We start from the raw sequence: 119,657 nt of genomic DNA, 5'->3' as shown, positions 1-119,657 counted from the left end.
CAACCCATGCCACAAAAACATACGGCCCACGTCAAGATCCATAACTGTAACACTAGCTGTCTAACAGTACTAAGTAAATGGATGGGGACTACACTCTACTGCAAAGCGTGGGTTGGCGAGATTAACCCATAAAAACATTTACTTAGGAAGTGAGGACCGTTACCCTTAATTAGCTTAGCACTGTCATTTGTGTAGGAGTAGCACAGAGCACGACGTGATTGATTGATAATCCCATCGATGTATGATATTGATAATATTAATATAATATTAAATCATCCAGTCAAGAGTCAATAGCCATTCAGAGACCAAGGTACCTGTGCTCAGGTTCCATTCCATACCGTACGATACGATATCTGACGCAACGGCTCTGTCCAACCCAACCCAACCCACCTCACCCCACTACACTGCGTTGTCTCTGCTTGCAATCTCCGAGCTTTACGCCGAAAACATTTACATCTTTTGTTGTGTCATAAGTGCCCTCATTTTTTTCATCTTTCGCAATGGGTTTTGCAGGTGTATCTGTGTCTACGCACGCGTCAACACCATATCCATTGACAACTGCCTTCTTTTCACTGGTCTTGTAACATGAATGACATCTCTAAATAAATGAGTACCCCACCGCCATGCCCTGGATCTTTCTCACAAATTTAAAAGGCCCCCTGATGATGATCTGTTCTCTACCTACCTACTCTCTCCAGACAGTCTTAGATTGGGCTCTCCGACGCCTTAGCACCAAATTTTCTAAACGCCAAATCAATTCGGGTATCATCATGCACTCAAGGCAATATTTAATTATGCTTCTGATGCATTTAAGTACCGGCCCTTACATCAACCCATCTACCCCTCACCAAGCTTTATATTCTGAACAAAGCTCTTCCTTCTATTGTTCCTTTTATATGCTTGACAGCACCTTAGGACTTAAGCGCCAAAATATAAAAAATTAGAAGAAAAATCTTTGACTTCTTAGTGGCCATTATGTGCTAGGAACGTGGTGGAAGTGAAAGATAATCATTTGGTAGATTGCCTATTTGGTTCGCTTCAAGACAGATTTGGATTGAATATTGAGCTGTGTCGTGGATCTCTTTCTTGTGACCCTTGACTCTATTGAGAGACACGGGGGAACTGGAAGGATCTACAATCTTTCATGATTCTGAAAGAGACGTCAAGGATTTTTTTCAATTTTATATAATATAATAAAAAAATATGTACACTGAAAAACATGGATGTACATGTCAAAGACCTCACAACAGATCAACCACCAATTGCCACTCACCCCTTTCAGTTCGCAGCTCTACTTACCCAGACAGACCCTCAGCAAATAATTAATAAATAAATAAAGACATCTACTATTATAGAGTTTAATTCTAAATTCATTTTCAAATAACCACACTCCAGAGAGACGCACAATTGATGGATGATGGATTGTAGAGAAAACACCAACAATCCAATCCAATCCAAATCAAATCAAATTTCAAATGGTATTTGGTGGGTTTTGCTGAATAAATGTATACATAACAAGACAGAAAAGCTAGCATCCATATTATTAAACTATTACAAGTGAAACATGACTTGAAGTGCACAAGGCTTGCACTTGGCTGGAAAGTCGTATGGCGGTGCTCCCACTACATTTCGCTTTTAACTTTCAACCCAAACGTTTTAAAAGCCCCATGTTCATGCTTATGCTCCTTTCCTTTCTTTTTCTTTTTTCTCTTTCCTTTCTCTTCCTTTATCTATTGTGTCATTTGCTGTTCAGCCTCCTCACACTGCACATTAATACTACTTTTTTTTTAGTGACATATATTTTTCCATCCAATATTTCGTTTTAAAACACTTTTCTCTCATTAAATGCATAAATCATATTTTTTTTTTATCAAATATTTTGCTTTGTTAAAAGATATTCTAACATAGTGTCAATAAAGTAAACTAGCATAATTACTCATAAATGTTTCATTTCTCTTCCTCTTCTACTTTCATTCTCTTATATTTTGTTGATGATTTTAATGGGTTTGGGTAGATGGTGGCACTGAGGAATTTGAACTTGGGTAGGTAAAGGTTTTAGTGGGTTTGGGTTTAAATAAATTATGGTTGTGACAGTTAGATTTTCTAAACGTAAATCTTCAAACCTATAAAAATCATATTTAATAATTTTAATGGGTTTGTGTTTCTGTTGATAGTGGTTTTAGTTGATTTAGGCTTAGGTGAGTGGCAATATTAGTGGGTTTAAGTTTTTATAAGTGGCTATTATGACAACTAGGGTTTTTAAATTTATAAATGAGTTAACCTATTGTATTTATAATTTAAATTGAGAGTTATAAAATGATCATTCTTTTAAATTTTTTTATTCAATGGTGAAGTGATTAATTTAAGCTTGCAACATTTTTTTTTTTTAATGGATTTAAGTTATGGGTGAAAATTACAATTTATACATTTAATGGATAAAAAAGGTTGGAGGCCAAAACTTTTGTAGGAAAAATGTAAATCACTCTTTTCTTTATTAAATAAATCATTTGCAATCTATTTTGTTTGTATTATGCATTAAACTTTTGTAAAACTTTTCAATATTCATTCCACTATGTGTCAAATGCTTGGGTTCATGGAAACAAGCATTAAACTTTGTTGTATCTACCGGAGGCTTCTTCTTCTTCTTCCCACATCGATGAGGAGAAAGAGAAAGCATTATTATAATCTCTTTTTAAAATAAGCACAGCACACTGGCAGAGTGCATCATTTTGTAAGCAGCCACTTGTAATTGGTGGCATTGATGCTTCCGATACCTATGGCAAGCCACATCATTGTTGCACAACTCATAAACAAATGACAACTTTATTTGGCTTTTTTTTTTTTTATACATTTAATTTCAATACTTAATAATCTTAGAGTTCTCTAATTACTTCATTAAGTAGGTCAACAACTTGAATTATGTACCAAGTCTGATATATCTTTATGACTTTCATGTTTTATATGTACCCATTTTAGATATAAAAATATATATACATTTATATGTGTTATCATATGATTAGATATTATTTTATGTGATGACATATATATATATATATAATTATCTATCTAAAAAAAACATACATAATTTTATGGTTTATGTTAATTATGTAGACTTTGCTGATTGGCCTAACTAAAACGTTATTAGTGTTTTTATTTATGAAAAAAAGAGTCTTCGTAAAAAGTAGATTAGTGGGAATTAGAGTCAAAATGATTTTCCAAAATTATGGAAATTGGTTAGGTAAGAAGGCCCAACAAACTGAACCAGGCCCAGGGATCACTTTCCATGTTAAAAAGCAATTTGTGTGATGTGGTAAGGTATATTAGGCAACCTTCTCATGGAGTAAGGTATATTTCAAAAGTTAAAGAAATAAAATCTTTTATTTTTTCAAAGTGGAATAAGAACATGGGTATGTTGGTGGTTTAAAAATTGAATTGGATAAGTCAATCTAATTGGTTCGTCCATTACTTATTAAGAAAAACGATACGTATCATTAAAAAATTATTTTTAAAGTTACATCGAATTTGATAGAATAAAAATGTGGGTTTGACCTAATTAGTAAAAAAAATAAAAACTTTTATGCAATAAAATTATTATTAAAATATTATTTTTAAACAATTAAATGGTTCACCACCGATTGAATTGGATCACCCCTTTCATTAGGTTCACGTTTGATTTGGTTTAAAAAATATTGGGTATTTAGAAATGAAATGAAAATTCTTCTATTTCCTCTTGCTATGAAAGACTCCTCAAAACTAACTAGTTCCCGTGCTCTTTGCATGCTATTTATAAACCATAGAAGGAAATGAACAAACAAACAAAACAAATAAAAGACCAAAACCAATGCCCACCCGGCTGCCCTCTCGTCCCTTAGAAAATGGAAAAACCGCCTTCTCACTTCATTCTCTGCCTGTCGTTTTTGTAACATAGAAAAAAAAAAAAAAAAACTGAAAACACAACTCTCTCTTTCTCTCTCCCACTGGGTTACTCGGCCATGCTTATAACCCAAATCTAGACTGACCCATTTCATCGCCATCTTTCATTTCAACCTAAATTTTACTTTACTCTGCTTCCGCTTCTTCTTTTTTTCTATGTTCCTCTTTGATTATTTAGTTTTACTCGGTAATCACTGTAAGCTACTTCTTTGATTTTTGGTCTGTTTGTTTCCCACCATTTTTGTCTCTGTTAGAACTAAAATCTTTCGTACCCATTTCAATACTGACAGTGACAGTGGAGAAGACTTTAAACGAGGTGAGAGACTGTATTTTTTTGTTTATGGCCTTCCTTTTTTTTTTAAATCTGTTTATTTTTTTGGAATTGCCTGTAATTTTTTTGGTTGATCTGTTTTGTGTTTATGTTGGTTAAGTTTGCGTTTTAGTGTTGTGGGGGTTTGATGTTTGATTGATTTGTAAGCGTGGCCTAATCTTTCTCTTTACCTAACATTATTTATTGTCCAAACTCGATTTGTTTTGGGGATTGATGTTTAGACCATTAACGTTTACTTGTTTTGGGATTAATAGACTCGTTTGATGGTGTTTCTTATTAAATACTTTCCTATCCATGTTGGTAACAAATTATTGTGATATGCAGTTCTTCTTTCTCTTCCTCGGATTGCCTTGTGTTATTATTTGGTTTCATGTATTTGATATTCTCTTCTTCAGAAGTTGGTCGCAATTATTATCTGTTGGGTATGCTGTTCATCTCATGTGTCTTAAATTTCATTATGTGTTAAATGATCTGGTATGCTGAAAATTTTTGTTATGCTTATTTTAACTGGTTTCTTCTTGGCGATTTCTGTGATATCTGATGTCGTCATTACTGATGATTTTTTACAATAAACTCGTCTACAAAAACTTATAGATGGATCGGTTATTAGGATTAATGAGATATGTTTTAGAAATGAATATTATGCGCCATGGCAGTCACCCATCTTCTTAATCTGGAAAACTCAAGAGGGTTTGTCTGAATTTGTTTGCATGTCCTGCAATTTGGCTTTTATTCAGGTGCTGTTTTAATATTTTGTTGTTCTAATTGCAGGGTATAAGTTTTTTTTTCCTTTTTCTTATTAATTCATCTGGAAACATTTGATCCTAAATGCATATAAGATCCGAAAGTTGATTTTTCTTTATTTGCAAGCCCATTTGATGGATGTGTGATACTTTTTCATTGACTTCTTTTAAACTTTTATTACCTGTACTATCCAGTTAGCAAGATTTGGGTAAACTTAAGATGGTCACAATGATCCTAAATGGTTTGTACTATTATAACTTTTGTGATTAGTCACAGTTGATTATGTCTGAAGTCAGTTGCTCAGTATTTGTTTATTTTAACATAATATTTTCTGAGTGTTTTTGTATTTTTTTCATTCATATAGAATAGACCAAGGATCTATTTCCAGGTGATGGTATTACTGAGTTATTTTTCTTTCTTTTTCTGCTGAAGGCTTTTGCATTTGATTCCTCCAGATTATGGCTGGAGAAACATCATGGATCAACCATTGCATTGATGACAAGGTAAAAGATGTTAGTGACTTTAATTCATTCTCAGAGCTTAGTGATGAAGCCAATAAAGGAGTCTGTGGGGTTTCCGTAGACTTAATCCTTCCTGATGACCTTCTGGAACGAATTATAGCTTATCTTCCAGTAGCAAGCATATTCAGAGCACGGTGTGTGTGTAAAAGATGGAATGAGATTATCAGTTCAAAAAGGTTTTTATGGAATTTCTCTCATGTTGTATCACAAAAGCCTTGGTATTTTATGTTTACAAGCTCTAATGAACCAATTGGTTACGCTTTTGATCCCATCCTTCGAAAGTGGTACAGTATTGAACTTCCCTGCATTGAGACATCCAATTGGTTCATTGCTTCATCGAGTGGCTTGGTTTGCTTCATGGACAATGACAGCAGAAGTAAGTTATATGTCTGCAATCCCATCACCAAGGATTGCAAGAAGCTTGAGGAGCCTCCTGGTTTGAAATTCTCTGATTACAGTGCCCTTGCACTTGCAGTGAATAGAGTATCACATGGCTATACTATCTCAATTGTGAAGTCTAAGCAAGTCCTAGGAAATTTTTTCCAGTGGGATCTCTCAATTTATATATATGATTCAGAAACAATGATGTGGGTAACATCCTGGACAGAGGTTCTGACTGGATGGAGAGGTGGAGATGAGAGTGTGATATGTGATGGGGTTCTATACTTTTTGATCTACTCAACAGGGGGTGGAACACCAGAAAATCGCCATGGCTTGATTATGTATAATTTGTCTAGCCGATCTTCTCATGGTTTACTGATTAGGAATTTTATACCAGTACCTTGTCCTCTCACATGTGGTCGCTTGATGAACCTTAAGGAGAAGCTGGTAATGGTGGGAGGAATTGGTAAACAAGATCGACCTGACATAATTAAGGGGATTGGTATCTGGGTTTTGAACGGAAAGGAGTGGCAAGAAGTTGCCCGAATGCCCCAAAAGTTTTTCCAAGGATTTGGGGAGTTTGATGATGTTTTTGCTAGCAGTGGGACGGATGATCTCATATACATTCAGAGCTATGGAGCTCCTGCCCTACTTGTTTATGATATGAATCAGAAATATTGGAGATGGTCACAGAAGTGTCCTGTAACTAAGAGGTTCCCACTTCAGCTCTTCACTGGCTTTTGCTTTGAACCCAGGCTTGAGATTGCTCCTTAGTTTGTTCCTCATTTGATTTGGTGGTATTGATGAAAGTGTGGAATCCCCTCATTTTTCTTTATAATTTGTTTTATTCCTATTAACAGCTATCACGAAATATGTTCCAAAAATTTTATACAAAATGGGAATATTATTCTTTGCATTGGGAGATACTGCTTACATGAATACCAGTTTGACTATTTTTACATTGAAAAAGTCTTTTCGGAAGAGTTTCGCATTCTAATTTCTACTCCATTTGGATTTCGATTGCTCTAATATTTCCATCATGTCATTCTCATTACTTCAACCAACATTTGATTCGAGCCCAGTGCTAGTTTAACTATTCCAATTTATTTGCTCAAAATTGTTCAAAACTGGCGCCAATACCATCAATTTACGCACATAGAAACACAGACAAAATGCAAATCTTGAGATTTAAAAAAAAAAGATACCCTACTTTAATTCTGTCCATAAATTCTTGAAACTCTAAATGACAGCTGCTGACAAGTTATATCTTCGTATTTACGTTCCGGTGTTTTAAGTTGATATACTTTTCGGCTATGGATTTGTCTTTTCAATTGTTTTATTTTAGGCCATAAATGTTTTCTGGAACAGTTTTCCAGGATTCCTTTCCTTAGGCTTGAACAGTATATAAAAGTCAGGAATTATTATGGTGTGAGGACAAACAAATTTTGATCTGGATTGCTAATAATGGATCTGTTATCCATTTTTTATTTGCAAAATGCTTTATAAGAGAGGCAAGCAAAAGCACCCTTCGATCTAATTGAGCTGGAAAAGTTGATTAGGCCTTTCATTTTTGCTGTTACCAAAATAGATTTCATTCATTATTGCTCAACATTTTCTTTTTTTTGTGTTTGCTTTTTGTAGATTCTCTGTTTGTGTACATTGGCTGAATGGGTTACAGTGTGAATGGAAAGCAAATCCATAGTAGTTGGGTGGTTCAATTGGGCCCTGGACTGTATTTCAAAATAGGGCTCTCGAATGTAAACCAAGCCCTTTAAATTTATTATAATCAGAGTAGGTGTATTTAGTAGATACCACAAGAAAATCAGTCAAGTCTAGCCAAGCCCAATGTGCAATTCAAGCAGAGTTGCGAGTCATGAGTGGCTGGCTGGCTGGCTGCAACACATTGGAACTTCATCACTAATGTGCATAAAAAGCTCCCCGCCCTAAAAATTTGAAAACCCAAAAATCCATGCGAACATGTGCAAAACCTAATCATTATGAATTCAAACTTACATTTTCCCTTGAACTTTATGTACATATATATCATGCAAGTATGCTAAATTTACTTATTTCAATAAATTTTATCAAGAGCATCAAGCGGATTAAGAAATGGTTGAATCTGAATTGAGCTGATTTTAGCTTAAAAATCAGTTTGATTAGAGTTAAATTCGTTTAGTTTGAATTTAAATCGAGTTTGAAAAAGAAGATTTAACTCTTTTTGAAATTGAGCATAACTCGAATTAAAGAGAATTTGATTCAGTGTTAGGTAAATTGTTTAATTTAATTTAAATATAGCTTGTGATTTGATTTAAATGATGTTAAACAATTGTTAAATTGATATCGTTTCACCTTTTATTAGATAAATAATATTGTTTTATCAATGAATCATAAATTTGAACAATGACTTTGAGCCACAAATTTGGTTCATAAACTCGAGTAAAACTTAAACTGAACTCGAATCAAATTTGAATCACCTTTAATTTTATCTTAATGAACTCAAATTGAACTTAAACCATGCTATTTTTTGTTCAAAATAAACTCAAATCCAATTTTTTTTAACTCAGTTCGATTCATATCTACCTCCATTATAGATTAATGGGTAGAATTTCATGCATTTTATCAAAACAAAAATAGAAGGCCCACGCCTGGCCTTAAAAACTGCAGCCGCAGCCACAGACTGAAGTAAATTGACCTCAAAATAAAATTAAAAAAAAAAAAAACCCATCATATGAATTGAATAAGAATAGATGGGGTGAATGAGAAAATCCTTAAAAGAGTGTTTTAAGTTATGGATAGAATGAAGTTAGGACCACAGTTGATATAAGATGCAAGTGGCCCATTCCATCTCTATCGATCTTCTCTTGTGGTCCTTCCTTGTGTCTCCAAATTAAATTATGCTCCCATGGTGCTCGTGCATTTGGATTCAGTGTGTAACGACTGACTGACTGACTGACTGACTGACTGCTATTATCTATGCATTTAATATATGACATAAAGTGTAGCCAAAGTACTTAAAGTTAATAATTTGTTAGTAGACTAATCACTTTGACCATTTTGATGAGATAAACCGCTTTTAATACACATTGTTGACCTATTGGTAAGAATTTGAAATCATACAATAATATAAAGGCCAAAAGACTTATTCCCACCCCAGGGATAGGGAAAACTTCAAGTAATACCTTTTAATTTTTAAAAATTTAAATACTTATTTATGAGGTAATTTTTGTTAAGATAAAATTATTATTTATAAAAAAATTAAAGTTTTATTACATTTTTCTCCTTTATATTTAAAAACTCATAATTTTCTTCTACTCAAAATTTGAAAAATAAAAATTTCTCTTTTAAGAGTTTTCCCTCTTTTTTTGGATAAGGATCCGTTGTCTTTGGCAGTTGGTCATCCTTCCTTCTGGCCTCTCTCCAACATTGATAGACGGAAATAGGCTGAAAATCTAAAAGAAAGTCATTTGAAAATCTAGACAGTTTTTGTCTGGATGTTATTGTTTAGACAAAAGTCATCTAGAAGATTTTTAAATGACTTTCGTCTAGATTTTCAAACAATTTCCATCGATCGATGGTCAAAGAGAGGACAAGAGGATAAAATAAGGTGAAAGGGAGAACGATTGATGGTTGGAGACGACGGATTATCGTTGGAAAAAAGAGAAAAAAATCATAAGGGGAAATTGCCAATTTTCAAATTTAAAAGGAAAGTTGGGTTGGGGGAGGGGAGGGGAGAGGGAGGGGAAATTGTGAGTTTTTAAATTGAGAGAAGGGAATATGATAAAAATTTAGTTTTTAAAATTTTTTTTTATTAAACGATGATTTTATCTTTAATTTTAATTATAATTTTTAATAAAAATTATCTTATAAATAAATATTTAAGTGGAGTAAGTCCATTGGCCTAATATAAATAACTTTTAGGTCATGCAAAGTATGAATGTCTTAAGGAACAGAAGTTTGGTGATGTTTGGACAGATGTTGTCTGTCCATTTCTCAATAGTTTTGGTTGAAGCCGACCGGACCACAGAGCCAATTAAGGAGACTATTTAAAACAGCAATACAAGGACAAATAAAGACAACGTATGAATTTGAAAATTGATGTAGAAATATAAGATTAAATTTTAACTTATTTATAAAAACGAGCATGGTTAAGTTTAGCTTAATACCCATTAAAGATATAATCATAAATAAAGGGTAGTTCAGCTATATATGCCTAAATTAAAGGAAATGTAGCATGGAAAGAGGCAAAGAGGAGGTGGGTCTATACATTTTAATGCAAGTTTTAAGTTTCATACTTACCAAATTACTGAAGTTGGTGAAGCCAAGGAGGACTTCGTAAACGGAAAAGAGCTTCTGCATAGAGGATCAGTTTCAGAGAGTGAACGAATTTTCTTAGAGAGAAGAAGAAGAAGCCATATTTTGGGGGAGATGACAGATGAGTATTGTATTTGTACTCAATGAGAAAGTAAAAAGAAGGTCATTTAATTTAATTTGAATCTGAGGGTGGAGAGACTCTGTGCGTGAGTAGTGAATAGAGAGAAGAAATATGGAGAGAAAAGAGAAGGGAGTGGAGAGAGGGGAAAAAAGGCAAGAATTAATGGTGAAAAAGTTGAAACGCGGGATTTTGGTAGGGAAAAGAGCAGGCCCCTCTACTCCTTCACCCACATGGAGACTTGAGTTTACATCTCCAAATGTGAAAAAATCCATTGCTCAAGAATTTGTTACTAGGCATCCTACATCAGCAGTTTCTGCTAGAAAACTTTGTGCCAATCTCTGGGAGATTCAGCCCCACCACCTCTCACTTCCTCAAATGCCAAAGCCAAGTTTTAAACACAAACACAAGGGTTTTGATCTTCCAACTCATCTGCTCCATCACGCTCCTAATACTTCTCCTCACCAGGTACTTTTTTCTCTCTTTTTCTTTTTTACTGTTTAACCTGATGGGCTTCATAATCCACTTTATTATTATATATTTCCACGGCTATTATTAAATTTTAAATCTTTTGGATTCTGCTTAATTCTTTGATGATTTAATCAGTGTTACCTTTTCCTTATTTGTTTTCTTTTCGTATGTGCTCAATTTTGTCTTTGTAGTTGATGTTCTAACACACTGCAGAAAAAATTTTTCTTTCATGATTAGGAATACATCTTAACTCCAAAAGTTTCAGTTGGAGATGGATTTCTTGGTAGTTGAATTCATAATGTCTGTATTTTCTTTACAGATTACGGGTTTAAAGTGATAGGCCTACAAAAAATGTTAACTCTGATACTTAATCTAGGAATGTAAAACGGATGTGCAGCCTAATTATAGCATCTTTGTTTTTGAAAGAAAGTTGTTATTTATGTGGCCTATGATTTTGCTGTGTTGCGGCCATTAGAATCTAGAACTTTTGTGAACTGCTTAGAATAGTCCTCAGAGTTTGAATATGGCAAAAGATCGGAAATTTGAACCTTTTTTCCCTAGAACTGATCATTGCCCTGAAACTCATTCCAGCCAGAGAAAGCAAGTAGCTCGAGCAAGCATCTTGCTACATCGTTGATGAAACACCACGAATCAGATGAAATGAATTGCTGTGCTCTACAGCCGGTATCTCCTGCAAGTTATGGCAGCTCATTGGAGGTAATACCAGTGTATGTCTTCTTTATATTAATCACTTGACTCAAGTTGAAAATTTGACTGTAAATTCAAGTAATTGAAGTATGAGTTTGGTTTTAAAATGCTTTCAATTTTAGTCCATCCAGGTGAAGAACTGAACTTAGCTATCTTAATAATCTATATGGTATATTATTACTCTCAATGTTAGAAATTTGAAATTTAACCATCATGAAATTAGCATCTGTTGATCTTTGTAAAACTCTTCATCTGTAAACCATAACTTTTGGTTCTCACACCTATGAAATAAAGTTTAAAATCAAATTCTTTTTTTCCTTTTACCGGTAAGATTTCGGTTACTAATGCTAGACAATATACATCTCAGAAGACTCAGACGATGATCGTCCTAATGGATTCTTATAACTTCACCTTTCTCTGCTTCAGTTGAGACTGGTTTGAAAATTTTTCATGTCCCTCTTTGCAGGTGGCTCCCTATAACCCTGCTGTAACTCCCACTAGTTCTTTGGATTTTAAGGATAAGCTGGGTGGGTCAAGTTATAACCTAAAAACATCCACAAAATTACTCAAGGTTCTTAATCGAATCTGGAGTCTTGAAGAACAGCATGTATCAAATATGTCATTGGTGAAAGCTTTGAAAATGGATCTTGATCATTCCCGGGCCAAAATAAAAGAGTTGCTACAAGAGAAACAAATGAATCAGCAAAAAATGGATAAATTGATGAAGCAAGTTGCTGAGGAAAAACTTATCAGGAAGAATACGGAGCAAGATCGACTCAAAGCTGTTGTTCAGTCAGTGAGAGATGAGCTTGAAGATGAGAGGAAATTAAGAAAACGCTCAGAAAGCCTGCACCGGAAGTTAGCTGGAGATCTTTCTGAAATGAAATCCTCTTTCTCTAATGTTTTGAAAGATTTTGAAAGAGAGAGAAAAGCAAGGATTCTATTGGAGAACTTGTGCGATGAATTTGCCAAAGGGATCAGAAATTATGAAGAAGAGGTGAGGTTGCTAAGATACAAGCCAGACACTGAACATGTTCATACCGAAAATGCTGACAGATTAATTCTTCATATTTCAGAAGCATGGCTTGATGAGCGGATGCAAATGAAAATCGCAGAAGCACAAAATAATCTTGCTGAAAAGAATACAATCGTTGACAAGTTAAGTCTTGACATAGAAAACTTTCTGCATGCTAAACGCATATCTGAATCAAGGAAACATGGTAACTTGTTGACAAATGAGCTAAAGAAAAGCTTTTCACATCGGCAATCTTTGGAGTCCTTTCCATTGAATGAAGCTATAAGTGCTCCTCAAGATGCTGCTTTTGAAGAATCTTCAACTGATTATGATTCACAATATTTGGAGCAAGAAACTAGTGCAGCGAGGAAACAAATCAAAGGCCATCTTGAAGAATATATAAATTCAAATTCCACGAAGAAGAAATCTGGGTCAAGGGAAAAAGTTAAGGGTCGTTACTTGCTTGGTCCTCAGTCCAATGTGCACACAGCCAGAAAAAAGAACCAATTTCCAGATTGGGTACAGGGTGAAATGCAAGCAGAGATCTGTGGATTTAACAAAGAAAGTTCACACAAAACAAAAAACAAACAGGGTGGAATGGACTCAAATCACTTGCTTGATGAATTGATTAGAAGTCATTCCTTATCATCTGAAGGCGATAAGATTCATCCAGAGAGTGATATCAGGGAAGATGCTTGTGTTCAGTTACTATTCAAAGGTCATGCTAGTCCTGTCCAAAAGTGGATGTCTAAATTGACATCCCCAGATTTTGAAAATTCAGAATCTTCTCTGAAATTGCCTCGGACGGTAAAGGAGAATACCCTGAAAGCAAAACTACTAGAGGCAAGGTTAGAGAGCCAGCACTCTCGTGCAAAACCCTGAAAATGTAGCTTTTAGTTTGTTAAGAATGATGATTTTGCTTGTAGTACTGACTTTCCGGTTGAGAATTCATGTTACGGAGATTGTAATATGCAAGATTTCTAATATTTTTTCGCTCATACTTTTTTGAATTGCTTATTTACACAATCATTCTGGTAAACTTGAATTTTCGTCCCACCAACCATGATTGATCAAGAATTCTCCACTAATTGCGACTAATCTCTACGGTTAGCACCTCATATGACTATTATTAATAAAATTATGTGTATATAATTTTGAATACATGTATCTAAATAATATATCAGTTTGATTGGATGATTTTAAATTAATAAAGAAATTAATCTTATAATAGTATTTTTTTAATATCTAATTGGGTATTTTAAACTAAACCCACATTATATTTTTCAACTATCATTAATCACTGGTGCTGTGCAGCTAAAGGGGACAAAGGCATTGCTAAATGCCAATGACTGTGTTGTGCACATCCTGTTAAAGTCCTCGAAATTTCGCCTGTGCCTCTGTGGGAATCACTTCGGAGAAGCAATGAACAAAAAGCAAGAGTGACGTATAAAGTTGCTTTTGACCTATTTGAACAAATAATGTAATGCACAAGATTGTACTTAATCTAATCTCGATTAAAAAACCAAAAATTGAACAGTTGAACTTGGTTGATGACTATGACATGTAGCTATCAATTCTTTCCAGGTATATTAAAGAAATAAGCATGGTATTATTAATCCTAGACTTTACGTGAGAAATGACCCACAATCCACCATCACCGAATTGGGTTGAAAGAAAGTGTTTTATTGCGCATATATATATATATATATATATATATATATATATATATAGGTATAATCACTAATCAGATTCTGTTCCAACCTATTCGTTTGAACAAATATATGAAATTTCTGTTGTATGATGGAAGCAAAATTCTGGGAAAGAAATTATTTTTAAGTTTCAGGGTTTTCTTTTTAGGCTTAGAGAATAAAAATCTAATAGTATTTTTGAATAAATGCCTTTTAATGGTGCTTAAATTGGCCCGCATTAAAGTGAAACAATTTTCAAATATTAAGAATCCCAATGGATGAAAAGAAACTTTCTTTTTTCTTGATGGGTGGAGAATAATAACGTTACATGACACTGATTCCACTCAGTTGTTTTAAACTCTATGATCTCGTTGAAGGAAGAATTCTACCAATCAAATGGTTGAGGCAGTACAAGCTGCATAGTAGAAAATCAGGGATTGGGATAAGAAGCAACTTAATTCTTCATAAATATATTGAAGGCAGCCAATAAATGCTCATAAATGGAAAGTTAGGAGAACGGATGCCAATCAACAGCACTAATTTGAATGTGCGCTGCAATATTTCGCCAATTTTTGGCTGGAAAATCCTACCCGATATTTTGATATGTTTCAAAACCAAGGAGCAAAATTACATCTAAAACCCATACGTGAGGCTATAAAAGGATCCTCATGTTCACCAGTTCTCACAACACAAAGCAAACTTGCTTCCCTATCTGTCTGTATCATAGTATATATGTACATATAGTTGTATTATATAGAGAGTTTTGTTTCATAACAGTTAAAATGCTTTTGGGTTTGAACGGAGCTCTCTTGACTCCAATTCTGAAAGGAGGTGATAGTAAACCACGGCTGCTGGTTCATGAACACCCGGTCTCTGTGCAGATTGATGAGATGCACAGGCTCAGGGTTTGCATGACCTGGGAGACGTGGTTACTTTGATCTTTTTGGTATTGGAGTGAAGGGAGCTCCGTTTGTTCTAAATGTTTAATTTTCTGCTTTCTTTTTTACTTTCAGATCTTCTCTAACGTGCAGTTACATACGTCTAGTGAAATGATTAATCATTTTTTGTTTTAGATTTCAAGATCCTGAATACTTAAACTGCATTGACTCAATAAATTAACGTTACTGTTTTCAATCCTGCATTGTTAAGTTTTCTTCACATGGATTATCCATAACTATTTTTACAGGAAATCAGGACTGTTGACGCTGATCGGATAGTGAGCCGGCGGGGATGATGGCTGACTGACTGACTTAATCTTCTTGTGCCATTTCTGCTGAAAGTTTACGACCTGCCAATATATTGCTGAAACTTTGTATATGTTGAAAGATAAGTTCTGATGTTTTCAGTGGGATGTCGTCGTCGACATTTTTAATACACAATGATATCATCCACTATCCTTTCCAAATATCTAAGTCTTCGACTACCCATTTTCGTGGGTTCATTTTGTGGTCAACATTCTGGACATAAGTGGTACCATATATACAAAGTCAAGTTCGATTGTGACTGGCAAAGCAATATTGAAACAGCTCAAAAGATTTAGAACTTTAAAATGATTGATTATTAAATCAAAAAAAAAAAATAATAATAATAATAAAAGGAATGGAAATCTTGTGGATATATTAACGACGACTTTACGTTTTACAAGGAAGTTTAATAAATCTTGTGGATATAAATCTTCATTCACAGAAAATTAACTTGGTATTCTTCTTCTTCTTCTTCTTCTTCTTCTTCTTCTATATATCCTATTTTTTCTTACCTTTAAATGGCAAGATAATTTACAGACAAAAAATAATTTTTTACAAACGAAAAGAGTCCCCTTGTTTTTTGGAATTTTTTAGAGTTAAATAAGTTTAATTTTAATATATTATTAATAACTTTTGAATTATTATTTTTTTAAATATTTTTATTTTTATCACTGAAACCATCATTTGATAATAAAAATAGTTATTTTTTGGGCCAAAAAACTTATTCCCACCCAAGATATAGTGAAATTTCAAATATCAAATAGTTAAATAATTTTATTTTAGAGTTAAAAAAACTTATGAACTAAAATTTGTTAAATTTTCAATTATGATTAAGGGTAAAATCATCATTTAATAATAATATTTAAAATTTATATTATTTTCCCACTTTAATTTGAAAAATAAATAATTTTTTTCAAAATTAAGTTTTGAAAAGTGATATTTTTCCCCTACCTAGGGTTTCTAATTTCGTCAACGAATTTTCAACCAACAATGGTCGATCTCTCTCTCTCTCCTAATATCGTCTTTCTTTTAAGTACTCAATATTTGATTGATAACGTTTGGATTAGACAAAATCCAGATAAAATCCAAATGAAAAGTTGAAACTGTTTGCTTGGATGACGACAACGGTCTAGATAAAGAGTTATCCTCCTCTAGACGAGGCTGATTTTCTCGTCTGGATAGTCATCTTCATATAGACAAAGTTGACTTTGTCTGGACGATAAAGATTCAGACAAAAAGTTTTGACTCTTTATTTAGATTTCGTCAAATCTAGACATCATCAATTTGATATTGAACATCAGAGGGAGAGACAACATCGGGAGGGAGAGAGATCAGCCATCGTTAGTGAGAAATTCATGGACAAAATTAAAAAATCCCAGATAAGGGAAAATGCCATTTTTCAAAATTTAATTTTAAGAAAAATCGTTAGTTTTTCAAATTAAAGAGGTAAAATGATATAAATTTTAAATATTATTATTAAATAATGATTTTACTTTTAACTCTAATTAAAAAATTTAACAGATTTTAATTCATAAATAAGTATTTGAGTTTTTAAAAATTAAAAATAAAAGTGTGAGATTTCATTACACCTTATATAAGAATAAGTCTTTTAGTCTATTTTTTATTAAGGTGCGAGCCAAAAATAACTAGATGACATGAGCAGAGGACCCACTTAATTGTTCAAGTTGGAATCTTTGTTGGAAGAATAAGATGGTTGGTGGATGCCTCAAAAAACCTTACCCATGGTTTGTGAATCCTATGACCGTTATAAAAACATATAAACAAAGTAACAAATAGAACTCGATTCTTTTATTTAAGAGTAAATTACGTCATCTCCAATATTCTTCAAACGAATAAATTGAAATAATTAAACAAATTAAAAAAAAATATTCTTCAATTGTTCATACAAATAAATTAAAATATTGACGGTGGAATCATCTAGAGATTTACAATTATAATTTTCCTTTTATTTATTAATCCTTAAAAATATTTGATTCCTATAGAGAGACTGGAAATTTATTATAGTAATTAATTAAATAAAAAGAAGAGGGAGATATTGTTTTAATTGAAAAATCAGCAGCCATTTATATAAAGTAGAAAAAAGGGAAGATGCTTACGCCATGGCATGCAACGTTGCACCAATTAATGGAAAGAAGAGAATTCCCACTGGTTAATCATTTACTTGTTTTCTAAATCAGTGGACTGGACTAGTCCTGAATTCTGATGCCTCACCCTATATATAAACACCTCGTCTCTTCACTTAAACGCACAACCAAACACAAACAACCTCAAGGGTTCTTAATTTGGTGAGGCTCAAATGTAGAGCTCCCTTACACTGCAAGTTCGAAAGGAGGTGACGGCAGAACACGGCTGCCAGTTCATGAATACCCTCTGCCTGCGCTCTCTTCATTCGCAGACTGAGGGTTTGCATGACCTGGGAGACGAGCCCGCCTTTCATATTTTTCGTACTTGTGGTGAAGGGAGCTCCTAACCATGCCACCCTTTTTAACTTCTTTTTCTTTTTTTTTCAAATTAATTTTGCAGGTTTTATATTTTATTTTTAATTTTATCAAACTTTTGCTAACCTAATTATCAAGATCTATTTCTCTATTCTCTTATTCTTGCCTTGAATTTCTTTGTAGTAACCATGTTCATTCTGGATTTTTGAGACTTCATAATCTCTGTTTCATTGTCTTCAATAATTATCCTGACCGTTAACTAATAACTATTAACCGTTATTTGTTATGATTTTAAATTAATTATAATAATAGTTAACTGTTATTTGTTAACCGTTATGATAGTTAATCGTTATTAGTTAAAAATATTAATTTTTTTTTTCAGTTAAATATAAAATAATATTATATTATTAAAATTTTCTTGATTCATTTGTTATTATTAGAAAATATTGGAAATAATTATTAATAATAATCAATAATTAAAAATAATTAGAGGAAATCCTCCTCCACATTAAGTTCGTTATGCTTAGTGCCATATATGTAGTTGTAATCATTGCTCTTTTAACTAATTTCAAATTTTAACAAATCATAGTAAAATTTCTCATCAATTTTTACCTTTTTTACTCTGCCTATAGATCACAAATCAAAGCGAACATTTTGATCTACCACAGTTTCAAGCCAACAAGCATTTTTTGAAAAATAACCAAACAGCTTAATTTCTTTTTCCGAAATATTTAACCTTTTTTAGAATGTAAAGAAGTCGAACCTAAAATTCATTCCAAAAAACTCGGTTATAGAAATTTAATAATATTCATGATTTAGCTTATAATTGAATAAATTTTTTTTTTTAATAATTGACGACTTTGTCTATATTTGTCAAATATATAAATTTAGGACATAATAACTGGATCCATAATTATTGTATTAGATAAATTAAAATTTTATAAATGTGACAAAAACTCGAATATTAATTTTTATTTAAAAAATTTTAATATTTTATCAATTTCATTATAATTGAATAAATTCACTAATTTATAATCACGTTAATCTCATGGACATAATATTTGAATCAATTAACCTATATCTAGGGCATAGACAATACAACACCGCAAAAACAATGCCTCAAGAAAGCCAAACCAAACCAAACCTAAACGTACGGTTTGATTCAAATGAAACCCAGCAATCATCCCCGTAGTTACACGAAAAAGAAAAGAAAAATGAGCAAAATACAGAAACGTAATTAGGCTGGGGATTGGACACGTGTTTAGAATCAATCTCTCTTCTTCTTCAACCTCGGAATGATCTTCCTCAAACAGATTTTGTGTCATCTACTGCCTCTTCTTTTTCCTGTATCCGTTGTTGCTATGTGTGTGAGATTTATTAAGTTAAAAGAAACTCAAGTACCCTTGCCCACAAATGAAGTTTGGGAAGAGTGGCAATTACAAACACCACTCCCTTCTAGAAATGCTTCTTTTTAGCCATGTTCTTGTGTTTTGCCCTAATTCTGACTTCTGGTATGTAAAATAAACTGCTGCCTATAAGTAGTTCAAATTTTACGCTAATTTATAATTTTTTTTCCCTTATTTTTACAAATGAAATTTGAAGTAACAAAGGATTTTTCTATTTTGATTAGTAAATGAAATAAATGAATTTGATTAATTATTTGCAGGTAAAGTAATTGAAACAAGTCCCCCGAAGGGATGGGTAGATCTTTGGGCGATAAGCTGGTCTGACCCATCAAAACATTGTCCATAACTTTGAAATACAAGAGAGCATAAGATTCATCTATATTGATAACTTCAAATATATATAGACACTTAAAGAATTCAAAAGTCCATGACTTTGAAATAAAACATTATAATTACTCGTGCACTTAGTTGTGATATTTTTTGCTGAGCATTCAGAAGTTTTTAACTTCATCAAACTAGAGTATCTTACTTCTTATGATTGTAGATAATTAAGGAATGTTCTAAAGGAGTTAAGGTTTGGTTGTTTGTAGGTTTAGAAGGGAGCTACCTACCTTTGATCCAAAAAGGAGAGCTGGTTTACCCGCCTACGACTTACTTCATGGACACCTTTAGGTTGAACATATTTTGATTCACTAAAACTTTTCTGTGTAGCTTAAGAGTTTGTGGGAGAGACATATTCAGTTGTTCAAGTTCGGCTCACTTGAAAGAAAAAGAACTCGAATTAAATCAAGTCAAGCTTTGAGCTCAATTTGAGACAATAATGAATCAAAAAATGACTAAAATTACATTATTTATATGTATACTTGTCAAAATGATATTGTTTTAATTGATTCGTATCAATTTTTTTAGGTTTATAAGTTTAGTGAGTCGAACATTTCTCAAACTTTAACTCGAGTTCAAATTAAAAAATTTTTATTTTTCAAATTTGAACTTAAACTCGAATTCTAATTTATTTGAATCGAGCTTGTTTTAAGTTTATTCAAGTCAAACTCGTTTTCTAACTTAAACAAATTTAATTCAAATCTAACTATATTTATTTATTTATTCAAAAATTAAAAATACACTTGCTAATATAATATATCATATATATATATATATATATATATATATATATATATAAGATATTAAAATGATGTGTAAATATATATATAATATTAATTTTTTTAATAAGTCAATGAGGGTCAAGTCACCACGCTTGACCCCCCTCCATCCGCCCACGGTTCTTTGGGCATCCAAATGAAAGTTGTACATAATTATTATTAATTAATTAATTAATTATCTATATTAATTGTTTGCATTAGGTCATAGATGACAGGTTTGAATTTCAACTAATTCGTGATTAGCCATTTGCAATGATGATTTGGTCGACTAATAACCCGTGACCACGTCAATAAAATATAATTAGGATAATAATTAATTGAATTATTAATGGTGACCTTCTTGTGCAGTTTTTTTTCTACCTTGTAGAGGGTCAAATAGATCATTTACCAGGAGGACAATTCGCCGGAAGGTTTTATTTTGCCACTGCGTGCGACACGTGCATCATCATTTCTCTCCTTTTTTCAACCGGAAAAAATCCGCAATTAAACAGGAACTAAGATAAAAAAGCGAAGATTTTTAATGAAAATAACAGTGATTGAATATGTCAAACCTGACATCAGTTGGAATATTTGGATTCTTAGCGTAAGAATTTACCACTGTCTTTACATAATATCCAGAATATAAGATCGAATTTCGAGCAAACCGACCTTCAAAATTTGAGAATATCTAACAAACATTATACTATAAATATAATTAAATTGTTGATTTTCTTGTTTATATAAGTTTGAAGAATGGTTGTCGTAGGATTACAACATATTTAAATCTTAATATCTTATGTTAACATACTTTAATTGGCATTGTATTTCTCTGGTTAGCACCGATATTAGATAAAGAACCAAACCAATGAAATTGTAACAAGAAACTGTATCAGGGACTAGATATTAAAATTAAGGGGAAAGGACTATTTCCCACCCATTGTTTAGCCCTATCTCAAAAGTATACTCACACCAGATGAAAAACTCAAACACCTACCTATCTTTAAACTGCCGTTAAATTCTCTATTAAATAGAGGGGTAAAACCGTTATTTTACTGTTTACATTCCAGTGATATAATTTTATCTTTTTTCTCCCTCCAATTTTAAAAGTTAAACTTTACCCCCATCCCTAAACTTTGAAAAGTGACTTTCACCCCCTCAAATCCTTAATTTTTTTTTCATTTTCCCTCCGGCTACCGGCGACGACGTGACTGGAAGGAGAGTGACGAGTGCTCGTCCATTCTCTAGATGACGCTCGTCCTTTCTCTGGACGATGCTTGTCATCTAGAATAGAGTCTAGACGACGCTTCGTCGTCTAGAGGTGGTCGACCTCTAGACGAAAATTTTTTCGTCGTCACCGGAAAAAGTGGTTGTATTTCAGGGGAGAAAAGTGAATTTTTTAAAACTTAATTTATGAGACAAATGCTAGTTTTTCAAATTAATGGGGGGAAAATGAGATAAAATTTTAATTATTTAATATTATTGACGAAATGACGAATTTACCCCTTCATCTAACAAAAAATATATGGGTGGATGCAAACATATTAAACTTTGGGTAGGTGTATGGGTTTTTCATCTGGCGTGGATATGTTTTTGAGATAGGGCTAAAAAATGGGTGGGAAATAGTCATTTTCCCTAAAATTAAGGCCAAAAGATAAACCCACCCAAAGTTTAGTTTTCTCTCAAACTCCCACTGACAAAATTTCAAAAATCTAAATACTTATTTATGTATTATTAAATTTAACAAAATCGATTAATTTTAGAGACGAAATTGTCTTTTAACTAGTGATATTAAAAAGGAAAAAAGGATAATTTTTTACCCAAATTTTAGTATAATCTTAAAATCATACCCATGATAGATGAAAAATTTTTAAGTTAGAAACAGAGATAAAATCATCATTTTACCTATAAACCTTAAAACATTTATATTATTTCTCTTCTTAGTTTAGAAAACTCACATTTACCCCATGATTAAACTTTGAAAATTTTACTTTTCTCCCTTTTTAGGTTTCATCTCTAGTGAGTTAAGAAACTGATTTGCAATCAGGAAGAAATGAAGGTCTTCTCAGACAAAGGACAACCTTGGATGGCAAAGCGTTGTTTGGATAACACGACAAAAAACGATGTTTTGTTGTCCTTTATCATCACTTCTGGAAGGCTATCCTTCATCATCCTTCGTAGCTAAATTTGAAATATGGGTGAAAAACGTCGATTGTTAGTCAGAATGATGGTGTTCGAAGAAAGAAACAAACCTTATGGGTGACATCTAAACTTTCAATCTTTTAGAATATGTTGAAGTGTTATTTTTTAAAATATGGGGGGAAAATGATATAAATTTCAAAATTTTAGGGTTTATAGGTAAATTGGTGATTTTACCCCTATCCTTAACTAAAAATTTAGATGATAGTTAGTTCATGGGTAAGTATTTAGATCTTTCATCTGCCGTGGGCATGATTTGAGATTAAAATAAAATTTGGATGGAAAATACTCCTTTTCCCTATTAAAAAAACAAAATTTTATCTCATTTTCCTCTTTAAACCTTAAAAATTAACAATTATTCCTAGACTTAAGTTTTAAAAAGTTACATTTTCCTCTTAAGACTTCAATTTTCAGTAACACATTTCTAACGAACCGCTGCCCTCTCTAGCGATGTCTCTCTCTCTCTTTGGTGTTATCTCTCCTTTCCAACTATCTCTTAACACCCTGCTCATTTGTTGTCCAAACAAAAACAATTTGTTTGAAATTTGTTAATTTTAATAATTTATGAGTAAATATTTGAGTTTTTAAAATTTTACAATTAAAAATTGAGGGTTGAACCTTGGGTGGGAATAAGTCTTTTGGCATAAAATTAAATAAATCTTTAAATGTCAATTTAATTATATACAAAATTAAACTATATATAGAATTAAATTATATATACAAACAAATCTTATTATTTAACGAGGTGGATTTTGTGAGTAAATAATTAAATGCCCATTTAACTACATATGGAATTGTAAACTGGCATCATATTAAAACATAGAAATCATTAATTATTCTACTTTAAAAATAATTTTTGAAATATTATAAATATGAGTATGTATGTATGTGTCCACATATGCTTCAACTCAAACAAGTATTGTTTGTTACCCACAAACCAAGTATGGCGATTACAAACGCAGCTCTCAAGAAATGTTTCTTTTCGGCAATGTTTTTATGTTTTGCCCTAATTTTGACTTCTGGTACGTTACAAACAGTTTAATTTTTCATCTAATGTATAATTTTTCTTTTCTTATTTTTACAAAAATGAGATTTGAAGTGACAAATAATAGGATTAAAGAAATTAACAATTTTTTTTTTTTGAATTATTATTTTGATTAGTGAATGAAATTGATGTATTTGATTTATTATTTATTTTCAGGTGAGAAAATTGAAACATATCCTCCCGGAGGTTGGCTAGCTCTAGGGACATGTAGAGATTCAAAGGACTGTTTCAAGCAATGTGAAGCTATGCGAGTTCCATTTTATGGTGTAAAATGCCAACGAAAACCTGGTTCATCAAGCCCAGATAAATATTGTCTGTGTAAGATGTAAAACTTGATCTAAGTCCAAAATAATGTATTCAACCTCATCTTATCAATAAAATTATTTGATTACGTTTTTATGCGCATCACAATCAAATTTAAGATTGAAAAATAAGATAAAATTACTGTATAAGAGAACATATTGAATTTCATTGTTACCTATTTTATTTCGTATTGGCTAAATAATTATTTCTCACAGAAGTTTTAATACAAAGACAGATGCATATTTGTGAAATTTCAAAAATTCAAATATCTATTTATGATAAAATTTATATTAAAAATTTCAATTAGGGTTAGGGGTAAAATCATCATTTATTAAAAAATTTAAAAAATTAAAGTTTTTATCATATTTTACTCCTCAAGTTTAAAAATTTGATAATTTTATCTCGCTCAAAATTTTTAAATTTTGAAAAGTGATAATTTCACTCTCTAAATCCTTATGTTTTTTTCCCCTCGCTTATGGCTGTTTTTGACTATGACCACCTCTAAAAATACAACAGGAGAATTGGAGCTATCTTCAGTAAAGTTTTTTTTGTCTTCCTCTATAAAGAGATATTGTCTCTTTATTGACAAAGATAAAGAGACTTCATCTCTTTCTTGATGTTTGAGATGAGACAAAGATGTTCATGGAAAAAAAATCTGTAATTGAAAACTGGAGATTTATAATTAAAATGATTTTTGGTACTAAATGTCAAACTGTGAGACATTAAAAATGAAGTATTTGATTTAGCCAATACATTTATTATTAAAGTGTAAGAATAAAAAAAAAAAAATCAAGGTAAAAAGGGAGAAAAAAAAAAAAAAGATACCACAATTTTAGTTAGCCACGCAAACCTTAAACGTTGCTGTCTTTTCTTGCTTCCCAAACAAATTTATAAAAATTTTGTTTTAACAATAATAATTTAAAATAGTAATAAAATACTTAAAATACACAAAAGAAGATGACCCAATTCGCTTACTTGCGCCCATTTCTAGATAACTCCAGATCGGTATATTAGGGTTTCACATTTTTCTTTCTCTCTTTGATGATTTGCAACGGTTCAGCTAGAGAGAAGAAAGAAAGAGGTTTTAGGAGATAATGAGAGAGACGAATACGGATCTATTTGATCCCAGAACAGTAATGGACTCTGATTTTTCACGTACTGCATCAGCTTCCGAGGGAGATTTCGGCTTCGCTTTCAACGATAGCAATTTCTCGGACCGCCTGCTTAGGATCGAGATCATGGGCGAGCAGGCGGACAGTAGGCCCGATGGTGAGGGCTGTAATAGTATTGCTGATTGGGCTAGGCATCGCAAGAGACGGAGAGAAGATATTAAAAAGGAAACATGTGAGTACTTTCTTCTTAATTTTCGTTGATGGGTAGTTACGTTTTTGTTTGTATTCCGAGAAGGTTGAAGCAATGGAAATGGGTATATATATGTATTATAATAATTGTAGTATGGAGACCTTTTGTTGGTTCTGAAAGATGAGAAAATAAAACACGATTAGAAACAGGGCGATTAACTTACTTTGAAGGAATTCTCATCATTTTCAACCTACTAACGGTAATGGGTGTATATATGTTTCAAGCTTGGTAATTTTCTTTTGTTTATTTTTTGTTTATTGTTGTCAAATAATTCCGGCTATATCTTAGCTTTTTCAATGGAATTTCGACGTTTTAATTGCTCCTGTTTTATGTTCTTTTCATCGATTTTGACCTGGAAAAGCTTGGATTGAGTACTTAAGTTTTGTGTTACTGTGATTTGAACTTAGATTTTAAGTTTTAGTTTATCGTATTACTTAAAGACTATGATTATCACGGTTCTTAGCTTGTCACGTTATTTCACGTGATGAAGACCTAATCGTTCGGTGAAATCCAGTACTAGCTAGCAAAAATTTTTTTATTCTAAGTAAAATGAAAGAATGTGGACTAGCATATGAGAGAAGCTTTTTTGATTGATCAAACTATGTTGTGCCGTGACGGAGGTAATGGAGAAACGGAGTCTGTTGTCTTATTGAAAGTATAGTTTCTTAAGCTGAGATGGATTAATTGATTGCACAATGTACTATTGTATGTTGGCATGGGTATCTGTGATTTTATGTTTACATATCTGTATATATTTTGGTTCTCTGGTGTACTACCCGATGGATGTTGATTGACACCTGCAATTTTTGCAGCTGTGGATCTTCCTGTTTGCCCTGAGGAGCAGATTTTCAATGTTAACCAGACTGATATGGATGATTGTGTAGGCTGTGAAAATCAAGACGAGGAAGTGGAGGCAATGATTGAAGAGTCACCTTCAGGTAGTGATATGTTTTATTTTTTAATTTCTAATGAATGTGGTGCATATGTTTATTATTAATATCTTAAAAAATCTTTATTAGATTTCCTTCAATCAATCAACTAGAGGATTTAATAATCTTCCATTCTTCTTTTTCTTTTTCCCTGTCTCAGATAGTAATCATAGAAATTAAAAGGTAGACTTGGGCTTGGGCTTTAGTTAGCCAAGGTTCAAAAGATAGTTGAATATGTTAGGGAAAAGATTAGAGAACTTTTCTAATTAATGCTGATGCAGAAGCCTGTCAGCAAAACAATTGAGGATTGCTAGCTTTTGGAATGAAATTTTTGCTTGTGGGGTTTCCAAGATTTTATTCTGAACCTTCACGTTTAAGCCACTTTTTGATTTTTAAAACTCTTGTTGTTTATTTGTGTGGGGAGAGTAATCTGTTGCTTTCCATGATTCTGTACTTTTTAAGCCTTGACCAAATTTTGTTTAGGTGATGAATCTGTAAACGGCAATGAATCAACTGGGAGCATGGATTGTTCTGCGGTTGTGAGAGTTAAAACCTTGCACATAAGTTCTCCTATTTTGGCAGCAAAAAGTCCTTTCTTCTACAAGGTAAGGTTATATATGATTATTATTGATTTTTAATCTAAGATAGTAATAATGGTTCCTTCTTGCTATGATCCTTGATAGGTGGTTTCTTCCTGATTGGTTTCCTTTATTTTTTGTAGCTCTTCTCAAATGGGATGAAGGAGTCAGAGCAGCGACATGTAACCCTCAGAATAAATGCATCTGGTAAAGTCAAATCACAAAGGCTAGTACATACTGAAGCAATTATTTCTGTGTGGAATTTCTTGATTATATGTGGTGTATTGAGCACATTTTTTTCATCTGTCCTAAGTTCATTGTTAGTCGTATTTGTAATCAATTGTAAATTTGACAGGTGTCACCAGATGAAGTTAACTCACAATTTCTGTACCCTTTGTTTTTTTTTTTCCTCTGGAACAGAGGAAGCTGCCCTCATGGAGCTCCTGAATTTTATGTATAGCAATACCTTGTCCACTACTTCTCCTCCTGCTTTGCTTGATGTGCTAATGGCTGCTGACAAATATGAAGTTGTTTCATGCATGAGATACTGCAGTCGACAATTGAGAAATATGTCCATGACGCCAGAGTCTGCATTGCTTTATTTGGAGCTTCCTTCCAGTGTCTTAATGGCTGAAGCGGTCCAACCATTGACTGATGCTGCAAGGCAGTTCCTTGCATGTCGTTATAAGGACATGACCAAGTAAGTCCCTTCTTTACCTTGTTATGTTCCCTTGACTTGAAACTGGAGATTTTTAATCATTATAATGGATGTATCATCTAGCACTAATTCTGCATATAAATTATTGTGAGTTAATGTTTTGTGGTTTGGAGGCTTATTTGAGGTTTGTACTTTTCATTAGGTTCCAAGATGAGGTAATGGTTTTGCCCTTAGCTGGAATTGAGGCAATATTGTCTAGTGATGATCTTCAAATTGCATCAGAAGATGCAGTATATGATTTTGTGTTGAAGTGGGCCAAAACCCAGTACCCTAGAGTGGAGGAGAGGAGGGAAGTTTTGGGTTCACGTCTTGCACGATTTATTCGCTTTCCTTATTTAACCTGCCGTAAGCTGAAGAAGGTTTTAACCTGTAATGACTTTGATCATGATGTTGCATCCAAGGTAGTGCTTGAGGCACTGTTTTTTAAAGCAGAAGCCCCACATCGGCAAAGAATATTGGCTGCTGAGGAGGCAGGCACAATGAATCGTCGGTTTGTTGAACGTGCATACAAGTATCGACCTGTTAAGGTGGTGGAATTTGAACTTCCTTGGCAGCAATGTGTAGTGTACTTGGACTTGAAACGGGAGGAGTGTGCTAATCTGTTTCCATCCGGTCGGGTGTATTCTCAGGCATTCCACTTGGGTGGACAAGGGTTCTTCTTGTCTGCTCACTGCAACATGGACCAGCAAAGCTCTTTTCATTGTTTTGGGCTGTTTCTGGGGATGCAGGAGAAGGGATCAGTGAGTTTTGCTGTGGATTATGAGTTTGCGGCACGATCAAAGCCAACAGAGGAGTTTTTTAGCAAATACAAAGGCAACTATACCTTCACTGGAGGAAAGGCAGTTGGGTACAGAAACTTATTTGCCATACCATGGACCGCCTTCATGGCTGAAGACAGTCTGTACTTCATAAATGGAGTACTCCACCTTAGGGCTGAGCTTACCATCAGGCACTAACTCTGTGCTGCCCGTTATTCTCCTGGCTTCCAAATGAAATTGATTTTGGTAGCTCTAAGCTGTTTCATCTCATGACTGGAACTGAACTTAAAATGTAATAAGTAGACAAAACATGCACTATATACTTCGGTATGGGGGTTGATATACCATTAGAATACCCGCTTTGCTCCAGGCTGAGTCGTGCTTGAAAATTGAGTATTGAGAAATATGTAAATTTGTAGAGGTCTGTCTTCTGACCGTATTGTTTTGAGTTTATGAATGCAGCGCAGCTCGTGAGACCCATGTATTTTGATAATATATTTATAAGGAAACATGCTCACTTTTCACCGTGAGAAACAACTCTAATTCGTATTGTGTGTTGGGCTTTGATTCAATTTAATTCTCGAAGCGACTTGTTTTGTATTAAAATTTGTGATTATGTTATATAATTGTTTTTATGTATCAAAGCAGAATAAGCATTCAGTGAAACCATACACATCAAATTGTCAAATTTTATTCCGTTAACAAATTGAGACATACAACCATGAAAGATATCCATTCCGAGCCTACTCTACATTATAGGATACAAATGCCTCTTATACAGGGGAACAGAGGGCCAAAATAAACCATGATAGGAAACAAATATAAATTGCTACCACATTATAAGTGATATCTATTCAGTTCCAGCAATCTTCTTCTTCAATACTTCAATATCCGTGGCCAGTTCTTTTCTGCTAGACTGAAGAAATAATTCAAGTCTTTAGAATTCAATCATCTTAAATGCATGAAACAAATTACTAATGTTTCTAATTTCATTCACATCAAGCCAAAATGAATATATCTACAACCGCAAAGTTTGAGTCAAAGGCGATTTCAAAAACATGCCATGTCTCTTTTCCCAAGCAATGGGTATTTTTTCATCAAGTTCAGATAACACATACAATTTTCCAGTGCTGTTGAAAATATTTGGTTTAAACATCTAAATATACAAATGTTCCCTATCCATTTACCTTGTAAAAAGGAGAGAATCGCAGATTCAGTATAATACAATGTAACAAGGCTTTTATACCAGCATAATATCAGTTTCAGGAAGTACCCAGAAAACATGAAACTAAAAGCATGTGAGGTTTGGCTGTCTCTTAATCTTACCTTGAAGAGAAGGTATCTGTATACGAACCATCCAGTATAACCAAGCCCAACTAACTCCATGATCTTAGGAAGCTGGTAAGATTAAAATAAAACTTCAGATTGATTCACAGGTATTCAGGAGAGAAAAGAAAAAATGATAGCAGATTTACATGTAAACAATTAAATCATGACAAAGCAGTGAAAAACTTATGGGGCATTAGTATCTTCAAGAATACCAAATAAAAGAGAGAAAATGATGTGTCATTTAAAAAATCACATACCAATGGGATTGAATTGATGGCGCCGACAACAATTGATGATAGCCAAACGGCAACAATCGCCCCACCTCCGTAAAGAATTACAGTGGACTTGTTTTCAACCGCATCCCACTATTAAACATGACCAGAGAAAAATAAGTTAAGGATGGATAATCGAATTCAATTATCAAGGATGAGTTCGCATAAGCCAAAAAAGTGCACACAAATGATATGGCAACCTCGATTGTCAGCTTTGATTCTCACCTTTTCCTTCAAGTCCGCAAAAAGTTCATTAGCATCAACAGGAGACTCTTCTGAAGAAGCTCTGGTCTGGAGTGAAGAAAACCTCTGGGACTCTATTGGAGAGGCAAAGAAGCATCAGCAAGCACAAAGATTTAAATTTTAAAGCAACTTGCTCAAACCAGTGATGGAGAAATTAGTTCAATTATAAAGCAGAAGAATATTCACCTTCCTCAAGCAATTCAAACACTAACCTAATAAGGTTTGCTCATTAGGTTGCTAGATTATATCTCAGGGAAAATAAATAAAATTCTTTTGAGCCCTCACTTGCAATCGCCATGAAAACGCAAGGGGAGGGTCAATTATCAAAACACATTTTAATTATTTCAGTTATATAATTGAAACAACATTATTATCCACCTTCCAAGTCCTAAATCATTCTCCTCCAAGTAAATTCTTTTACTATTACCAAATACCAACCACAAAACCCTATAATAAGTAATCCAGTTATTGTTTCTGCATGTACAAATTTCACTAAGAACCAACAATGCAAGCTTGTAAACACGACGATTTTAACAAAATGCGTGTTGTTGTACCTGAAACGTGTTTACTGGAAGAAGAGAAAGATGAGAGGGACAAACGAGGAGGAAGAAAAGGAAGAGTAGAGCAGCTTGGAGATTTGACGGTGGAGGTGATGTAGACACGTGGAGTCAACGCAGCAGTGGCCGCCGCATACGCCGTCGCTGCCATTTGATTGATATTTTGTTGAGGAGAGCGATACTCTTTATCTTGACTTTATTTTAGACCTTGCGTTTCTGGTTCATAATTTTTACTGTTATATTTCCGACACCAATTTCTCTACTTGACACGTGGATCACTTTGTCATTCTGATTGGCTACTTCTCTATCTGTAATCCACGTTTGAGGCTCTCTGATACATGGCTGAGGCTACAAAGAGAGTCCGGATTCCCTGCGGCACCAAGTAGGGTCGAATATGTATTGTTACGTAAATTATTTATTTGACTTTTGATTTAAATATTGATTCGGTTTGATAATCGGATAATTTTAAACAATTTTAAGAAAATAACATTTTTCTCTTCTGTCATCAAATTTCTGTTGACAAAATTATGTCTTAGATAAAAAAATATTATTTATATATTTAATGAGTTAAAAAAAGTATTTTTCAACAATACGTTCGGTGAGAAAATATAATTCACTATATAAAATAATGTTAACATTATTTGTTGTATTGATACGGTATATGCACTTAGTTTTAAATGTTTAATTTGTATTCAAATAATAATTATAAGATTGGATAATTTTGAATTAAGAAGAAAAAAATATTAAATCATATAAAAAAACATTATCTAAATACAACTATTCGAAACTAAAGGTACATATTATCTTATGGGATACTGAAATTTTTATCCTTAAATAGATACGCTTATATAAATTTGTTATATTTTTCAGACATTAAATAGTTATACCACAATATAGAAATTACTCTCATCTTCAATCCAAACCCTTAGCAAGATCGTCAATTTGTCCTTTCACAGATACACAATTTAAAATTTGAGTTTTCAACTAAAACACTTTTTATTATCACTCATCTAATTAAAAAAATCTAAACATCAATAATTAATAATTTAGGATTTGAGTTAATTATTGATGTCTTTAGATGAACAAAAGAAAGATACTCATAGAATATGAGAGAATTGCAGAAATTTTTGTGTAATTAAATAGTAACAAAATCAAAATTCATGTGTAAACAGTAACTATCAATAGTAGTTGGTCAAATGAGGGGTATTTTTGAAATTTTCTCAACTTATGATAAAAATGTTTATATATGTGATAATTTGTTATATAAAATTGATTTTTTGGGCAAAAATTTTGATATCCCTTATATTATTGCATATGATAAGGGGGTTCAATTCACTATTAAACTGGTATGAACTAAAACGTTAACAGGACTTGATTCCACAATTGGGAAGGCTAGGATTGGGGCGGACGTTTCTCCATTTAGGTTGACTGAGTAATAGCAGAATTTACGTAAACAAGCGCATCACTTTCCAAATGTCATACAAAATTAACAGATGCCGGCCTCGTAGTAAGCTTTAGCAACAAGAAGAAATGGTGGTTTCATTTGTAACTTACAATATAAAACTAAGAAGGTCGTTAAAATGGTGAAGAAGTTCGGAATTTCATTAAAAATAAAATAAAATTATAAGAACAGTTGATTTTGACCTAACGGCATGGCTAAATTTAAGAAAAACTAATTATGGAAGTGAAAGTGAAGTAGAAATTTCTGTCTTCTCTTGCGGAGATGCTATCCTAAGCCTTCGTTGGCACCGTTCGTGTCACCACCAACTAACCCAACTGAAGAGGAATTTATACAAAATTAGAAGATATGGAAAGTACCATAACCCAACTCAAAAGGATCCTTTTTTTTTTTTAATTTGGTTATTATGGTGCCAGCCTGATATGAATTTAATATTGTCATCAGTGTAACCTTCTTCCATTCATTGCTAGGTTTTCCAACTCACCCACTTACTCTTTAATTCTGTCATCAATCATTTTTTTTCAAGGTGATTTTGGTTTACCTGTTCTCAACGAAGCTCTTTAATTTATGATTCTTGCGTTGCATGCAATATTAGATCCCATATTGAGGAAGGATCCTTCAATTTTCGTGGGTTTGGTCTCAAGAAGAAGAAGAAGAAAGCTAGCTTTGGTGGTTAGTTATTGTCCAAAATATTTGAATGCTGCCTGAAATTGGAAGAAGATGAATCTTGATGATTGGTTTCTTGTTGAAAATCGTTCGACATGAAAATCACAAGTGAGCTTCGATGGATTCATTTAAAATTAAAAAGTCGGTTTATCATCTGCCTGATTGTTTGTTTATTGTCATCTTCAATGGCGGATGGGTTAAATTACAGTGATGTTGATTTATTAGATGAATTATTTTACACTTCTGTAAATGAAAATCTTCCAGAACATCATACAGGCCAACTGTTCAATATTTCACTGCCTTCTAACTACAGCGGCATGCACCTTTCAGCTATTAGGCTACGCAGCGGCACATTTTGGGCAAGAGGAGCAAATTACAATTCTATTAATATCCCACCAAGGATTGCTACAATGCCTTATGCCAAGAGGCTAGCTATAGTCTATGAAAATTTAGGAAATTGGTCTTCTTCTTACTTCGCAGTGCGCAATTATTCCATGGTGACACCAGTTGTTGGCTTCACTGTTTATGATGCTTCAAATTTAACAAAATTGGGCGATGAGGAGGTGCTAGGTTTCAGCTTCATGGGAGATGATCCTATTACCATTACTTTTCCTAACTTTGAGGTTGCAGATAAAAATGTGACAACACAATGTGCGAGTTTTGGTTTGAGTAAAACAATTCAAATCACCAACGTAAGTGGGCTAAATGCGTGCACTACAAAAGTTTCAGGGCGTTTTGCGATTATAATTCCATCTCTGCCGCCTCCTCCGGAAGGTGGTGCGAAACAAACCGGGACTGAGAAATGGTGGGTGAGTGTATTTGGTGTGATGGTTGTGTTAATTTTGGCTGGATTGGTTATATATAAGGTAGTTAAAATGAGGAAGATGAAAAAAATGGAGAGTGAAGCTGAAAAAGGAGTTGCTTTTGATACAATATGGATTAGAGGAAGTAAAATGCCTGCAGCAGCAATGGTTAGAACACAGCCAGCACTGGAAAATGAGTATGTTCCTTAACACATACCACTTCAATTACTTGTTTTGTACATTTTGCCTCCTTTTCCACAAGTGAAAGATACTTCAATTTGTTTTTTATTTTGATCAGATTAATGATTAAAAAAAATTGCAGTACTTTGATTTCAAGAATTGATGCAAATTATTAGTCTGATTGAAAAAGAATAAACAAGGTAGACAGTAGATATTTTATTATCAATGAAAAGAGGAAAGATTAAGGTATAGGATGTAGATCACAGAGCTTGTTAATGGGAAAAGGAGGATCAAAGAAAGAGCCATTGAGAATGGCCTTAGTCATAAGTAAGTTTGCAGCTTCAGTGGCATGTATTCCATCCCAGCTGACATAATTAAAAGGGTCACTACAGGCTGTGGCTGTTACATTTTTCCCATTAATCACCTTGCTATTTCCACAATAAACACCAGCATCGAAATTATAGGCACCCCCTCCATGCCCACAACAAGCCTTGGGACCATACTTAAGTCCTGCCAAAACAATTACACAAATTCGATGAACAATAATTTAGAGTAGTGGATGAACAATATAAAAATTTTACCATAAGCTGTTGGGTGTCGAAAGAGATCTAGCAACATGGAATGGAGATCAACATGAATGAGGTTAGCCTTTGGAAGATCATTTCTCATTTGGTCAAGTGTCTCCTTCAACATGGAATTATAATCCCCCACAGCCTTGTTGTAAGAAAGCAAGCAGCCATACACGTCGATGTCAGTACTGTTATGTGGAAGCTCAACCAAAAATGCAGGATAACAGCCAATTGGTGCAAGATTCAATACAAAAAATGTGCGTCCACCAAATGCATATATCTCCTGGAAATTGAAATTTGATGAATATGTATTAACCATATGGGTCATTAACTTAGGAGGGTTCAGCCATTATTAATTTTTCACCTTGATTGTCGAAGCAATTGTATTAATCACATCAGGAAGAAACTTCTTCACACCACTTATACCAATATCTGCTAATTGGGATGTAAAATCATTTTGCCCGATAAAGAAACTGTATATAGATTTTCTAAAGACGTCCGGTGAAGGCAGCTTTGTTGAGCCTAAGAAACAAATGCATTTATTTTTTTAATTCGAAACTAGAATGGTTTTAATTCATGTATATATATATACCTGTTTTACCAGAGGAGTGAAATTCTTCCACTCTGGTCTTGAATTCCTTCATTTGGTTGAGTTGGATAGCCAGAGAAAATGGGCTAAGTCCACTAACAAACAAGGAAGTTTTGGGCAAAAGAACAGTTGAGGCTGCCGTAGCATAATTGGCCCCATGTCTGAAATCCGATCCGATTGATTGTAAATATGGATCTATGTATGGAAATCCCAGGGCTTGAGCTGTCAAGGTACAAAAGATAATAATAATAATTTGTTGCAATTAATCTAGATACAATTATTAATCAAAAAAGAAAAGTCGGTGAGAAAGGGAAGGCGAAAGAGAGCATTGTAGAGGTACTATTTGTCATCTAGCAAAGCTCCAGCCTGGAAAACTAAAGGATTAATGAACGACAAAAAGTTTCATTGACCTGTGCCTTTTGGAATGCATATCCCTATAATTGGAATCACACCTTTTTCAACATTGGCTTTATGGTGCTGAATCTGATCTTCAATTTATGCATTAAACTACTGTTGTTAGTTCAGTATAAAAGGCTCAAATTCTGCTCAAGTTTAGAGCAAAACAACATGGAAGAAATCTACAATCGTTGAGCAGGAGACAAATACAACTAAGAAAACAAGAATGCCTACAAAATGGATGGTTATCAGGAAACAACTTGACAAAGCTTTTGCCAGAGAAACAGAAGTTCATGACTACTCTGCCTTCAATATCAAACAATGTATTTATTCTAGAGAAAACAGAAGTCCATTGTTCTTATTAATTCTAAGACAGTACAACTCAGATCATAAGAATGAGATTTATCTGAAATATACTTCAAACAAATACTCAGAAACAGTTCATAAGAATGATTAATTGTTATGGTGGGAATCTATTATAAAAGTAAGCTAAGCATTAGTGAGAGAGTTACAAAAAATATTACCCAAGAAATCGACAATATTCCTCCCATCTGAAGCACGACCAGCTGGTCTCTTGAAGTAGGTCATGCCAAAAGGAAGACGCTGACGAGGAAATGCAGCCCAAAACCCACCAGTGTCTGTGTTTGAGTCTCCAAAGTTGAAGATTGCCTCAAATTCACATTTTGACTCACTAAAACAACTGAACATAGCCGTCGTCACCATCCAAATGACGAAAACATTTTTCAACATAACAAAGATTTTGGGTAATTGGAGAGCCATTTTTATTTTTAAGACAAGTTTGGTGTTTCTGTGTCCTAGACTGAGTCTAGGCTTATCTTATGCAGAAGATTAAAACAAATGGTTCCAAAGGCTAATCAAATCATGCAAAGGAGCTCAGTTAACTAACATAACACGTGGGTGGTGACAGGAGAAGGCGAATGGATAAAAAGTGAAGCAGATTTAAGAAAGACTGTGCAGAGACCTCAAAAGAATGACCGAATGGTGAGAAGTGATAGACTTGCCTGATATGCACTAATTCAATTCAATCTGTGCAAGGTATTTAGTGTAGCAGGGAAGCTCATGCAGTTTGCAACATCTGATTATATGGTGAATCTTTTAATTCCTTGTAACTGAATAATCTCAAAGCGTCCTCTTGGGATGATTTTTGTTCTAAATGTTTTACACAACTATAGCCCTATATGACCCAGTGATATCGGCCATGGTGAGCAGCCAACTTTTTTTTTTTTTTTTTCTGGGAACGAGAATCCCGTTCAAACTGAATTGTTACTTTTAGGATCGAACTAATCACAATCACTGAATCAAATATGTTAAGAATTTAATCTAATATGTTATCAGAAAAAACTTGAATTTACATTCTTTTATATATAAAACTTCCTCTTTTATCATTTAAGTTAGCCCTTAGGGTAATAGACTATGTTATAATGTATTTTTCTTCTTTCCCTGATCATGGTTGATTTGTAAACTCTTGCCACCTCTTTGTATGCATTTTAGGCCAAACGACTATTTCCCACCCAAGGTATGCTTCAATCTCAAGTTTCCACCCTTTAACTATGAAAATACCAAACATCCACCCATGAGCAGTTAAAATTAACGGTGGTAAAGGTAAAATCGTCATTTTCTCTATAATATTAAAAATAAACTAAAATAGAATCTACTTTTGCCCTCATAAACTTTAAAAACTAAAATTTTCCCCTAGCCTAAGTTTTAAAAAATGACAGTTTCACGCTAGGGTTTCGTTTTAAAATCTCCGACGACATCTCCGGCTCCATTACCGACGGTCTTTCCCTCCCGAAGCATCCTCTCCTTCTGGCGATCTATTTCCTCCCATTTGAACGCCCGATCGGCGTCGAAGAAGCCGTGAAAGATGAAGACAAGACAACTCGTCGTCTTCCCAGACGATGAAGACGAGATCGATCGATCTCGTCTTCGTTGTCTGGGAAAACGATTTCTCTTTCCAGATAACGTCTCTCTGCGCCAGTGGGTTGAGGGGGGCCGTCGGTGGAAGAGAAATTGTCAGGAGGGGGAGACGGCCAGCGATGGCGCCAGAGAAAGTGAAAGGGTTTGGAAACTAAACCCTATGAGGGGAAATACGATCTTTTCAAACTTAGCTTAGGGAAAAAATGTTAGTTTTTAAACTTTTAGGGGGGAAAATAAGATTAAATTTTTAGGGGTTAGGATTTCGTTAAATTTAACTGACCATGGGTGGGTGTTTGGTATTTCTATAATTAAAGAGTGGAAACTTGAGATTGTAACATAGCTTGGGTGGGAAATAATCGTTTGGCCTACATTTTATCCTCTTTATAACAGGCTGGCCCTACCCATTAGTTATGCTAATCGGCAGACTTAGACACTGTCTGACCCCTAGGTATGATGAACAGTGTCAGAATTAGTAATTTCAACGCTAAAGTGACATGAATCTTTCCTTAAACATCCGAAAACTGAAAATTGTCCTTAAAATGTCTCCTTATTAGACATTCAACAATATTTACTGGTTTTAATAAACATCAACGAATGAAACTTCAGTAATATTAAAGTGGGGGCTATTGAAAGACTTGGACCAAGAGAAGATGAAGAAGGGCTTCGACAATGGACCGAGTGGCCGCCGTATACAAATAACACAATGATCTGACCCAAAAATTCGGAATGGACCTGAACCTTGTTTAATCCATAACAAAAATTCAAGCCCATCATTTTCTGCTAAGTTGATGGTCTGTGTGAACGGAACCTGGATGAAAAAGCGGCGGGAGGGGCTTTTTGGCAATTAGATTGATGATAATTATGGAACAAAATTGTACTCGGATCCGATCTGAATATTTGCTTCAAGGCCACGTCAACTGGGACCCACTAAGAGTTGCGTAGTAAAACCATGTGCCTGCAAGACACGTCACTTTGTCGGGGAAAAAAAATGAGGCTACCACGTCAGATCCCTCCAATCACATGTCTTTTTCTCATCCCACCGATAAACCCGCATCACCGTTGATTTAGCCGGTGTATCAACGGCTGAAGTTTTTCTCCGACGTGGCTTTCTACGATTACGTCACACCCACTAGGCCCAGTCACATGCGCGCTTTTATTATCAAACAAAAGTGCTATTGGACGTGCATGAATAAATTCTAAAGCTGTTTTGATTCCCATTAAAAATCCGCTAAAGCTGACGTTACTATCAGTAAATAAAAATCATTAAAGCCTAATTATTAATTAGTTATTGTCTTAATGGCTTTTAATATATTTTCAATGAAAATTGATTTTGGTATTGATATTGAAAATGCGTACATAGCGAAAATATACGTATTATATACAACAACAATTTTTACGGCTGATTTTAAAAGAATATGAAACTCTATGATATTCAACAGCCGCTCAACTATTTCGAAAAAAAAATCTAATTTCCACTTATTATTTGGATAATAATAACTTTAATTAGACTCTAAAAATTAATAAAATAATAAAAATTTTAATATAAAAATTTAAGTTCGAATTTTTAATTAAAACTCGTATATTTAGTCAGTGATGTGAATTTCATACATACATGAGTGAGTACGGGAAAAATCCTCTGCTATTCACATTTCTTACACGTTTTGAAGCCATATTCATATTCATATTCACATCAATCAGATTTCAAGAAGGTTGGTCAGAAAAAAGAATTTGTCAAACTACAAGGTTTTAATGGGAATTGACCAAACAAGTTAAATCCTATATTCAAATTCGGCAATCGTCCCTTTTCCGCCAAATTTTTTAATGCTATATTATTGTTTTCAACATAACATATTATTTGCCAACATTATTTTTATATTTTATCTATATTTTAAATGGTGTTTGGTGATGTGTTTTTTCAATTATGATTTAATATTAAATTATTTAATTTTTCCTTTATTGTACTTTGTTAAATAATTGCTTAAAAAAAACAGACAAATGGAGAGAGAAAGATTAAATCACATGTTTTTTCATTTAATCAAATTGTTTAGTATAAAGGGGAATCACATGTTTTTTCATACTCGGCTTTTATTACATTTCGTTTTTCCTTGAAATTTGTACTAATTTAGTATGTTTGGTATCAATAAATAAATTATTTAATTTTATATATAATTAGATAATTTTAAATTAAAAATATATTAATATTTAATTATATAATAATATATTATTCAATTATTAATTATAAAGTGTGGTATGAATTTGTTTTATTGGAGTGATGACCTCGTTTACAGCACCTTCTTTTTCGATGTGACAAATTCTTCAAATGTGATATGTCAACAACTGACCCATAATTGGGAAAGTTTGTAATTTTCATACTTGTGTAAGATAGAGAAAACGTTTGTTGAATACCCTACACAATATTAAATCTAGCACAAATTAATTATACAATTTCCTTTTGAAAAATATTTGAAATCTTTTTTTTTTTGTTACGAACTTCCTGAAATTTTTGTAACTTAAAGGGGCATTAGCCAACATCCAACCTCACGTGGAATCCTTTTATATGATTAAAGTTAGATTTAAATTGAATTAATTTTAGTTTGAGTTTAATTTGAATGAACTTGAAATGAATCAGTCCTAATCGAGTTCATTAGAATTACTCGTTAGATTTTTTAATTAAAAAATTTAATATAAAATAATATTATTTTGATCGATATGTATTAAAATAATATCATTTTGATAATGAAAAATAAGTTAAATTAAATTCAAATATAATTTAAACTTAACTTTAACGAATTTAAATTTAAATTTGAACTCAATTATATATGAACTGAATCGAACTTAAATTTATTCAGTTTGAATCCAACAGTAAGTAAGGTCATGTAAAATCTCTAGAGAGTCCTTGGAGACGTGAAAAATGAGCTGGCTAGGCTACGCAACCTCTTTTGCATGTGGGACCCTACTGGTTCTGAGTCCACCAGCGTGGGACACGTTAGTGTTCGGACCACACGCGACCGACATAAGTGGGGACCACAGAAAGTACGTGTTTTGATGCCTTTTAAAGCCAAGCCAGGCCTCGTTGGCAGAGATACTCTCTTATTTGTAGGTGCCGTGGCTCAGTTTTCACCGTTGGATGTTATCATTTATAGCCGTGGATTCTTTTAAGGTCAATAGTGGGTCCCGCTATTGAATTTTTGTATTTGTTTTCTGTGATGGATTAATTAATGCCAAGGCTGGTGAACTCTGAGCCTACACGTGGGTGGCTAACAAGGTGATGTGGAAAAGTGATCTTGATTACGCATTAAGAACGAACGGCTGGGATTAGAAATTGTGTGGTTCTCGAGTCAAAACAAAGTGCGTCAGCGTTCGGACATGGAGTGCTATCCGCCTCGGAAAGCAGGGACGGCAGTGCGTGAAATGACTTAAAACACCCTGCACTTTCTTTTTTGTTTGCCTTGCGTGGCAGTTACAAGAATAACATGGTTTCATTTACAAAGAATGAACCTGTCATACATATTTGTAAGCAATCTATATATACATATAAATCGCTGATAATATAAATTTTTATCGATAATTAATATATAAAAATAGAGAATTGTTTGTAGAAATTATAATCTAATTATATGTTTATTTCATATTAATTGTGTTTTATAATGATTAAATATTTAATTATCTTAAGTTCAAAAGGTTTTGTAATATCGTTTGTGCTTTAAACAAATTGAATAAGTGCTCAAATAATTTAAGAGTTTTGTTAACTAATAGACCACAAATGCAACAAAGGTACAAATTTTGATAACACAATAAACAGAAAGAAAAGTGCTAGGCTTCTAGACCCATAAAAGTAATTTACCAATAGGGCCTGAATTCAGTGTTTCCTATCGACAAAATATAATATATTTTTATTATTAGCGGGCTAAATTTAGACACGTTGATGCAGTAGATTTGCATCATAAAAATTATACTTATTGAACAGTATACAGAAATCGTATGAAAATATTCCGTAGAGATAAAATTTGTTTGAGTATAAAAATATTAAGACGGCAACAATCATACAAACTAATCTTACTCTGATGGAGTTAGGACCCCATGTTGGCAGTCAATGACTGGCTAGTCCACAGTCGTGGATTCCAAAGGACTTATTCATTATAGTTAAATTTTTTTATAAGAATAAAAAATAGAAAATTTAATCTAATTAAATCCACCACGTCAGCCACATTAGGTTGGACCCTAATCAACGACGCGTAGATCGAGTTATTGACGAACACGTGTACGGTAGAGGTGACGTTGGAATAAATAAAAATGGCCAGCGCGATTATCGATGGGCCAACTCAACAACCAATTTGCCCACGAGTATACGATGTATTTGTATACGACACGCGTATGGTGACGTGGATGTTGCCTCGGCGCTCCTCCCTCTCCTTCTTCTTCACCACTACCTCCCTCTCTCTCTCTCTCTTCTGTCTTTTTCTGTAGAAACCGAACTTTTCAGTTTTCCGTTTGTTCTTTGAGAAGGAAAGTTAGAGAGAGAAAATGCTGAGGCTGATAAGTTAATTTAAGAGCTTTTCCTTCACAACTGTATTTTCTATTTTTTTTTTGCTTTTAGTTTAATTTTGTGTCTGTATTGGAGAACGTCTAAGGATTGAACTTTCTGGATTTCGGAAGTGAGAAGAGAAGATTTGGTATCTGGAAATATAAGGTATGAAAAATTTTTTTCAGTTGCTTTAGAGGATTTTTTTGTAAAGTTTCTGTTATATAAATTCTAACCTCTTGTTTGGTTGGTGAGAAAATGGAGGATGGAATAAGTAACTGTTGTTGTTGTCAAATTATGTCGATTAAGTGATGGTTGATTGCCTACTAAATGTGGGAAAGTTAAATGAAACTGCAGTTTGAATATTCGAATGGACCTCAACGCCAAAACCATCGTTTATCAAACCTTTGCGTCTGAGCTTTCTCGGTCTTTATAAACTGATGTAACAAAACTGCACGACTAAAAGAACGATTATTATTTTCATTGTTGCTAAAGAATGCCTTTGTTTTTCTCGGTAACCAAGTAGAGTATCAGAGCTCAAAGTTATTTAGTTCTCTCCAATTTACGAGTTGTCAGCTTCCTTCAAATCTAGAACTCTTGTCAAGCTTGACAGGTAGTCAGATTTCTGAAAAAGAAAATTTAGGAAATTTTGCTGTAATAAACTGTTCTATTTTAGCAAATATGATTTTGTGGATTAAGAGAAGCATCCAAACCATCATGAATTATCATGCGGAAAGAAACTGCAGGACTCATACTCATGGGCTGCCGTTACTTACGAATTGTCCTCCCTTTGCGGATTTGTTGAACCTTACACCTATACAGATCATCTTCTTATAAACGGTGGGGGTCTGAAAAGACTGTTGCGCCCCCAAATTTCAGACTTTTTTCAGTACTCCAAATTTTTGTTATGTTTTGGAATTGTTGAAGGACATGAATTGTTGAAGGATATGTAGATTTCAGCGAAGCAGTAAATAATTTCTTTCGTTTAAGGTTTCTATTATCAGTGTTGAAATATCAATAATTTTGATTAAGAAAAAAGCGAGGTTAGTTTTATTTGGCAATTAAGTCATACATGTATGGTTAACCGGACACATTCAGAGTTAAAATAAAGAATTCAAAATGTCAAGTTAACCTGACGCATTAATAAAGAATTGTGTACTTCTATACCTTGTTTTCTAAATTAGTGAACGGAAAATTCGTTTCAGTCTCTTTCATCTGATGGGTATTTGAGGGAATTGATATTTTTTCTAGTGCTCCAAATGGTTGATATGTTTAATTGTATAGTTATTGTACTTTGCTTTATATGCTTTCTTTTCTTGTGGAGCACAACCTGACTTGTTTTGCCTTAATGCAACTGACTATTGATTAAAGACGGGAAATTCTTGCATCTTCTCTGAATCAGCTGGGGGTTTGCAGTTTGGTGCTTGGCCATGGGAAACAATGAAGATGTGAAGTCATCGAAGTCTGATAAATCATCTTCACCTGCTTCACAGGTGAGCTAATAAATTATGCGGGGTTCTTTTTTTTAAAACTAGAATAACAAAAAACTGACTTTGTTGCTCTGAAATAAGAAAAAACCATTGTTTCATGCTTGTGAAGTTTTTGTCTGACAATTGGTTAAATTGATTTATTGATAGGATCAGGGCAATATTCCTGTGTATCCTGATTGGGCAGCTTTGCAGGTTACCTACTTTATGCTTGCAATTAGTTATTTGTTTCCCTTACAAATTGTCCAACAAAAACAGTTTATAAAACTGGTAACTGTGAATTATGTTGTTTCGTTGCATCTTTAGGCATATTATGGCCCTCGAGTTGCGATTCAGCCATATTACAACTCTGCTGTGGCATCTGGACATGCTCCTCCCCACTATATGTGGTCACCACAGGTATACTTAAAAGCTTTGAGGAAGTTTGATGGGCAACTATTTGTTCCAGTTCTTCATATTGAGGTCCCGAGGAATGAATTTTGTAAACTGGGGATGGGGTTAATTTGTTTATTCATCGATCCTTCCAGCCTATGATGCCACCTTACGGAGCACCGTATGCTGCAATTTACTCTCCGGGAGGAGTTTATGCACATCCTGCAGTTCCTCTGGTAAGTTGTAGTATTCTCTCCACTTTCAATCATTGTTATTGGACTTTCCTTTGAATTATTTAAGCAAAGTTATTATCTGAGGAGTTATTAAATTTTAGTTCATGGGAGTTTCCCTTGAATGATCAAAGGACAGCTGTTAACTGAAGGAGGTTTAGATTTGTGTTCAAGGGATGTTTGTAAATTCCTCATGGTTTGGTAAAATTTATTGGTTTTTAGAATTGCCTAGATTCCATTTTTCTTTGCAGCTTAGTTGTGTTTAAAGATAATTATTACTTCATTGCATTTGGTGAACAGCTTTAATGTGGTGATTGCCCTTTGTTTACTGAAATGATCTTTATGTTTCCTTTAATATAGGCGTCACATCCGCATGGTCACGGCGTTCCATCTTCACCTGCTGTAAGTGGAGTTTTGCTTCTATCTCTTTCCACTCTTGCAAGTCTATCCTTGTTTGTCTGACATTGGTTTGTAGGCCTCATATGTTGATTTTGGATGTAATAATACAGATTGTAGTCCCTTTGAGCACTGAAGCACCAACAAAATCATCAGGAAACTCAGAGCGAAGCTTAATGAAGAAGCTGAAAGGATTTGATGGTCTGGCAATGTCTATTGGCAATGGTAATAATGCTGAGAGTGCTAATGATGGAGCTGAACATAGGCTCTCACAGAGGTATGTTGAACAAGTACATAACTCTATTGACAGGTTTTGTTGTTTCCAACTTTCTCTATACGGGATATACTAATTTTATAACTCTTTGGACAGTGAGGCTGAAGGTTCAACTGAGGGGAGTGATGGGAATACTTCGAAGGTGAGTACTTTTTTTTTTTTTCTCTAGAAAATTTTTAGGTCTTTATGTGACCACTAATTTATTTGTAAGTAATATATATAAACAAGGCCACTGTAAATAAAACTGTCATCCCTTGCTATCTTATGTCAGGAAAATCAAGCTAGGAGGAAAAGAAGCCGGGAGGGAACACCCATCATTGGTATGAATCTATTTTTAACAAAGCATTCAAAATCCTGTGAACAAAAGTTTGCCTGCAATAAATAATTTTGGTGGCCCGCATGAAGAATTCTGAAAGTGTGAAAATGACACCCAACTTGGAAAATAAGAAAACAAAGGAAGAAACAGAGAAAAAATTGGTCTTGGGAACCATATTGGGTTGAAGTTTTTGTGTGTTTATGTTTATATTTGTTTAATATCTATGCTAACAGGTGGAGATGGGAAAACTGAGACCCAGCCAAATCCTGCTTCTGGTGGGGATGCAAATGCAGCTCCTAATGTGTTGGGTACAAGTGTTGCTGGTGCTGGTGTTCCAGGAAAACCCAGTGGCCCTGTACTTTCTCCTGGCATGACAACAACATTGGAGCTTAGAAACCCTACTAGCATGAATTCTAAGACAAGTCCAAGTGGTGTTCCACAACCATGTGCGGTTTTGCCTACTGAAGGCTGGTTGCAGGTATTGTTTGTGAATGTTTATTCCTTTTCTATTCTTTAGTGATTCAGCCTGTTTTCAAACTCTTCATAATTTCAAGCTGTTCCAAGAAAACTTCGAAATTTCAGTTGTAAATACAGCATATGAAGTAGTTTATAACTTTTTAAAATCTTGTTAGAATGAACGGGAGATCAAACGGGAGAGGAGAAAGCAGTCTAATCGAGAGTCTGCAAGAAGGTCCAGGTTGAGGAAGCAGGTAAGAGTAAAGGGACATGAGAGTGCTCATTGGCTTTTATTCAAAACCTCCTGTTGGTTGAATTTCATTGTAGTTTACAGAAAATTTAGTCCACAGCTAATGTTTTACCCCCATATAGGCTGAGACTGAAGAACTAGCAAGGAAAGTGGATTCATTGAATGTTGAGAATATGACACTCAAATCTGAAATAGATCAGTTAACTGAGAAGTCAGAGGAACTAAGGCTAGAAAACGCAACATTAATGGTAAGTGCTGTAGCCTCTCTGCAATTATTTCTCTTTCTTGATTTGAGGCTGTTTAATATTTTTGCTGAAGCTTGGAAGTTATGTGTTTCCAAGCCAAAAAGTTGTGGTAATTTATAAAGTGGTACACCATACAGGAGAAACTGAAAAATGCACACGCGCAAGAGATTATTTTGAACAACGTTGACGACAAGAGGGTCACACCTATTAGTACTGAGAACCTGCTGTCTAGAGTTAACAATTCAGGTTCTGTCGATAAAAAAGTCGGGGAAGAGGGACACCTGTTTGAGAAAAAGTCAAACTCTGGTGCGAAGCTACGTCAACTCTTGGATGCAAGTCCCAGGGCTGATGCTGTGGCTGCTGGCTGATCCCGGAATAAGCTTATTTGCTAACAGTTGGCAGATGCTGAGATTAAAAACTTGAGTAGGATTGGTATGGGCCCTGGACTTGTGGAGTTGTTACAGTTTAAGTTAGTTTTTGTCATGGCAAACCTGATGTATTTTAGTAAAATCAGAGTGCTAGTCCTAATGGCCTTAAGGTTAAGTCAGTGTACATTCAAGAGAAATAGAAATTGATGAGTTTAGGAAAGATGTTGGGACTTAAAATAATCAAAGTATTAACAACTCTACTGATATCAAATGTGAATTGCGTTGTATTTTAAATTGTTGATGATGTTTGCCATTGTATTTTGTTACCGACATCCTGTTGTCGTTTTTTCTCATTTGTCGTTGCTCTTGCAAATTCAATCCCATAAACCATGGCAAGGAAGGGAAGAATGCAGTTAAAGAGCTGATGGCTATCTTACAGTACACTGGTTTATTTGTTGCAAAGCTTCTGTTTTTGGTGGTCAATAAGTTTCTTAATTTAAGATATTTTAATAATATTGAACTGTGATAATCTCAAAGGATGGAGCAAATTCGAGCGTAGGAATGATATTATGGGTAATTAATTGTAAAGAACATTACAAAAGGGAAAATCTCTTCCCATTTCATTGCACAATTGTTTTGTTTTGTTCCTGTGATGCAGACACCATTAAAATTTTTACAAGTGATTATAGTTGACGTTTTAATAGTTTACTTTTAAAATGGAAAAAAAAGAAAAAATTGTAAATGCATTTGATGCAGGGTCGATTGATAAGTTAGAAATCAATTGTTTTAAGCACTATAAAATTAGGGCCCCCAAGTTGATGAATTACAAGTTACAAATGAAGTAGATGAGAAAAATCCAAGATTAAACTAAAATGTGTGAACCCGTTTAACAATTTCACTTTAATAACGTAATGATCGAGTTCTGATCAACTCAAATTTGACTTGATTTATGAAAATAATTTTGATTTTTTACTTGAATTTAAGTTATTGGATACAAAGTTAGATTTGAGTTTCAGCAACTCCCATAGATAGATACCAATCCTAGCTCCTGGTTACGGCAAACTTACATGTTAGCTCTTTGACGTTCTAAAAGTGCCACAATTGAATGTAACCCATTTTGTTGTTCAATGCTGGGATGGCCCAACGCACATGGCTGAGTCCCAAATACATTATCCATATAACAAAAGTTAATCTTTAATATTTTCTGTAATCTGGGTGGGTACACTTTAAAGCTACTGGATGATAATATATTTGTTCTTATTATGATCATTTATAATTTTATTTCATATTGGTTTATCATGCTTGTCGTTTCTATTATTTTTTTAATCGTTAATTTAGATATGAAATCTTCAACTATATCTATACAATCAAAATGTCAGAAAGCCCACAATACATAATAAAGACGACTAGTGCGCTTGAAAGTTAAGCCGTGGCCCACGAAGCCCATGACCATGGCTGCCTATGAGATTGCCCGTTTTGTCCATCCGCATAGCTTCAACTGGGGTAATTGGCTTTAAAAAGATGGCGGCGTTGGAGTTGGGAGGGTGGTGAAACAATTACAGTTGCACTGACGAAGGTTGAATTCCAATTTCCAAGCACAAGAAGAAAGAACTTACCACAAGTTATAATTTTACGACTTTTAGGTTACTTTTTAAAAAAAAAAAATTATAATTAATATTTAAAATTATTTAAATACTCATGTACAAACAATGAGAACCATGTGATTGGATATTCTGCTACAACAATCTCCTCAAGATTCTATTTTTTTTTTTCTTTTTCATTTAATATACCAATCAATTTCCACTCGTACAGCTGAAATTCTAAAGCCAATTCTAGTTCAGAAGAAAAGGCATAAACGGAAGAGATTCATCAGGAAAAAACAATATTGGATAAGGCATCTGGGTTCGCAGATTCATCTATTGAAGCATATACCCTGAAGTCACAGCCTAGAATATGAAGGGAAGATGGTTATAGAACAGATTCATCAACAGAATGGGAAACCATCGTCTCTTGCTCTGGACCAGACCAATGCCCTAATTTGTATCTTTGTTTTTTAGAATATCGAGCGAGCCATTTCACTAGTTCTAGTCTGGTGGTGGTACCTGCGGTGACCACCTCCCATCTCTCCATTCTCAGACAGGTTTTCCCGACCTCAATCTCTTCATAATTTGCTCTTTCTACAGGGACAAAAAAGGCAGGCAGAGATAATATTTAGCAAAACAAATCCATGGGGGCCCGTAAAGGCATGGAAAAAGGGTAGCGTCTACAGTTTGAGGGTGACAAAGGGCAGTTCAGGCAAAGGTGGGAAATTTATTCTCCCAATAAATATTGAAAACTTAGAGGCCCAGCGAAAGTGTCAAACGGAGAAGGAGGGATCCGATGCAGGTGCAGAATTTACAATTTAAAATAACAATTAATAAATGAATAGTTGAAATTCTTATTTGTTCAGGGACTCTGTCTTCCTCGCATTTCCACGTCCTAGATCTCTGCAACAGAATTGTTATAATACCAGTCCAAGTTCCTTTTTTAAACCAACTTCTTTCACGTGCCATTACTTTCAAAATCTTGTTCTCTATCCAGTGTTTCCCTTCAATTTTCAGTTACTCATTTTATAAATATAAATTACTTTTTATTTCATTTCTTCTGTTTAAAGGAATGCTGTAACACTTTCATTCACAGTAAGCAGCCATGCATGTGTTCTTTTCCGATGTTACTTTTCTTACCATTATAGGCTCCCATTACTTCAATAAGTTTACTTCATTTTTATTTTCATCTTTCGGGTTTGCTTCTAAAATTTTGAATGTATAGGTTGGGACTTGGGATTCAGTTATATTAGTAATTAAATTTTGAATTTCGAAATAAGCCAATTCCGGATTTGGGGGTTTATTTGTATTTTGAAGTAAGATTAAGGTATCTTATTATGCTGTAAATAAGACAAGTTTCTGGAGATTTTTTTCTGGATAGAGTTATAGGTGGTCATGTAAGCTGTTGCCAGATGTTTCCCTTTTTACAGTAGTTGTTTTGTATCTGGGTTTTAGAGTTAGAGTTTCAATGGTTTTGAAATTACTTATCTTTTCGGAGTTCTCTAGATCTGATGCATTACAATTAAACAGAATTTGAGCAACTTAAAGAATCGGAGGTTGGTTATTGATTGTAGTTCACAAGTAGGCGTCGTTCCGAATTTTGACTGTGTATGTTTCTTATAGTCGGTTTTAGGAATTGGCATTCTTTAGAGTGTTCTTGAGTGGTTAAAAGAGAAACAAGATATATATTTTTTTTTTCCAATATGGGGCATCCCGCAGCAATTTGCGATGTGAAATCAACTTTTGAGATGACAAAGGACAGGAATGGGATTGATCAGGTTGTCCTTCGAAACCCACAAGGGGCCTCTGCTAAGGTGAGACTTTTAAACATGAATTACTCCAATTAAAGCTATAAATTTAATGTATTTTACTCTAACAGGGAGAGTTATATTGGGTAGGTAATGATGGGTGAATTTAGTATTTCTGTCGTTTTAAAATGAATTTAAACTCTTTCTCCAATGGTATAGGTCAGCTTGCAAGGAGGACAAGTTACCTCATGGAGAAACGAGAAAGGAGAAGAACTTCTGTTCACCAGTAGCAAGGTTTTGTTTTTTTTTTGTTTCATTTCCTTTTGTGTGTGTCTCTTTTTTTTTTTTTTTTGGTTTTCTATTTGCAGAGTCATGTTTAAACTAATTTTATGGTGATATAAATTTGGTCAGAAAATCATATGATTGTCTTTAGGACTGCCCTCTATAAGTAATCTACCTTAAAACCTGCTAGAATAACAGTTTCTTTCCCCGATTTATAGCAGGCGATTTTAAAGCCATCAAAAGCAATACACGGCGGAATCCCTATTTGTTTCCCACAGGTACTTATTATCATTTTGTTCTGTTCAAGCTTGGATATAAATTGCTGAACATGTGCTGATGCATACTATTTTTAATGCTTTTCAAGTTTGGAAATTGTGGATCACTAGATCAGCATGGATTCGCAAAGAACAAATTGTGGACAATTGAGGAAAATGGTCCACATCTACAGCCAAACGATTTCAATGGAAAAGGCTGTGTTGACCTACTACTTAAACCATCTGAAGAAGACTTGAAATGCTGGCCCTATAGGTATGTATTTGGCATGCTGTAGATTTTCTTAAGATGCATTCACAAGGAATCTTTTTTTTATTTTTTCTATGGTTGAAGTTGTGTAGTATAAGCAAATTTAGATATTTAAGTGTTTTTTGGTTGTAGATAACCGTTTTTATGTGTGCTTGTGATGAATTTTAGTTGGTGGTTGTGTAACTAATGAGTGGTTTTTCTTCCTAGTTTTGAGTTTCGTCTTAGGGTCTTGCTCGGAGTAGATGGAGATCTGATATTAATATCACGAGTGAGGAATGTCAATAGCAAGCCGCTTACTTTCTCTTTTGCATATCATACATATCTGTTGGTTTCTGATATAAGGTAAGAATTTTATTTGCGTAACTTAAAGTAGAAATCTTCTTTTTTGACTATGGATGTTCGAGAATGTGTTTGCAGTGAAGTGAGGATAGAAGGTTTGGAGACTGTTGACTACCTTGATAATCTTCGACAAAGAGAACGTTTTACAGAACAGGGAGATGCTGTAACTTTTGAATCTGAGGTAAAGTATTGAATTTTGTCAGTGTGTCCTGTTAAAGACAATTAGCAACCTAATAATTGAGGAATAATTATCTCATGGATATCACAAAGTTTCGTAATTTCAACTATTTCTACATTTTACAGTTGATATGTCTCTTAATCTTCGTACTGTTTAGCTATTATTTTTTTCTGCTAGGTGGACAGAGTTTATCTTCATTGCCCTAACGTAATCGCAGTGCTTGACCATGAAAAGAAACGAACATACGTTATCAGGAAGGAAGGCCTGCCTGATGTTGGTAAGCTGAAACCTGCCAGATATTTTAATTCTGGCAATTCAGGAGGAAAAAAATTACAGCAGGACATATCTTACATTGTGATAATTTCATTATTTTTTCTTTTAATAGAGACATCCAGTCACCCATTTACATTAGAGGCTTAACTAAAAGCGTGATTCGAATTGATGAATTTACATGGCAGATGGTTTTATCCTGTGTTTTCCTTGTGTCTGATATTGTATGGAATTTTCTGGCCCCATTTCTTATTCTTTTTTAATAATTTTTTTTCCTTCAACAGTGGTGTGGAATCCATGGGAGAGGAAATCAAAGTCAATGGCAGATTTGGCGGATGAGGAATATAAACAGATGGTATGTGTTGATGGAGCAGCAATTGTGAAACCTATAACACTGAAACCAGGTGAAGAGTGGACAGGACGGTTGCAACTTTTAGTAGTGCCTTCAACTTTCTGTAGTGAACAATTTGATCTTTAGTTTGAAAGAGTTTCCCAGAAATGGTACAAAGTTTTCAATTGTAAATGTTGTGGTTTGATAGTTGACAGTTTCAGGAATGGTTCAATTTTACTTTGAGATGTATTCTGTAGGATTTAACTGTTCCTGGAAATAGAGAGCCTTTGGCTATTTTTCTTTCAATAACAGCTGCCACATTTCCAATAACTTCTCAAATCTGCTAACAAATGCTAGTACAAACAGTCGTTCATATTTTTTTATGATTTTGAACAGTTTGATAAAATGGCAGTAATCAGTAGGATTCAACCAGAAGATAAGCTAAGAAATGTATACACATTCATATGTGTCATCATATGATTGGTTATTGTTTTATTCTTAATTCAAAATCATCCAATCACATGATGACACATATAAATGTGTACACATTTATGTACCCAAAGTGGGTACACATAATTTTATTGTATATTTTTTTATACATAAAAGTGTGTACGTTCGGTTTTGTTCAGTTTTATTGTATTCAAAATTTGGATAAGTAAATGTACAATATTAATGCTGAATATGCTCCTGCACCTAATTTGCATTCATTTTAAAACAGAGTTTTGACTATTCAAGTTATCAAAAAAAGCTTACTTATTCCTCTTAAAACTAGGTATATCACACTTATAAGTAAAGTTGCATTCGAATCGATTTGAGTTTACGCTAGACTTAATTTGTATAGAACCAAATTTAAATTTGAGTTTGAGTTTGTTTTGCTCACTTTAAAGATATTCGAATTTGACTAGTTTCAAATAAAGTGGACGAGCTTGGTTCGAGTTTTGAATTCAGTTTAGTATTAAAATGATATCGTTTAAATATATTTATGTTAAAATAACGTTGTTTTATAGTAAACTTTTTAGATTTGTGAGTTTAATGAATCGAATATTTTTACAATTCGAGTTAAAAAATATTGAAATTTCATATTCAAGTTCGTTTAAATTGAATTTGTTCGAATTAAATTCAAACATGTTCTGTTGGAATTAAACCTTACTTAATAGGCGAGAGAGAAAAGAGAAAGAGAGTTTTGATGACAAAGTTGATAGATTAATATTAAATTTAAAAAAAAAAAGGGATATATTTGTTAATTTTTAAAAATAAAATAATTAAAATTAATAGAGTAATACTATACGTATCTACTTTAGATATATAAATGTATATATACTTATACGTACTATCACATGATTGAGTAATATTTTATTATAAATTTAAAATTATTTAATTATATAATGATATATATAAATACATATATATTTATGCATCTAAAATAAATATATATGGTTTTATTGAAATTAATATAATGACATAACATTATGGTATTATGTCAATATTCTGGTGCCTTTAAAAAATATTTATGAATATAAATATTTTTTATGAACAAAGTTAGGTGTCTTTAAAAAATATTTATGAATATATAGTGAAAGTGTGTTTTAAAGCTAAACCTTGGATGGAAATTGTTAAACACTCGTAGTATTACTATGCCCAAAGGATTTATTCTCACCCAATATATTCTGTTTTTCTAAGTATTAATTTCTTAACTTTGAAAGTTTCGTTTACTTTCCTATAAATAGCTAAAATTAACAAAACCTTAATCCCTTAAATTTTATGTTTTTTTCTCCTCTAAATCTTAAAAACTAACTATTTCACCATTAAACCAAGTTTTAAAAAATAACATTTCTCTCTTAGGATTCAGTTTTTAAACTCTAGCACTATTATTAATGGCCTCTCTCTCAACTTTTTCTTTTCCTTTGGTGATTTCTCTCCTCTCATTTAGACCTTTTGACAATGCGATTTTTAGTTGGGAAGATAAGCATCTCCTCTTCTTCTTCTAGGCAAATCTCTTAGTCTTCTCAGTCGAAAATGTTGCCACCCGAAGATCCATGTGAGAAGAGGGAAAGGTATTGGGAGAAAGAGGCCGTAGGAGATTGTGCCAGAATTTGAAAACTAAACCCTTGTGAGGGAAATAATTAGTTTTTAAGATTTGAAGGAAAAAAAATAAAATTTAAATTTATTTTTAAAAAATTATATAAAATTATAATTTTACTCTTAATATTAATATATTTTATTATATATGAATGAATATATAAAATTTTTAAAATTAAGCAATGAAAACACGGGAAAAGTAACACATTTTTTTCATGGGAATAAATAAGTCCTTAGGCCCACTAGTATTTGGAAAATAGACAGCTCACCATAAAATGTTAGTTTGGTACAATTTTTGCGTTAAATTTGACTAATTACTAACAAACACTGTTGTAATTCGGCGCTTAACAACCCAACCCAGAACTTCGAGTGCAACGTGTCCTTCACAGGAAATTTCCACGTGTCCTTTTAAATCTATGTGGAGAGTATGGTAGAAGAAAAATGTGAAAACCTTAGTGCCATGTCAGCATTCATAAACGCGACGCGTGAATCCCGCAGAATGAATTGCTGCCACTCGTACCTGTTAACTTTCCATAAGAGACAGGTTCTGATCTCACTCCCTCACTCTTTAAATTTTGCCTCTTTCTCACTCCTTCTCTCCCACCGTTTTTAATGACTTTGTCATCCTAATCCGATTTGATGAATTTGTGACACCTTTAATCTTTTTCATCATCTCTTCAGATCTATCTTTTCTAAATTCAGCTCCATTTCCAAGCTACGTTCTTTACAAGTTCATATCTTTTTGTGCTTTCCATTACTGTTTATCATCATCTCTTCCGATCATCATCCAAGCCGCAGCTAATTTGCCAATCAATTGCCTTCAATTGCTTTGAACTTTTTCATTCAGTCGTTTTAGTTTTTGTCTTGTCAAGAATTATAAGAATCTAAATTCGAGGATCGATCGAGAATGGCTGAATTACAGAAAGGGAAACCTACGCTCCAGAAACCACCAGGTTACAAAGACCCAAACGTTCCGGTCCAACGGCAGCCGAGAGCACCGCCGAGAAAAGTAGTTCTCCCACCATCCTTCCACCAAAAGAAGAAACGCAGAAGCTTCCGTCATATTTGCTGCTGCTCCTTTTGCATCTTAATGTTAATCCTTGTCGTCGTATTTTCGGTATCTTTTGCAGTTTTTTACCTCTGGTTTGATCCAAAACTCCCAGTTTTTCACCTGCAGTCATTTTCGTTTCGACACTTCAACGTCACTGTGAAAACCGACGGCACCTACTTGAACGTTGCAACGTTGACAAGAATAGAAGTACGAAACCCTAACGGGAAGTTAACGTATCATTATGGTGGGTCCGACGTGGAGGTGAGTGCAGGGCAAGATAAGGGTATCGAGTTAGGATCCACACATGTGGCAGGATTCTCTCAAGCCAAAAACAACATGACAAGTTTAAAGATTGAGACGAAGAATAACCAGGTGGTTGAAGATGCCGTGGGGCCGAGGCTAATGAGTCGATACAAAAACAAGGATATAGTGGTGAATGTCGAGATTCGGACGACCGTTGGTGTGGAGTGGAAAGGCTGGAGGATAAGACCTTTGCGTGTTAATATCGTTTGTGGAGGTGTAACTTTGAGGACTCTAAATCGAGACATGCCCAAATGCACCATTAATTTACTCAAATGGTAAGTTTTTATATATTATTCAATTGAATACTTAAAATTAAATATAATATTCATATGAAAATATGTCTGCTAATCACCTTTGAAATTCGACAATTCTAATGTAGATTGCTGTAAATTAATCTTGCGTGCAGGATTAATATTCATGGATAAGATTGTGATCATGTGGGGGAAGTTGAAGGTAGAAGAAGACCGATGCCTTCAACAGGAGGATTATATGATACATACAATTCTGATACAATTATTTGCTTAAAAAAAAAAAAAAAGGTAAATGGAGAGGTATAAGACAACAATTGTGATAAGTGTCGGTGTCTAAGCTTTGTATTCTTTTTGATGTAATGGGTTATACGGTGGGTATACATGTAATTTGAGAGAGTTGAGAAGTGGGGATTGTATAAATTAATTTATTTTGTTTATAAATTATATTTAATTTTCGGGTGGTTGATAATTGATTGATTGGTTTTATTAATATTTTATTCGATAGTTGAAGATTCCTTTCTTGTGAATTGTGGGGATGGAGATAGATAGATACAGTAGGGGAGTGTTGGGTTCCTGATGAAGCTGAGAGGCTGCCATTTTATTACAATAAGAAACTAAATAATAAATTAAAATTAAAGAATGTGTAATATCCATCTTTGTATGGCAAGGCGTCATGTTTGAATAAAAGTTTGGTTGAATGCTTATGATTACTATTTCCCACCTTTTATTAGCTTGAAAATTTTCTCTGTCTTTTTATTATTCACTTTTATTAGTAAAAAATATTTTGTTTAGTTGAAAATTATTAGTTATATATTTTAGTGAATTTGCAAAACTATTTTGAATGCTTTATACAAATACAAATTATTAATATGATTTTATTTTATTAAAATTATAAAAATTTCTCGATCTCTATCAACCAATTATTGTCTTTGTGACTGTATTACCTAACATGTTCACTTTGTCATTTACACACTTTTTTCTTTCTCTTTTAGAGTTATGTTGTCATGTCTTTGCCCGAACGATGATATTTTCGTAAATAAATATGTCCGATTTCTCTTTAATTTAATCAAGAATTTATTTTTCATTTTCTGGGTGTTTAGAGATTAGCCAAACATTTCATATCAAAACTGTTGATGAGGTGCCTCGGCCGACTAGTGTAAAGTTGATGATTATGTGATAGACAAATTTGTTGTCATGCAGACTAGAGCTCAAGCATCGCAACAAAAGCCAGGTAGGTGCTTTCACCTCTGTTATAGCCTTTATCTCGAAATAAATTATTAAGGCTGGGTTCTTTCTTGTTGATCAATAATTCTGTATAAGAAAAAGGTTGAAGCGACAAGATTAAAGAGCAAAGTCTTAAAGGCCTTTTGTCGGGGAAGCAACCATTCATCAGATTGAATAAGCTACCAATGTTTAAATCTCTTTCTTTGCTCTAAAGTAATGTTAATTAAGTCAATTACATAGCCCACTGCTCAATGCAAGGTGCGTAACAGTCTCCCTTTTTGGCTAGCTTATATTTTATGGCTCTTACTACTGTTACTAATAGGCACATGCTTGCTCTTTGCTTATTGACAACCTTTATATTGTCAAATGCAAATCTTTGAAAAAAAAATTTTGACAATCGAGCACGTCAACCTTGTTAGCTGCCACCTGTTGTAGTATTAGAATAAGTCAATCACACAGCTGAATTTCAACAACGGTTCCAACAAATTCACGGAGAGATTTGGTGTTGAATTGGTGGCTTGAAATTTGTCTCTGAAAACTCCATGGTTTGCTGTCAATATTGAAAGAACCATCATTGATGGCGAGAAGGGACAGAGAAGAGGAGGTGCAAAAAGATTTATATAAAAATGACTTGGGTAATATTTTATTATCAAAATAGGAAGATTATCTTAAAGATAAATTATTTAAAAAATTATTGGGTATAAATAATTACTATGTTTGATAAAATTTGATAAGTATAAATAATTATTGTATTTGATTAAAAGTAATAAATGAATACTAGTAAATTATTTTACTTAAATACCCTTAAATATAATTATTTTTAAATATTTTTTATATTAATTAAAAATAAATTTATTTTTGTCTCAAAAAATAATAAATAATAATATAATTATAATAAAATCAAGATTATCTTGATAATATTTTAATACTTAAGATGAAGATAGTAATCAGATTATCATTTATATTATCTATTACATCAATATTGATAATAGAAGACTACCGTAATTTTTTTATTAATAAATTAAATAAGATAATATAAATAATAAAAAATAGTTTATTAAGATAATCTTTAAGTCTTTGAAACCAAATGACGCCTAATAGTCATTCGGCTGTAAAGTTAAAACACAACCTAAGCGCTAGCAGAACAACAGTGGTGTGATGTCATGTCTAATTTCAATTTTGAAGTTACAGAAATACAACTACCATAAGCCTGTCAACTTTTTTTTTTTTTTAAGGCCAAAACACTTATTTCCACTCTAACTATAGTAAAATTTAAAAATTATATCATTTAATTTTAAAAATTTAAATATTTATCTATGAAATAATTTTTATTAAAAATTTTAATTAAATTAGGAATAAAATAGTTATTTAATAAAAAATTTAAAAAATTAAATTTTTATCATATTTTCTCCTTTTAATTTAAAAATCTTATATTTTTTTTTTCAAAATCTCTTTTAAATTTAAAAAATAACAAATTTTCTCTCAAATTTTTTTTCTCTTTTCTCTGATAATGATCTATTATCTTCAATTATCGGTTGTTCTTCCTCTCATTTGATATTTTTCTCTCACCTCTCTCTCTTTCATCTTTAAGCACCTTATCTCACCAAGGATAGGATTGGTATATTATATTAGTTACATAGTGGTGTGGTGTGGTGTCATGTCAAATTTCAATTTGAAGTCACTACAGCCATACAACTACCATAAGCCTGTCAACTTTCTTATTTGGCCAAACGACTATTTCCCACCCAAGGTTTGATGTTTTTTCAAGTTTCCACCTTTTTACTATGGAAACATCAAACACCCACCCATGATCGGTTAGATTTAATAAAACCCTAACGGTGATAAGGGTAAAATCGTCATTTTCGCTATAATATTGAAAATAAACTAAAATAGAATCTAATTTTGCCCCCCTAAACTTTAAAAACTAAAATTTTTCCCCAACCTAAGTTTTAAAAAATGGCAGTTTCACCCTAGGGTTTGGTTTTGAAATCTCCGACGATCGTTCCGACTCTATTGTCGGAGATTTCAAAACCAAACCCTAGGGTGAAACTGCCATTTTTTAAAACTTAAGCTGAAGGAAAATTTTAGTTTTTAAAGTTTAGGGGGGCAAAAAAAGATAAAATTTTCAGGCGTTAGAGTTTTGTTAAATCTAACCAGTCATGGGTGGGTGTTTGATGTTTTCATAGTTAAAGAGAGGACATTTGAGAAAACATCAAACTTTGGGTGGGAAATAGTCGTTTGGCCTTCTTATTTATTTTAATTTTCAAACTTGATGGTCTTTCTATAACGGACTAATCACCTAGTTTTGGTTTTGATAGTTTGTTTCTGTATATAATTCTCTCAGAAGAACTTCTATTATTATTATTCATAATTAAATCAGCTTCATTATCTTCCTCTTCCTGTCCTGTCTCTATTCCTTGGCTAATTAAATTATATACACGAAACTTTTGTAGATTCCCTCTTTCTTAATTCAACAACCACCGACCAATTTACACGCCACATGCAATTCATCAGGGCGACAATAACCTATGTACACAAATATATATATTTTTCATATTAAATTACACTTTCAATAATGCTATCAAAAGAAATAATAACCTTTCAAATTTTAGATTTCAAAAGAAATTATTATTTTTTAAAACTAAAAATTAAATAAAATTTTATTTTTTTAGTATTATTAATTAAATAATTATTTTATTTTTGTATGAATATATATTTAAATTTTTAAAATTTGGAGCCGATGAGAAACAGAGGCTTAAGTCAACGTGTGGTAAACCTCCACTGAGTTTTTGCAAATGGCAATAATATTCGATGGGACCCAAATCAATTTACGCGTCCACACCTAACTTGTAACATTAAAAAACGAAAGAAACTTCTCAGTTGTAATCAGCTAATCGTACATAACACATATACCCAAGTTCCCTACCTCTATTTCATATTTTGTACGTTTCATCAATTTTCTTCTTTCTTTCTCTCTCTCTCTCTCTACAGCTCTGTCTCGTTGATCGAGTCTTATTCATGGCTTCCAAGCGGATCTTGAAGGAGCTCAAGGATCTCCAGAAAGATCCTCCTACATCTTGCAGTGCTGGTATTTTTTTATTTAATTATTTTGTGTTTTCATTAGCTTTTTATGATCTCTGTTTGCTTTAGGGATTCGATATCTGATTTTCATGTATGGAGTTACATATATATGAGTTAAACTGTTTCGCCTTATTCTTAGTTTGATTTAAAATCCTTAACTGTATTGGATGGAGCTTGGTTGTTAATCGAAGTATCTTGTGAAAATTTTAGAAACTTCTTCAATTGTTTATTTTACTTTTCGAGTAGGATGATGTGTATTTAGGTTCTTAAACAATTCACCTTCGGCGAAGGCTTGTGTTAATAGCATATTTGGGCCTAATTTTCTATACTTATGAATGATTGCCTGTGCAGGCTAATTTCTGCATTACTTATTGACTTTGTTAAACAAGACTGTAATTAATTCAGGTCGTCCTTTTCCATGTAAAGGCTGTTAATCGAAGTATCTTGTGAAATTTTTTAGGCACTTCTTCAATTTTTTATTATATTATTCGAGTAGGATGTGTATTTAGGTTTTTAACAACAATTCACCTTCAGCGAAGGTGCTGTGTTAATAGCATATCGTTGGAATTTGTCTCTACATATGAATGATTGCCGGTGCAGGCTAATTACTTATTGACTTTTTTAAACAGTCTCTAATTAAATTCGAGCCGTCCTTCTCCATATAGAGGGCTGTAACTTTTGTTTTTGTCTTTGTGTTGATTGTCGAATGTCTTAATCTAATGCTTTGGAGTACATGTTTTGTTTGTCTTTCTCCCTTATTAAAAATCTGGGTATGCTTTCCGTATTGTGTTTCTCTTTCCTAGAGTAATTTAGGACGTTTGATTTTGGTTGTGGTATTATGTGTTTCCAAATGTGCCACAGTATCACTCTCAAGTTTATGGTCTTCATCAGATCAGGCCTTCAGAGATTTGATTCTTCAGCCAGTATAGTATGATGAAAGTTATCACTACTTATAATTTGGAAATCAGTCATACTCATCCGGTTGATTCGTCAACCAAAATTTCACCCTTGTCTGTGATCACCTTATGTATTGATTCTCTCATAACTATAACTAATCATGCATTTGCGCATAATACCTTATTCTGTACTGGTGAGTATTAACTGTTGGGATGGTAATTAATGTTTTATTTATATTAGTTACAGTTTTGACATAAATGTTAAATGTAATAGAATATTATATCTTTCAGAAAATCTGGTTTGTAGGTATAGTGTGATAGCCTTGATACTGAGACATGATATGGTTTCATTTCAATTAACTGGTTATTTGAAATGCGCAAGGTCTTATGTCTTGTGTTAAGTTCTTTGCCTAAAGAAAATTTTTTGGGTTGAAAATGAAGGTACTTTTGGTGGAAAAAAATAATTATTATAATTTTGTATTCCAATGATTTCTATTGCACACATTGTTATAATTATGTTATTATGAAATTTCATTCTTTTTATATTTATGCTGGTAGGTCCTGTGGCTGAAGACATGTTTCATTGGCAAGCCACCATAATGGGTCCTGCAGATAGCCCTTATGCAGGGGGAGTATTTCTAGTTACAATTCACTTCCCTCCTGATTATCCATTTAAGCCACCCAAGGTGAAGCTCTATCTTTAATGTCTAGTCATCAATGCTGCTGAGCAAATATTTATCTTTTTCTATATAAAGATCTGTTATTTTCAGAAAGAAGAAGTTAAAGATTTTCATTGAAAGATGGAGTGAACTTAAAGAAGGATCATGAATTGTGTTTATGGAGGGATGGAATATGTCATGAATGCCTAGAATATTTAAAAACTATTATACCCTTTCAGTGAAAGGCAGTGTATACAGTTGAAGCACGATGGGGTGAGCCATGTTTGTGTGAAATTTGGGACTGGACTAGTTATTTTCTTTGGTGGGAACTACAGAACATATCTTCTTGTGTCTGATGATTTTGAGTTGTAAATATCCTGGAGGCTAATGCTTTATATGGGCTTATGCAGTCATAATAGTTAAAAGTACTTCAGTGTACTTCTTTAATCTTATGTAAATTCTACATCTCTCTGGTTTTGCAGGTTGCATTTAGGACAAAGGTTTTTCATCCAAATATTAACAGCAATGGCAGCATATGTCTCGATATATTAAAAGAACAGTGGAGCCCAGCATTGACAATATCCAAGGTTCTGTTCTCTTGACAACTACTTAACTGTAAAAAAGAAAAATGTCCAATGGATGCTAACTTGCTTACTCTGATATGGTATGCTACACTAACCACCATACGGAAGTTTTTAAAATAATTAATTTAGTCCCATGTGATATTGAAAACTACCATTGAATGCTGTGGTATTGGTAGAAATGTATTACCAGGTCCAGCTGAATTTGGAGATTTTTTCATGGGCTGAACTCCTTGTGTGGTGTAGAAACATCCTGCATCTTTGGCCCAATATAGTCTAATGCTGATTAGTTTCAACTGGGCTGTTCAGCCCAGGTTTATTTTTGAGATCAACAAGATAGGTGCTTTTGAAAACGCATGCCACTGACTGTGATGGGGCAAAGGTGGGGCTAATCTTTAAGTAGTGATGTGCATGGGTTGGTTTGTATGTCCTTTTAATGCTGTCCATGTCCTGTCATTAAACATTAAAGTTCCCATTGCCTCTGCCGACAAACCTCATCCTGATGGCTTCTCTCTTCCTGATAGGGTGTGAAGGACGGTTGCAAGGGCAATCTCAATTTGGTTAACAGTAGTTACTACCAAGCAAAATTAACTTAAAAATAGTAGCAATTAGCCATTCGATAATTTTTTTTTCTTTTTTATATTTTGGGCCTTTATGCACTCTTTCATAAATACTGTTTTTTGAGTATGTGGGAAAGGTTTTGTTTTCCTTTTTCAGGTTCTGCTCTCAATTTGTTCCCTCTTGACGGACCCCAACCCAGATGATCCACTGGTGCCGGAAATTGCTCATATGTATAAGACAGACCGGGCCAAGTATGAATCAACTGCTAGGAGCTGGACCCAAAAATATGCCATGGGCTAGGACACTGTCATTCCGTTCCTTATTTATGTATAAATGAAAGACCAAGTGTGATCTGTTTTCTTTACTCTTGTCCTGTCAATGGAGTAGTGAAGTTGTTTTAGCTTTGTTTGTATTCAAATTGATGTTTAGAACCATGTAATGTAAGATGGGTAACTAATCTTGTTAAATATGCAACAGTAGTTCTGTGAAGATTTGAAAAGAGTGCATATGGACGCTGATATTTTGTGTTCAAGTAACTGAATCCACCCAAATGGGTCATGGCTGCCAATATCATCATGAGCGCACAACGCAGAAGTCTTATCACAACAAAGCAGGTAAACGAGGAAAAAGTAGTTTGCTCAAGCATTCGAAATTACTTCATTTATAATCTTTTAATTAAGCACTTAAATGATATAGATTGCTGCACAAATTCACAGGCCTAGTTTGCCTATCATTAAAGAAGCATCACACGCATGTATGAAAAATTATAGGTTACATAATGTATCTTATCTTCCGAAGTTACCTAATGTCTGTTTATCACAATCTATGATTATTGAAATAATTAATTACGAGATAACAACTTCTGTATATTTGATGTCAAAGAAAAAGAAATTGGTATATCTGCACAACATATATCTTTATTTAATTTAATTACTGAATTATTTACTTAATCAAACCATTTTTAAAACTAAAACAGTTTAGTTTATGTGAAACGCTAAGGAGTAGCACTAATAATATATGTATAAGTAAATATTATTGAGCCAATTTATTATCTTATTGCTTAAGAAATACGCGTAGGTTGAAGAATGTGTCACGTGAAGTAAATGAAGCAGAGATGGCAAAACCTAATGAGAAGGTCTTTTCAGTTTCCTACCTAACCATTCTGATACTCATGGATGACACTTCAAAATTCAGCCAATCTCTTCCTCTTCCTTGCTCTCCAAGATGGTCTACAGAACATACCCCTACCAATAAAAAATAAAAATTAAAAAACTCCTGTCCTGTGGCGAATATAATATTATAACTTCAATCATCTCCAAGTGTTAAATGGTAAGTTGCTGAGTCAGACAGGTTTTTTCTCGGTGGATATAAAGATAGCAGAGCTAAATGCTTCATGCTTGACGGGCAAGCAAAAACTATTAATATCATATTGTGGGTTATTTCGTAATTTCAAGTCTTTCGCCTTCTGACAGTCAAACGCCTCATTCACATGCTGGTGTGACTGAATTATTTTCACCGACTTTTGTAACAAAACCGGTCTCTTCCTCACGTGACTCATTTGTTCAACAGAACTGTTACGGTCATTGACTGTCACTCATTTCTAATCACAGACAAACCGGCAACAATTTTGAACTGGGACCCGTGATACGGTATCCAATGCGATTAAAGCTGTGATGCAATATCTGTGTTGGTCTGTGCAACTAAATATATATTCCTTGGGCCCCAAGCAGTAATCGGAGGGCCAACCACGTTTACGGAATTAAATATCCGCGTGTTGAAAATCGACGGCTCTAATATAAGATGCGGCGGGCCGTTCCGGTGGTCACGGGAGATACCGGTTGTATCAAATAACTCTTTCTCATTATTTTCTTAATCCTCCAGTTTAAAATTAATTAATCACTAAAAAAAAATTCGAAATCGTAACTTCCGAGACTAAAATAAGGGAGTAAAAAACAGGTTTAGCCAAAAAAAAGTCAAGCCATTCAGGATTCTCCTATAAAACTGCGATTCTTGGCCTTTTGACCCTTCCTGCAACTGAAGCGCTGGTTAACTTGGCACCTTCACTTCCTCTCTCAAAGCTCTCTGCTTTACCCCCGTTTCTGGTGTTTTTGATTTTGTTTAATATTCATTTGTCATTCTACAATGAATCAAGCTATTTCGTCTCGTACCAAATACTCAGAACACCGGACGATTACTACTAAGTTTGTGAAGCCATCTGGGATTCAAACAAAAGTAGTTCGCATTTTGGTGACGGATGGTGATGCCACTGACTCGTCAAGCGGCGAGGATGAAGATTACTTCTGGTCTGTTCGAGTGAAGAAGCACATTAACGAGATCAAGATTGAAGATTGTTCAAAATTCATGAATGAGAATCTAGCCAATAACAACAGAGACAGAATCACAAAGCCAATCAAGCAAAAAGCAAGTGGCAGATCTAACGGCAACAAGTACAGAGGCGTGAGACAAAGGCCATGGGGGAGATGGGCAGCGGAGATCAGAGACCCGTCTCAAAGAACAAGAGTGTGGTTAGGGACTTTTGACACTGCAGAAGAGGCTGCTCTTGTTTACGACAAAGCTGCTATTCGCATTAGAGGGCCTGATGCTCAAACAAATTTCATCAAACCCCCGGAGAGAAATGGAAATACGACGCCGTTAGAACTTGATGTTGTTACAGTTTCTGGGTATGATTCAGGTAAAGAATCTGTGACAATATATTCACCGACGTCTGTTTTGAGATTCCAGTCAAATGAAAATGAAGAAGCTGAACAAAGAACAGAGTGTCAAATCAAGACTGAGACTGAAAGTGAATGGAGACAAGCTCAAGACTGTTTCTTCTTAGATGAGGGGTTCTTGGATTCTGAAACACCTCCTCGGATATTTTTCGATGAGATGAGTGTGCCGCTTTCGACAGAAAATTTAGATGACATCTCAGTAAGTTTGGATGGTGATTTCAGGTCATGCATATGGGACGTTGATGATTACTTTCAAGACCATACTTTGCCATTGCATTGATCGACACTCAGTAATGGAGATAGTTGCTTCAAGTTGGTGTTTATCTTCATGTTTGGTAAATTCCGAGTGGAATTTTACTCGGAATTTTGGGTATATAAAACCAAGCATATGTGTAAATTCTTTGCTTTATTATTTATTTTTCTCATGAAAAAATTGGTGCAGTGTGAAACTATGAAAATGGAATGGTGTGATTGTAGGAATATTTTAAGATTATTTTATGGGTTAATATTGTTTGTATTACTTCGTATTTTCCATAAATAAAATCCGCTAAACACATCGAATGATGCCATTTCCAAGTGTGGCCCTCAATAATAATTACCAATAATATGTGTGTTTAAGTTAAAATATAAAATTTTAGATATATAATTGGATATTCCACTGAAAATTTTGAAAGATTTGTGGAATTGAAGTGAAGGTAAATCATGGGTAAATTTTATTCGGAAGAAAACTGGACAGCAGTTACCCTATCTAACTACAGCTGAAACTTTTGACTTTCAAAAGTTCAAAAAAAAAAAAAAAAATTCAAGTGAAGTGAGCTTCATGATTCTGCATGATAACTACCTATCAATGCTCAGATCTACAGTCATATAATGAACCCGAAATAAAGAAATGTATATTCGATGTATGTTTATAAGATGAATCCAGGCGTAGTACAAAATGGTTCAGTGGTGAAAGTGAAAAGGAGGCCATAAAAATTATTTACTGTTGGGGAACTTGGCGCTCAAAAGGCTGCTAGCACAAGCAGATAAGGTTGCTGTTGTTCCCAAACCTATGTTCAACGGTTGGCCATTCTTATTCACTTGAGAGCCAAACACTCTTTTCTTTCTGTATTTTTGCAAGGGTAAGCCAGACATGTTGTTTTGTTTGGTTTTCCCTGTGTAAGTTGCATGATATTTCCAACATACAAGATTGAACCTCACATGGACCATGGCCATTTTTATTCACTTCTCTCACAGTGTACATTACTGTCCAAGGGCAATAGTGATCTGCCCTCCACAGCCACAGGATTTTGAATCCTTACAAATGAAATCTTGATCCCATGTGGTATCCTTAATGGACGATCGAGTGAACAGAAATGTCTTGCAGTTATTGCGGAACTTTGTTTTAAGTCTTGAATAAATCAAACATATCTTGGTAATACGACAAGAATAGGCTTAGCTGCCTAGCACAGTCACCGACTTTTCAATAATCCAGGGCATGCCGGAATGCTGCTTCAGATAAAATCCCAGTCACGATGGGTTTCTTTTTCTGAACAAATGGTCAAAATTTAACAAAAAAAGTTGAGTCTAATTTAATATTGTATGCAGGCTTTTCTATTATATTTCAATATAAAATGTTTAAATTTGAATCAAATTTTCATATCAAACCCACTTGCAATACAACTTTTGAAACAGTTTTTCCTGCACAGTCTTTATAACAATGGGGAAGATAAGCCAGAGGGTCACCTCTTTCGCCTATGAACGGTCCCATGCAATATGCAAACTGCATTTGCATTCCATCAGTCAAAACAAAACTATAGGTTTAGGTAATTTGTTTTGCACTAGTAGACTTAGCCTGTAATCTCTGCCTCCCCCTCAAGCCTATTTTAATTAGAATTAACGTAAAGTCTGGTTGAAGTTAATGGAGAGGTTAAAGTAAAAAATGTTTCAGAAACTGTCACATCGAAAAGACAAAAAAACAAAATCAGATCTTTGAAAATGATATTGTACAGGTTACAGCTATTCAACCCAATTAATGCCGTACATGTTTGTCTGACGTTCTCAACCTCAAGCCCTTCCGCCTGCTGCCAATTGCCTCCAGGCTCTAGTCCAGTCCACTTCTCTTCCTTAAGGTGCATTAATTGAAGTAGGGAAAATTTTGTCTCCCCACAACTTTTTTGGTCAACTTTCCTAAACAAATTTATAATTTATTTCAATAATATATATACGTATATATCCTATAATTTACTTTTATTTTAGCGGTATTTTTTTTTTTTTGAGATATCCGACGATAATATATTTTAATATATATTTTTTTACTACAATATCACTCAAAATAAAACAAGTTTTGATATTTAGATCAAAATTAAAAAATAAAATCATGATTTTTTGGAATTCGAAATGCACTTGCAAATGTATGATTTGTGTTTTGCAGGGCTTGTGGATGCATTTCTTTGCTTGCATTTAATATAAATTTATCACTTGCATTTAAAATTTGAATTATTAATTCCCTTGCATTCACATTTACTTGCACTCTTAATGGTAAATTTTAGATTGAATTATTAATTTTTGCAATATTTACTTGCATTTGATTGTGAAATTAATAGGCAAGCATGAGCATGCATATGTGTTTTATGTGAAAATGCATGACTTGCTCATAACGTTCTTCTCCGTCAACAACAACATAATCAGGTAAAATCCTGACAAATATACAATTAAATATGTCAAATAAATTATTATAATATAAAATCTGATATTTTACTATTATTACATTAATAATATTATACAAAATTAGGATCATTGGATGGAAGACAAAAATCAACTAAACCAACTGTCAAAATTGTAAAGAATCAATCATATGTTTAAATGAAAATGGAGTCGTCAGTAATGCATTTTTGATTTATTGTCTCCAACTTAAGTTTGTAAGGTTTGCATTTCCTTACAAATAAAAATATTATAGTTTTATTTAGATTTTCACATTAAAAGTAAAATAGATAAATCAAATATAATTTATTTAAAAAAATTAAAAAAATTGACCCAAGGAAAACTTAGGCTGAAAAATGTTTAAGCCAGTCACATCCCCAGGTTAATTACATAATAATGTGTTAAACGTGTAGAGTTATTAAATCTTTAACAACGTGGGACACGATACCAGCACTGTTGATATACGTACCAATAAATTCAAATTTAGAAAAAAGAAAAAAAAAAAAAAAGAGAAAGAAAAGGAAAGATAATACAAAGTGGAAAAATAAAGATGCAAAATCATGATATTATTCCAAAACATGCACAGGATTAAAAGACTGGCCAGTATCTTTTTGACCCTTGGAATAAAAATAATACAAATACTTCCGTCTGAATCTTATTGGCCTGGAACTATCAAGTTTTCAGCCGATAGAGGGCCTCGAATCTGAACGGTAATCATGAGAAAGTCAGCTTTAACAAAAAACTCTTATCAATGAATCTTACTGATTGAAGTTTGAACTTTAAATTTAAGAAATCCAAATTGAGAGATGCCTGCAAGGTCCATTTGCACTTACTGTTTATAAATCTCATGAGACCTAGAGCAATCTCTTGTGGGGTATATGGCTTTTCATTTGAAAGTATTTTTTAATATATATGGCTTGACGATGGGGTAAGCGAAATGAATGAAGTCTGTTTCTGAAATCTGAACCATTGGGTCCTCAGTTGTCCACCTTTGTGGCCTAAGAGACCAATATTCTACGCCTGCTTTGCCTGTAAATACGTTATGGGCAAAAAAACTATTCCACTGCCACGATGTCTTCTTTGAAATTTTAATTTATTTCACCCATAATAATTTATCTCTTCTTTTGGGTCCCTTATGTAGGGGTGGCTCTGTTCACCCATCAATACAAGTAGATTCGAATTAAATTCAATTTGAATAAATCTAAAACAAGTTAAATTCAAACAAATTTCAGTTTAAACTTGAACATACAAATTTAATATTTTTTAATTCGAGTTTCATAATGTTTAATTTGTCAAGTTCACGAGTTAAAAATGTTATTACAAAACGAAATTATTTTGACTATTATATATTAAAACAATATAGTTTTAATAACGAACTAATTAAAAGTTCAATTTGAACTCGAATTTAACTCTTTAAAATGAACCGAGCTTGACGAGTTTGAACTCAAACTCAATTTTATATAAATTGAATTAAGTTTAAAGTTGACTCGGTTTGAATCTAACATTACCCATCGGCTTGCCTTCCATAGCATGCTGATAATCTATAATGTTGTGAAGATGATCCACTTTACACACAAAGATGTTTGAAGAACCGACTTATAAGCCAAATTATAACTATTATATAATCATAATTACCTATTTTCAAAGGAATAAATATAAAAAGAAATTTTCATTTAGTTGATTATAAGAGAAAACAATTCTTTTTATTTCTACATTTGTTGCTGAAACAAAAAACTATGTTTTGTATAGGAGAACACTGAGCAAGCTAGACTCTCAGCAAACCTAAATTCAAATTTAATTTGGTTCAAATTTCCCTTTAATCTTATAGACAATAATTCCCATCAAATCCAATTGAGATACTTAATGGAGTGGTCTGTTAAATTGTTAATACCCCTGTAGGACCCCATAAAAGAAGTCTAAGCAGGAAGCAGAGAGGCATGGATTAAAATCCAAAGCAGTATTTCAAGCTTATCTGATTTGGTCATTATACATCATGACCCTATTGAGTGTGTGCAAATTCTCCACTTATCATCAATGTTTTTGGGTCTTTTGGCGACTCGAAGCGCCAAATTACAGTGCATACAATCATTAAGAAACAAGTAATGGGATGCTGACTGATTAATTAGCGATCAGGTGCATGTGTACACACGGTCAGATCTCATAGACCCAATAAAGATTAAAAAAAATGAATTAACCATGAAGATAAATCAGTTGGCCCAGCTTTTAATGTATGGTCCCATTGATCTGAAATGGAGCTTCTAGATTTGGCCCGTTAACAGTTTCTACCCACAAACGGGCTGGGTCCATAGTTTATGTTGCCTACACAGGAGATTAAATGGTCAAAGGCTTGCAATCACATGGGACCTAATGCTTTCAATATTCTGGAAAGATGAGTGTGAAAATTTTCATGCTACATAATGAGCCATGGTGATATTCTGCCATACCAAAATTTTATTTTGTTTGGTCTGAATTGAATGTATGCTATAATTACATAGCGTCACACTTGCACATACATGATACCCATGGAGATGATGATCACATAGGCATAGCATGAGGAAGCCTGATGGTTGGGACCATGGGGCATAAACTTGTCATCATGACATTCATGACATCCATGACATGCATGAATAATTTAATGTGATGACAATGACAGTGTGGGGCATCAACAGCCAAGTTTCGTAGTTCCAAACACAACTTCACTTCAAAGCAAATCTATATGGTAAAAGCAAACAAGAGAAAGAAAAAGATACAAAAATGATTTCCTTACACACCAGAAGCAGACCATAAAAGAATAAGAGGCCTACTTTTATTCCACATTGTCTCAACCTTTCCACCAATAGGAAAAAGAAAAGATTGGAGAAATCTGCAAAAGTACAGTAATGGTAAAGAATAAAGAGAAACAATATAATATAAACTTAAATCTACAATACTAGTGGGCTTTGATTGAGGACTGTGTTTTCAATGACAGAGGTAGATAAGAAGAGCATTAAGACTCTCATTGAGAAAGCAGAAACTTTGCATGATAAGCTCAGTGATGAAATCAAAAACTGTTTTAGTTTCTGCAGGGTTTGTTCAGAACATGGTCTCTACTGTGGTGTTGCAGAGACCCCATATGCAGAGAGGGAGAGATTGATTGCTATAAGAGATTTATTGAAGGAAGTTGAACACAAACTTACGTTTTTACAGGTAACAAGTTAATGACATTTTGCTTCCGAATTTTTATGGATTTGAATCCTGTAAAATAGCAATGTAGGTGATATTTTTCACAATACTGTTATGTGCTTTTCAGAGGTTGCAGTCTTGGCAGTCGATAGATAGGCAAGCAGCTCTCACACGTTTGGAAAATAGCAGATTATATCTCATGGAACAAGTAAAAGGACATCAAGGGAAAGAAACTGACGTGGTGAAAGAGCTTAATGTCTGTTTTGGCAACATAATAACTGCTTTCAGATGTAATTTCAAAGAAAACACAGAAGCTAATCCCGGTGTTCATAATGGCAAGGGAAGGATTTCAAGCCTATTCACGAGCTTCATTAAATTTTGTTTCAATCAATGGAGATGGCGAAAAGCTGTTGGAATTGCAGTCAAATTGTTAGCAGTTTCATCTTTAATCCAATTTCATCAGTCTAGGCAAAAGTGGTCACAGGGAAAAAATCATTTTTCTGTTGATTCAACAAACGTAAAAGAATTAAATAGCCCATTAATCATGATCTCCAAGAGGCCATCAGATGTTTTCTATGGTAGGGGATAATTTTCCTTTTTATCTGTTTCTTCCAATTTTTTTTTTTCACAGAAGTAGAAATTAGAGAAATATTCATAAAAATATGTGGGTTTATTTAGAGAATGCAAACATAAATTATAAGGTAGATCAAATTAGTATCGTATCGTATAATTTAATATACCAATGTATATTTCTTTTCATTTATATCATATTATGTTTAGTATATTGTAGCATACTAATCACCGTATATTAGTAATTTGCTTAACAAATTGGATTTGGTATTCGTCATGTGTTGAGGCCACAAACTAGGCCCAACTCAAGCCCAAACTAAATAAAGCATTTTTTTAAAATTTTAAATTTTAATTAGAGAACCAAAGTTTGCGTGCCATCTTTATTTCCACTATTGAAGGAGAGGGGCCACGTCATTACACGATTGGTTCATTGGCGGCCTAATTCCCACGCCACCAATCACTTATGCGCTCCTCGTTCCCTTCCCACGCAACGCAAATTAGAAACTCTTGGAATTATAAATTAAGCCGTGTCTATTTTGATATAACTGTCTTGTTTGCTTGTTCGTCAATTCAACCAAAGCCTCATTTGATATGTCAAATTAATAACCAAGCCAATGAAATTCTGTTTTGGATTCTTTTGATCTTGTGTTAAAGAGTGGAATGGTAGGGTCAAGGCAGGGCGTGCCAGTGCCTTCATGGATAAGTGCAGTAGCGGCAACGAGAGTTGATTTGGAGGGAAACGTTCCCTCTGTTTCCGAAAATATGTTTAAAGATGGTAAAGAAGAACCTCCACAATCACAACCTTCTAAAACCGTAAAAAATGATGTCAATTTGGGTTTTGGAGAGAGGGCTTTCTCTGCAGCTGGTGCTGCTATTGTCTCTGCCATTATAGTTAACCCTCTCGATGTTGCTAAGGTCTGTAATCCTTGTGTTTTTAATAAATATTATTTTGTCTCAATTTCATGAAATTAAATTTGTAGAAATTATTGTTAATAATTATCAATCATCACTTCTTTCTTCTTTCGTTTTTTGATTGAGAATAAGAGAAACTTCAAAGAATGGAATCCGTTTCCTAATTCTCTTTTGATTCTTACCGAGAATGAAAGAAAGGAATGCTGAAAGATTGAAGAAACAATTTGATTCTGTTAGCTTATTTGAAGTTTATGATGAGTTAAACGGATGTGATACATTTTTATTGGGTTGTCTACAGATAAGGTTGCAAGCACAGGCTGCTGGTGTACCTTACCAGGATTTAAGTTGTTCCCTGTGTTTTGAAAGTAATTTGGTATGTGAACTGCTTTTTTCTGATTCTTTTCTTAGTATCATATTATTGTGTGAAGTGTTGTGGGGGAAGAAATAGGCTAGAGATTAAAAAAAAAAAAAAAAAGTGAAACTCATGAAATAAGTTCAAATACATTCTCCAGTATCTGTACAAGTATAAATAGAGAACTCATAAATCATAAAAAGTAAGTTTCTAAATGATAAAATAGTAGTTTCACGCGATTAAATTTCCACTTTCTTGTTTCCTCCTGTTGTGTACCAATGCTTGAGGAGTTTTGGATGACGGTGTTGTTGATTCAAAGTTTAGATTACGTTTTACATGATCCTGTTAATTTTTTTATGTAGATGCTTCCAGATCTGAGAAATTCTCCATCATGCACACGAGTAGCTACTGGCAGTGAATCAGTTCCAGAATGTAGTAGATACAAAGGAACACTGGATGTCTTCTACAAAGTCACACGGCAGGTTGGTGGATACTGGACATGTGTATATAACTCATAGTTCTCTCAAAAAAGAATAGACTGATGTTCAAAATTGTTGTTTAAGTTCAAAAGTTTGCATAAGTAATACAACTGTCAATGGAATTTTCCCTTCGATACTCTGATCATGATCTGGTGTCAGGTTGTCAGTTTGCAAGTTCACTGATATGTATGGTAAAATCACTCAGTAGAACCTGGGGTTGGTGGAATGTCTTCTGGGCATTGCATGATCAAAACTGTTAATGCCATTGTGCTTTATTTACCTTGTGAATTCTTGTATGCCGGGGAGGGATTTTGTTGCATATAAACTGTGCCTCCTGCAATTGAATTGTGAGGTGCCACTATTTGGTAAATCGTATAGCATTTGTGTTTAGTATACATATAAACTTCTATGAAAGGCTTCACAGGTGGTAAATATGTGCAGGAAGGATTTGCTAGACTATGGAGAGGCACCAATGCAAGCTTAGCACTGGCAGTGCCAACGGTAAGTTGCTTGCTTGATATTTCCTCTTCTATCTCAAATGCTTTCTTCTAGTGTTCAATCCCCCTTCATTGTTTTGGCACAAGAAATTGTTTGGATTATTTATACTTAATGTTTTACCTTTTTTAAGGAACTTCCACTGAAGGTTATTTTTCTTTTAATACTGGTCAGGTGGGGATTTATCTCCCTTGTTATGACATTTTTTGTAAATCAATGGAAGATTTCGCAGCACAAAATGCTCCAACCTTGACACCATATGCCCCATTAGTTGCAGGTTCCATTGCACGATCATTAGCATGTGTTGCTTGTTACCCAGTTGAATTGGCAAGGACCCGCATGCAGGTATATTTGTTTATATTTTGTTTGCCCCCATTAATGTTTAGTTTAATTTTACCAATGACCATGAATTAATTGGTTGTTGCTGACTTATTTGCTTGATATTGATGGTTTATGCACTGTATGTATCACATTCTTGACTGTTGAGTTTATTGGATGATATCCCTGTGGGGTGGGGTGTACTATATGTATCTGAAAAATGAGTAGTATCTAATGTTTAGGGTTTTGTACTTTTAGTTTCCCTCTAATGGGGATCTACTTACTGTATAAAAGGAATTGAAATAATTATCTTCCCTTACTTTGTTGAGTCCATACCAATCCCGTAGAATGTCAGTCAAACTAGCACTGAGTGGTCGGCTATTTATATTGATTTTTTAGGCAATGTGCATGCTAATCAATGTTATAGAAGCTACCTCTTGTATACTTGTGGGGACATTTATTGTTTTAATGAGTTTGATCAAAGTTGTCTCTTTTGATTCACGCTTCGTTTAAATTCTAGGCATTTAAAGAAACTCAACACAGTGTGAAGCTTCCAGGAGTATGGAAGACACTAGTTGGGGTTGTGAACCCAGTTGGTAGCACAAATAACATTCAAAACTGTAAGTTGACTTTAGAATAGATATTTATAAGTACAATTTTGTGCATACTCTCCTCTCTCTCCTTTAACTTTGTGCTTTCATGCAATTAATTCATTGTGGCTGATAAGAGTTTGATGGATAATTCTGATTTGATTGGTCAGTTCAATATTGGACTTTTAATATTGTCATTGATGTAATCTTGTATAACAGTGCAAAACTATCGCATCTTGTGGACTGGTCTTGGAGCACAACTTGCTCGTGATGTTCCTTTCTCTGCAATTTGTTGGTCCACACTTGAGCCAGTGAGAATTTATTCTACTGTAACAGTTAAAAAGATGGATCTAACTGCAAATATGTTATTTTTGGGAAGATATCCAACTTGATAATGCTGCTTTGCTATTATCATCTCTGTGCAGATCAGGAGAAATATTCTTTCTCTGGTGGGTGATGAAGCGACAGCAACCAGTGTCGTGGGAGCAAATTTCACTGCTGGTTTTGTTGCAGGAACCCTTGCAGCTGCTGCTACATGTCCCCTGGATGTTGCAAAGACACGACGCCAAATAGAGGTTTTTTCTGTCCCCAAGCTCATTAATATGCATTTAACAAGCAGTTATTTGGAAATTAAATTTAATTGCAGGACTGTGAACATCAGTAGTGTCCTCCAGATGTTAAAACCAATGAGTCTGTTATTTGATTTCTCATGTCTTTGGAAATTAAATTTAATTGTTAGACTGTCAGCATCAGTAAAATCAAGAACTTGATTGAGACAATACTTTTTAGCGGGTATGTCTTTTGTGAATATATATAGAATCGTAGGAGTAAATTAATTTGTCAGCCTTGCTCTTGTTTCTTAGAGTTATATTTTCTCTTCAACCAAAAATGAGTTGCGGGGATCAGATTATTACAGGAGATAGCTATGAGAACCTTCTCTACATTCCAAAGTCCAAAAATGAAGGACAATCAAGGGCATCAAAATGAGCAGTTTGGCTTATTTCATGATTACTTGTTTGTTTTGGTTCTTAAAACGTAATTCGTTGTGCTTTCTGCAGAAGGATCCTACCAGGCAATTAAAAATGACTACAAGGCAGACATTGATGGAGATCTGGAGGTACGTCCATATGTGTTATTTCTCAGTTGTTATTATACATTTGGATTGATATTTGGTGCAACTGAAGTCAGTTGATTCTTTGGAGGTAATGGAAGGGCTGTATTTTTCCGGGGTATATGGGCTGACTGATTTGGGTTTGAAACAGGGATGGAAGAATGAAAGGACTATTTACAGGAATAGGTCCCCGTGTTGGTCGTGCGGGGCCATCTGTTGGGATAGTTGTTTCTTTCTATGAAGTTGTTAAGTATGCTTTAAGCCACAGACATCAACTGGAAGATCACAGAAACTTGCGTTGATAGTGCACCATTTATCAGTCGACGAATAATATTTCTATGAAAAAATGTGATTGATTAGTACGATAATTCATTTTTAGCGACGACTTTTACCGGAGGCAAAGATGGCGAAATTATTATGTTTCTGGGAGGCAAATCCTCTTCCTGGGGCCTGCAGAGTGTAAGTGACAGGACATAGCACAGTTCGATGCTGACTGACAGAAAGCTTCTTCGTTGAAATTACAAATAGAAAAAAGGAAATAAAGACTGCGACACATTTTCTTTTATAAAGCTAACTTCATCAAAGTTCCCGGACACGTTAATGTCACAAAATTTATTTTCATTACCATCATATCAGAAGATTCTTGATTGAATTTTCTTGTATACCTATAAACTCTTAAAGGCATGAATAATCTCCATTCAAATATCAGTTTTTCGTATTATTGATTTGATTTTCTTGTATACCAAAGTCATGAATAAGTTTCCACTCAAATTTCAGTTTGCCTCTTTTGTATTATTAACACCAAAGGTAGAGATAGCAATTTGACATCCCCTCCCTCCCCAAGGGAGAAAGATTTTTTGATAGAGATAAGTACGGATATGATTCAAATTCTTGCAATTAAGAACGGGCGGGGATGACCTCAACCTATCCCCTAGTCCTTAGTATATCATCTCTCTTAGTTTTGAATTTCTGGGGGATAAAAAAGGGGAATTTTTCCTACGGAATAGGGAAGAGAAGTCAGAGAGAAATTTTTTCTTGCTGGAGAGGATGAAAATTCCCAAGAGGACAGAGAACGGTTTCCTTAATGGAAAGGAGAATTAGGGCATTTGGCCCCTCTATACCCGTTCCCTAACTACAAGGCAATTTTATATGCACAATGTGAGTAATTGGAAGATACTGAATAGGCGGAGCAGAACTGAAAGTGCAAAAAGAAATAACAAGCAATAGCATTCAGCTAAATAATAAATACACAACCAAGGTAATTTAAATTATCCACATTGTCAGCCATTGATATAAACCACCTAGCTTTGACACAAAAATTTAAAAGAAGTTATAGGAAGATGCGTCTAGTGGATGGATGAGGTATGTAAGCACCAAAGCAACCAGCATAAGCACGTACGCAATGCCTTGATCGATAGAAGTCCCTGTACAACCACGATAATCCCGTTACATTCAAAAATGTCACACAGCAACGATTCTGACAAATTTAATAACTAGGGGATAATTTAGTTTCAGCAGAATGTTTTCACTCTTTCTAATAAACTATAACAATGCAGCTTTAAGGAAAGAAAAAAAGCTGAAAAAGTATTTGAACGACACTGAATCAGCATGACTAAAACAAGCATAAAATTTGCCGGAGACAGTCATCTGTGCGGCACAATAACAAGTAATAACAAAAAGAACTCTAGATCTATCTCTGAAAAGAAGGAGACTAGAAAACTCTAGATCTCTAGAAACAAGGAAACAAGGAAGAGCTGAAAGTAGAGAGAGAGAGAGAGAGAGAGAGAGAGAAAAAAAAGACAGATTGAAGGAGATGGGAAAGCATACCGTCACTTGTAGGGCTAGGTGCAGGGGCCGTTGATTGGCCGTCAACGGATGGCGAGATTATGGCGAAAACAATGGCCAACACAGCCAAGCAGCAGTAAAAGGCCCGAGACATAATAACTTCCATTGCTCTTCTCTCTCTCTCTCTCTCTCTCTATTCTAATCTAACGCTTGTTTCTCAGTGAAGTAATGTGAGTGAGAACAATGTGTAACAAATAGATAGAAGACAGATTTCGATTTGAGAGGAGGATGCAGAAGAGAAAGAAGAGAAAGTTGGTTTATAATAAAATCGGCAGTCCACACAGGGTATTATGGGTATAAAAAAATGAAACCAGGTCCACATTGATATCTTGTTATTGAGGTTTACGACTGTCGATTACAAGGCCATGTGACTCTACCATATTCGCCTTGGTACAGACTGTCAATTAAGTTGTCCCCCAATTCATTCTTCTACGGTTCTACCCCACCCTTCCCTTCAATTATAACCGATTTAAGGCCTGCCTAATTTTCCAATATATTTTTGTGGATTAGGTATTCCTATCAATTTTGATCCTGGTCTTCAATTTCAAATTTCATTTCACTTAAACGTTTTATAATTCAAATTTCAAACTGCAATGAATGGAGAATCAATATATAATTGCGAAGAAATGTTATTTAAGAATTACCTACAGGACCTGAGTCAATGGCAAGACATTTTAACCTATAATATAAGGGGGAAGGTATTTTCCTACTCTTTATTAAGTGCAAAATGGTATTAAAATAATTTGCTATGTTTAGTTTAACCGAATATTTTGATGTAATGATGTGTGATGCTCAATTTTTTGTCTTTTTTAATTGGGATAATCAAAGTTGATTTCCATGGTGTAATTTCATGATAGAAAAAATAGGGGATAACCATTGCTTGTAATCATAGCACTCCAAATTCAACGAGAATCGCACCATTTCGATGCAACTCCAAAGAATCACATAATCCCAAATATAATTTAATCCAAATTAATTTAACCAATTCACCGATAATATTCATTATCAATGATTGTTTTAAATTTACTGTTTATATATAATTATTAACCCTAAATTTAATATAAACCAAGGATTAAAATATATCTAATAAAGTAATTAGGGAGATTTCATTTTACAGTCAATCTATCATAAATTTTAATGAATTTCACAAGACATAATCCACCCAAAGGTGGGAGAATATACTTTTTAAAGTTTAAGGGCTGGAAAGTGTTGTTCTGGCAAAAAGAAAAATAGAAAATAATTGTTCTTCCTATAATTTATAATTTCTGTCCTAGCTGGCACCAGATGTAAGACGTTTGGGCAACAACCAAATAAGCACATTCACTAATAATGATAATAATAATATATTCAATAATAATATGCTCCGACGACGAATTCAAAGAAAATGAAGAGTGGAAAACTTATCCAAGTCCAAAAAAGAAACGTAACTTAAGGAGAAGAATTTTATTAGCTGGCATTTCTTCTATTTTAGCAAGTGTTAGTATTACTCATTTACTAGGCCAACCTCCACACATTCCCAGTTAGTAATAAAATCTTGAACCCAGCGAGGTCATATTAATACTATTAAACACTAGAAAAACTCTTTTAACGCCTAGAAACAATATACTTTGCTCAAAACCAGGCCATTTTGGGCAATCTATTCTAGCATACAAGACGGATGATGAATACATTTCAATCAGTCACATGTTCTTTTAAATATGTGGAAGACATTGAAAAGGGGGCCGAGGTTTAATAATTTTTGAAAGAATGCATTCAAGAAACATAACATGTGAAACTTACCATTTTTATCAGGACAGGTTTACAATTGTACACGTCAATGTGAAAAAAGAAAAAAGCCATGGAAAGACCAGCTTAGCGATTAAACAATATATTTAGAAGCATCATATTATGATATAATATCAGAGAAGAAAACAAGCCTTAGTAGACTTGGGGTTAGACCATAGTCAACACAATCAAAGTGAGGTTATAAAACATGGGATACAATGTACCAATTCGCATGCTCTGTTGAATAGTTAAATAAACTAGGCCACATGGGGGAGTAACATGACATTTTTCCTAGACAAATTTCAACAGAAAAACTTTCACAAATTAAAGTAATGCAAAACTAAAGATGAACTAACAAAAACAATATATACCTGCCTCATACCTCAGAGGCCTACGTCTGAAATCTGAAAGTCTGATTGCAGTTATGTTGCATGGATACAGTGAGATTCTGCACTGCTAGTCTCAGGTATAAATCAACATTAGAAATATTTTTAAAAAACACCCAACATCGCAGCAGCATTTGAATCATTCTATGTTTGAACAGTAATAACTCAAAAACAAATGCACCCAACTTTAATTACAGTCCTCCTTCAAATGCTTTCAGCACCAGTCTACATCCTGTGGAGTAAATCATGAGGTACTTAACTCTCTGACTGCAAAGTAAAAGGAAGCTTCCACAATTATATCAGATGAACTACAGTGCAAACCACTTTAGAAACAGATTTGTGATGGCAACTGAAAGTCCTTTTCAGCAGACAATAGCATAAATGTTATACTTTGATTGGTTATGTAATATTACATGAAGGAGGGAATTCACAAGCAGCTCCAGTTCAAGAGCTTCAAGTAAATCAAAGAAAAGCACTACAAAAGGACCTCAGTGGTGTTACTGTAACCCATAGATAAATTTAGAAGCACCAAAGATGCAGGTATATAGCTTTCTACTTATACACTTGAAGGTGAAAAAAACTGAATCCCATATCATTATAGACATCGGTATAAATATTTAGATTGCCAGATATTGATCAACTTGCAGACTATATGACCATTTCACATTGCAATCCATTAAAGAAAACATAGTAACAAGAGCATTAAGTGGATAATTTTTTATTCATTTTTGGTTTACTGCCTGCCATTCATTGGACAGCTTGAAACGGAACATAGGTCTTGAATTTTATTTTTAGTCCTTGAAAATCCATGGTTAAGGAAACAAAAATTTTGGGCATTATGAGAACTGATTTCAGATTACAGAACCACTGGGGAGAACCATAACAAGATCTCACATGAACGCCAAGGAGAAAACATACAACTTCCAGAAGAAATCACTGCTCAAGCATCTAAAAAATTTCCCCCATTAAGGCCCATTGGAATGCAACTATATGCTTCAAAGACTGTTCATATCAACAATTTACAAACACATCAAAACAATCTATATGATCCTATAAATTCATATTAAAGAACTACTTTTACTACAATAAAGGAATACTGATAAGCCCACAGAAACTTTCAAGGAAAATACAACTCTACCTTCCTTGGTTTGTTCACACTGCTAATTTAGGATCCACAGTTCCAGTAGCATTGCCTTCTCCTGTCAGAACATGGTCAGGATCCTGCATAGATCATAGAGTCATAAGTAAGGTTCAAAATGAACTAAGGATGTAAAAAAAAAAAATCAACCCACGCTAAACTTACCTCCATTCCCCATTTGATATAATCTGGGGACTCACAAGCCTTGTATTCATCAACTAAGCTCTCAATTATATCTCTTGATTCATCAAACTCTGAAAGATCATTGTCCTGTCCATGTTTTCTACTTCATCAAAATAATGTGCAAGTGCATTTAAGAAATTTATAAGGCTAGACAGCCCAAGGAGACATTTTATTTAACATGGTTCTACAGTAAAAAGGCATTATCAAGAATGGTAAAATATAATATATCAAATCATAAAAGATGTTTTATTCATAATCAATTAAGTTCTTAACAGAAAGCATAACTGCAGAAGTAAAGTTGAAACAGCAGTGTTAGTGATACTTGCAGTACCCACAAATTACAGAATAAAGTAGATAATGACAATAACAGTCATGAGGAAGGCAACTTACAGCAAACATCGGAAACTTCCGGTAGTTGTCAAGAAAGGCTTGCTTTTTTCTCAACTTCTCATATTGACTCAGGCATTTACTGAAGAGATGCCTGATACTAGTATGGCTTGCTAGCATGAGACCACTAACCTAAGAAATGTAACATATAAAGTTCCAGTAAGAAAAGTTTGATATCCTTTGTCTATATACCATGAACAGATAAAATATGAAAATCTTAGTGATAAGGTATGAAGTCCTACCCGATGGGCAGTTTGAACATATGGAGACTTTCTAGAGAGAGCAACCTAGAAAGAGATGCCCAAATAAGGAAGGATAAATCAAACCCACTATTAAAATAAAAAAGGGACTGCATACCAAAACAAATAGCTATGTCAATGAGAAAAACCTGAATACTTGCAGGGCCCCACTCGATAAAATTGACAAGCTTTCTTTCACGAATCCTCTGCAAACTTTCATGTACCTGAAAAAAGAGTAGGCAATTGCAACCAATCAAGAGTAATCTAACGTTTAACATAAGCTTCCATTGAACATAACTAAACTGAATTTTAGTTATTTAAGTATAGTGTGACAAGTAAGCCGTGAACTTGAGTTTCATGAAAGTGCACCAATACCAATATAAATTATCTGATACCCAATGAGTCACGCCACTGACATAGTTGGCTTCACATACAACTACAGAAAATATTTCAATTCAGGTGTATGACTTACAAGAAATATATAACTAAAACCAACAAAGAGCATACATTTTATAATCCTGAACCATAAACTGCCATAAAGCTAAGTCACAGAGACTTCGTGAACTTTTTACAGATATTTTACCTGAGTAGGGTCAACTTCTCCTTGAATAATATTCAATATTGAAATGTACTTTGCCTGACTGGCTTCTTTTGTTCGAGCATAAGAAGAAACCATAATATTTTTTGTCTGGAAAAAGAAGAGTCAGAAGAATGCCTAACTGTACTCCATTGAATTAACTGTAACCAAAGCTTCTCACCTGCAGAAGTCTTCTCATAACATCTAGTACAGTAGTTTTACGGATCACATTAGCCTGCCATGAAGAGATATACTCATATCAAAACTGAAGCAAAAGTTCCTCCCTTTTTAAAAGTGAAAATAGCCAAACATAAACTTCTAAAGATCATGAGGCACCAAAATGAAAAATATAATATGAATCAAACCTATATGTATATTACAAGAATTCTTAATATACTTCAAGACCTCACCTGATAATTAACCATCAGGATTCATAATGAAACTACATATAATAAGAACACAGACATATATAGGACTTTTCTGCTTCCAATTTGTAAACTTAAACAATGTTAACTTCAACTTGCATGAAAAAAGAATGTCAGAGACTCCAGTTATATTCTGAATGCAAAACTAAGTGGCTTACTGAAACTTTTCTATACTCCACTAATATTACTATATGATTTAGAATATAGTTTTCAGTAGAGACAGCATGGAACTGAACAGCAATAAGTTTGAAAATTACCTGACGCTCCACAGTGAGTGGTGTGTATCCTGTCATAAGAAAATGACATCTTGGTGTTGGAATTAAAGAGGCGAGAAGGCCAACCAAGTCATTGTTCATGTATCCCGGATAGCGCAAAGTGGTTGTACTTGCAGACATTACAGTAGAAACTAAAGAATTAGTTTGAGCGAATGTGGGATTTTGTAGATGTAGGCGCTCCACAGCAATTCTATTCAGTGCAGTATTGTCAAGAACAACAACACAATCAGCATTTAGTGTTAGTCGCTTCAATGTCAACAGTGAGTTATAGGGCTGGACCACCACATCACTTGTCTCCATCTGGTTGGGAAACACACTGTATGTCTGAACCAGTTTTTTACTATAACGATCATTTAGAGTCTCCAACAAATATGAACCCATACCTTGAACATATAAGAATAAAGTACTAATGTCATAATGTAGACAGCAATTTCTATGCAGTCATCAAAGCAGATACTAGGACATCCAAAGTTGTAAGTATTGAGCTGCATTGTTCATCTATTTTTAACCTTTATTGTGCTTACCAACAATCATTTCAGTTCATCTGTTGGTTTCAACAATTTCTTATAAATTCAGCATTTAAGAAATGCATACAAAAACTAGCCAAAGTTTTAAATTTTAGTATACAAGAGACTGTGAGAAGTAAGGAAACCTGAGCCTGTTCCTCCAGCAATTGAATGGCATAGAACAAATCCCTCAAGACTATCACTTCCATCAGCTTCTCTATCAATCATGTCCATTATATCCTCTTCAACCCCTTTCCCCTGATCAGATAGTAATTAACTGAAGACAGATTAAATACTGCCTGAAAATTTGAGAGATTTCTGATAAAGTACTGCTCACTAGGTACAATCGGGGAAAAAGATAGTCTTAATGTGCCATACAGGAATAAATTATGCACTGACCACTCAACTATGGAAACGATTGGTCTGATTGGATGAAGCATCAAGAGTTACTTACCACAATCATCATGATATAAGATGGCAGCTTAGTAATGTTTCTTAACAGTAGCTCATTATGTTAGCACGAAATGGGTTGCAAAAATCAATTATAGCTGGTGCACTTAAAGCCACTAGTTTATCTACTTGAACTGTCTCTAATGCATCACATTATGGCTGTGAACATGCCGACTGTCTGAAAACTTCTGGCAAGCATCAATAAGTAAAAGGAAATCCATCCATGAGCTAAGCTAAGATAACTTCCATGAAACTTAAAAAAAAAAAAAATCCCATCAAAGCACATGCAAAAGAATTAAATGTCCCCATTTATGTCAATGTAAAACAAAAACGTATTGAAAATGATTTATGAGCGGAATCAGATTAATTTTAAGTAAGCAATGTTAATCTGTATTTCTAAAGAAAGCATTTGCAGTTCCTTCATTGATGATTTTGAGCCATGTAACATATACAGGAATAGAAGACGCAACACAAAAGCTAAAATAAAAGTTGAAATACTGAGGTCTGGGAATATTGAGTAGCAAACCTGATGATATCCGCTGGCCCAATTGTTTCCAGCACCTCCACCATGATCTGAAACAAAGACGTTCTCATGATTGTATAGATTTCTATATTCACTGTTTTGAATTCCATTGATCACTCTGGGTTCCAGATCTATTAATAAGGCTCGAGGTATGTAATGCTGATCATCAGCTTGATAGAAAAAGACATCTTTCCTGTCACCTCCCTGGAGCACCCATAATGATCAAATAACTATAAAAGCCCTGTGTTTGTCAAGATTATAGTACAAATAATAAATACTGACAATGTATTAGTTATAACTGAATATAATAAGGTTGCTACACCTGTGACATGGACAAACTAAATTTTGTATGACTTACAGTTATATGGATCAACAATTTTCACTAAATGATAAAACAAAATTATCTGTTATAACTCCTAATCCTATAGTAGTTTCAAGAAAACCCAACTCTCAACTTCGTATGAGCATAACAACCAGCCAGAATTAAGTATTGATACCCAAAACAAGGAGTTGAGTACCCCCCGAATCACTTTCAAATGTTATCATATTATATGAAAATCAACATCCTTCTCTAATTAATAAAACAATCTTCGAACTCACCCAAAAGAGAAAAATTCAAGCAGTCATTTATAAAAGAAAACCCTCAAAATCATTACCCTTAAGGAAAAACTTTTATAAGGACAATTATAACACGTTTATCAGGACAAACACAACGGAACCATCAATCACTTACATTCTAGCAGAAACTTAGTCAGAATGAGTATAATCATATTTGCACATAGTATCACCAAACAAAACAAATCACCAAAAGAAGATTTCATCAGATGGTGACGCTACCATAAAAAAAAATGAAAAGGAAAAACTGAAAAATAGATCATAAATCTTCAAAACCCACGGCGCGTTGTTAGGGGGAGTTGTAATTTGACGATGTTTTTTTTATAAGTCAACATATGTTGAAACGATGCTAAAATTGATTGAAAAGAAAGTGGAAGACCTGAGTAGCGAAGTCCTCAAGAATGCCTTCTTTGCTGATGCCGTGCTCGAGGCATAGTTGTTTCCAGAATTCCATCCCGATCTGGTTCCCGCATTGTCCCACTTGGAGAGTGATAATTTCTCTAGGCATTTTCTCTTTTTCTTTTCTTTTCACCTAAGTCCGACGAAAATTAGGGTTAGGATCAATGTTGAAAAAAATGAGAGTGAATTATCTGCTTCCCCTCCCGCTGTGGCGCGGAGGCGGAGGTTTTTTCAAAAATAAAAGAGAGGGAGAAAGTAAAGATGGGTGGAGTGGAGAATCCCGGAATTTATGCCTAGAGTGAGAATTCACCAGTTTGTTTGAGCCAACTCAAATGTTGCTTGTTGGTTTATGCTAAGATGCGCCACTTCTTTTTTAACTTTTAAGTAATTAAATAAAAATAAAATGAATGTGCCCCTATTTTGCCTTTCTTGTTTACTACTAAAACTAAGTCAAGTTAGAGTTTTAACCATTTAGCTCTAATTCAGTTAATTTATTTTTATCGACATAAAATTTTAATTAAGTATTATAAATTTGAATTTAAACTGACTCACGTTAGAATTTGGTTCAATTTAGTCCACCCTTATTTATTATAACATGGTGGAGCTCTATGCTAACGTGCGCCATAGTTACACTCATTTATTGACTTTAACACTGACCTGGGCATTTGTGGCGCCTTCATTTTTTTGGTAACACTCGGCCCATTGAAGCTGTATTTGTGTAATGTATAAAAATTGTATTAAAAATGTATAACATAATGAAAAAAAAATTGAATTAATTAATTTCTTTTTTTTCCCATATATATATATATATATATAAGGGAAATTAAAATAAAGACCCTTTTTATTGGGGTAATAAAAAATTTACCCTAAATTTTGGGGTTAAAACAAAAATACCTTTAAATTAAAGTATTTAAACGAAAATGTTTCAAATATCCCTTTAAATATCAAAACTACCATTTTAATTTAAATTATTATTTTATTTAAGGGTAATAAACAAATTTAAAACCCCACTAAATCGACTATCCTTTAAGTCCAGGAAGTATCCGAAACAAGTACATCGAAACATTTGTAATTGCCTCTCTGTTAATAATTTTTTGATCACGACTCTCATATCTCTATATCCACGTGTAGTAACTTGAGCCTTGAAGTATTTTTCGAGAGGAAATCGCAATTCATTTATGCTTTTGTCCTTTTTTCTCTTTTGTACAGCTCCCTGTATAAAAATTAAATTACAATTATATTAAATTTATATAAATTTTAGGGAATAAATTATTCAATTCTATACATAGAGGCCTTATTCAAAAAAACAGATATCAAATTCGAATTCTACACGATAAAAAACCTTAAGATAAATAAATTCAATTTGATCCATATGAAAAATATCAAAAAAACCCTAAAATTTAATATAATCGCATTTTGCCCCCTAATTCCAACCATAGAAAACACATGCTGGATAACTCTGGAAAACCGCAATTTGTCCCCACCACGTGAATTCGCGCATCAACTGTACAAATTCGAGGCGTTGACCTCAATTATGCAAGTCCACAAAGTTTTCTAATTTTTATTATGCCCCACCACACGATGAAAACGCGCGGTTTCACCCCCCCAACCACATGATTACTGTAGTCCAATAAAGTTTGAAAAGTGCAAAAAACAACCCCGTCTTCAACAATTCTCACCACACAAATTCGTGTGGTCACTGCGCCATTCGCGTGGTGACCATCGAATTCGTGTGGCCACATTTCACCCTCCAAACTTCGTTTTTCAAACTCCATTTCAACAATAATCAAATCTACATCTAATATAACATAAAAGCCCTAAAAATATTCATCCAAATCACAAAGAAATAAATCATTTTCGTCAATCATAATAAATCGAAACCCTAACGCTAAACTGGGTAATTTCACATCAAATCGCTCAAATCATCAACCAAAATGCATAAAGAGATGACAAGGTTTGTTTTACTAACCTTTTTATCCATCTTCGTTGTCGGAAACGTCGCAAAAATCGTCGGAGAAAATCAATGTTGCCGAGTGCGCGAAACGCAAATTTGAAAATTCTGTTTTCGTGTGTTTGGCCGAATGCGCGTGGTTAATGCCCGTTTCATCTCTGAGGGGCATTTTTGTTTAACAGTGAAATCCAGGGGTATTTACGTTTTTGTGCCTTAGTTTTGGGGTAATTTAATTTCCCTATATATAACTCTCTTCACCCACCCTCCCGGTTCCTCAGATGCTCGTCCTGAAAAAGAATGTTATTCTAAGCCGTTTAGGTCAAATGAAAGTCCCAGCGATAAGTTTCCTCTTTTGAAAGATTGAAAGGCCATGTTGTTCAGCCTGACGATCAAGCTGCCATTCGGGCATCTATAAGTTGGTGATGGTGCGGCTTTTATTGGAGTTGGCATGCTGACGGCGCCCAATTGGCCTGCCTTATTGGTACAGAGATGCCGCCCAATTGGCTTGCCTTATTGGTACAGAGGTGCCGCCCAATTGGCTTGCCTTATTGGTACAGAGATGCCGTTCAACTGGCCTGCCTTTCGGGTACAGAGGTGGCCTAGAGTTTGCCACTGACGCTATTCCCTCAATTCCCATCTTTTTCAACTCTTCAATTTAAGTCGCCTGGTGGCCTTTTTATTGTGGTTTCAGTATGATACAGAGATAGCTGGACAACCAGTGTTGAACTTCCACTAGAAAACCAAATTTAACATAAAACTTAAGTTGATTAAAACATTTATTTGGTTCGGTGCTTACCTTGCCAAATCTTAAAGTCTTAATTATATATAAATCTTAATTGTTGTAATTATTTGTAAGTATAATTGTTCTACATTCCAGCTTTATGTGTCGGTAACTATTCGGCAATTTGCAAAGAAAAACTTCTGCAAACTGCAAATTGATCACACAATGATTACCCAACATACAGCACCTAGAAAATGCCCAGAACAATAGAGTTTATACCAGAAAACATGATTTTGAAGAAGAAAGTAAGTAAAATTGCTACATGCTTTGGAAATGGCTATTTAGGCCTGAAGTCAAAATTAAAGGTAAAAACAAAACAATACCAGAAAACAGAATAATCTAGCATTAATATTCAACAACCTTATGATTACATGAGAAGAAAACAAGCTTAGTTAGGCCAGAGGAAAGCTCCCATGGCAAACTTTCTCTTGTGTTCAACATTTCCAGTGACTGGCAAGCCATATTCTTTAAGCAAACAATCAAGCCTCCACTCTGGCATGGACTCGTAATCAGCTCTGGTGAATCTTGGGTAGTGCAATGGCATCTGAAAGTGGCCGCACCTCTCCCTCGAGTGCTGCCCATTTGGCCCCCCACCCATGTTTAGTGATGGCCTAGCCACTGAATCCATTCCCCCTCTACTCATCTCTCTCTGTCCCTATTGACTCTTGGGCTAATTCTATGGTTTGTTTCAATTGCCTGGTAGCCTTTTTATAGAGGTTTCAATGAGAGAGAGAGAATGTGTGGAACACACTGGCCAAGCATTGTCGAGGCAATGCAATATGGCAATTTGCAACTTATTATTTACTACTGAGAAAACAATGCATAATTATTATAAGATGATACATGGCTGTCAAGAAATTAATTGTAAAGAAGTCCTTCTCTTATTTCAATTAGTGAAAATGACCTTAAATGAAGGAAAAATTCAAAGCCCATTAATTGCTTAAGATCAACGAACAGAATAGAAACCGGTGTCTGTTGGGCAAATTAATTTCAAGCTAGCAAATATAGCTTTTAAGCAAGGACAACTCAAGTCTCAGAACTATACGTATGTTGTTCCAAAACAAGGATTTATTGAAACAAGTAAAGCAAATTCAGTGAAAATGGTTTATTACGTTCACCAATATGTTGTGTCCACCGATAATTGGTGTACAGCCATTAAAGCTTACCACAAGCTACAAGATAATGAGAATCCGTCAGTTTCTTTCTGTGTGTTTTCCCCTTTAGACTATTGCAACCCAATTCTGATTCATGAATCTCTATAAGATTTTAACTGTTATTGTCTCACAACTTCTCCAACCAAACGCTCTTCGTGAGTTAGGCCCACTAGAAGCTTCCCCTTCACTGTAATGATTCTGCTGCCAGAGAAAGGATATTTCAATCCCTGCAAATCATGCCTCACATCACATCCATGGTAATTGAATTGCCATTGTGTTGGTGAGGGAAAGCAATGGCTAACCTTCAGTTTGACCTTGCTTTTATTCCTCGAGTGTTTCTTGTCCACAAGTTCATTCCTTTAAATGAAGAATCAGAAATTGCCTGCTGTTGCCCCCATATCAAAGGGCATATAATAGTGCAGGACAGTGAGGACACTGTCCATTGTGGTAGTTGTTGCATCATTAACACGGCACTTGAAATGACTGGTTATGAAAATACTAAAAGAAAGTTGAGTTGTATAACACCACATGAATCTGAGATTCAGCCCTCTATTGTTCAAAGAGCCTGGTAGGGTGTAAGGAAAGAAAAGTTTGCATAGAATGACCTGAAAGAAATATAGACCACTTATAATGGCTTCATTGGCTGTAGTTGTCGATGGGTACTTGAATTAAATGGCGACAATAGGCAAAAGAAGCTAGAGAAATATTTAACGACAGCGTTTCATCATAATGCCCATGGTCTCAAGGTTGTACGCCAGCTGTGTGTTCTTTCTTTTAACATTAAATGTATAACCAAAACAAATAGCCTTAAAAAATAAACAAGAGGGCAAGGTTTGCTTCAGATTCAGATACTTTCTTTTCAAAAACTTAACCTCTTTTAAAACAAACGACGAACCACAGAGGTGATCGGCAAGCCTTGTTTTGGTTCAGTAATTTGTGTATTTTCTGGATCTGGGTCCTTGTTTTGGGTAGGATCCCATTTTGATTCCTGAAAAGCAGAAGAACTACATAGGAAACAAACAATTAACTTTTTTTTTTCCCCCAATTCTACTTCCCATTTGGCTATTTTCAGTGGTAAGTTAATCACAATGCATGTTTGTGATTTTTCACTCAATTGACTGGTAAAAAGTAAAAACATTACTTGAGACATTGAATTTCAGATATACAGGGTTTGATCTAGAAATCCTAGTTAATTCTAGGGACCATCAGGTTAAGAAGTGTGAGAGAACCAATAGCACTTCTGAAAACCCAACAAAGATATATGTCAAATACGTTATTTTAACCCCCTTACATTTCATTGTCTACTCATAACTCTTTGCTGCTCTATATGCTTGATCTCTATGCAGACTATGGATCCTTGTTAGGATCATTCTATAAAGTTTCACTAGAGGTGAATGATATGACTTGTGAGTTTGGTTTGTTGAGTTTCTATTGAGCTTACATGGTGCTGAAAATTAATCAAACTTTACCCATAAACAAGCAAATAAGAGCTGGATTCAATAGTACTACAAGATATTGTTTTTGTTTCAAAATCTCGACCTACAATGGAAAGCATTTCTCAAAGATTTCTCGCACGTACGTTGCCAAGTCAAAAACATTTTCCAAGTTATGTTTGATGCATTTAGTTGATGATTCTTTACTATTATAGGATTTCGTTTTGTCTCTCAACATCCTTTTTTAAGGATTAAAATACAGATACAGTATGGGCTGAAAATGATGAAAAATGCTCATTAATTAATTTCATAAACGAGGTGGGAAAATGCTTAAATATTTCTAGCCTCAGAATGGCTTTAGCAATCACTAACTTGGGAAAATTCAAAACGACCAAGAAGTCTTAAAGAAAAGTGGGAATGATTCCATTTCATGAGCTCACTTGGAAAATCCTGAAATCTCTGTCATAGAATTTTCCTTGATTGTTATGCTTTGTATCATTGTCGGTTGATTTTTCTGAACTTACGAATAAGGCGGACTATATTACGATTGATTCATTTACTTCACAGTCAAATACCAAGTAAGCTATATCAACTTAAAGGTTCTATTTCTTTAGTGGAAACGCGTTTCGTGTTAACCAGAAATTAAATGCAAAAGACTTTGACTTCAGTCGTCTCTTTGGCCAAGTTTCAGGAGCCAACGTAAACGGAGGTTCAGCTAGCGTAATATAAACTCTGCTTCAGGTTGAGAATGGCAACACATTGCAAACATGGCGTTCACCTCTTCCACTTTTACAGTAATGGTCATTTGGGCTGCCCTTCTGACATGCCATGTTCCTTTTAGTATTTGTGAATTATCATCCATACAACTAGAAAAGGAAGCTCTGCTTAACTCCAGTTGGTGGAGTAACAGCAACATGACCAACAATTCTTCAGATCATTGCGAGTGGGTTGGTATCAGTTGCAGTTCATCAGGAAGCATCACGGAGATTTTTTTGTACAGATCTGAAATACAAGGAGAGCTTGGCCAATTAAACTTCTCATGCTTATCATACCTGGAACATCTCGATCTTGGTGGAAATAATCTCTCTGGAAGAATCCCTTCGGAAATCGGTGCTCTTTCAAAGCTCAAAAGGCTTTACTTGGACCAGAATAATCTTACAGGTGAGTTAATACTGTGTGATTCTGCTTGTTGTCCCTTCAAACGAGAAGTAGAAATTTAGAACCTGTTTTGTTTTCTTCAAATTGTTACAGGTGTAATCCCTTCGGAAATCGGTGCTCTTTCAGAGCTCGAGTTTCTCTATTTGATATATAATAATCTTACAGGTGAGCTAACAATGTTTGATTCTGCTTGCTTTTCTTTTAAATCAGGAATGGAAATTTACCCCCTTTTTGTTTTAACCAAAATTGTTACAGGTGTACTCCCCTCGGAAATTTGGAGTTTGAGGAATCTAAGATTCCTGTACCTCAGTAATAACAATTTCACAGGACAAGTTTCTTCATTGCTTGGTCAATTAAGCACGTTGGCCTACTTGTCCTTGTCTCAAAACAATTTTTATGGTCCAATTCCACCAACTCTAGAAAATTTAACCAACATCCTCGATCTGGATCTATCTTATAACCATTTTTATGGTCCCTTCCCTTCTTTTATAGGTAATTTAACACACATGAGATATTTGTTCATCTCTAATAATCACCTTCGCGGTACAATCCCTCCAGAAATCGGGAGGATGAATCTGACAATGCTAAATTTGCAGGGTAATAACTTCATTGGGACTATTCCCTTAACATTTGGTAATTTAACATCTTTGACAGTTCTTTTTCTTAATTCTAACAATCTCTGTGGCTTGATTCCCAATAAGATTGTTGGCTTAGCCGAACTTCGAAATCTAGACCTCTCTAATAACAAACTTAACGGTTCCATACCGCTTGAAATTAAGAGTTGCAAAGAGTTGAGAAGCTTAAATTTGAGCTATAATATTTTGAGTGGGAAATTCCACAACAGATCGGATCGCAATATTTATCTAAATTAGATCTTTCCAATAATAACCTTTCTGGTAAAATCCCTGATTCTTTCTTTCCATGGGAGTTCTTGAATTTGTCATACAACAATTTGAATGGAGAAATCCCTCTTCAGTTGCAATATCTAAACATGCCACAACAATTTATAGGCAACAAAGGTTTATGTGGTCGAATCAAGGGTTTTACTCCTTGCTATAGTCCTCCTCCACCTCCTCCACCTCCTCCACCTCCTCCTACACCACCACCCAAAAAGAATATTGTCATCTGCTTGATAGCAACTTTTCTACCTATCACCATTGGTCTCATTGTCCTAATTTTGGCATTAATTTTTCTAAGAAGTAAGAAAAAAAAGGTTCTACTATCCTCAAAAGTATGCAAAAGCGGCGATATATTCTCAATATGGAACTATGATGGTAAGATTGCATTTGAAGACATAATTGAAGCAACAGAGGATTTTGATATTAAATATTGCATTGGAACTGGAGGTTATGGCAGTGTTTACAAAGCACAACTACCCAAAGGTAAAATAGTTGCTTTGAAGAAGCTTCACAATACAGAAATTGAGGAGTTACCTTTCCTCAACAGTTTCCAAAATGAGGCTCATGTATTATCCGAAATACGACATCGAAATATTATCAAGCTTCATGGATTTTGTTTGCACAAGAAATGCATGTTTTTAATATACGAGTACATGGAGAGGGGAAGCTTGTTTTGTATTCTACGGAATCATGATGAAGCTCTTGAGTTGGAGTGGACTACAAGGGTGAACATTGTAAAAGATGTGGCACATGCTTTGTCATACTTACATCATGACTGCAAACCATCAATTGTTCACCGTGATATATCAAGCAACAACATTCTACTGAACTCTAAATTTGATGCATTTATTGGTGATTTCGGCCTTGCTAGACTTCTTCTTCCTGACTCATCCAATAGAACCATGGTAGCAGGCACTTATGGATATATAGCTCCAGGTGAAGTACTTCGTTATTCTCTCCTTCTTTATTAATTGAAGCTTAGTGACTAAATTGGATTACAGAAGAATGAAGTAAAAAATCAAATAGCAACATTTCTAGAAAAACTAATTGTAAAGAATTTGTTCATTCTAAATTAAATGATTTTTTATCACTTTACTTCATTTAAAAGTCTTTATTTTCCTTGTAGAGCTTGCATACACTATGGTTGTGACCGAGAAATGTGATGTTTATAGTTTTGGAGTCATTGCACTTGAAGTATTAATGGGAAGGCATCCAGAAGAAATTCTCTCTTTCTCATCATCATCCGACCAAAATTTAATGTTGGCTGATGTATTAGACTCACGCCTCTTGCCTCCAGTTAATCGAAAAGTTATACAGGAAATTATTCTTGTTTCAATCATAGCATTTGCTTGTTTGCGTTCCAAGCCGAAGTCTCGCCCTACAATGAAGTGTGTGTCTCAAGAATTTCTTGCACAAAAAACATCCTTTACAAAATCTTTAAGAGAAATTTCCATCTCAGAACTGAGAAACCAAAAAATGTATTTCAATGGTGAACATGATGGTTAAGAATGGATGTAGTTCATTGATGTTTCTGTGTTCAGCAACATTTTGTAAAATTTAAACTACTTTTTCTCCCTTCTTTTTTCTTTGGTTTACCATGAAATTTGCTTTCTCTTATGGTTTCCATTACATGGGATCAACGCCAATTAAGTGTTACTGAGTTTAGGTACTTAATCTAGCATTACAGTCAACACCTATAATATTGTTGTACTTTCTTCGTTTTTGCTCTGAAAGTTTCTTTGTGGAATGTATCCATACTTTGCCCTCTTATTTCTTTTTTTGGAATATTTTATAAGGATTTTCATAATTAGATTTAACTTTTCTAAAATCAGAGTCTTCAGTATGTGCACAAACTAGAAATCCAAGTCTTTTTTAAGACTGTTAATTTTATAGGCTTTAAAGTGTTTTAGGTTCAATTGCCAAAATGATTTAAACCAATTTATTTTGATATCATTACATTATATACCCTTTTAGATACTTATATATTTCAACAATTACTGCAGACTCTAATTCAAGGTCAAAGGGGGTCAATGAAGATCACTTTGTTTTCATTCAAGGTTTAAAATTTTTTCACAAATATATGTCAAATTCCTTCTCTAGATCCCTTATAAATCAAACAAACTCTTTGGAGGCTGAATTAAGTTCCAATAAATCTGCAAAATTAATACACAGTACGACAGTTTATGGTTAAGGAAGTTTTATGCGATCTCATACGCAGCCCTTGGCTTTTCTCCCTTGTTCTACACCTGCTGCGCTTAGTTTTGGATGTTTGTTTCTCATAAGACCTAATTGCAAAACGTTCCTGTATAAATTATGCATTGATGTTAGTGTTACAGTAACCCTAAATGAATATAAAAACTGTGTTAAATTATATGTAAAGGGGGAGAATGTGCGCTAAGGATAATAAACTAGGATTAAGAGCTCAAAAGGACAACAAATAACTTGTTTAAGCTATTAATTTCCATTGCTAATAATATAGATTATCTTGAGCCAATGTATTTGCACAATACATTTCGTTGTGATCTAAAGTGATTCATTGACTATTTGTTTACAGCGCTTAACTAGCTTTAGCCATCAGTCATCAGGGAAAATTCAAAGAAATGAACTTTATAATGATTAAAAAGTCCAAAGAGAAAGGGAGTAAGGTTTGGGCAACAAGACCACATTTTATTCTATGGAAAAAATTCCTGAAATCTCTGCCGTAGAATCTTTCTTGATCGTTTTGGTTTTAATGGTATATCAGCTTATAAGATTTTGTTGACCTACATTGATGAGCGGCCCCATAGGATGAGTAGTAGTTGCTGTGTCAAAAATCATACCCAAAAGACTTTGGCTTCAGTCGTCTCTTAGGCCAAGGTTCAAGAACTACATACTGCTAAAATTGGTGATCAGTTTTGGAGTAACTGTTTTAAGATTTTTGTAAAGAATAAAAATATTAATAGAATTTATTTTAAGGATAAGAATTAGGGTTAGATTCAAACCAAACTTACACAAACAAGTCTGAAACGAGTCAACCTTAAACAAGCTTAAACAAATTAAAAATTTTGATATAAAACGACATCGTTTTGATCAATATAAATTAAAATGATACCGTTTTAATAACGAACTAAATAAAAGTTCAAGTTTGAAATGAGTCGAGTTCGAGTTTAACTACAATGAGCTCGAGCTCGAGCTCAAGCTCGACTTTACTCAAATCTAATATTGATAAGAATATATATTTATAAGCATATTTTTTTTTTTTTGGGAGATAGAATTTATAAATTAGATCTTTCCAATAATGGCTTGTATAGTGATCAGCTGTACATGAATCTGAAATTCAGCTCTCCATTGTTCAAAGAGCCTGGTGGGTTGTAAGGAAAGAAATGTTTGTAGAGAATGACCTGAAAGAAATCTAGACCACTTATAATGGCTTGATTGGCTGTAGTTGTCGATGGGTGGTTAAATTAAATAGCGACAATAGGCAAAAGAAGCTAGAGAAATATTTAACGACAGTGTTTCATCATAATAGCCATGGTCTTAAGGTTGTATGATTCTTTCTTTTGAAATTAAATGCATAACCAAAACAAATAGCCTTTTAGAATAAACAAGCGGGTAAGGTTTGCTTCAGATTCAGATACTTTCTTTTCAAAAGCTTAATCTTTTTTAAAACAGACGACGAACTACATTGGTGACCGGGAAGCCTTGTTGTGTTTCAGCAGTTTGTCTGTTCTCCGGATCTGGGTCCTTGGTTGGGAAGGATCCCATTTTGATTCCTGAAAATCAGAAAAACTACATAGGAAACAAACAATTAACGTTTTTTTTTTTTTCCAATTCTACTTCCCATTTGGCTACTTTCCGTGGTAAGTTAATCACAATGCATGATTGTGAATTATGTAAAATTTCACTCAATTGACTAGTAAAAAGTAAAAACAATACTTGAGACATTGAATTTTAGATATACAGGGTTCAATCTAGAAACTTATAGTTTAGTCTGGGACTATCAAGTTAGGCCGCGATTAGGGAGTGGGTGCCAATACAAGGAGATCCTACGGTTGGGTGAAAGCTTTTCTTTAGGACAGTTATTGAGGACGTTGCACTCCCAGTGGGTTTATGATGAGGAAAAGAAAGAGTGTTTTCTGGTTATGGAACTAATGAGTAGAGATTTTCAAAGCTACTTCAAAGACATATGAAGCCGGAGAAGGGAAATTCCGTTCTTTCTTCCTGCGCCTTAGATGTTGAAGGATAGATTGTTGGTGGACCAATGTGTAAAAAAAGGAGGATTATTGAATATCTCATATTGGTTGGAAAAAAGAATTGGGTGTAGGTATATAAATGTGAGGGGATGTTTTACTCCTTGAATTAGTTTTTGAAGTGTGACAGAACCAATAGTACTTTCGAAGACCAAACAAAGATATATGTCGAATACATTATCTTAACCCCTTTACATTTCATTGTTATTTACATTCTGTTTTCCTTCTCTACTCATAACTTTTTGCTTCTCTAAATGCTTATTGATCTCTAAATGCATGACCCATTCTATGGATTCTTGTTAGGATGCTTCATATTATAGAGTTTCACTAGAATGAATGACATATGAGTTTAGTTTGTTGAGTTTCTATATATTGAGCTTACATTGTGGTGAATGTCAATCAATCTTTGCACATAAACAAGCAAATAAGAGCAGAAAAATAAGGACACCGGGTCACGCCTCAGCCCTCTGTTGGATTCAATAGTATTACAAGATACTGTTTTTGTTTCAAAATCCCGACCTACAGTGGAAAGCATTTCTCAAAGATTTCTCGCACGTACGTTGCCAAGTCAAAAACATTTTCCAAGTTATGTTTGATGCATTTAGTTGATGATTCTTTACTATTATAGGATTTCGTTTTGTCTCTCAACATCCTTTTTTAAGGATTAAAATACAGATACAGTATGGGCTGAAAATGATGAAAAATGCTCATTAATTAATTTCATAAACTAGGTGGGAAAATGCTCAAATATTTAATCACTAACTTGGGAAAATTCAAAACGACCAAGAAGTCTTAAAGAAAAGTGGGAATGATTCCATTTCATGAGCTCACTTGGAAAATCCTGAAATCTCTGTCATAGAATTTTCCTTGATTGTTATGCTTTGTATCATTGTCGGTTGATTTTTCTGAACTTACGAATACGGCGGACTATATTACGATTGATTCATTTACTTCACAGTCGAATGCTAAGTAAGCTATATCAACTTAAAGGGTCTATTTCTTTAGTGGAAACGAGTTTCGTGTTAACCAGAAATTAAACGCAAAAGACTTTGACTTCAGTCGTTTCTTTGGCCAAGTTTCAGGAACCAACGTAAATGGAGGTTCAGCTAGCGTAATATAAACTCTGCTTCAGGTTGAGAATAGCAACACATTGCAAACATGGCGTTCACCTCTTTCACTTTTGCAGTAATGGTCATTTGGGCTACCCTTCTGACACGTCATGTTCCTTTTAGTATTTGTGAATTATCATCCATACAACTAGAAAAGGAAGCTCTGCTTAACTCCAGTTGGTGGAGTAACAGCAACATGACCAACAATTCTTCAGATCATTGTGACTGGGTTGGTATCAGTTGCAGTTCATCAGGAAGCATCACGGAGATTTTTTTGCGCAGATACGAAATACAAGGAGAGCTTGGCCAATTAAACTTCTCATGCTTACCATACCTGGAATATCTCAACCTTGGTAGAAATAATCTCTCTGGAAGAATCCCTTCGGAAATCGGTGCTCTTTCAAAGCTCAAAAGGCTTTACTTGGACCAGAATAATCTTACAGGTGAGTTAATACTGTGTGATTCTGCTTGTTGTCCCTTCAAACGAGAAGTAGAAATTTAGAACCTGTTTTGTTTTCTTCAAATTGTTACAGGTGTAATCCCTTTGGAAATCGGTGCTCTTTCAAAGCTCGAGTTTCTCTGTTTGGGATATAATAATCTTACAGGTGAGCTAATAATGTTTGATTCTGCTTGCTTTTCTTTTAAATCAGGAGCGGAAATTTACCCCCTTTTTGTTTTAACCAAAATTGTTACAGGTGTACTCCCCTCGAAAATTTGGAGTTTGAGGAATCTAAGAGTCTTGTACCTCAGTAATAACAATTTCACAGGACAAGTTTCTTCATTACTTGGTAAATTAAGCACGTTGACCCGCTTGTCCTTCTCTGATAACAATTTTTATGGTCCAATTCCACCAGCTCTAGAAAATTTAACCAACATCCTCTCTCTGGATCTATCTTATAACCATTTTCATGGTCCCATCCCTTCTTTTATAAGTAATTTAACACACATGAGACGTTTGGTCATCTCTAATAATCACCTTGGCGGTACAATCCCTCAAGAAATCGGGAGGATGAATCTGGAAAGGCTAAATTTGCAGGGTAATAACTTCATTGGGACTATTCCCTTAACATTTGGTAATTTAACATCTTTGGCAACCCTTTTTCTTAATTCTAACAATCTCCATGGCTCGATTCCCTATAAGATTGTTGGCTTAGCCAAACTTCGAAGTTTAGACCTCTCTGATAACATACTTAGCGGTTCTATACCACTTGAAATTAAGAGTTGTAAAGAGTTGAGAAACTTAAATCTAAGCTATAACATTTTGATTGGGAAAATTCCAGAACAAATCGGAAGTCTATATTTATCTAAATTAGATCTTTCCAATAATAAACTTTCCGGTAAAATCCCTGATTTTCCCCTTCCACCAAAGTTCTTGAATTTGTCATACAACAATTTGAGCGGAGAAATCCCTCTTCGGTGGCAATATCTTCATATACCACAACAATTTATAGGCAACAAAGGTTTATGTGGTCAAATAGATGGTTTTACTCCTTGCTATACTCCTCCGACACCTCCTCCTCCTATACTACCACCCAAAAAGAATATTGTCATTTGTTTGATAGCAACTTTTCTACCTATCACCATTGGTCTCACTGCCATAATTTTAGCATTGATTTTTGTAAGAAGTATGGAAAAAAAGGTTCCACTGTCCTCAAAAGTATGCAAAAGCGGCGATATATTCTCAATATGCAACTATGATGGTAAGATAGCATTTGAAGACATAATTAAAGCAACAGAGGATTTTCATATCAAATATTGCATTGGAACAGGAGGTTATGGCAGCGTTTACAAAGCACAACTACCCAAAGGTAATATAGTTGCTTTGAAGAAGCTTCATAGTGCAGAAATTGAGGAGTCACCTTACCTCAACAGTTTCGAAAATGAGGCTCATGTATTATCTAAAATACGACATCGAAATATTATCAAACTTTATGGATTTTGTTTGCATAAGAAATGCATGTTTTTAATATACGAGTACATGGAGAGGGGAAGCTTGTTTTGTATTCTACGGAATCATGATGAAGCTCTTGAGTTGGAGTGGACTACAAGGGTGAACATTGTAAAAGATGTGGCACATGCTTTGTCTTACTTACATCATGACTGCGAACCATCAATTGTTCACCGTGACATATCAAGCAATAACATTCTACTGAACTCCAAATTTGATGCATTTGTTGGTGATTTCGGCCTTGCTAGACTTCTTATTCCTGACTCATCCAATAGAACCATGGTAGCAGGCACTTATGGATATATAGCTCCAGGTGAAGTACTTCGTTATTCTCTCCTTTTTTATTAATTGAAGCTTAATGACTGAATTGGATTATAGAAGAATGAAGTAAAAAATCAAATAGCAACATTTCTAGAAAAACTAATTGTAAGGAATTTGTTCATTCTAAATTAAATAATTTTTTATCACTTTACTCGTTTAAAGGTCTCCATTTTCCTTGTAGAGCTTGCATACACTATGGTTGTGACCGAGAAATGCGATGTTTATAGTTTTGGAGTTATTGCACTTGAAGTATTAATGGGAAGGCATCCAGAAGAAATTCTCTCTTTCTCATCATCATCCGACCAAAATTTAATGTTGGTTGATGTACTAGACTCACGCCTCTTGCCTCCAGTTAATCGAAAAGTTATACAGGAAATTATTCTTGTTTCAATCATAGCATTTGCTTGTTTGCGTTCCAAGCCAAAGTCTCGCCCTACAATGAAGCGTGTGTCTCAAGAATTTCTTGCACAAAAAACATCCTTTACAAAATCTTTAAGAGAAATTTCCATCTCAGAACTGAGAAACCATAAAATGTATTTGTATGATGAACATGATGGATAAGAATGGATGTATTTCATTGATGTTTTTGTTTTCTGCAACATTTTCTAATATTAAACCTACTTTTTCTCCCTTTTAAGTTTAGGTACTTAATCAGTTAATCTATCATTATAGTCAACACCAATAATATTGTTGTGCTTTCTTCGTTTTTGCTCCGAAATTTGCCTGTTCAATGCATCCATACTTTGTCCTCTTGTTATTTTGGAAAATTTTAAGAGGATTTTCATAATTAGATTTAACTTTTCTAAAATCAAAGTCTTCAATATAAGCGCATGGAGATGACTTGTACACAAACCAGAAATCCAAGTCCTTTTTAAGACTATTAATTTTTGGGACGTTTGTTTCTCATAAGACCTAATTGCAAAAAGTTCTTTTATAATTACACATTCATATTAGTGTTACAGTAACCCTACGTGCATATAAAAACTGAGTTAAATTATATGTAAAGAGAGAGAATGCGTGCTAAGGATGATGAACTAAGATCAAGCTCAAAAGGGTACAACAAATAACTTGTTTAAGCTGTTAATTTCCATTGCTAATAATATAGATTATCTTGAGTCAATACATTTTGTTGAGATCTAAAGTGATTTATTGACTTTATGTTTCCAGTGCTGGACTAGCTTTAGCTATCAGCAATATGGAACAATTCAAAGAAACAAACTTTATAATGATTAAAAAGCCTAAAGAGAAAGTGAGTAAGGTTCGGATAAGAAGATGTTATTTTATTGAGTAAAGTTCGGATAAGAAGATTTTATTTTATTGAGAAAGGTTAGGGCAAAAAGACCTCATTTTATTGAGTAAGGTTCGGACAAGAAGATTTTATTTTATTGAGTAAGGTTGGGGCAAAAAGACCCCATTTTATTGAGTAAGCATCGGACAAGAAGATTTTATTTTATTGAGTAAGATTTAGGCAAAAAGACCCCATTTTATTGAACAAGGTTCGGGCAAAAAGACCTCATTTTATTCCAACCATGGAAAAAATTCCTGAATTCACTGTTGTAGAATCTTCCTTGATCGTTTTGGGTTTAATGGTATATAAGCTTACAAGATTTTGTTGACATATATTGATGCATGGCCCCATTGGATGAACAGTATTGACTGTGTCAGAAATTATACCCAAAAGACTTTGACTTCGGTCGTCTCCTAGGCCAGTGTTCAAGAACTACATACTGCTAAAATTGGCTATCAGTTTTGGATGAACTGTTTTAAGATTTTATTGTAAAGAATAAGAATATTTTAGTAGTTATCTCAAGGATAAGAATCTATATTTATAAGCTTTTTTTTTTTTTTTTTGGGAGTGATATAGAAATTCATTGGAAATACATTCATGGTATTATTCATCTAAAGTAGATCTTTCTAAGAATAAACTTTATGGTAGAATTCATGATTCTCTCTTGCCATTGGAGTACTTGAATTTGTCATACAACAATTTGAAGAGAAAAATCCCACTTCAGTTGCAATATATGAAGCAACCACAACAATTTATAGGCAACAAAGGTATACGTGGTTAAGTTAGTGGTTTTCTCTCTCAAAACTTGTGAAATTCATAAATTGCATAAATTAGTATCCGCGATGGAACGACAATCCATTTGATGGAACACCCATTCTGGGAAAAAACAATCTGGTTCGTATTGGAACAGCTAAAGTTCCTTCAACCCATATCCTGTCCAAAATTCATCCCCACACGCAATACTCCGTCCAAACAGGAACCTGCAGACAATTTACACAATTTAGCAAAGGAGATTCTGCAACAAAGGTGCCATATGCTCTCAGGCTCCAAGTTTCTTTCTAATTCATTCTAAGTCCCCTTTTTCTCTTTCATCTTTCCTTTTATATCGTTGTTTTTCCCTCCATTCCATCATTCCTCTTGTGTCCTCCACGTGGGTCTTTTTTTTTTTAATCACCTTCTAAACTGATTCCACCTCACCACACGGCAATTTTCCTTGCCCTTATTCCTCTTTTAGCACACCTTAGTAATAGGTGGTCTAACATTTTCCTACCTGTATCAGTATACAAAAAAAACCATAATCCATTACCCAGATATTTGGCCTAGCTGCATGGTGTTGGCACAGAAGACATTGAAATGGTCTTCTTCAGCTGTTTTCTCCACGAAATGCTCACCCTCACAAAGCTAAACTTGCACTGCTGAGGTTCTAGCCCTAGGCTTTACCACTGAAACACAGAATGATCAGCATATGAGTCTCCTGACAAACTATTTTCTCGTAGACGGCATGTGCTCACGCACAATTCTTGAAACTGAGGTTCATCCATAATCCAATTTCGGTCCACCTTTATAATCAATCCATGATCAAGCTTTCTGATAAGAGCCTAGGCAATGAATCGAAGGCAACAAAATCTTCAATCACTTGACCTTCAGTTCATAGAGGTGATGCAGCTCCATAACTTTGTTTTTCAAAAGCGATGTTCCCGGTACCCAACTTTCATTCAGTTCACAGACAGATTTATGACTGAAAATACCAGAAGGCTGAAAAACTATACCAATCATGTGCAAAATCCACAGCATTAGTAGCTGGTGATAGCTTAGCTCCCTCATTCAGTCACCAACAAGTATAAGCTCCCAGTTTTGACTCGGTTTTAATGCCAAGACGATGTAAGACAAGTATTTAGTGATTAAAGAGTACAGCCGAATTCTAGGTCATCAAAAGAGAAGCAGCTTTTATGGCACCAATTGCAATAGTTTTATACATCCAGTTGAGTTGGCTGCAACAACCATATTGGACTTCTGTCTCCAACAGACACTTGAAACAAACTGTCCATTATCATCACCACTCTCATGTCCGGAAATAGGATCAATGGATCCAAATTTGTGAGATGTGATTGGCATTGGCAGAGATCTATAATAACTATAAACCTAAGAACCACAGCAACAGAAATTGTTAGAACCCAAGGGTGTATTTCTGATCAAATAAGTGAAATAAAAAGAAACTTCAAATTTGTGAGAAGTGATTGGTATTGACAGATGATGAAGTCTGTCTTTCTTAGTCATTTTGTGGATTTATGAAAACTTGGAGCGAGTCCAAGACTTAAAAAACTGAGCCCCAGCTTAATTGCACACATTATATGCACAACCCTTGGCTGCTGTTCATAAACTGAGCCCCAGTTTTATACATCCAGTTGAGTTGGCTGCTGTTCATAAAAAAAAAGGACAAAGTGGCTTTCAACGTACTCTGACATTGCAATACAAAAACATTTACCTCATTCGTTTCTGATCCACATGCTATATATCCATCCAAAACAGATAAACCCACAAAATTCTGAGAAAGAAGAAAAAAATAAGAATTATAAAAATTAAGAATAGGACAACTCAACTTGATCAAAAATTTTATCAAATCTGGGGTAACCAACCTTCTCATTAGTATGGCCACTGAAAGTTAAGCTGCAAGCATCAACAGACAGCCCAGATGGACTACTTTTTCTAAGATCCCAGAGCTTTAGGGTGTTATCTGTTGAGGCAGAAACCAGGGTTTCTGAATCTAAAAACTTCACATAGCTAACAGCTTTCTCATGGCCAGCTAGAGTGCACCAAGGGACCCTTGTATTTCGAATATCGTAGCAGTGAAGCTTATAATCAGCAGATCCAAAAACCAACAAATGAGGAAAGAAGGACGAAAACTGAACACAGCAAACATTAGCAGGGTTCCGGATGGTGCCAACAGAATTTTTCTGCACAAGCAATAGGAAGTCAATTTCAGTTTCTTTCCATAATTCGTAAAACTTCCAAAGAGCAACAAAGGAACATTCAAGCAATACAACAAATTTAAAGTAAAATAAGAAGTGTGTGAGGTGAGGTAAATGAAGGAGAAAGTTCCAATACTAGCCTGCGTTTCACATATGGTACATAAACATAGGTTTAATATACAGTCAACAGCAGCCATAATTAAAGAAACTGACAAGCAAAATAGAAATTGGTGATCTGGTTAATCAATCAAAAGAGCCCCTCCTGACTTAGACCAGTGTATGCCTGCAAGCACCAGCCAGGAGATGTGGAGCTTTTTTATTGTAAGTTACAGCATCCATAAATGGATGAAAAGATAAGAAAACTCATGTTGGTACATAATATAGACTCTTAGCATGAAAAGTTTTATTCTTATGTTTTGTTTACTTTCATAATTTTTTTTCCCACGTTTTTCTCATTAAGCCTTCAGAATATGAGCCCCCAGAAAAAAGTAAAGAGAGAGAAAAGAAGATTATTAGAACCCTAACATTTGTTGCTTTAAAGTCTAAAAAAAATATAACAGTATCTTGGAATTTTGGGCTATTAATCAGATGATAGAAGGGATAGCATGCCTCATTAATGTTCCAAAGTTTCACAGAACAGTCATCACTTCCACTAGCAAAACTTGTAGGGGCAAGTTGAGAAAAGTCGACAGACCACGCCCTCTTCTGGTGCTCTGCATAATGAGAGAATCCTTGACCAGTGCTCGCATCCCACATCTAGAATACACCCATGCATATAATAGTAAGTACAAAAGTGAACAACATGAACTAGTAAAAAAATAAATAAATTATCCTCAGTAAACATTTATTAAAGATTTTTATGATTGATACAATAATAGATTTCATTATTTTATTGGTTTTTTGGGGGGCATTAAGTAAATATTCACCAAAAGAAAAAATTTAGGCTAATCCTGGAAAACAAATTAAAAATATGCATCTCTCTACTCTAGTATAGAACTTCCGGGCTCCGCAAGGCCACCTGCTCAGAATATTAAGTTGTGCAAAGAGTCAGCAAGTGTATGGTACAGCCACAACTCCAATCAGGTATTTTGACCGGTTACCTTCCAACAGGTGCTCAGACATCAGGACAGGACACTACTCACAAACTTTTTTTTGTTTTCAGCAGAATAGTTTCCCATTTATACGAAAACAAGAAAAAAAATTATGTAAAAGAATTTTTACCAATTGTTATTATTTCCAGTAACCAAAGTTTCAAACAAACCTGATCAATTTAAGATATTTTATTTACTTCATGTTCACAATCTGATTTAAGAATGCTCCTAGTTAACATTTTTCAGTCATTGCCATACTTGAAACACTAACAATGTTTACTTACCCAAAAAAAAAAAAACACTAACAATGATTAGCTCTTTGAAGGTCAACATGGAAATATCCTGGTAAGCATGGTAGTCTCTATTACAGATAAAAACACAGGCAAAACAATTATATTTCATGCTTTGAACACAACGACCATAGAATAAATTCATGATACCAATAAAATCCATAAATCACAAAAGTGGGTTTCCTGAGAAGATATTACTACTTCAGAAAACTGCTATAATATTACTCTACAACAGCTGCTGCAGCTGACAAGAGAAACCCAACTAATGATGGCTTTTCTAGCATACACAAAATAAAATACAACACGAGGGCAGATTGTATATGCAACTTTTAGTAAGCAGTGAATACACACCTGAACTATACCATCATAATCAGTAGAAGCCAGATAGTTTCTAATGTAATTGTTCCAGCAAACACAGCTCAGCTTAGATCTGTTTGACAGCTCAACAGCCGGATAATGGATATCAATAGAACCACTTAGAAGTGAATTAAACTCAAAAATCTTGATTCTTTTTGATACCCCAGCTGCAGCTACGTACTCCTCATCACGGTCAAAACTTAAAGAACAAATCACATTAGCAGAATTCAGAAGATCTCCATTTCTTAATGTCCCACAGACTTTAAACTTGTTATAGCGGGTGAATTTGCACAAACCTTCGAAAAATGCTCCAAGGCGATCATCAGATTTCTGAGCCATGCTTGACTCATTCATATTTTGCAACTCGGACCACCTGTCTCTACTAGTTAGCAAGTCTTTATCAATAGCAGCATCTTCTGTATGTCGATTTTGGAATTTTATAGAGAAATAGGCATCCTCAAGTTGACTGATATTTCTCATCAACCTAGCCTCATTCCTACTAGAAACAGAAAATGACTGAGAAACTGCAGCTGAAGTTATAGAATCTTCAAAACTAAAACCCTGTTTTCTGGCATTAAAACATTCCTTGTGTGTCTGAGTAAAAAGCGAGGATATCTTTTGCAAGTGCTTTCCCTCGACCTCTTCAATATCTTCTTCCAAACACCCTATGTCTTCAACTAATTTGGAAGCGTGCTTCTGCTTTTGTTTTTGCAATGAAACAAGAAAACGAAGCAACAGTTCTGTTTCATCTTCATCATCTGCAGCAGATATGTTAATATCATCATAGGAATGCAACTCTTGGGATATGCATATTAAGTCCGACTGCAGAATTTCCCTGTTGCAAATCAGAAAACAAGTTATGCAATGTATCACAAATAAATATATTCCACAATAAAGACAAATAGGATCTATTGACAAATCATGCAGCAATGCAACATGTTGGAACCCACATATTAGAAAAAAGAAACACATGCAAAATACTTGTCATATGATAGAAATTTTAATTATAATATGCCAAGCCACCTCATATCAGAACCTACTGGTTTATCAGTTAGCACACAAATATATATACATCCTCATCTACAAATAATCCGTTCATCTAGCTACAGAGACAATTGTCTCAAACTTCATATCCTTTCCAACCATTTTATGCTTTCATTTTTAAATGAAGTTTGCAGATTTCTTGGTACAACCTGAAACTAAATCACATCTAATGAAGTGTTTACATAGCTTACACAAATCATTACATTCTTGCAAATTGACACAGTATATGCCAATCCATGTAACAAAAGCATATTATAGGCTACACAGAATCATTACATGCATATAGACACAGTATATGTCAATCTTCTAGTAACGTTGGAAGCATTGAGATTGAACTTAGTAATAGCTATGACATTTATATAAATTTATATACTACATACTTAAGAGATACACATCTAATGAAGTGTTTCCATAGCCTACACAAATCATTACATTCTTGCAAATCAATGCAGTATATGCCAATCCATGTAATGAAAGTGTATCCATAGCCTACACAGATCATTACATAGTTTCATATAGACATGGTATATGCCAATCTTCTAGTTATTTTGGAAGCATTGAGATTGAACTTAGTAATAACTATGACATTCATATAAGTTTATATAGTATATACTTAAGAGATACATATATTGTTTGATACAATATACCTAGTTGTTGGACGAGACAAGGGTTCAGGATGAAGAAGCCAAAGACAAAAGCCAGCCTCCTTTGAATTTTCATAAAGAAATTTTGGTGGGAGAATTCGATGGTGCAAATTCAACATCGCAGCAGACTGCACCTCCGCTGATTCAAAATAGCACAGCAACTGACAGAAATGGCTCAAATTAGTTTAAAAGGTAGGCATTTCATACTAAAATCATGGAGTGTAAGTAAAGATTAACAGAGAACAATAGTAAAGAACTAAATAATCTAAATGTGAACTGAGTGAAGTGACAGTCATTGATGCCCATTCAGTTGTGGTAGAAAACCTTTTCAGATGCATGTTGAGAAAAGTAGATTGCATTGCTCAAATTGGAACATCAAGAACAAAACGATTGGTGTATCTAAACAAGATAGATCAGATAAAATTCTGAACAAGAACATTAAAAAAGCAAATACATGTTAAAATATCCCACATGCGACTGACTAAAACCAATTTCAAGTTCAGTCTGGTTTTCAAAGTTTAGTTATCCAACTAATTGCATATTGAGGCCTAGATGACTTGAGGAATATTGGGGTTTCCATCTTTCATACTCTAATAACCAAGCATATATATATATGACATGGATTTAAACAAAGTGAAAAAAAAAAAAAAAAACAGATAACATATCAAGAAACGAGGCCTATGGGATTAATCTCAAAATACAAATATATTTGAATGAACAATCCAACAAATATGTCCCCTCACCTCAAAAAGAAGAACACCAAGGCCATAGATATTAGACCTAAACGTGCAACCTGCATCATTGAGCTCCTCTGGACTAATATACCACTTCTCTTCCAGCTGAGCAATTGCAGGAAAAGACTGCTGATCCTTTGTAGACAACATACTTGGGTAGGTGAGAACATTTTGAGTATGGAGTTCAACATATTCAGAAACCTGTTTATCATTTACACTAAAATCAGTCTCATTCAATTTCTTAGTCCTAGAACTACTACTGGAGAAGAAATGGCTCTGGTGTGTAACAGATTTCATGTCATCATTGAGCTTTTGCTGCTTCACAGCTAAATTACAGTGCACTAGCGTGTCTTGTTCCAGTGGCCTCTTCTTTCCCAAATCCTGATTCACAACAGAATTCGATTCTCTCTTGGCAAATGAACCAGTGTATATAACCCCGTTTGATGGACTTAAATAGAAATAGGATGGCTGTAAGTCTTGCAAAGCAATGCCTTGAGAATGAACAGAATCCACTAACTCCACAATCTGCCTAAATATATGCAGACTTTCAACCTTCTCTCCTTTCCCACGCCTCAATCTCAGCCACTCTCTCAAGCATATGCCAGCATGTAAAGATTCAGGACCAAGCCTGTTAACCCCATGGGAAGGAATCATGACATAACTGGTAGAAGATTTAAACAATGAATCAGAAACAACCTTGGAAGAGAGACAACCAAGTTTTTCATCATTCTGCCTCACAACTGCACTGCCAAGGTCTCTTTGAGTGTCAGGGTTGCTGCTAGTAATCCCCTTTCCCTTGAGAGTTTTCTTTACAAATAACTGTGAAACGCCAGGTGTATTCATTGATAAGGTTTTCAATTGTGTATTTCCAAATGGTGCTGTCTTGCTTGAGACGATCATGTTTTCCCTTGCCCTTAAATATGGAGAAACTTCCTCTGGCACTTTGTCAATTTGCTTTCTTGACAAATAATTAGGGCTTTGTATATCAGAAGAAATTTTCATAAACTGCTCTTTGACTCTTAACGTTACTCGACCTTTCTCTTGGGACATAGAATCTCTATGCAAACCCTTAAATTCAGACACACTTGCTAAAAGTTGTAGTTGTTGCCACTGGCCCTGCCCTGAACTGTTTGGGCTACTAACTATATCTGAATCCCTTGTCATATGATTTCCCACCGTCAAGTCTTCAACCACTGCAAGCCTGTTATTCAAAGAACGAAGGCTACTGCAAGGGGGTTCAGATCCAGACAAAGAGGCCTCTGTGGCATTGGTAAAATTATGGATTGAGCTCTCTGGCCAACCTTCACTAACAGATGCACAAATTATTGGTGATTCTAACATATTATGACCCTCTAATTTTAAGGAAAGATTGCCTTCTATTCTTTTAAGTTTAGCATTCCCATTTATATCACTTGCAGACACTTCATCCCCAACTTGGTCCATTTCATCCAAACAAGCCTCATTCAACCAACTAGTTTAATTTGCAGCACGGGTGGTCTGCCCAGTCCAAAATACAAAGAATTACTGATATACACAAAAACTAAATACAAAAGTATGCCAAAAACCAATCATCTACCATAACTGCCGCGTGCTCATGGGAAATATGTATATAGTCATATAACAGTACCTTCATAATTTCGCTAAATCCCCAACATACATCAAAGGCTCTTCATTCAAGTGCGCTAAATTCAGATTAAAAATTGAAAAATAAGCTAACGATCATATGCTCAACAAGCAGTCAACTGAAATCAGTTTAACTGAAATGAAGATGTATGAATCTATAAGCAACGGAAAAACAGAAACAAAATACAAAACAGGATTAAAACTCAAATTAAGAAGAAAACACACAGACAGCCACAAGTAAGAAAACGTAACTTATGCCAAGACTCTTGCAATGATCAAGGCCACTAAATAAGCAGAAGTAAAAACATCGACAAAATTGAAAATTGAAATGATTACCATAGAACGAAATAGCAGAGAATTAAAAAAGTCCCAATAAGACAAATTATAATTGGCCAAACCAACTTAAAGCGGGAAAAAAGGAGAGGCCACAGAATTTCCAGAAATGGCAAAAAATAATATGTTCTCCACTTTCCACAACCACCAAACAGTATCCATATATATTAACAATAAAGAATGTCTTATCGAGCATCAATTAGATATTTTTAATTCGAAACTCTGCGCTCTTTGTCTTGCTCAATATTACTTTTAAATTTTCTTTAAAATTAATATCCACAAACCCTCCCCCAGACCCCTTCACCACCACCAGATCTGTTTCGAAAAAATAAAATAATAAATAATAAAAGCAGCCAAAAACCTACTTCAATGCTTTTTTTTTTTTTAATAAAACGACGCTGTTTTGTCTCTCCATATACCGAGGGCCGGCTGAGGCAGCATCCATAGATTGCATTGCACCGTTAAATCAAAGATTGGGTACCAAATTAAAGTGGCAGCTGGTGTCGCTCAGCAGAGTAGTGTTTTCCATCAACGACAAAGGGACGTTCCACGTGGTGATTCTAAGGCCATAACAGACGCGGACCCACAAGGTTTGTTTTCCTTGGCTGTTATTAGAGCTAGACAGAGGGGGCCCTACATCATACGTACTTAGGACACGATTATCGAGTCTATGTAACTCCTTTTTTAGAAGGTGGGTTTCTTCAAATCTTAGCCGTTAATCTAATGAAGTTATGGTGGTTGGTCACGGTAGCACGTGACAATACCTCTTCAAAATAGAAGCAGCGGATTGGCTGATCGTAAGTAATTTCGTAATTATGTCCAACAGAAGGGGCATTTATTATCCAAGAAATTTGGGTAACTTGAAATTGAGGATTACCCAAATGGGAGTGGGCAGGTGGTAAGCTCTTTAAGAAGGTTGAGTGACCTTAAATGAGACAGGTAAGTGAGTGGTTGGCCTCCATCATGCTCATACGAAATTATTCAAAAGTATATTATTTTTTGTCAAACTGAGAAGGCCGAACCATATTTCCCACCTAAGGTTGGTTAAAATGAAATATCCTCATTGTTTTAGTTTAAAAAAACCAAAATTTTATGTCTTCAAAACTTTATTTGATTTATTTGAGAGTGATTTTTTTAATTAAAATTATAAAAATATTATTAATATTAATATAAATATCAAATTATTAATATATATTTATTAGTTTAATATTTTATCAATTATACCTTTAAAAAATTAAAATTATAATCAGTGTTAAAATTGTTGTGTTTTATTCCCTTTTTTAAGAACGTAAAGTGTAATTATTATGTTTAAAATTATCCAAAAACATATTATAATTATAAAAAAATTTTAAAACATTTCAATTTTTTTTTTTAATTTCTAAAAACATACAAAAAAATCATTGAAACCCTAATATTTTCAAAATTTGCATTTCACCCCAAACATGCGTCATTTTAAAAAAAGTAATAAAACAGAAAAATCTATGTAAAATAATTATTTTGCTCTTTTACTTAATTGAATTTACTAACGAAAATGAATTATGGACAAGAATTTGACTTTATGAAATTTAAGTCATTTCAACAAACCTTTGGGTGGGGGAGGGACATAGTCATTGGGCCAATTTAGAATCTAAAACGGGCCAATTGATGATCCAACAGTAGTCATTTAGTAATGAAAAGTCTTGGGGCTCCTACTTGGGCTGTGTCATAGTCCGTCAATATAATATAAGGGTTAGAGAAGAGTCCAGTCAAATGGCCAATGCCCACCCATATATTGTATTTGAAAACTAAATTAAAGGGAAGCCTGAATTTTACCAATAAAACTATATGTACCTATTTTTTATACATAATTTTTATATATAGATAAAGTATTATCATATGATTAGATACTTTTTTATTATATAATAACACATATTTTAAAATCACCTAATTACATGATGACATATTACTGTATATATGAATTGTGTAAAAAAAATAAGTATATATAACATTACTCCAATTTTACACAAAAGACGGTGTTTAATTGGCGGTACGACTACGATCGGTCCACTACCAAAGTAGGTTGTGATTGGCCTATAAGTCTCTCCACTTTCTCCATATGTCTTCAGCCAACATTGGCTGCCTGTTCAAACCAAAAATATTGTATATAAATAAATTCAACAGAAAAAGTTAAACTGCTTGCTTGCATGCCAAGGTTGTAAATCCATCTACACAGCTATATGTATTTTCTCAAGCATACTTCCAGTCACTTCAGCAAGCCCATTTCTAAATGACTTCTTAGGTACGACTGTATTCAACACAGAATTGAAGAGGGAAAATTGTTAATGCTTTGTGATTTTGTCGTCCTTATTTATCTGCTTCAGTTTTTCAGAATACAGGCGGGCAATTCCAGAAATGACGGAACAAGTTGAAGAATCGATACATGAAGCTATAATAGAAGAGAACGATCATTCACAGCAACCGGACGCATCTGCTCTATTTGAATTAAACCTTATTATGGTGCTTCTTTCATTAAATTCTACCTCCAACGATGATTCCTTAAGTTTTGTTGAGGAAAGGGAAAAAATTGTAAGAGAAAATGAAGCTAGATTAGACACTAAAAGAAAGGACAGACATAAAGTCAAATTTGAGGGACAACGACCACCACCCAGGTTTCAGCCTATCAAGGACATACGGTAATAATTTCTATTATCACCTCACATCCATTTTACAACATATTCTATTCTGTCAAATGAAAAGTGAATATGTAAAGAAATTCTATTATAAGGCATAAGTTTTTATTGCGTCCAGGCATTGCAAAAGAATGTAGACAAGAAGCAGCTCGGCCGGCAGAGAAATGTATACTCCAGGGGCACTGACGACATCAAGAAAAGCCTGCACAGAAGGCTTCCCTTAATAGATAAATGAATGAATGAACACCATATATATATATATATGGGTCCATGGGATGATCATTTCGTGTTCTCTGGAAAAAGGGAAACAAACCGTCCATCATTATATTAGTGTGTATATATACATATAATGATATTTTTCTTGGATTAAAATTTCTCGTTCTGATTCATTTTCTACAAGTTATTACCAAATTTTTTAGAGAGAAAAATGAATTAAAGACCCTCAAACATCAAGAGATGCTTCCCCAAAACAGACCAATACCACATTTACAGAAAGCAAAACTTGAAACTTAATATTGAGAACGAAAGCCGGTACCTTAAGGAGTTCATCTTACATAGTCAGAGCTGCCACTGGCTACCTTCTCTTAGAAATTACAAGGCGCAAAATTATCCCAAAACCAAATGCAAGTGGTCAACTCATTTCAAATTGAGAATGGTTCATTATCATAGATAAAGGGATGCCAAATATTTAGGTGTTTTATCTCGAGTCCACGAGTTCTTCGCCTCAAATTTATGTTAATACTTGCATTCATGTTCAGTTGTTTAAAACAAGAGAGTCATCACTCAAAGGAATCATAAATGATCAATTCATTGAGCTCTCAATTGGTATTGAGAAATTGGCATATGCATTTCTCGCATGTTCCTTCACCATAACTTTATTAACACGGCATATAAATGAGAAACTGAGAGGTACATAATGTTCCTAGAGAAATAACAATAGGAAATAAAAGCAATCTATAAAAAAAGGCTCCGACGTTGATCTAAGCTTATTCAAGATGATGGCAAGAAATTATCCCTACACCTTCTCTATATCCCCTTGCCTACAAAAATAGCACCCTTATAGAACAGATATCAGAGTTGCACATACTTCAGTCTGATATTCTTATCTCAACTCCTAAAACGTCCTTCACCATCTCATACGTCACAAATGCAATGGCTATTGATGGAACAACCTGAACAGGAAAATATGGCACCAACATGAAATCATGTCTATCAAGTCAAACTTTTACAAATGCAATAAAAACAACCAGCTTGAAATCGTTTTAAAAACTCCATTATAGAAATAACGATCAATGCCGTTTAGCCATCTGACTAAAGCAACTCTTTCTTTTGTATAGTAGATTAACTTGATTTCAAAATGGAAAAGATGTGATGATACTAGACTGACCTTGACGGAATTAGGAACCAAACCCTTGTATAATGCACCAAAACCCTCATGCCGAACAATTTTCCGGAACGCATCAATCATGCCATTATATTCTAGAGTGGCCTTGCTCCTCCCATCACCAGTGACAACTGAGGAAGCTTCCTTCCATCCCACCATCTGCATTCTTCGACGAACGACATCAAGAGGGTAAGCAACTGTTTGGCCAAAAGTTCCAGCAATTGCCCCACAAGTAAGTCTTGTCATTACACTCAACTCAGAATCTTCAACTAGTCCAAAAGGCTTAGCTTTGATTAACCAATCCTTGAGAGATTCATACACAGCAAAGTTGAGACCCGCATATGGAATCTGCAAACATAAATAATAGTATAAGACCCATGTATAACAAAGAAAGGAAACGTCTTGAAAGACTTCCCAACTCAATAATAATAAAGAATAGGAATATAGTACTTACAACACCAATTACAGAAGGAAGCCAGCCCTTGTACAAAGCCCGTGGACCTTCTTCACGAAGCACAGTTGACAGAGCATGGAACATTCCCCTGTATTGATAAGGAGACTTATCTGTCTGGAAACAGAATACAAATGGGAGAAAAAAGGAAAAGAATAAATCAAAAAAAGCTTTAAGAAGCACATAGAGTAAAATGAAGTCTTTTTATAAAATAAGTGTTAATAAGTTCTTCCAAAATGAAAAGATTCACAGCAAAAATCCGGAAAAAAAAATAATCCTTCTTAAAAGGAGGATACAAAGGAGATTAAACCAAAAAATAGGTGTCTCAGAAACTTAATTAGAGAACAATTTGCAATTTAATCAAATGGTTTAAAGACAGTACCTGCACAGTTAATCTTCCTCGTACCATATCCATGGGATAAGTAGCAGACATGGCAATTATTCCAGCACATGCTCCAGCTCCAAGGCGTAGTAAAGGAGTGAGTTCAGCATCTTCTGCAAAAATTAAAAAGGAAAAAGATATAAGCTTCATATCCCTACAAGCCCTAAGTATGTTGTGTATAAACATGAAAATATGCTATGTATTTTGCAAATATCATCCCATGGCAATAATCAAGGTATGATGTTCAGTCTCATCAAGTCTTGCAATGCACAAAGGAGTATTCATGATGAAAAAGAAAGTGACAACAAAAGTTGGCGTTACCATTCCCAGTACGCTGTTGATACAAATGCAGTATTACCCTGTTCAAAATAGAGAGGACCAATGAGCAAAAGGAAAACCTAATCAATAAATAGTGATAGAAAACTTTTTCTGAAAACTTCATAATCCAAATATTGAATAAGAATGAATATAGCAAGGGACTTAAAGCACAAAAATTGCCCTCCCTAAAACTATGCGATAGGCTGCATGTTTAAATGCTTGCAACAGGTATTAGAAATCTTTTCCTCAACAAAGCTGAATATAAGAAAAAGACACTGTAAGACTTAATTATGTAGTTAAATATAATTTGAACCTCATTTTAAAATTACTGCTTTTGTCTAGAATTGTCGAAGTTACAGTTCAGTAAACAATGCACATATCAGCTGGAATAATCAATCATTTACTACCTGCCTCTGATGGATTCATGCAAGCTTAGCACTGTGAAGAGACTACAACCACATTACCTTCGCATACATGTTCACCCTTTCAGAGTCATTTTGATAACTCGAATCAACAGAACAAATGAAGCAAGAGTTGTAAAGAATCATACTTAGAAGCTTGCTCGTAGCTAAAGAACTTGACAGCTGAGTTCGGAACAATTCGAGCGCAGTTAGTACCATTGCCTTTAAAGAGTCCACGAAATCCCTCAGTTCTCCATATATATTTCAACCCCTGAACTGTTCCATTGTATTTTATACTGTGGGGGTTCTGAACCTGCATCATACTATGGATTCAATATGAGTGTGTTCAAGAGCTTAATCATACACATCAAGTGCAGACTGAGAGAACCAACCTGTAGCAATATTTTCATTCGTTCCAATGGTGCAACAGCTGTGCGAGATCTGCATTAACATGCAAAAGACTCAGCTTGGTCAAGATACAACACAGTAATACTTTAGCAAGAATAAACAATAAAAGATGCATAACCTAATATTGCTTTTGCATTCTGCTTTCGAGGAGATGAAACCTATATTATATTTGTATGAGTAAACCACCACACTGGATCAAAAACTGTAATTCTAATAAGTAGAGAAGCATAGCTTTGTGGGGAGACAACTTAATGCTCCTCTCTTGATCAAAGTGCTGCACTGTACATTACTCTACTATGAAGTTTAGATTGTCCCTCGTAACTAAAGAGATGGTAGCAAGCTAAAAAGCTGAAAAATTGTGAAGCAAGAAATTATTTTTCAACAGAATTCACTATTATCTGTTTTCAGGACGCACTTAAATTCTGATCTAAATGAAAATCGTTTTAAGATAAGTTGTGTGTAACACCTAGTTTAATCGATTATATCTCTGTGGTTGTACAAACAATCTTGGGATCAAATTCACGGGATTGAAGAGGCTTGGGGTCGAGGTATTTCCTATCAGGAAATTCTCAAACTACTGACTGTTAAAGAATGAAAATTTTCACATAATATTTCACAGGAACAAATTAAAAAACGATATGATAAACCTTGTAGTTGAAACTTCTTAAACAAATAAACAGAGAATCAATAAAGTCATAAAGTAATCGGAAGAACATTGTAAAAATAACTTCGTCCAAGAAAATAACAGAGCGGCAATGAATTCACAACACTCATGCAAAATGCAATATCAAATAGTGCATAAGATTGCAATATTTAATTTAATTTTCACCAGTTTAAAATTTGCCATTCCAGACTAGATAAGACACGCCATTAAACTCACAATAGAAAATGGAACTCACACTCCGCCGGCGAATCCTCCAGCGATAAGAGATTTGCAGATACTTTGAATAGCATAGCTTGGTGCTTTAACGCCTTCTCTAGCAAGCTTCGCCTCCTCCACAAGATTCACAATCGTCGACACAGCCGATTCGCTGGCCTTTACATCCTCAGAAGCCATTAATAATTCCAAACCTTAGTCAACGAGCAATTGTGTTCTCTGAGAGAAGGATTTAAGGTTTTGAGACGATCGGTCAGGTAGGATCTCCAATATTAGGCAGCAATACTTGACATTTTTCTCTCTTTGCCAGTGGTTGTTAGTGGCGTTGGTGACGACTTTTGAGAACTGAAGGAGAAAGTGTACGTGTATAATTGTATGAATCCGACGGCGTTAGATGATGAACATGCCTTCGTGTGCATACATACATATATATATATATATATATATATATATATATATATATATATATATATATATATATATAGCAAACACTTTGAGTACGTACCCTACTCGCGAATGTATCCATGAACCCTTAATCAATTTCATCTTAAAGTCATCAAAAGTATAGGAGCAATCCTTTGGGTATATATTTTTATATAAACAATTGAATTTATAATTGATTTATTAGTATATAATAAATTATTATTTTATTTTTTATGACGTGTTTGCAATGACTATAATTTGGTGAATCCCACTTGTTACCGGATAAAAACAAAGCAAAAATATGTCCACTTAGACTTAAAAATATATCATTATTGGCGTTGGAAGCATGGGATTTACGAAAGGTCATGCAAATGGAAAGGTGTCAGGTAGGTGATGATGGTTGTTGACACCAACTACAAATCCTCACGTGACTGAGCTTTTGCTGCTGCTTTTGTATGTTTTGCAATAACGGAAACCTAAATGGCTTGCTTCCTCACGCCGTCATGCATGATTTATGGCATGTCTTTTAATTGGGCGTCAATCTAATTCAGTCCTCATAATATGGGGAATGGATCAATCAGTAAAATTACTGGTTTACCCATGCCCCTGTGGACCACCCACGTTTGGAACCTAGTAAAAGGTAATAACATTCTAATCCAAGTTTCACACGCTACCTTTTTAACATTGTTTGGTTGATCGTAAAAAAAATTATTTTATTAATCTACTTTTTATTATTTATATTATTTTAATTAATTTATTAATAATAAAAACAATAATATTTTATTATTATTTCTCATGCACAGTGTATCTCAACGTACCCTTCTATTAAATTTCTCATTTAAGGTGGATATAAATAATTTTTCTATTATTAGAAACATTGGACTTTTTATTATTTGCCCGTTACTGTGTTTACTTTTCAACGGGTACCAAATCCAATCTTACGGCTTTAATGAGGACAATGGGCTTTTTAGTTCGTAAGCACTTGTAGCCTGACCCATAAAGTGAACAATCAGGAACATAAGTGGGCTTAGGCTTACACCATGAATTGTAATAGGCAGAAAAAGAATTAATATAAAGGTAATTTTTTTATGGGATGAAATATTTTCCAAAGACAAGCAGCCTTATTACTTTCTAAGTCCATCAAAATTACTTGGGAAAGTTTGATTTTAGAGTGTAATTTCTATAAGCGTTACTATTTCCTGAGTTATAAAGTTCCAAGAAATCATAGGCAACGTAGAGAAACAATAGCTAATTTATAAATTCACGCAATCATAAAGTTTGTAGCAGTAACGAATGGAATCTGAAATAGTATAAAATGACGAAAAAATGCATCTCCTTTATATAACTTTCAAAGACATGGAATTGAAATTTACCTACTGATAAATGGAAGGAATATTTGCATTTTCAACCGTTGTGTACGTTTGAATTTTCAAATTTCTATTTATGGTTTGATTAGTGCTAAACATAAGCCCATTAGGTCAATGCAAAATAAATATATTATTAAGGCCAAATAACTATTTCCCACCTAAGGTTTAATGCAAATCTAACTTCCCATTTGTTAATTATCAAAAATTCAAATACTCACATGCTTGTTAAATTTCATTGTTACTGTCAGGGGTAAAATTGCTATTTAATAAAATATTTTAAAAAACTAAAAAT

General features: G+C 34.2%; 18 protein-coding genes, 2 long non-coding RNA genes and 1 pseudogene across 34 annotated transcripts; 15 read left to right on the top strand and 6 right to left on the bottom strand.

Moving 5' to 3' along the window:
* The first annotated feature begins 3,809 nt into the window (after positions 1–3,809).
* Positions 3,810–6,879, top strand: LOC123215223 (F-box/kelch-repeat protein At3g61590-like). 4 transcript variants are annotated; one of them, XM_044635232.1, is made up of 2 exons: positions 3,810–4,249; positions 5,464–6,879. In XM_044635232.1, exon 2 carries the CDS (start codon positions 5,467–5,469, stop codon positions 6,682–6,684), a length of 1,218 nt encoding a protein of 405 aa, XP_044491167.1. In that variant the 5' UTR covers positions 3,810–4,249; positions 5,464–5,466; the 3' UTR covers positions 6,685–6,879. The 4 variants fall into 4 exon arrangements, with proteins under 4 accessions (XP_044491167.1, XP_044491166.1, XP_044491169.1 ...); XM_044635231.1 differs by having other exon boundaries at positions 5,441–6,879; XM_044635234.1 differs by lacking the exon at positions 3,810–4,249 and adding an exon at positions 4,326–4,686.
* Positions 6,880–10,135: 3,256 nt separating this feature from the next.
* Positions 10,136–13,533, top strand: LOC123215848 (uncharacterized protein At5g41620-like). Its single transcript, XM_044636108.1, has 3 exons — positions 10,136–10,807; positions 11,402–11,527; positions 11,985–13,533. Exons 1-3 carry the CDS (start codon positions 10,454–10,456, stop codon positions 13,413–13,415), a joined length of 1,911 nt encoding a protein of 636 aa, XP_044492043.1. The 5' UTR covers positions 10,136–10,453; the 3' UTR covers positions 13,416–13,533.
* Positions 13,534–23,561: 10,028 nt separating this feature from the next.
* On the top strand, positions 23,562–24,115 carry LOC123216041. Its single transcript, XR_006502185.1, has 2 exons — positions 23,562–23,687; positions 23,867–24,115. It is a non-coding gene; the product is annotated as an uncharacterized LOC123216041 (long non-coding RNA).
* Positions 24,116–24,956: 841 nt separating this feature from the next.
* Positions 24,957–28,901, top strand: LOC123216037 (BTB/POZ domain-containing protein POB1-like). Of its 2 annotated transcripts, none has more exons than XM_044636390.1 (6): positions 24,957–25,357; positions 26,260–26,313; positions 26,788–26,909; positions 27,026–27,089; positions 27,303–27,582; positions 27,743–28,901. In XM_044636390.1, the coding sequence occupies exons 1-6, from the start codon at positions 25,108–25,110 to the stop codon at positions 28,554–28,556; spliced, it is 1,584 nt and encodes a 527-aa protein (XP_044492325.1). In that variant the 5' UTR covers positions 24,957–25,107; the 3' UTR covers positions 28,557–28,901. The 2 variants fall into 2 exon arrangements, with proteins under 2 accessions (XP_044492325.1, XP_044492324.1); XM_044636389.1 differs by having other exon boundaries at positions 24,960–25,357; positions 26,188–26,313.
* Positions 28,902–29,019: 118 nt separating this feature from the next.
* LOC123216040 (protein CURVATURE THYLAKOID 1A, chloroplastic-like) lies at positions 29,020–30,991 on the bottom strand. Its single transcript, XM_044636394.1, has 5 exons — positions 30,757–30,991; positions 30,185–30,276; positions 29,945–30,052; positions 29,685–29,756; positions 29,020–29,274 (listed from the first exon to the last, which is right to left on the bottom strand). The coding sequence occupies exons 1-5, from the start codon at positions 30,908–30,910 to the stop codon at positions 29,209–29,211; spliced, it is 492 nt and encodes a 163-aa protein (XP_044492329.1). The 5' UTR covers positions 30,911–30,991; the 3' UTR covers positions 29,020–29,208.
* A 1,490-nt stretch (positions 30,992–32,481) lies between these two features.
* LOC123216039 lies at positions 32,482–34,011 on the top strand. The gene has a single exon (XM_044636393.1). It carries the CDS (start codon positions 32,980–32,982, stop codon positions 33,895–33,897), a length of 918 nt encoding a protein of 305 aa, XP_044492328.1. The 5' UTR covers positions 32,482–32,979; the 3' UTR covers positions 33,898–34,011.
* A 37-nt stretch (positions 34,012–34,048) lies between these two features.
* Positions 34,049–36,503, bottom strand: LOC123216038 (GDSL esterase/lipase At4g01130). Of its 2 annotated transcripts, none has more exons than XM_044636392.1 (5): positions 35,946–36,503; positions 35,038–35,247; positions 34,801–34,958; positions 34,449–34,719; positions 34,049–34,377 (listed from the first exon to the last, which is right to left on the bottom strand). In XM_044636392.1, the coding sequence occupies exons 1-5, from the start codon at positions 36,199–36,201 to the stop codon at positions 34,109–34,111; spliced, it is 1,164 nt and encodes a 387-aa protein (XP_044492327.1). In that variant the 5' UTR covers positions 36,202–36,503; the 3' UTR covers positions 34,049–34,108. The 2 variants fall into 2 exon arrangements, with proteins under 2 accessions (XP_044492327.1, XP_044492326.1); XM_044636391.1 differs by having other exon boundaries at positions 35,029–35,247; positions 35,946–36,499.
* Positions 36,504–41,732: 5,229 nt separating this feature from the next.
* On the top strand, positions 41,733–46,602 carry LOC123217515 (common plant regulatory factor 1-like). Of its 6 annotated transcripts, none has more exons than XM_044638583.1 (13): positions 41,733–42,049; positions 43,298–43,374; positions 43,525–43,563; positions 43,675–43,767; positions 43,896–43,976; positions 44,331–44,372; positions 44,480–44,643; positions 44,737–44,782; positions 44,912–44,960; positions 45,190–45,434; positions 45,589–45,666; positions 45,785–45,910; positions 46,045–46,602. In XM_044638583.1, exons 2-13 carry the CDS (start codon positions 43,312–43,314, stop codon positions 46,273–46,275), a joined length of 1,257 nt encoding a protein of 418 aa, XP_044494518.1. In that variant the 5' UTR covers positions 41,733–42,049; positions 43,298–43,311; the 3' UTR covers positions 46,276–46,602. The 6 variants fall into 6 exon arrangements, with proteins under 6 accessions (XP_044494518.1, XP_044494517.1, XP_044494515.1 ...); XM_044638582.1 differs by having other exon boundaries at positions 43,284–43,374; XM_044638580.1 differs by having other exon boundaries at positions 41,734–42,049; positions 43,519–43,563.
* Positions 46,603–48,018: 1,416 nt separating this feature from the next.
* On the top strand, positions 48,019–51,858 carry LOC123215643 (putative glucose-6-phosphate 1-epimerase). 3 transcript variants are annotated; one of them, XM_044635835.1, is made up of 9 exons: positions 48,019–48,660; positions 49,578–49,672; positions 49,826–49,900; positions 50,107–50,166; positions 50,253–50,416; positions 50,618–50,752; positions 50,828–50,930; positions 51,105–51,204; positions 51,482–51,858. In XM_044635835.1, the coding sequence occupies exons 2-9, from the start codon at positions 49,607–49,609 to the stop codon at positions 51,673–51,675; spliced, it is 897 nt and encodes a 298-aa protein (XP_044491770.1). In that variant the 5' UTR covers positions 48,019–48,660; positions 49,578–49,606; the 3' UTR covers positions 51,676–51,858. The 3 variants fall into 3 exon arrangements, with proteins under 3 accessions (XP_044491770.1, XP_044491768.1, XP_044491769.1); XM_044635833.1 differs by having other exon boundaries at positions 48,019–49,672; XM_044635834.1 differs by having other exon boundaries at positions 48,020–49,672; positions 50,110–50,166.
* Positions 51,859–54,160: 2,302 nt separating this feature from the next.
* Positions 54,161–55,681, top strand: LOC123215562 (NDR1/HIN1-like protein 13). Its single transcript, XM_044635713.1, has 2 exons — positions 54,161–55,236; positions 55,368–55,681. The coding sequence occupies exons 1-2, from the start codon at positions 54,515–54,517 to the stop codon at positions 55,384–55,386; spliced, it is 741 nt and encodes a 246-aa protein (XP_044491648.1). The 5' UTR covers positions 54,161–54,514; the 3' UTR covers positions 55,387–55,681.
* A 3,638-nt stretch (positions 55,682–59,319) lies between these two features.
* On the top strand, positions 59,320–62,703 carry LOC123216943 (ubiquitin-conjugating enzyme E2 28). Its single transcript, XM_044637631.1, has 4 exons — positions 59,320–59,524; positions 60,972–61,099; positions 61,555–61,659; positions 62,371–62,703. The coding sequence occupies exons 1-4, from the start codon at positions 59,455–59,457 to the stop codon at positions 62,512–62,514; spliced, it is 447 nt and encodes a 148-aa protein (XP_044493566.1). The 5' UTR covers positions 59,320–59,454; the 3' UTR covers positions 62,515–62,703.
* Positions 62,701–65,426, top strand: LOC123216942 (ethylene-responsive transcription factor CRF5-like). The gene is made up of 2 exons (XM_044637630.1): positions 62,701–62,828; positions 63,292–65,426. Exon 2 carries the CDS (start codon positions 64,357–64,359, stop codon positions 65,224–65,226), a length of 870 nt encoding a protein of 289 aa, XP_044493565.1. The 5' UTR covers positions 62,701–62,828; positions 63,292–64,356; the 3' UTR covers positions 65,227–65,426.
* A 5,053-nt stretch (positions 65,427–70,479) lies between these two features.
* On the top strand, positions 70,480–72,015 carry LOC123216492. Its single transcript, XM_044636905.1, has 2 exons — positions 70,480–70,814; positions 70,918–72,015. Exons 1-2 carry the CDS (start codon positions 70,590–70,592, stop codon positions 71,377–71,379), a joined length of 687 nt encoding a protein of 228 aa, XP_044492840.1. The 5' UTR covers positions 70,480–70,589; the 3' UTR covers positions 71,380–72,015.
* Positions 71,871–76,347, top strand: LOC123216491 (mitochondrial carrier protein MTM1-like). Its single transcript, XM_044636904.1, has 10 exons — positions 71,871–72,275; positions 72,571–72,645; positions 72,987–73,106; positions 73,545–73,604; positions 73,773–73,943; positions 74,437–74,536; positions 74,726–74,817; positions 74,932–75,081; positions 75,565–75,623; positions 75,769–76,347. Exons 1-10 carry the CDS (start codon positions 72,021–72,023, stop codon positions 75,917–75,919), a joined length of 1,233 nt encoding a protein of 410 aa, XP_044492839.1. The 5' UTR covers positions 71,871–72,020; the 3' UTR covers positions 75,920–76,347.
* A 472-nt stretch (positions 76,348–76,819) lies between these two features.
* On the bottom strand, positions 76,820–77,805 carry LOC123216493 (arabinogalactan protein 20). The gene is made up of 2 exons (XM_044636906.1): positions 77,445–77,805; positions 76,820–77,041 (listed from the first exon to the last, which is right to left on the bottom strand). Exons 1-2 carry the CDS (start codon positions 77,566–77,568, stop codon positions 76,938–76,940), a joined length of 228 nt encoding a protein of 75 aa, XP_044492841.1. The 5' UTR covers positions 77,569–77,805; the 3' UTR covers positions 76,820–76,937.
* Positions 77,806–80,302: 2,497 nt separating this feature from the next.
* LOC123216490 (tubulin gamma-1 chain) lies at positions 80,303–85,658 on the bottom strand. 2 transcript variants are annotated; one of them, XM_044636903.1, is made up of 12 exons: positions 85,310–85,658; positions 84,319–84,519; positions 83,489–83,600; positions 82,819–83,219; positions 82,318–82,371; positions 82,143–82,247; positions 81,709–81,783; positions 81,563–81,607; positions 81,324–81,452; positions 80,916–81,020; positions 80,751–80,833; positions 80,303–80,614 (listed from the first exon to the last, which is right to left on the bottom strand). In XM_044636903.1, the coding sequence occupies exons 1-11, from the start codon at positions 85,436–85,438 to the stop codon at positions 80,765–80,767; spliced, it is 1,425 nt and encodes a 474-aa protein (XP_044492838.1). In that variant the 5' UTR covers positions 85,439–85,658; the 3' UTR covers positions 80,303–80,614; positions 80,751–80,764. The 2 variants fall into 2 exon arrangements, with proteins under 2 accessions (XP_044492838.1, XP_044492837.1); XM_044636902.1 differs by having other exon boundaries at positions 80,303–80,833.
* A 5,566-nt stretch (positions 85,659–91,224) lies between these two features.
* Positions 91,225–94,428, top strand: LOC123216285 (annotated as a pseudogene).
* A 3,503-nt stretch (positions 94,429–97,931) lies between these two features.
* On the top strand, positions 97,932–101,030 carry LOC123216431 (MDIS1-interacting receptor like kinase 2-like). The gene is made up of 3 exons (XM_044636839.1): positions 97,932–98,540; positions 98,694–100,304; positions 100,494–101,030. The coding sequence occupies exons 1-3, from the start codon at positions 98,093–98,095 to the stop codon at positions 100,871–100,873; spliced, it is 2,439 nt and encodes an 812-aa protein (XP_044492774.1). The 5' UTR covers positions 97,932–98,092; the 3' UTR covers positions 100,874–101,030.
* Positions 101,031–102,183: 1,153 nt separating this feature from the next.
* LOC123217046 (protein SUPPRESSOR OF PHYA-105 1-like) lies at positions 102,184–110,682 on the bottom strand. Its single transcript, XM_044637788.1, has 7 exons — positions 108,739–110,682; positions 107,999–108,156; positions 106,302–107,142; positions 105,179–105,325; positions 104,237–104,554; positions 104,086–104,145; positions 102,184–103,742 (listed from the first exon to the last, which is right to left on the bottom strand). Exons 1-7 carry the CDS (start codon positions 110,170–110,172, stop codon positions 103,548–103,550), a joined length of 3,153 nt encoding a protein of 1,050 aa, XP_044493723.1. The 5' UTR covers positions 110,173–110,682; the 3' UTR covers positions 102,184–103,547.
* Positions 110,683–112,802: 2,120 nt separating this feature from the next.
* On the top strand, positions 112,803–113,593 carry LOC123215252. 2 transcript variants are annotated; one of them, XR_006501995.1, is made up of 3 exons: positions 112,803–112,963; positions 113,054–113,357; positions 113,473–113,593. It is a non-coding gene; the product is annotated as an uncharacterized LOC123215252 (long non-coding RNA). The 2 variants fall into 2 exon arrangements; XR_006501994.1 differs by having other exon boundaries at positions 113,046–113,357.
* Positions 113,594–114,137: 544 nt separating this feature from the next.
* On the bottom strand, positions 114,138–117,976 carry LOC123216265 (mitochondrial adenine nucleotide transporter ADNT1-like). The gene is made up of 8 exons (XM_044636668.1): positions 117,598–117,976; positions 116,683–116,731; positions 116,440–116,603; positions 115,893–115,930; positions 115,572–115,684; positions 115,193–115,306; positions 114,742–115,086; positions 114,138–114,526 (listed from the first exon to the last, which is right to left on the bottom strand). The coding sequence occupies exons 1-8, from the start codon at positions 117,753–117,755 to the stop codon at positions 114,443–114,445; spliced, it is 1,065 nt and encodes a 354-aa protein (XP_044492603.1). The 5' UTR covers positions 117,756–117,976; the 3' UTR covers positions 114,138–114,442.
* Positions 117,977–119,657: the final 1,681 nt, after the last annotated feature.

This window comes from Mangifera indica, chromosome 5, assembly GCF_011075055.1.
Source record: "Mangifera indica cultivar Alphonso chromosome 5, CATAS_Mindica_2.1, whole genome shotgun sequence".
Classification (NCBI taxonomy): domain Eukaryota; kingdom Viridiplantae; phylum Streptophyta; class Magnoliopsida; order Sapindales; family Anacardiaceae; genus Mangifera; species Mangifera indica.
Note: the sequence above shows the minus strand (reverse complement) of the source record. Positions and strands in the feature narration are given on the sequence as shown.

Bases quoted from the DNA above. Each gene is read 5' to 3' on its own strand.
- LOC123215223 (XM_044635232.1), top strand. From the start codon at position 5,467: ATGGCTGGAGAAACATCATGGATCAACCATTGCATTGATGACAAGGTA.
- LOC123215848 (XM_044636108.1), top strand. From the start codon at position 10,454: ATGGAGAGAAAAGAGAAGGGAGTGGAGAGAGGGGAAAAAAGGCAAGAA. The intron at 10,808-11,401 runs GTACTTTTTTCT...AACTCATTCCAG, and splicing joins CTAATACTTCTCCTCACCAG to CCAGAGAAAGCAAGTAGCTC. The intron at 11,528-11,984 runs GTAATACCAGTG...CCCTCTTTGCAG, and splicing joins GTTATGGCAGCTCATTGGAG to GTGGCTCCCTATAACCCTGC.
- LOC123216037 (XM_044636389.1), top strand. From the start codon at position 25,108: ATGAGAGAGACGAATACGGATCTATTTGATCCCAGAACAGTAATGGAC. The intron at 26,314-26,787 runs GTAGTGATATGT...AATTTTGTTTAG, and splicing joins GATTGAAGAGTCACCTTCAG to GTGATGAATCTGTAAACGGC. The intron at 27,090-27,302 runs GTAAAGTCAAAT...CCTCTGGAACAG, and splicing joins CCTCAGAATAAATGCATCTG to AGGAAGCTGCCCTCATGGAG.
- LOC123216040 (XM_044636394.1), bottom strand. From the start codon at position 30,910: ATGGCAGCGACGGCGTATGCGGCGGCCACTGCTGCGTTGACTCCACGT. The intron at 30,053-30,184 runs GTGAGAATCAAA...CATGTTTAATAG, and splicing joins TTGCGGACTTGAAGGAAAAG to TGGGATGCGGTTGAAAACAA. The intron at 29,757-29,944 runs GTATGTGATTTT...TAATCTTACCAG, and splicing joins CCATCAATTCAATCCCATTG to CTTCCTAAGATCATGGAGTT.
- LOC123216039 (XM_044636393.1), top strand. From the start codon at position 32,980: ATGAAAATCACAAGTGAGCTTCGATGGATTCATTTAAAATTAAAAAGT.
- LOC123216038 (XM_044636391.1), bottom strand. From the start codon at position 36,201: ATGGCTCTCCAATTACCCAAAATCTTTGTTATGTTGAAAAATGTTTTC. The intron at 35,248-35,945 runs GTAATATTTTTT...GTACCTTGACAG, and splicing joins GAATATTGTCGATTTCTTGG to CTCAAGCCCTGGGATTTCCA. The intron at 34,959-35,028 runs GTATATATATAT...TTTGTTTCTTAG, and splicing joins TCACTCCTCTGGTAAAACAG to GCTCAACAAAGCTGCCTTCA.
- LOC123217515 (XM_044638580.1), top strand. From the start codon at position 43,312: ATGGGAAACAATGAAGATGTGAAGTCATCGAAGTCTGATAAATCATCT. The intron at 43,564-43,674 runs GTTACCTACTTT...TTGCATCTTTAG, and splicing joins CTGATTGGGCAGCTTTGCAG to GCATATTATGGCCCTCGAGT. The intron at 45,911-46,044 runs GTAAGTGCTGTA...TACACCATACAG, and splicing joins TAGAAAACGCAACATTAATG to GAGAAACTGAAAAATGCACA.
- LOC123215643 (XM_044635833.1), top strand. From the start codon at position 49,562: ATGGGGCATCCCGCAGCAATTTGCGATGTGAAATCAACTTTTGAGATG. The intron at 50,167-50,252 runs GTACTTATTATC...ATGCTTTTCAAG, and splicing joins TCCCTATTTGTTTCCCACAG to TTTGGAAATTGTGGATCACT. The intron at 50,931-51,104 runs GTAAAGTATTGA...TTTTTCTGCTAG, and splicing joins CTGTAACTTTTGAATCTGAG to GTGGACAGAGTTTATCTTCA.
- LOC123215562 (XM_044635713.1), top strand. From the start codon at position 54,515: ATGGCTGAATTACAGAAAGGGAAACCTACGCTCCAGAAACCACCAGGT.
- LOC123216943 (XM_044637631.1), top strand. From the start codon at position 59,455: ATGGCTTCCAAGCGGATCTTGAAGGAGCTCAAGGATCTCCAGAAAGAT. The intron at 59,525-60,971 runs GTATTTTTTTAT...TTATGCTGGTAG, and splicing joins TCCTACATCTTGCAGTGCTG to GTCCTGTGGCTGAAGACATG. The intron at 61,660-62,370 runs GTTCTGTTCTCT...TTCCTTTTTCAG, and splicing joins CAGCATTGACAATATCCAAG to GTTCTGCTCTCAATTTGTTC.
- LOC123216942 (XM_044637630.1), top strand. From the start codon at position 64,357: ATGAATCAAGCTATTTCGTCTCGTACCAAATACTCAGAACACCGGACG.
- LOC123216492 (XM_044636905.1), top strand. From the start codon at position 70,590: ATGACAGAGGTAGATAAGAAGAGCATTAAGACTCTCATTGAGAAAGCA. The intron at 70,815-70,917 runs GTAACAAGTTAA...TGTGCTTTTCAG, and splicing joins ACAAACTTACGTTTTTACAG to AGGTTGCAGTCTTGGCAGTC.
- LOC123216491 (XM_044636904.1), top strand. From the start codon at position 72,021: ATGGTAGGGTCAAGGCAGGGCGTGCCAGTGCCTTCATGGATAAGTGCA. The intron at 72,276-72,570 runs GTCTGTAATCCT...GGTTGTCTACAG, and splicing joins ACCCTCTCGATGTTGCTAAG to ATAAGGTTGCAAGCACAGGC. The intron at 74,818-74,931 runs GTGAGAATTTAT...ATCTCTGTGCAG, and splicing joins GTTGGTCCACACTTGAGCCA to ATCAGGAGAAATATTCTTTC.
- LOC123216493 (XM_044636906.1), bottom strand. From the start codon at position 77,568: ATGGAAGTTATTATGTCTCGGGCCTTTTACTGCTGCTTGGCTGTGTTG. The intron at 77,042-77,444 runs GTATGCTTTCCC...GTGGTTGTACAG, and splicing joins ACCTAGCCCTACAAGTGACG to GGACTTCTATCGATCAAGGC.
- LOC123216490 (XM_044636902.1), bottom strand. From the start codon at position 85,438: ATGCCTAGAGAAATTATCACTCTCCAAGTGGGACAATGCGGGAACCAG. The intron at 83,601-84,318 runs GTTTGCTACTCA...CTATCTGATCAG, and splicing joins GGGCCAGCGGATATCATCAG to GGGAAAGGGGTTGAAGAGGA. The intron at 81,784-82,142 runs GTAAAATATCTG...CTCTTTTTTCAG, and splicing joins GAGAAGTTGACCCTACTCAG to GTACATGAAAGTTTGCAGAG.
- LOC123216431 (XM_044636839.1), top strand. From the start codon at position 98,093: ATGGCGTTCACCTCTTTCACTTTTGCAGTAATGGTCATTTGGGCTACC. The intron at 98,541-98,693 runs TTTAGAACCTGT...CTTTTAAATCAG, and splicing joins CTTCAAACGAGAAGTAGAAA to GAGCGGAAATTTACCCCCTT. The intron at 100,305-100,493 runs GTGAAGTACTTC...TTTTCCTTGTAG, and splicing joins TTATGGATATATAGCTCCAG to AGCTTGCATACACTATGGTT.
- LOC123217046 (XM_044637788.1), bottom strand. From the start codon at position 110,172: ATGGACCAAGTTGGGGATGAAGTGTCTGCAAGTGATATAAATGGGAAT. The intron at 104,555-105,178 runs GCATGCTATCCC...TTGCTTGTGCAG, and splicing joins AACTTTGGAACATTAATGAG to AAAAATTCTGTTGGCACCAT. The intron at 103,743-104,085 runs GTAAATGTTTTT...TGTGGTTCTTAG, and splicing joins GTGGATCAGAAACGAATGAG to GTTTATAGTTATTATAGATC.
- LOC123216265 (XM_044636668.1), bottom strand. From the start codon at position 117,755: ATGGCTTCTGAGGATGTAAAGGCCAGCGAATCGGCTGTGTCGACGATT. The intron at 116,732-117,597 runs GTGAGTTCCATT...ATGTTAATGCAG, and splicing joins GGAGGATTCGCCGGCGGAGT to ATCTCGCACAGCTGTTGCAC. The intron at 115,685-115,892 runs GTAACGCCAACT...TAATTTTTGCAG, and splicing joins TCAACAGCGTACTGGGAATG to AAGATGCTGAACTCACTCCT.